At 43.4% G+C, this 144,179-nt stretch overlaps 7 protein-coding genes across 23 annotated transcripts in view; 2 read left to right on the top strand and 5 right to left on the bottom strand.

Annotated features, from left to right (window-relative positions):
* Positions 1-3,456: 3,456 nt before the first annotated feature.
* LOC118385295 (far upstream element-binding protein 3) lies at positions 3,457-30,677 on the bottom strand. 6 transcript variants are annotated; one of them, XM_052521198.1, is made up of 18 exons: positions 30,351-30,677; positions 26,874-26,985; positions 23,858-23,891; positions 22,470-22,519; positions 22,233-22,304; positions 21,812-21,869; positions 19,605-19,767; positions 19,197-19,295; positions 17,837-18,044; positions 17,371-17,477; positions 17,088-17,222; positions 16,571-16,712; positions 7,163-7,323; positions 6,821-6,894; positions 6,534-6,610; positions 5,347-5,418; positions 5,020-5,150; positions 3,457-4,880 (listed from the first exon to the last, which is right to left on the bottom strand). In XM_052521198.1, exons 1-18 carry the CDS (start codon positions 30,447-30,449, stop codon positions 4,851-4,853), a joined length of 1,824 nt encoding a protein of 607 aa, XP_052377158.1. In that variant the 5' UTR covers positions 30,450-30,677; the 3' UTR covers positions 3,457-4,850. The 6 variants fall into 6 exon arrangements, with proteins under 6 accessions (XP_052377158.1, XP_052377159.1, XP_052377160.1 ...); XM_052521199.1 differs by having other exon boundaries at positions 17,088-17,219; positions 30,351-30,556; XM_052521200.1 differs by having other exon boundaries at positions 17,377-17,477; positions 30,351-30,555.
* Positions 30,678-46,822: 16,145 nt separating this feature from the next.
* Positions 46,823-80,345, bottom strand: ass1 (argininosuccinate synthase 1). Its single transcript, XM_035772319.2, has 15 exons — positions 80,185-80,345; positions 79,454-79,585; positions 74,791-74,859; positions 72,642-72,830; positions 72,081-72,137; positions 71,867-71,941; positions 67,213-67,283; positions 66,817-66,847; positions 61,788-61,878; positions 57,531-57,615; positions 55,782-55,846; positions 52,904-53,035; positions 51,620-51,776; positions 47,185-47,250; positions 46,823-47,039 (listed from the first exon to the last, which is right to left on the bottom strand). Exons 2-15 carry the CDS (start codon positions 79,553-79,555, stop codon positions 46,991-46,993), a joined length of 1,239 nt encoding a protein of 412 aa, XP_035628212.1. The 5' UTR covers positions 79,556-79,585; positions 80,185-80,345; the 3' UTR covers positions 46,823-46,990.
* A 2,176-nt stretch (positions 80,346-82,521) lies between these two features.
* On the bottom strand, positions 82,522-89,544 carry surf4 (surfeit 4). Its single transcript, XM_035772318.2, has 6 exons — positions 89,309-89,544; positions 86,389-86,575; positions 85,945-86,021; positions 85,743-85,786; positions 84,447-84,633; positions 82,522-83,732 (listed from the first exon to the last, which is right to left on the bottom strand). The coding sequence occupies exons 1-6, from the start codon at positions 89,354-89,356 to the stop codon at positions 83,466-83,468; spliced, it is 810 nt and encodes a 269-aa protein (XP_035628211.1). The 5' UTR covers positions 89,357-89,544; the 3' UTR covers positions 82,522-83,465.
* A 6,652-nt stretch (positions 89,545-96,196) lies between these two features.
* LOC118385291 (surfeit locus protein 2-like) lies at positions 96,197-97,892 on the bottom strand. The gene is made up of 6 exons (XM_035772311.2): positions 97,690-97,892; positions 97,314-97,465; positions 97,089-97,192; positions 96,721-96,900; positions 96,433-96,554; positions 96,197-96,307 (listed from the first exon to the last, which is right to left on the bottom strand). The coding sequence occupies exons 1-6, from the start codon at positions 97,765-97,767 to the stop codon at positions 96,215-96,217; spliced, it is 729 nt and encodes a 242-aa protein (XP_035628204.1). The 5' UTR covers positions 97,768-97,892; the 3' UTR covers positions 96,197-96,214.
* bbln (bublin coiled coil protein) lies at positions 97,884-100,152 on the top strand. 5 transcript variants are annotated; one of them, XM_035772314.2, is made up of 3 exons: positions 97,884-97,901; positions 98,785-98,899; positions 99,082-100,152. In XM_035772314.2, the coding sequence occupies exons 2-3, from the start codon at positions 98,812-98,814 to the stop codon at positions 99,306-99,308; spliced, it is 315 nt and encodes a 104-aa protein (XP_035628207.1). In that variant the 5' UTR covers positions 97,884-97,901; positions 98,785-98,811; the 3' UTR covers positions 99,309-100,152. The 5 variants fall into 5 exon arrangements, with proteins under 5 accessions (XP_035628207.1, XP_035628205.1, XP_035628206.1 ...); XM_035772312.2 differs by lacking the exon at positions 97,884-97,901 and adding an exon at positions 98,323-98,552; XM_035772313.2 differs by lacking the exon at positions 97,884-97,901 and adding an exon at positions 98,323-98,579.
* On the bottom strand, positions 100,000-116,209 carry LOC118385290 (cip1-interacting zinc finger protein-like). 2 transcript variants are annotated; one of them, XM_035772309.2, is made up of 15 exons: positions 116,069-116,209; positions 115,342-115,604; positions 112,681-112,805; positions 110,826-110,998; positions 109,158-109,266; positions 108,793-108,883; positions 108,523-108,614; positions 108,326-108,393; positions 107,989-108,192; positions 104,810-104,955; positions 104,425-104,632; positions 104,089-104,226; positions 103,847-103,928; positions 103,053-103,174; positions 100,000-102,915 (listed from the first exon to the last, which is right to left on the bottom strand). In XM_035772309.2, exons 2-15 carry the CDS (start codon positions 115,512-115,514, stop codon positions 102,442-102,444), a joined length of 2,205 nt encoding a protein of 734 aa, XP_035628202.1. In that variant the 5' UTR covers positions 115,515-115,604; positions 116,069-116,209; the 3' UTR covers positions 100,000-102,441. The 2 variants fall into 2 exon arrangements, with proteins under 2 accessions (XP_035628202.1, XP_035628203.1); XM_035772310.2 differs by lacking the exon at positions 116,069-116,209 and adding an exon at positions 116,032-116,048.
* Positions 116,210-123,251: 7,042 nt separating this feature from the next.
* Positions 123,252-144,179, top strand: part of LOC118384865 (dynamin-1-like) — a 124,913-nt gene continuing 103,985 nt past the window's right edge. For 2 of the 7 annotated variants that reach the window (XM_052521193.1, XM_052521194.1), the window contains exon 1: positions 123,253-123,806. In XM_052521193.1, coding sequence (XP_052377153.1) covers positions 123,646-123,806 — 161 coding nt within the window. In that variant the 5' untranslated portion in view covers positions 123,253-123,645. Of the gene's footprint in view, positions 123,807-144,179 lie in introns of all 7 variants that reach the window. The other 5 variants (XR_008139353.1, XM_052521191.1, XM_052521190.1 and 2 more) reach the window with 4 other exon arrangements.

The following is a 144,179-nucleotide window of genomic DNA, read 5'->3' as shown; positions in this document are numbered from 1 at the left end:
GCTCTCAACCCGTCTGGAGGTGATGTGGAGAACAACTAAATGATCACGCCTATACAATGGCCAAGCAGACCAGGGACTGTCCGCAGGGGCTTCATATTAAAAAGCAAGAGGATCAAAATCAAGGGCTGGATTTGGAAACAGCTGCACAGTATCAATGGGGGGGACAGGGCCGGGGCAGAGTAGGGTCCACTATGGCCGAGGCCCCCCCACGGGGAGTAAAGATGTGGGATGACAAAGCTGCTCAATAACGGTGCTCTGGGGACACCCCTGTGGACCGTTCACAAAGGGAGAGGGACAATGAGAAGAGTCAGAGACAAGAGCAAAGAATAACGGGGAAAAAAATGTATCCAAGAATACGCTCAACCTACGCGTTTCATTTTTGGTATAGACGGGAATTCTAAAGCTTTGCGGTAGTATAAAACATTGCCAAACTGAACTATGGGAGAACTTCAGGAGAATTCCACCAAGTGTTTTGCCATAGCTGCAAAAGTTGTCCTCTGGCTCTCGTCTGAAGTCGATGGTAGATAAAGCGCTGTCCAAATTACATCTCATTAACTACAAGAGCGTATAGTATAACATAAACTAAGGTTGAAAAAGATGGCAAATGCCAAAATGGCATACACTAACTTGTCCACAAACCTTTTCGTGCATGGTCACAAGATTACGTTCACGCAGTGATGATGCATTAAAATGGGTTTAACAGCAGAGTGGATCAATTAATCCCCTTTCCCTGATATTGGGATGGTTTTGAAAATCAGCCAATAGGTGGTCTATGGAAAGAATTTGAGTCGTTCCGTGAAATTAGTGTCTTTTGTGTCCCTTTGATATTCAGTAGAAATTGTGCACCAATATTGAAATTTAAGTCTGTAATATTCAATAAAGTGCTCTTTAATATAGACCATGTGGATAATTCAATCAATCTGAAATATGAAAAGTCTTCCTAAAGTTACAAAAGTCAGCATTTTTTGCATGTCCCTAACTCCAAAATGTTTCACTATTGTAAAGCCCTAGTTATTCTGTTGCTTTGACAGTCATTTCTGAAGATTGAATCACGAACATGAAACAATTACACTTCTCCCTCGTTAAGTCTACCTTGTTACCTGAACTCTCATTTTCATTTGGGGAAACTATTCCTTTCTTAAAATAAATCTAACATCAAACAGTGAAATCAGTGTATAAGCAGGTGAGCTGGTTCTTTTTCTGGTGGAAAATTGAGAGGGTTGAGGATAACACATCAAGCCTTCTACCCTGCAAGCTAGAATGTTTTAAAACTTTTTTTTTTTTTTTAAATGTGAAGCTTGCATTCGATTGTTGCACACAAGCTTCCATGCCCCGTCACAATGTGATTTATGGATGATTTAAGATTAACTAGACAACCCTGTTACAGTCAATCCTGTTTATTTTGAATTTAAGTCATTTTATTTAACCTCGAGATGGGAAAATATGTTTATGAAATTGAACATGTGCTCTGACAGAATGATAAAATTAGCTGAAAACAAAATACATATATTCTTTTACCAAGTTACACATCTCCAAAGGCACCGAATTGGGGGAACTTGCATATACATACAAATACAGTAAGAAACCACAATTGCCATGTTCATACAGCTGAGATCACACAGGACCTTGTAAAGAAGAAAAAACACCTTTTAACTGATTGTATGGGAACCCAAATAATTCCAGTTCTGATCTGATTCACCGACAAATAGGTGAGTAAAAGCAGGGGGGGTGGGGGGGGGAATGGCACTTCTGCATGTAAATTGCTTATTTACGTTTACGGGCAAGTGATCAGTCTTTAGGCAACCAAATAAAAAAAATAAAACAATTCCTCCCGACTTTCCCAATAGGCAAGTGCATTTTAAACTTTGGCAATCACTGCCATGCATCTTCTGGACATGTACATGAACTTTACACATTTTGTATCGTTTTTTTCATGTCTTAAGGTTGCCAACTGCCAAGCAAAGAAAAAAAATAGAAGAGAAATGGTAGGGGGGAAAAATGTACCCTGTGTTGAGCTTAACATGATGACATAAGAGCATTCAGAAAATATTCTCACCCTAGACTTTTTCCACATTTTGTTGTGTTAATAGTAGATGGATAAATTTCCCTCCGAGCATGGTGAAGTTACTAATTGCACTTCAGTTTATCATCATTTACAGTCACTACAAAGATACACGCGTCCTTCCTAACTCTGTTGCCGGAGACAAAGAAAACCACTCAGGGAATTCACCATGAGGCCAATGGTGACTTAAAAACAGTAAGATTTAATGTGGCTGATAGGACAAAACTGAGGATGGATCAACATTGTAGTTATTCCACAATACTAACCTAAATGACAGTGAAAAGGTCTGCACGGAATAAAAAAGTATTTCAAATCATGCTTCCTAAGGCACTAAAGTTAAAAATACAAGAGGAAAAATAGAATTTCTCCTGAATACAAGGTGTTATGTTTGGTGCAAATCCTACACATGTCACCGAGTACCACACTTCATATTTTAAGCATGGTGGTGGCTGCATCATGTTATGGGTATGCTTGTCATCGTCAAGGATAAGGGGTATTGTTTTTTGGGGGGGGCGGTCAAATAAACTGAATAAGAGCTAAGCACATGCAAAAATCCTAGCGGTAAACCGGATTCAGTGTGCTTTCCAGCAAGACAGACAAATTCACCTTTCAGCAGGACAACCTAAAACAAGGCCAAATATACACTGGAGTTGCTTACCAGGACAACATTGAATGTTCCTAAGTGGCCTAGTTACATTTAACTGAAATCATCTAGAAAATCTAAAAGGCAAGAGTTGGAAATGGCTGTCGAGCTTGACAGAGCTCGATGTATTTTACAACGTGCAAATATTGTACAATCAAGGTGTGAGAAGCTCATAGAGACTTACCCAGAAAGACTCACAGCTATAATTGCTGCCAAAGGTGATTCTTATATGTATTGACTCAGGCGTGTGAATACTTAAGTAAAATGAGATTTCTGCCGTTCATTTTCAATACATTTGCAAAAATGATAAAAACGTGGTTCTCACTCATTATGGGGTTGTGTGTGTAGTAGATGGGTGAGATTAAAAAAATAAAACTTTCATCCTTTTTGAATTCAGGCTGTAACAGAATGTGGAAGTCAAGAGGTATGAATACTTTCTGTAGGCCCTGTAGCAACTAATAAAGATATACTTCAACCACAAGAGAGGCTTGTGGAACATTTATTTGAATTTGTGAACTGGCAAAGTAATGTTCTATAGAAAAAATATATATCTTCCGTTTATACAACATACCATACAGTTTGACCTTTATATTTACTTCATGTATAGCGAATACTCAGTCTTAAAACAGAGCGCGGAGGAAAGGTTTCACAGTTTAAACCCAATCAAATCGTTAACACTCAATACTGGAATGTGACAAGAAAACTAAGCTTTCAAATGGCAAAATAAAACAATTTTAACAGAACACAAAGGTAGTCTTGACGTTTTTAATACACGGTTACCTGTACATATGAGGAAAAAACACTAAAATTAAACATTTCGAAATTATAATATCCCTTTTCATTAAGCAATGAAGTTAACACTAGATTCATTTCGTAACTAATCAATCATACATATATTAGATCACACAAAGTAGAAAGAAAAATGAATTAAAAAGTTTAGCATTGGACTGTACACGAGTCCACAGTGTGTACTGGATGGGGCATTAGGGAAACTGGGTGGTACCAAATAAGACAATTTTGATCGTAATACTTAGCATATAAAAAACTACAATTAATTATTACACAGGTAGAATCCAGAGGCTTAGCAGTCTTGAATTATTTTAGGTACAAAACATACATAAAAACCTGGCATTTCTCATTTTTGTCCATAGCAAGATGCAACATCAAATTTCAAATGACACATTCACGATCTTTGAACATTTTCAGTATGAAAACAGAGCAGAAAAACAGGGACAGTTTTCCTGTGATAATTACTCCATGAAAAAAACTTCTTTGATTTAATTATATATATATATTTTAAATAAAGTATTTAGTCAAGTATCTGAGCATACATACATAGTTTTACAAGATAGCAAAGGCAAATAACTCACAAAATGCAACATCCCCTTTCCCATATCAGATCATTGTAATAAATTATTCATTACATTTTCATATGCCTAAAAAAAAAATATCATCTAAGAACTACGAGTTAAACGCCTGTCAAAATATTAGAGAATCCATCTTTGTTTCAAAAATGAAATAAGATATTGCACCTTTTTTAAACCAGAGTACAATAAAAGACAATGGAAAACAATACAAAGCACAACAGGAATTAAATTAGGAATTGACTGCCATTTGCCAACATCTCTCGTATTTTGCAACAAAATTATACATTTTCCTGTAACAAAATATCACAGTTTCTTATCACTGAATTAAAATGCTTTTTGTAAAAGGAAAAGAAAACATTTTTACACATTCTTAAAACATCTTATGACAAAACAAAAATTAATTCAAGACTGCTAAGCCCATAATTGCGATTTTATTGCAACAGAACTAGAAAAAATAGATTATATTGCGTTTACTGAAAAGTTACAACTCCGGGGTTCGTTTTGGCAATGTAATTTGAATCAAAAAAGAAAAAAATAGAAAACAAAACAGCTCTCTCATAAATCCAAAAGGGATCCCGGAAATTGTCAATTCAAAATAATGGTGTACACAAGTATTTAGTAACAATTAAATGTTCCTGATTTAGAAATATTCTTTTTTTAAATTGTATAAGTCATTCTACAGCTAGTGTTTCTCACTAAGAAAAAAGTAAAAGTCTTCAAGGCGTTGCAAATCTAGAAACCTCTGTTACAAAAGGTTTGTTTTCATCCTCTCAGTGATTCAAAAATCTTCAACTAAAGGGTGTCCTCTCTAATGATCCTGCAAAACAGGTTCACATCAGTGACAATGGACAGACATACATTTACATGTGCAAGTTACAGTTCATCTCCTTACAGAAACAACTTCGTTAAACAGGTGGAGGGTGCAAAGAGTTGGGATGGGTTCTCACCTGAAGGCCTGGGGCCGGTGTCTGCTGTGCACCCTGGCCATAGTAGGCCCCCTGCTGTCTGTAATACTCCACCCAGGCAGCACTGTAGTCCGGAGGGGAGCTCTGCTGGGAGCCGGGGCCTGCTGCCTGGCCTGGGGAGAGGGTGAGCACAGGGTAGAAGAATGGGGGTGACAGAGGAAGGTCAGGGGAGAGAGAGTTGGAGGCACCAGAGCATAGAGCACTACTGACAGCATCGAACAGCAAGCAGAAATCTACTTCCTCCGATGTTGTGCACTCAAAAGGCAAATCTATTGGAGGAGTTTGGTGGCCACGTGGGTATAATCTTACTCTGTTTCTTGTAGTAATCCTCCCATGCTTTGCTGTAGTCAGAGCCACTGCTCTGGGCTTGGCTCTGCTGACCTGGGCACAATAAAACAAGGATGAGTCAATAGAACACACACCAAACCAGCTACCAAGATCTCCCCAATTAATGTGTTTGGCTCCACAAATTAAATTTCTTCTGACTCAACTATATTCAATTATTCAAACAAATGCGAATGTACATTGGTGATAAAATCAAGAGTCTACTCATTACACATTTAAAATGGCATTGATACACTCAGCAATCTAGCTGCACAAACATGTAACCAAAATGGTATACTTCTGACTACAATCATCGGCGTCAAATGGCGTCAAGGTGAAATGAAATTTCTGCCCATAGACTCAAGTTCCTTTGCACAAAACTTGTTTAAACAAGGGCAGGGGGAAGGTTTGAGGTCTGGTTCTGAGGTGTATACTGCGCACAACCCTAATCCTTAGTGGTGTTACACAAGCGAGAAGGGGTAGGAGCTCCCTCCTCTGATCTCCCCCAGAAGACTGACTCTTGCCTATCTTTTTAGAATACGGCTCACATGCTTTGGAATAGTCCATCTGGCCGGTCTGGGAACCATTGAGACCTGCAACCAGACAGATAACACTGTTGGAGGACAGAGTTACTGCATGAGGGTCTTTCAATGGAGGCTGAGGCTTACCATCCAGACATGTCCCGCTGTATCCTATTGCTTGAGGCCTCTACCCAAACTTAGCCCAAACCCTAACTTGAACTTCCATCGAGTGAAAATTGGCTTTGAAATTTGAAGAAACGAAGGAAAAAAATGTAAGGAAACCCATATCTGGACGGTTAGTCACATTCTGAATGCAAGAACTTCTCTGCCCCCCTCTTGAGTTGAATTTAAATGCACTGCAGCATTGCCAAAACCAGCCTTCAGTCTTTAATCTCTCATTCCTTGTATTCCTAGGAAATTTCTGTTCAACTGGCAACGTGTTGTCAGTAAGCAGAGCAGAGAGCATAGACATAGCTAGTTTTAATCCTCCTTCCACCTCTTTGTCCTCTCATTTCTCTGGGAGGGACTGTTATGCCCAGCATTATTTTGATGATTACATGATCTCCATATATCAAGGAATTGTAGTGAAATGGCGGACCGATATTGGTATTAAGTGTTATGGGTATCCCACCCTGAACCTAACTGACTTACTGGGGTCCTGCTGGCCCGGAGCCTGCCATGTCTGATATGTTGTGCCCCATCCTCCCGTCAGGAATGTCTGGGGTCCACTAACACCACAAAAACAGAGATAAGCATGTTAGACGGTTTAAGAGACCTACGGTCACAGTTTATATTTATACTAATTGTGTTGGCATGGGAATTGTTAAATCATTGTTTTCATATTTTGGTCAGTGTAAGTAGCAGCCGAGAACGTAGATGAAGGCATGTTAGACAAATGTAACAGTAGTAAAAAGTGTGGAGACCAAGAAGCTACTCACTTCTGATGCGGGGTAGTTGGTCCTTGTCCAAATGGGTTCAGACCAAAACTGCTGTTGCCCCCCATTCCTGAGGCCTAGACGAGAGAGCAAGAAAGGACAGGAGAGACCACACTTGTGGTTAAACGGGGGTGAACAGACAAGGCCAAAGGGCAGCGCTGGCCGCTGACGCACTCCATTAAGTCCATTTGATGGATTCTTCATGTTTAACCCCGGGTGACATACTGGTGGATGGTATAAGGGGCACAAGAACCAGTTTGCACCCCCCCTTTGACATGTGCCCTCATGAATATCAGGTCAGACAATAGCTTTTTTTTGGGGGGGGTATAAAAAAGGACCACCTACCCCAATCTTCTCATCGATCAGCTGGCGGGCCATTTCCATCTGCTGGTGGGTGCCGCGGATGGAGAAGATGCGCACGTTGGGGTCAGTGTTAGGTGGCGGGTTTCTCTGCAGCTCCACGTGCGCTCCGGACTGCTGGTTGATGTTCTTGATGGTTTCGCCACCTTTTAGGGAAGAGGAAATACACAAGTTTACATTTTTACCACCAATCAATCAGTTAGTAAAAACCACCAACAGTTCTTCCTCTGCTGTCTGGTTCTTAAAAACCACCAACAGTTCTTCCTCTGCCGTCTGGTTCTTAAAAACCACCAACAGTTCTTCCTCTGCCGTCTGGTTCTTAAAAACCACCAACAGTTCTTCCTCTGCTGTCTGGTTCTTAAAAACCACCAACAGTTCTTCCTCTGCTGTCTGGTTCTTAAAAACCACCAACAGTTCTTCCTCTGCCGTCTGGTTCTTAAAAACCACCAACAGTTCTTCCTCTGCCGTCTGGTTCTTAAAAACCACCAACAGTTCTTCCTCTGCTGTCTGGTTCTTAAAAACCACCAACAGTTCTTCCTCTGCTGTCTGGTTCTTAAAAACCACCAACAGTTCTTCCTCTGCTGTCTGGTTCTTAAAAACCACCAACAGTTCTTCCTCTGCTGTCTGGTTCTTAAAAACCACCAACAGTTCTTCCTCTGCTGTCTGGTTCTTAAAAACCACCAACAGTTCTTCCTCTGCTGTCTGGTTCTATCCTTTAGGCTCCACCATACGTACCTACACTCAACCGACTGAGGGTTAGTTGTAGTGATACCTACACCTTCATCCCCATTCTATTTTAACATCCGTGCTAATCAGAGACAAAGGACGACAACACTTCTTCCCCCACGCTGACGAATCAGACGGCAGCTTCCTGACGTGAAGGAGAGCAATTAAACCAGCAGGAAGAAATGAAACTTAGATGGGGGGAGAAAGGACTAATTAAAGCGTATCCTCTTTCTGGGATGTCGTTAGTCTCCTTTTGCTTTCCCGACTCCATGTTGCGTTGTGGGGAGGGGGGGGGGGATACAATTACAACCCCTCTCCCCCCTCCTGCCATCCCAGTGAAAGGAGCGAGGGGGCTGTCCCAACATCAATTACACATTTGTTCACTGGTGGCTGACACTGGGCTGACCCCAGCTGACCTCGCAGTAAAAACGCTCATCCAAACCTCTCCTCCTCCCGAAGCCTCTTCCCTGCTGCCAATAGACTACACATGGGCCATTAACCCATTGTCAACCAAATGAAACTTCTGCCTTAATGAAGCCATTATGAGGTCCCCCCAGTCAGACAGCAGAGGGGAATGAAGAGCCACACTATTCATTTCATGAACTGGGCCTCGCTGGGACCACATCATACGGCCTTATTATTGAGACTGGTTTAGTAAGCTGGACAAAAAAAGGAGGGGATATAAAGTGCAACTGGCGAGGGACTTAGGATAAGGGGGAGGGAGCCCAGACAAGTTGGCCAGCAGTATGGGAAAATCAACCAGGCGCTTAAACTTAAGTGAGAATCAAATCAAATGTTTTGTCAAATGCTTTGTAAACAAGTGTAGACTAACAGTGAAATGCTTACTTACGAGCCTTTCCAAATGCAGAAAAAAAACAAGGAATAAATACAATGAGTAACAATAACAAGGCTATATAAATGGGGTATCAGTACTGAGTCGAGGTGCAGGGGAACGAGGTAATTGTGGTAGATATGTACATATAGGTAGGCATGACTAGGCAACAGGATAGATAAACAGTAGCAGCAGCGAATGTGATGAGTCAAGAGTTCATGCAAAAAAAAAAAGTTAATGCAGATAGTCAACCAAGAGCTACACGGACTAACTATTTAGCAGTCCTATGGCTTGGGGGTACAAGTGGTTCAGGGTTCTGTTGGTTCCAGACTTCGGTACAGCTTGCCGTGCGGTAGCAGAGAACAGTCCGACTTGGATGGCTGGACTCTTGGACAATATTTAGGGCCTTCCGCCGTAGAGGTCAACCGATTAATTAGGGAAGATTTCAAGTTCATAAAGTCGGTAATCTGCCTTTTTGGACACAGATTACATTGCAGGCAGACCACCTGTTACGCGAGTACAGCGTCAATGGGGCCGTGTGGCTGCAATGAGTCAAGGTTAAGTTACAAGCTAGCATTAAACTTAACTTATTAAAAAAAAATGTTTTATCATCTTCACATAATCAATAGTTAACCTAGTAATATCATCAATGGAAATTGTGTCCCTTCTCTTGCATTCAGTGCAAGCAGTCAGGGTATTTGCAAGTTTGGCCTACCTGGCTCATTGCGAACTGTGTGACCGTAACTCATTTGCCAGAATTTTACATAATTATGACATAACATTGAAGGTTGTGCAATGTAACAGCAATATTTAGACTTAGGGTTGCCACCCTTTCGATAAAATACGGAACGGTTCCGTATTTCACTGAAAGAATAAACCTTGTTTTCGAAATGATAGTTTCCAGATTTGACCATATTAATGACCAAAGGATCGTATTTCTGTGTGTTATATTATAATTACGTCTATGATTTGATAGAGCAGTCTGACTGACCGGTGGTAGGTAGCAGCAGGCTCGTAAGCATTCATTCAAACACTTTACTGCGTTTGCCAGCAGCTCTTAGCAATGCTTGAGGCACAGCGCTGTTAATGACTCGAGCCTTTCAACTCCTGAGATTAGGCTGGCAATACTAAAGTGCCAATAAGAACATCCAATAGTCAAAAGGTATATGAAATACAAAATGGTAGAGAGAGAAATAGTCGATGTGTCATAATTCCTATAATAACTACAACCTAAAACTTCTTAACTGGGAATATTGAACCACCAGCTGAGCAAGGAACATACATTTTTTTTTTTTTTTTTACATGGCACATATCGCACTTTTACTTCTCCAACAGTTTTTGCATTATTTAAACCAAATTGAACACATTTCATTATTTGAGACTAAATAGATTTGAAGTATTATATTAATAACTTAGTGTTCTGTTGTAATTGTCATTATTACAAATATGAAAATCCGCATCGGCTTTTTTTGGTCCTCCAATAAAATCGGTAACGGCGTTGAAAAATCATAATCGGTCGACCTCTATTCCCGACACCGCCTGGTATAGAGGTCGTGCATAGCAGGAAGCTCAGCCCCAGTGATGTACTGGGTCATACGCACTATCCTCTGTAACGCCTTGTGGCCGGACGCCAAGCGGTGATGCAGCCAGTAAGATGCTCTCAATGGTGCAGCTGTAGAACTAAGGGGCCATGCCAAATGTTTTCAGTCTCCTGAGGGGGAAAGACATTGTGTGTGGACCATTCCTTAGTGATGTGGATACCGAGGACCTTGAAGCTCTCGACACGCTCCAATACAGCCCTGTCGAAGTGGATGGGGGCGTGCTCCGGCCACCGTTTCCTGTAGTCCACGATCAGGTCATTTGTCTTGCTGACATTCAGGCAGCTCTACCATTTAGCTCAATGCAGATGTTGCCTGTAATTCATGGCTTTTGGTTGAGATACGTACGTGTCGTCACTGTGGGGACGACCTTGTCGACGCACTATTAATGTAGCCGGTGACTGTGGTAAACTCCTCAATGACATCGGATTAATTCCATAACATATTCCAGTCTATGCTAGTGAAACAGCCATGTAGCTTAGCATCCGATTCATTGCACTACTTCTATATTGAGCGTGTCACTGGTACATCCTTTTTTAGTTTTTGCTTGTAAGCAGGAATATATACACTGCTCAAAAAATAAAGGGAACACTAAAATTAATGAATTAATGAAATATTCTTATTAAATACTTTTTTCTTTATAGTTGAATGTGCTGACAACAAAAATCACACAAAAATGATCAATGGAAATCAAATTTATCAACCCATGGAGGTCTGGATTTGGAGTCACACTCAAAATTAAAGTGGAAAACCACACTACAGGCAGATCCAACTTTGATGTAATGTCCTTAAAACAAGTCAAAATGGGGCTCAGTAGTGTGTGTGGCCTCCACATGCCTGTATGACCTCCCTACAACGCCTGCGCATGCTCCTGATGAGGTGGCGGATTGTCTCATGAGGGATCTCCTCCCAGACCTGGACTAAAGCATCCGCCAACTCCTGGACAGTCTGTGGTGCAACGCGGCGTTGGTGGATGGAGCGAGACATGATGTTCCAGATGTGCTCAATTGGATTCAGGTCTGGGGAACAGGCAGGCCAGTCCATAGCATCAATGCCTTCCTCTTGCAGGAACTATTGACACACTCCAGCCACATGAGGTCAAGCATGGTCTTGCATTAGGAGGAACCCAGGGCCAACCGCACCAGCATATGGTCTCACAAGGGGTCTGAGGATCTCATCTCGGTACCTAATGGCAGTCAGGCTACCCCTGGCGAGCACATGGAGGGCTGTGCCGCCCCCCAAAGAAATGCCACCCCACACCATGACTGACCCACCGCCAAACCGGTCATGCTGGAGGATGTTGCAGGCAGCAGAACGTTCTCCACGGCATCTCCAGACTGTCACATGCTCAGTGTGAACCTGCTTTCATCTGTGAAGAGCACAGGACGCCAGTGGCGAATTTGCCAATCTTGGTGTTCTCTGGCAAATGCCAAACGTCCTGCACGGTGTTGGGCTGTAAGCACAACCACCTGTGGACGTCGGGCCCTCATACCACCCTCATGGAGTCGGTTTCTGACCGTTTGAGCAGAGACATGCTGGAGGTCATTTTGCAGGGCTCTGGCAGTGCTCCTCCTGCTCCTCCTTGCACAAAGGCAGAGGTAGCGGTCCTGCTGCTGGGTTGTTGCCCTCCTACGGCCTCCTCCACGTCTCCTGATGTACTGGCCTGTCTCCTCCATGCTCTGGACACTACGCTGACAGACACAGCAAACCTTCTTGCCACATCTCGCATTGATTTGCCATCCTGGATGAGCTGCACTACCTGAGCCACTTGTGGGTTGTAGACTCCTCATTCTACCACTAGAGTGAAAGCACCGCCAGCATTCAAGTGTCCAAAACATCAGCCAGGAAGCATAGGAACTGAGAAGTGGTCTGTGGTCGCCACCTGCAGAACCACTCCTTTATTGGGGGTCTTGCTATCTTGCTAATTGCCTATAATTTCCACCTGTTGTCTATTCCATTTGCACAACAGCATGTGAAATGTATTGTCAATCAGTGTTGCTTCCTAAGTGGACAATTTGATTTCACTGAAGTGTGATTTACTTGTGGTCGGATTTGCCAAATGGAGGGTGAGGGAGAGCTTTGTATGCGTTTCTGTGTGTAGAGTGATCTAGAGTTTTAGCCTGTAGTTGCACTGGGGACATGCTGGTAAAAATGAGGAAAGATGTCAGTTTCCCTGTATTAAAATCAATGGCCACTAGGAGCACTACCTCCAGCTATGCATTTTGTTGTTTGCTTATGGCCCGATACAGCTCATTGAGTGCAGTCTTAGTGCCAGCATTGGTTTGTGGCGGTAAATAGACAGCTATGAAAAATACAGTACCAGTCAAGAGTTGACACATCTACTCATTTAAGGGTGTTTCTTTTTTTCTTCTTTTTTTTCTACACTGTAGAATAGTGAAGACATCACAACCATCAAATAACACATATGGAACCATGTAGTATTCAAACGTGTTCAACAAATCAAAATAATTGTTTATATCCGAGATTCTTCATAGTAGCAACCCTTTGCCTTGACAGCTTTGCACACTCTTGGTATTCTCTGAACCCGCTTCACCTGGAATGCTTTTCCAACAGTCTTGAAGGAGTTCCCACATATGCTGAGTACTTGTTGGCTGCTTTTTCTTCTCTGTGGTTAAAACTCATCCCAAACCATCTCAATTGGGTTGAGGCCGGGTGATTGTGTAGGCCAGGTTATCTGATGCTGCACTCCATCATTCTCCTTCTTGGTCTAATAGTCCCTACACAGCCTGGAGGTGTGTTTTGGGTCATTGTCCTGTTGAAAAACAAATGAAAGTCCCACTAAGCGCAAACCAGATGGGATGGCGTATCGCTGCAGAATGCTGTGGTACCCATGCTGGTTAAGTGTGCCTTGAATTCTAAGTAACAGTGTCACCAGCAAAGCCCAATCACACCACCTCCATGCTTCGCGGTGGGAACCACACATGCAGAGCTCATCCATTCACCTAGTCTGAATCACAAAGACGGTTGAAACCAAAAACCTCAATTTGGACTCATCAGACCAAAGAACAGATTTCCACAGTTCTAATGTCCATTGTTTATGTTTCTCGGCCCAAGCAATACTTATTGGTGTCCATTAGTAGTGGTTTCTTTGCAGCAATTCGAGCATGAATGCCTGATTCACGCAGTCTCCTCTGAACAGTTGATTTTGAGATGTCGGTTACTTGAAAGCTTAAGCATTTATTTGGGCTGCAATTTCTGAGGACGGTAACTAATGAACTTATCCTATGCAGCAGAGGTAACTGGCTTTTCCTGAACTGTTGCGGTAATCATGAGCCAGTTCCATCACAGTGCTTGATGGTTTTTGCAACTGCACTTGAAGAAATTTTCAAAGCTTTTGAAATTTTTCAGATTTACTGACCATGTCTTAAAGTAATTTTGTTTCTCCTTGCTTATTTGAGCTGTTCTTGACATATGGACTTGGTCTTTTTTACCAAATAGGATCATCTTCTGTATACCACCCCTATCTTGTCACAACACAACTGATTGGCTCAAATGCATTGAAAGAAATTCCACAAATTACCTTAAGGCACACCTGTTAATTGAAATGCATTCCAGGTGACTAACTCATGAAGCAGGTTGAGAGGATGCCAAAAGTGTGCAAAGCTGTTAAGGCAAAGGGTGGCTACTTTGCCAAATCGAAAATCTATTTTGATTGGTTTAACACTTGGATACTACATGATTCCATGTGTGTCATTTCATAGTTTTGATGTATTCCTTATTATTCTACAATGTAGAAAAAAGTGAAAAGAAAAATCCTGGAATGAGTGGGTATCTAAACTTTTGACTTACTGTAGATAAAAAAATCTTTGTAAATAGTATGTCTGCAGCTTATCGTGGGGTATTGTTACTCTGCCATGAAAACCTAGAGACTTCCTTAACATTAGAGATACAGAAGACCAGCTGTCGTTAACAAAAAGAAACAACCCCCCTAACTTTACCCGAAGCAGCCTTTCAGTCTTGACAATGCATAGAAAAAAACAGCTCGATAATTATCCATGTCCTTGTTCAGCCACAACTCAGAGAAACATAGGATATTACAGTTCTTCAGGTCCCACTGATAGACTCGAACAGAGCTTGTCCAGTTTCTCTAGTAATTGTACGTTCGCCAATAGAACCGAGGGTAGAGGCAGTTTATTTACTCGCCAAAAAAGTCGTCAGGAGCCCAATCATTTGTCTCTCATTTGTCTGCTTCAAGAATGTTTCTGAATATAAACTTTTTCTTGAATTTCATTTGCAAAAAAAGTAAATCCTTGAATATGAGTTGTGGACACGAGAGTAGAAGTACTCTTTCAGTTGAATGTTTATATCTCCACAGTTAACATAAACCACAAAGAGATGGGTCTAATAACTTACACATGTTCTGAAGATCTTTTTTACATTTTATACCATTTTATACCTTAACCGGACGATGCTGGGCTAATTGTGTGCCGCCCTATGGGACTACCAGTCATTGCCGGTAGTGACACAGCCTGGGATTGAACCCGGGTCTGTAGTGACGCCTGAAACAGACCGCTGCGCCACTCGGGAGGCCGAAAGATGATAGTTGATGACTTGTCTAGAGTTGAATCCCGCAAACAATTACCCCCCCAGCCAGTCACTACAAAGACAACGCTCCTACATGCAGACTCAATCTCACAAGCACAAACATGACTCGAGCCACGCTACGTACCATGGTAAATTCCCGCCCTTAAAAGGGGCAGGTGAATTTGTCACATCTGTGATATTTTGGTTAAATGACTGTTTAAAAATACATTGACAGTCTACCACATTACTTCTTACTAGTAATGCATTTATTGCTTCAGAAACATTACAAAGCATGCTCAGCCGTTGTTTTGTTAGTGTAATTTTAGCAGGGGGAAAATGTTGCCTGGTAGATTTTTTTATCCATCTACCTGCCACAGTGGCTGGTGGAGCAAAAAGTACATTTTATGCCCTGTATGTGTGGGTGGGTGGCATGAGCCCCAAGTTACCAGGCTGTGTGTATTTGGGGGTGTAATCAGTGGGTCAAGCAGCTGCATAAAGGCATCGTAAAGATATTAATCACCTCAGTCTCTAAGGCCAGGCTGACAGGACCCAGACCCACAGTCATATTGGACCAGTTCATATGCTAATGCAGGGAGGGGGGTTCGCAGGGGGACGCAACGCCCAGGTTTATTCGCCCCCCCACCTCACAAAAGCCACTTGACATTTCTATTGCCTTGTTTCTATCATAGGTAAAGAGCCCCCCCCCTAACCACGCCCACCACAGCACACACACACCCATAGGACAGGGACACACTCAGGGCTCCTCCGTAAGCGCAATGGTCAATGACTTTTAAATAGCTGGCAATGGAGTGAGCATGAATGGCCAATAAGCTAATTCCTCTCATTCATTCCCTCACTCCACTCCATTGAGCTGAAAGGGCCTCATTAGATGCCAGGAAACCTTCCACGTGATTGAAGGCTGTTATTATGAACCTTTAACAATTAATGTCACATTACATGCATTATCCCTGTCATTAAGCCCTTAGGGATGGGACACAATGCCACTTGTGCTGCATGCATGAGCCAGTGGAGGGGGTGAGGTGAGGGGGTGGCTGGACCCACACCATACGGGCTCATTGTGCAACTTTAAATGGCATTTCATCACGAGAGAACAAGCACAAGCTAATGGCCTGGCAATGATTCACTTTGGGCATAATCAAGGTTCTTGATAAATTGCTTATGCCTCTTTAAGTGATGAAGACCGCTGGTAAAAGAAAGAATCGACTGAAAGACAACATTATGCATTAAGGCTTGGTTTTCCCGAGAAGGCACAGTAGGGGATGGCCTCGAACAATTTTTAAAAAACTTTTCCTATTGGAAGTACACACACACTGAAGGGTAAAAAAAAAAAAAGAAAAAAAAAAAGTCTAATTTCAAAATAAACACTATTTTGCTCAACTGAACTTTAAGGGCTTTCAAGGAGTTGGTCTGATGTCACCGGACTCACACCTTGTTCCCACCCAACCACTTGTTCCATGTCATACCTGGACCACCATATGACATGTGCCTTTTGTTCATTTACTCAGGTTTTAAATGAGGCGAAAATGAGACCAGAATAGGACTTTAAATGGGTTAATGGCTTTACTCAAAAATATATCCAAATGACAAAGATTGTTTTTGCTGGTGATGGATCTTGACAGCACCAAATGTAAAACTTGCAGAATAATTTACTCACTGCGTTTGCTTTCTCACCTTTTCCAATCACCAGGCCACACTTGTCGGCAGGTATCGAGTACGTCACTTCCTGCAGGCCACCAGGCGCACCCATGTTCCAGTCTCCGCGGCCTCTGCCCCGGCCTCTGGGCCCCACGGGACTCCCAAAGCCATCCCTCTCCTGTAGAGAGGAACCAGTGGGTGAGAACAGGCTCCTAGACAGACACCACAGCACAAACATTTGACACCACAGCACAAACATTTGACCCCCCCAAGTATCACCAGTGCAGCAAAATATTGTCAAATTAAACAGTTCAGATTGTTAGGCATTCTCTTCAAATTCATGTGACTTGCATTATTTTACCTTCGACCCGATAGAAAGAGTAAACCATGGGATATGACCAAGAGCGCCACCATGTGGGAGATTCTCTATGTTCTAGGGTTGGAGACATGCCTCAGAGACTAAGCTCACCCACCCAGTGTACATTCTCTGCTCAGGGGCAGTGGGTCAGGTGGCAGAAACTAGAAAGGAGGTGGAGACCCACTGCCCTGTTACCTGTCTGTACACCTGTCTGAAGAGGTCCCCCCCACCACCCAGCCACAGGGCTAGGGGGTCCAGAGAAGCTTGAGAGGGGGCCAGGCTGGCCCTGTCCGGGAGCCAGCCAGCTAGAGAATGGTCTGGGGAGGCCTGCTACACAGGCAACAAGGAGTTTAAGGGGGGCATAGCTTACTTCAGAAATACTGTAAGGCAGGAGTGAACCAATCTGATACGATTCATAGGGGGTTGTTCATTTCATGGCAAAATATTTAAAGTAAAATAAGTGGAATCCGTGCTGTACCTGTACCTGTGCCGTTTGGACCAGCTCGTTGATGAGATGCACTGCATGCTGGCAACGGTCAGACTGGCCCATCACCTGGGCAATCCGGTCGGGACTGATGCCATCATCTGAAGGAGAGGGGGACACTAGTCAGAACTGTTACATTAAACATGGTCCTTTGTAGCCCAGTTGGAAGAGCATGACACTTGTAACACCAGGGTAGTGGGTTTGATTCCCAGGACCAGCCATAGGGAAAAAGTATGCATGCATGACTAAGTCGCTTTGAAGTGTAATCATGGCACAGCCTCACTGAACATTAGATTCTCCAATATAATTGTTGTTACAGCCACCATGTGAGTCAATTGAAGAACAAGACAGGCAAACAAGAGATTCCAGATAGATTCAAGATTGAGGCCATCACTGACATTGACAATTGTATTAGCCAAGCACAAGGGAAAACACCTTTAGTAGAGGGGAGCGGTCTCACCTGGTTTGAACTGGATCCTGACCCCAGAGTCATTCTGGATCTTCTTGATCATCTCTCCGTTCCTGCCAATGACGATGCCCACAGCAAACCTGGGGACTGCCACATCCAGACTGCTTCCCCCCAGTCTGGATCCAAAGTCTCCCCTGCTGGCCCGGAAGTCTCCCTGGTCCTTGTCCCGGATGATCTCCACCACCAGCTCTCGTGCTTGCTGCAAAACACCCATGCCACCAGCAAAGAAATGTTTACATATTTTAACTGTTATATACAGTTGTATATTGTGGGAGGGGCCAGGTCCACATAATGGTGCAACTTTTAAAAAATCCCAAAAGCTCTGACGAAGGCCGTGTGGCCGATACATAAGCTTATTAAAAGAGCGGTGATACTATCAAGAGCAGTGTGCGTTTTCCTTTTTCCTTCATCTTGTTCAATTGTTGCCATGCACCTGCAAATTAGATTGCTCAGATGTGCGAGTGCCTTTTGGAATGTTATATACACAAAGGCTGATTGATACCTTGAATCCTCTATCCTTGCCTTTTTCAAACTCATTGGTCTTCTGACACGTTTTTATGCTTTACAAGAATAGAAAACGCAACAATTTCAACAGTTTTACAGTTCATAAGGAAATCAGTCAATTGAAATAAATTCATTCGGCCCTAATCTAGGGATTTCACATGACTGGGGAGCCCGGCCCAGCCACTCAGAATGTGTTTTATCCCCACAAAAGGGCATTATTACAGACAGAAATACTCCTCAGTTTCATCAGCTGTCCAGGTGGCTGGTCTTAGACCATCCCGCAGGTGAAGAAGCCAGATGTGGCGGTCCTGGGCAGGTGTGGTTACACGTGGTCTGCGGTTGTGAGGCCAGTTGGACATCTTGCCAAATTCTCTAAGATGACGGAGGCAGCTTATGGTAGGGAAATTAACATTCAATTCTCTGGCAACAGCTCTGGTGGACATTCCTGCAGTCAGCATGACAATTGCACGCTGCCTCAAAAACATAAGACATCTGTGACATTGTGTTTTTTGACAAAACGGCACATTTTAGAGTAGCCTTATTGTCCACAGCACAAGGTGCACCTGTAACGATCATGCTGTTTAATCATCTTCTTGATATGCCACACCTGTCAGGTGGATGGATTATCTTGGCAAAGGAGAAATGCTCACTTAGAGGGATAAATGGGTGCACAAAATGAGAGAAATAAGCTTTTTGTGCATATGGACCATTTCTGGGATCTTTTATTTCAGCTCATGAAACATGTGACCAACACTTTACATGTTGCCGTTATATTTTTGTTGAGCACACGAGCAGGCGTGGAGTGTCGATATGAAGGAGGGGATCCAGGTTTCAGGGACTGACTGACCTGGACTTTGTAGGGGTCCCCAGTGATTCTCAGGGGTTTGTCTGCTCCAGTGGGCATGGGGCCATCCTGGATCATCATCATCTTCACACCGGTTCTCTCCTGTGGGGAGCAAACATGTCAAAAATAATCTGAACTACCTATTCCAGATGTAGAGGAAGTGAGATGGTTGAATAATGTTGACAATGAAGCACAAACGAGTAGATATCTTCTCATTGCTTATTGACAACTTCCTCCATTTCAATACCAACGGTTTCTGAAGAACTGCCTTAACGAATGTAGTTAACTTCAATAACCCAAAACAGTGGCATAAGGAGACATTTATTTCGCCACTTTAAAAACAAATCACTAAGACCGGAGCATTTTGTTAATACACATGTGCCTCAACCACAGAGCGTCTCGTGGACGTACCTGCAGTTGTTTGATGGTGTCCCCTCCCTTGCCAATGACCAGGCCCACTTTGCTGGCAGGGATGAGGATCTCCTGGATGGCGCTGTTGCTGTCCATCTCGCTGTGGAACCCCGGGCCGTTCCGACACCGGTCCACAATCTGACTCAGCAGCCTCTTGGCCTGCCTGGTGGGAGAGGGGCACAGTCCACTCATGGCCATGTTCACACATAGCCAGACCATGCATACAAACTATACCGGATGGGTTTCTCCATGTGCAAAAACTAGATATTGAATAGTGTCAACGGATTGTAAGGTGGTGCCACCTAATAACAGCACTAGACCATTCATCCGGTGCTGGTCATTATGGTGGAGTTCAGGAGGGCGCCGCGTAGAGCATTACGATAAACCGACACAGCCTTCCTCTTGCCGAAGCATTTTGCTTAGGTCTGTAATTGTGGCCGATTTTTGCTAGACAACGTTCCCGTAGATTGTAAAAGCATTATTTGGTCAACAGTAATAGTCTATGCATTATGTTGATTCCTGCTATGAAAGTATATGCCGGTCTCCTTTTCGCTGCCGGCTCCCACTCCCCACAGTGGGAGAAGCATCAGCATATGACCTTTCTTCAAAATGCTATTGCGGGAAAAACAGTTTTCAAAGCAACCAATGTTCTAGTTACAGAGCAGAGAGTGACAGCTTTCTGAGAGTATATCATGTATTTCTCACCTCTTAATATTGACTTCATGACAACACTTTACAACGTTGTATGGGTTTTACGCCACTGCGGAGCAGAGCGTGCTATTTACAGTGAATAGGCCTACATCACATAGCTTGGGCATTGCGCTGGAAAGCATTTATGGGACTTTAGCCTACATTTACTGATACATTAATCAATTAGCCTACATTTACTGATACATTCATCAATTAGCCTACATTGCTATATAGCAATAATATCATATTTAGAGTTAGCAAACTAGCTAAGTGTTTATCAGCTGGCGAATAATATAACATAGGTCAATACGGACAAAGATTTCAGCAAATTCTTTGGAGCCAAAAATAAATCTGATAATTATGGATACTATTTTTAAAGGTTGCAACATCAAAATATAAAATCATGCATTTCCAAGATATATTAGATGTAATTGCTTACTTTATCAATCATAGGCGACCATCTCAGTTATCTTACTTGGCACTGGAAAAATGTTTTGTCTAGGGAATCCTTTTTTGTTATCTGGCATAAATAGTTCAATTTATTGTGACTGTGTTGGCAATAAACTCAAGTTCTGATTTTCACGACTTGTGACTCGACCATTGGGGCCTTCTTGTGACTTGTATTTGCACTTGGACTGGATAGGCTACTATGATAAGCAGAATATTAGCAGCACTGGATGTGCTCAGCAACGCAGTGGGAAGGACTCGCCACACGCAGCCTACATCAGCTGGTGAGCTGTGGAGGAGAAAGACATGTGGGCAGACAGGCAGGCACCGCTCGTAGGCGACAAGACACCAAAACGACTCGCTTGCTTCTCCGTAATCACCAGCCTACCATTTAGCTTTGCCTGGTTATGAAAAAACAAACTGTTTATGAAATTGAAAACTATACTATTGTGTTACCCTCCCAATTTCCCCATTTAGTCTCCATTTAGTCTTCACTCTGGAATAAAAAAAAACTACACAAATAAAACGGGCATTACAAAAAAGTAGCCGAGAGCCCGTCACAATTATTGTAAATTATAATATGGTCAATCTGACAGGAGCAATAGCCAACTCCGTAGAGAGACCATTCATCCCTTCAAAACAGCATTACCGATTACACATAACTATTTAACATTATATAAAAAGTGTGCGTTAGCCTGTGTGAGAAGGACTTGTTTCATAGGCTATTACAGGCAATCACGACCACATTATTATTGGTTTCACACAGACTAGAGCACTTGACCAGGACTCGAGCACTGGGGCTCAGTCTCATGACTCGACCTTGAGCACACAGGACTAGGCCTTGAGTGACTCGACTTTGACCCCCCCCCATAAAAATATTTATAATTAAACCGCTGATTTACCATTATCACAAAAATTGTCCATTTATGGCCAAAAATCCATATTGTCATATCACCCAGCTCTAGTGCCACTTTGCTGAGCAGACATGTTTCCTTACAATATATTTCCATCTGATCACTATGTAGCCAACACCAAGGTACCAAATCCGAGGGGAATGTGCTGTAACTTACTCAATGTTCTCTGGACTTCCGGTTAGGGTGCAGGCCCTGTCCATCATGCCGCCGCTGTCTGTTACACAACACAACACAACGCTCCATTATACACACCTCCATGTTAACAGCCTACATGCTACCTTATTATTGATTCATGTTTATGAAGTCACATTGGTTATTTCACTACAATATGACTCAATATATTCATTGTGGGCGTATATATGGTTGTAGATAAGATTTGACAAGGCTTCAGTTTCTCTCAGCTGAACCTGTTGGGCAGGTTGTGTCATGAGCTTGCCTCGTACTCAGGGTGTGCTTCTGGGCTTCCTGGAAACGCTATCACCGATAACAGGAAGGACCTTAGTAGCAACTCAGTCACGTACCGACATAACAAACTAAGGTATAGAGGGCCACTGTCTCTTCTTTAGGCAGAACTTACCTGCAGCTATCTGAATCTTGCAGCCTGACTCCAACTGAATTCTCGTGATCTGCTCTCCTCCTCTTCCAATGACTGAGTGTGAGTGAGAGGAAAGGGAATTACAACCGTTAAAATGTCAATATCCCAGCCCGTGTTTGTTGCAAATGACTCCAAACAGTTCATGTGAGTACTGTAAGTTGGAGACAATCACTAGAATGTGTGTGGGAGTATTATCAACAGCTAAATAGTGTTACTTACTGAATCCAACCATCTTATCAGGCACTTTGAAGTCTTCTGTCATAATAGCCCTGCAAGACACCACGACAACAATCAATGACAGAGGCCCCAGTACAAAACCATTAAGGGTGTATACCGTATCTACTGGGACGTAGTATGGCCTACTTATAAATGATAGGATTTTATTATCATACTTATGAAAGCTTGACGGGATAGTTCACCCTCAACCCAAAGATGCATCTCAGTGTTCACCTAGGATTTTTTTCAGCAGCAATGACAAAGTGAGGTTTTGGGGGTTTGGGTTGGTAGTGGGCGTGGCCAATGACACTGTCTCTGACAAACTTTAGATAACCTGACATATTTGCTGTTTTAAAGCAATTTTCCTGCAACCCTACACATTTTGCAACGGGGCTGAGAAAAAAACGTAAGCCAAAATAATATTTCATGCGAACGCAAAACGCAAGTATTATTTAATAACTTTGTCAAATGAACAATACATTATACAAGGCCTAAAGCTTAAGTTACAAGGCAATACTGACATTAACAAGACAATAATGTAGGCACCAGAGACTGAGTGTTCATGGCCTGAGTCCCTAAGGAGGAGAGAGTCAGTACTGCATCTCACCAGAGCAGGTCAAGAACTAAATGCAATTCATCTAAAACCCCTTCATAAACATTGAGCTGTTTCAATAAAAAAAATCTGCATTGTTAACCAATACTATTACAGATATCAGACCTACAGGAACTAAAGACAACAGAACCTCTGCTTCAGAGGTATAAGGAATTGGGGGATAGGGAGAGCAACACAGAAGGCTAAATGGTATTGGCCATGGTCTTATGCTATCTGACTGACTCTAACAAAATCAAATTGCGGGGCTCCATGCCAGGAATTTTTATTTTAGGTTCTGCCCGTCTAGTTTTTATTATGGGGATTGTTAGTTCTCAAAGATGATCCATTATCTTTACTACATACATTATATCTGGTTTGAGTCTTTTAAGTTTACACTGAAAACGTTTTAGTCACTAAAAAAATATATGAATAAATGCATCATCTTTTTCTGGAGTGGTGGCCCGCCTCGGCATCTTATGATGCGCCCATATTTCCCATTCATTTGGATTGATGGCAGCCGATTTCTACACAACATGGACTCTGGTCAACTTGAGACATGAAAACTTCCAACTAGGTATCCCTTTAATTCATGAAAGTGTCATTCTGTGCCAAACTTGATGACAAGAAGAACATGTGTTTGACTAAAACCACAAAGGCCTATTTGTTCTGCATGCAACCATCTGAGATGCTTCTGGATACAGGGGCAATAGTGAGGTTCATAGCCTGATTGATCTACCGTTAGATCAATATCTACTCACACATCCATCAATACAAAGTCATTGGAGAAGATGGGTCTCACCTTTGATGTACCATTCCACCCAGCTGGTTACCTACTGAGAAACGATATGATGGGAAAACAGGAAGGGGAAGAGAAACAGGGGGAAACAATTAGCTTGAGACCAAATTAACTCAATGCAAAACTCAAAAATACAGAATAACCATTGTGGCTGCAGGACCAAGAGAAGTGACTCTGGGTGGATTGGATAAAATAAAAAAAAACAGATGGAGATGGCTCTGTCTGACACACAGCAGGGGTGTGCACAGCTATGGAAATGAGGCGTGTGCATGGTTCAGAGATAGTACCCGGGTCACTGGTTATCAGCACAGACATGCATTTTGACAGGTAGCAATAAGCAGTGGACTTAAAGGTTCACTGAATGATATGGTGCTACTGACAGAACACCATAAACGGATATCTACAAGGTTCACTACATTTTTACGCTCGTTTGCACATATTTAGTTGTTGGAAATGCATTGAGGTAAAGAAATTAAATGCCTATGAATATAAAGCATGTATGATGTGGTGTCAATTCACACAGACATTACACTGCGGAGGACGTGCGCTCAACTTAAACGGTGTTAAATGGTACTTGTATTATTAAAAGTGACCATTAAGGACCTAACAGGGGTGACCGATGTATTTACACAGCGCAACAGCCGACTGTTGTTACATTTCATATTTTGTCTAGCTTAACCTTGAGAAACTGAAGAGCAAATTGTTGAAAACAAGTGAGTTGGCCAGCCAAACAGCCACCAGAACTGCACACAACTTATTCAGCCATGCATTCAGAGCAAAAATACACCACACCATGACAGGTTAAGAGGACAATAACTGACTTGAGTTTCTGCTTCACTGACACAAAATTGCCCAAATCTACATTTTGGGTGCATATGGGTAACCACACGTAACATTCCAACATTCTGCAAAGCCACACCCTTGCGGGTTAGCTACAATTCCAGAAGAATCAACCGCCGACATACACAACAACAATAATAATAACAATAATAATAACATGGAAACTAAGGACAGCTTGTCAAACATGCTTGGTGAATTGAAAACATTTTGTTGGTAGACAAGATAGGCTAGTTCAAATTTACATTTACTGAGTTTTCCATTGTCATATGCTTCTAAAACAGACCGAGTAAAGTACGCAGGAAAATACTGATCTACAGAGGGAAAACTATGAGCAATGACAGATACACACTTTAGACACAAGTATTAGGACAAGTCATGAATTCTTTCACAGACAAAATGCGGTGTACATTTGAAATCAGAAACACACCCAGCGCGAGAGGCCCAAAGGAAAAGGCAGATGTTGGAAAATTAAAATGCATACAGTTCAGTTACATTTCTAGTTTGCCAGGTTTCAAACTGCGAGATCAAAACAGAATTGAGCCGGAATGTGAATTGAGGGCTTCAATACAAAAACGTAAAACCATGTTCACACTGACCTTTGCGACCATCAGACAATACCTCTTAACCCTTTATTAGATTAGGCCAAGCCATTTCCTGTTTTATAACATAAATGCTCTGACAGAACTGCTTCCTCAGGGAGAGGCTGGAGTTAAGTCATGAGTAAAGCCTTACATAAGGTTTAGCTGACTTCTGTTGCTCCTGCTTTTACTGGGCCTGTAAGCTTAGAAGGTAATTTTCCACATCAAGGACCCCCCCCCCAATTCCTTCAAGGCAGCTGCAGCCCATTTGCTGAACTGATTCTGCAGCAAGATGTAGCAAACACACTAACACCACAGAATTACAATTCCTATAACCACTGGAAGTGTGAACGCGAAGCCAATGCAGCAAGATCCTTAATGTAAGGGCTCACTCAATTACAATGAAATCCAGATCAGTTGTGCTGTCTATTGAATTGTTTTCATCTGTAAATACACGTAATTGGTCATTAGCATAACAAAAAGTAACCATAACGACAATAGTTACAAAAATGAATATTTATGAATAGCAACAACTGATATGAGCTCAATCAGCATTATCCACATTTCTAGAACCACGGTTCCTTTCTCTACTTGGTGGACTTGCCTCTAACCACAAACCTGTTTCACTTGCTGCTGCTCGCTGCATTTGGCCTTTTTTTAAATCCCTTACAGCTTTGGAGGCATGTATAACCTGCAGTTTGTGGTTTATCAAGCAGCCAATGTCGATCAATCATATCTGTCGCAGCTAGAGCATTGTGCTGCAGGAGGAGTGAGGGTTAGAATGAGAAATCCCTTCAATGGCCTCTGGGTAACTAGGGATCTGCTTCTGTTCTGACCTAACAGTTAATTTACTTTGTGGTGTTGGGACAGTAATCCTGCCCTGAAATAACACAGGACGAGGAGGAGAAAGCTCTGTCTGAATCAAGCTACAGAGAGGCAGAGTACTTCCCAACTCCTCCTGGCTAGTGGTTACTCTACCCACTTACACATTTCCCCTCGCATTGGCACAAGGCAGCACCGATCCAAGCCAGCCCACTACTAGTACAATTACATGTCATTCAAAACGCAACAGACCTGCTATCCAGAGGGCCCCATTGCTTGACAAACATACTGGCTAGCTCCTACACCTTCCACAAATAGGCTACGAGACAGAATATACATAAACAAGTGACAAGCGCTCACATTACGTAGTGCCGTCCTGACTGATCTCTTGACCTGGGGGTCGCTGGTTATCCTGGTCAGTTGGCTACACCACAGTCTCAAGACAGCTGAAATATGGAGTGGATTTAAAAAGCTAAGGTGGACCAATCAATTACTTCATAGTGTTTGCAATGGCACTTCAGACAACAGGGTTTGACTAAGCCAACACGGTATTTGGCTTAAGTGCTGTACCACAGCCCTCAACAAGTACGGTAAGATTGCATAAAAACCAGAAGGACCCTCACACTCGGTTGCAGCGCTCTTTCCCAAAGCCGTTTGAAGGGTACCCAGTTGAGCATACTGTAACGGGGATAAGTGTTACAGCTCATATTAAAACAGGAGGATTGTTTTGTATAGTGCATGAGGGAGAGTGGAGAGACCCACTGCCACCGCCTGCTTACCTCCATCATCCATTGAGCGCTTCTGGCCTCCGTAGCCATAGAGAGAGGGGTCTAGGACTGGAGAAGAGTTGTTCATGTGGGGCATCTGGTCACCTCCCATCTTCGCCGCAATCTGAGGAGACAAGAGGGATAGAGGAGAGGGAGGGCTAGGGTGAGCACACTGATAGCAGCACATAACCGGTCCTAGATAATTAGACTAGTTATATCATGAGAAAGGTTTTATTTTACCTTTATTTAGCCAGCCAAACTATTACCCAAAAATATGTACTACTTTTCATGTTCTAATTTCAGTACAGACATGAAAGGCAGTAACTACCTAGTTATGAAACTAGCTATAGCTGCACCACATGCACATTTGATAAAAACACTGCTTGCAACTCCTCAAAATTTCCCCTTGCCAACACCAATTAACTACATGTTTTCTCAGTAGATTGACATTCAAATCCAAACGTCGCACAAAAGCATGAGGCCAGTTCCTCCTAAACCCCTCCTCCGCCACTACCTCTAGCCATTAAAGAAAGTAGAGTTTCGGCAACATAGTCGCAAATTAGAAGCTGACAATTAGAGCCTTCCATCAACTTCAGCGATCATTATCTACTTCAGTGCCACCACACAGAGCTTCCTTCCTGCCTCTGAAAGTGAGAGGGGAGGAGAAAAAAACAGCTTTCCAACATGGCTCCTGATCCCAGTTAGGGCTGAGTTGAACTGGGTAGGGGGCCACAGACTGGGTGAGTGAAGGCTCCCCCTCTTCCCTAGAGCTAAACCTTCTTTCTGGGAAATGTCGGGTGGTATGTCAACACTGTGAGCCGCACACCGATAAATCAACTACCTAGCGAAAGGCTCGTGTCTAGAAGACTTGTATAGTCCTCACAAAACAACTGTTGCCGACTGTCAAGGGGGTTTGGGGCAGGCTAGTTCCATGAGGGAAGAAATGCCAGAGGATATTCTGATGCTCAGGGAACATGCCCGAGGTTGGTGAGGCAAGTTTGCTCTGAAATTACAGGTCAAACACTCATGTGTCAGGGGGTAATTCCGCTCTGCATACCACACTATGGCATTGATGTTAAGGTTCTTGAAGTAAAAAATATTTGTATTCTATTTTTCATTAAGGACTGGATGACATTTGCATAAATATTCAGCTATATCAAAAACATTGCGAAGTGAAAGACTCTCCGGAACTTTTATATAGTTTTTGTCCAGTATTTCGGAAAGTAGCGCAAGGAAAAATTGGTCCCCGAAAAATTACAACACATATGTGTACGTGTACCACATCATTGCTCCCTCACTCTGCTCTGGGTGCATCTTGTGCCTCTTGCTAGATGTCACTCAAATGACAAGGGGCTGAAGCTCATTGGATTGAACTCAAATTGCTTGGGGGCTGGCCCACGTGGGGGGAAATGGCACAGCTTCTGGAAAAAGTCAATTTAAAACAAGGGATTTTGTGGCTCAATGAGGTAATACAGTAATTCCACGCAGATTATGCATGTATGAACTACACGTCGACCCATCCAGCGCAAAGCTGGAAAAATTGTGATATTTTATAAATCTAACCGAAAACAAACTCAAAAAGCACTAACCTCTCAGCACTAAGAAGCAGTGTATTGAAATCGTTGGTCTTTGTACAGGCTAGCAGTAAAATGGGCAGGGTCTCTGGACCTGTTCTACTTTTCCCCTTATGGAGTTGATAAAAGCTAAATGGGCAAATGGCATGGCTGTCCTATTCCTCTTCCTAGAAGCACAGACCTGGGGCCTATAGGGAAGCCGCAAGGGACAGCACGGTGCCACGGTTATCAGAGGAAAACTAAAACCCTGACCCACAAGCGTGATGCATGACTACAAGGCCACACGCTTGTAGCTCACGGGATACACACACAGCTGAGAGTTGGGGGAAGAGACCTCTGGCATTATGAAATGGACACCAGTACACCCAAACATGTGCTTATGCCATATGTTCATCTGGGTTTATTTGCAGGAATGTGTCTTTCTCAGGGCAAATATATTGTGAATATAGTAATGAAGACTAATAGTTGCTTTTAAAATACGCAGTAAGGAGGATTTCCGCTCATTATTTTCTTTGTCATACATATGGCCGAGACTATGTGAAAACAGGTGTGGGTTTTAGCCCTGGGAGTAAAGGCTTCACAAGAACTCGGCTCCGAGTGCAGATACCAACTAGGAAGGAATGGGGAGCGGTTGGCAGTTTTCCTTCACTGTTTTCAATAGCCTACGTCCTGAAGTTATAGTCATCTCGGGAAACGTTTACCATGTTGCATGCATGATACTGGTATTTTAAATTTGATCATTTGCACCGTAGTAGCTAACTGTGGTTTTATGATCAATTGTAATATTGTAGTCGAATACAGAGTGTTTGGGAGGTTAAAGATTAATAAATTCTGAATAACTACAGTGCCTAGCATTTTTTCATCATATGCCCAAATGACATTAGCTAACTTCGAGACGTCAAGAAGTAGCTAGTTAGCCAGCTAAAAAAATGCATAGGAAATATTGGACGTTACAACTCGTTAGCTAACTAGCTAGATAAGGTTAGCTAGTTAGTTACCGGTAGCTAATTCCAAGACTGGAGTAACGTTGTTGTACCGTTAGCTAGCCAGTAGCCACTGAGTTATAACGTCCAATACCATTTAGCTAGCTGACAGCCTGGCTGCAAAAAAAAAGTTCAGTGATCACATTTTCGCTAAACTTTACGGTCAACATAAGCTGTTGCCGTTGCTAGTTAACCGTGCATGTTATCTGGCTTAATTTGTATAACCGAGGTTAGCTAGTTTTGCTACCAGACTGAAGCACTCGATAGCTTAACAGCTAGCCAACGTCAACTCGGTCCTGGATTCTGAAATAGTTTGACATGGCTACATCGCTGTAGTTAGCTAGCCAACTTATTTTATCCAGTGTAAATGTGTGAGTGGTTGCAATTTAACACATCGAGTTGTCTTGTTTTCTGCTATTAAGACAACTTTTGACAGCGCTTGGCTGAAATCAGCTGATATTTCTGGCTTCACCACGAAACTAGGCCACGGCCATACCGGTAGTTTCTCGACGCTGGTGGTAGAAATAGTTAGCTAGTGTTAACTAGCTTCAACTTATGTGGCTTTACAACAGGTTGCAATTTGTTGCTTATGCCTTGCTTTAAAAAAAGTTACCCTCACCTCAGTTTCATGCAGTTGATTTCTATGTTGCGTCAATCATGCTTTGCCTAATTAACTTGCTTGTTATTTTGACTTTTTAATTGTGCGTCTTTTGGTCCGCATTCTCATAATCTGCAGGCACAGCCATGCAGTCACTTGGACCTAGTGTGGCTAGTTAGCTAGCTATATATAAGGGAGAAGTGTGTTTTTTAGAGTAAAGGGGGTTCTGTGGGTGCGCTGGTAGAAAAAAAAAGTGCACTCCTCCACCACGCAGAATGGTCTTGTTCGTTTCTCGTCTGAAATCATTCGGTTTCTCTTCGTTGTAATGAATTACCTGTCGGGCCCGGTGTAAAGCGTCGGCGAAGCCATCTGCTTTCGTTCCAGGCTGAGCCACCGAGGCCTGTCCCTGTACCAACTCCGCCATCATCATCATCCCTACTACAGCAGCTCAGCGACACACCAAAAAAAAAATCTTTAGACTAGCGAGCAAATCAAGCAGCACACGCGCCGACCTCAGGAAGAAGAAGCTGAGCCACTTTCTACACGATACCGCGAGATTCAGAATCATCCATTTTGGATACATGTATTTGATGAAATCACGCGTTACTTGACAGATAGCATGACCATTTTAACCGGAAGAAGTACTGATGGAGGTCAGATGGGTCGTCTTTAGTTACCACAGCCACAAAGTCATAAACTCCGCCTATTTCTAAATGTAACTTCTTAAATAGGCATTTCCTGGATGCTAAAATTATAATAGGTCGCCTACTTTCAGTTTATGTGCCAAAACAAGAACGTATAGTGTAGATAATCATTGTAAACCGCTGTGAAATATACACTGCTAAAAAAAATAAAGGGAACACTAAAATAACACATCCTAGATCTGAATGAATGAAATATTCTTATTGAATACTTTTTTCATTACATAGTTGAATGTGCTGACAACAAAATCACACAAAAATGATCAATGGAAATCAAATTTATCAACCCATGGAGGTCTGGATTTGGAGTCACACTCAAAATTAAAGTGGAAAACCACACTACAGGCAGATCCAACTTTGATGTAATGTCCTTAAAACAAGTCAAAATGAGGCTCAGTAGTGTGTGTGGTCTCCACGTGCCTGTATGACCTCCCTACAACGCCTGGGCATGCTCCTGATGAGGTGGTAGATGGTCTCCTGAGGGATCTCCTTCCAGACCTGGACTAAAGCATCCGCCAACTCCTGGACAGTCTGTGATGCAGCGTGGCGTTGGTGGATGGAGCGAGACATGATGTCCCAGATGTGCTCAATTGGATTAATGTCTGGGGAACGGGCGGGCCAGTCCACAGCATCAATGCCTTCCTCTTGCAGGAACTGCTGACACACTCCAGCCACGAGGTCGAGCATTGTCTTGCATTAGGAGGAACCCAGAGCCAACCGCGCCAGCATATGGTCTCACAAGGGGTCTGAGGATCTCATCTCGGTACCTAATGGCAGTCAGGCTATCTCTGACGAGCACATGGAGGGCTGTGCGGCTCCCCAAAGAAATGCCACCCCACACCATGACTGACCCACCGCCAAACCGGTCATGCTGGAGGATGTTGCAGGCAGCAGAACGTTCTCCACGGCGTCTCCAGACTCTGTCACGTGCTCAGTGTGAACCTGCTTTCATCTGTGAAGAGCACATGGCGCCAGTGGCGAATTTGCCAATCTCTGGCAAATGCCAAACGTCCTGCACGGTGTTGGGCTGTAAGCACAACCCCCACCTGTGGACGTCGGGCCCTCATACCACCCTCATGGAGTCTGTTTCTGACCGTTTGAGCAGACACATGCACATTTGTGGCCTGCTGGAGGTAATTTTCCTGCTGCTGGGTTGTTGCCCTCCTACGGCCTCCTCCACGTCTCCTGATGTACTGGCCTGTCTCCTGGTAGCGCCTCCATGCTCTGGACACTACGCTGACAGACACAGCAAACCTTCTTGCCACAGCTCGCATTGATGTGTCATCCTGGATGAGCTGCACTACCTGAGCCACTTGTGTGGGTTGTAGACTCCGTCTCATGCTACCACTAGAGTGAAGGCACCGCCAGCATTCAAAAGTGACCAAAACATCAGCCAGGAAGCATAGGAACTGAGAAGTGGTCTGTGGTCCCCACCTGCAGAACCACTCCTTTATTGGGGGTGTCTTGCTAATTGCCTATAATTGTCTATAGTGTTGTCTATTCCATTTGCACAACAGCATGTGAAATTTATTGTCAATCAGTGTTGCTTCCTAAGTGGACAGTTTGATTTCACAGATGTGTGATTGACTTGGAGTTACATTGTGTTGTTTAAGTGTTCCCTTTATTTTTTTGAGCAGTGTATTTTCCATAACCAAAGTACTGTATTTTCAGCTGTTTTTAGCTGGTGTACAAAACCGAAAGTAAAATAAGCAAATATGAAACTTAAGACCAGGAAGCATAGAAATAGCGCACATTGAACACATCTACATAGGAATAGCGCACATAGAACAGATATACCGCTTCTTAGACTTGCTTAGACCCTAACCCTATGTGAATTTGGTCACGTCACCCAAAAAGTAACATATTACAACTGTAAAATGTCATTTTAAACCTAACCTTAATAACACTTCTAACTTTTACTTAACTAGGCAATTCAGTCAAGAACAAATTCTTATTTTCAATGACGGCCTAGGAACAGTGGGTTAACTGCCTGTTCAGGGGCAGAACGACAGATTTGTACCTTGTCAGCTCTGGGATTTGAACTTGCAACCTTCACGGTTACTAGTCCAACGTTTTAACCACTAAGCTACCCTACCGCCACTTTATGACCAAACTTAACTTTAAATTAAGACAACAACGTGGAAACCGGTCAGCTGGTGGTTGGTGGGTTATGTTTCACGATATTGGATCGCTCCAATATATTGGTATCACTCCGTGGCGGAGGTAATGATTTACAGATTCACTCCGGTGTACACCTGTGTCACAGCTGGGGTCCGCCCCTATATATAGACCCATGGCCGTATGGTTTGAGGTTTGCGTAAAACAAATAAATAAAATCCATTACCTGTTTTTTTTGTGTTTTTTTGTCTGTCTGTTTTTCCCACATGGGTCTTCCCTGTTTTTCTTGCAGAGGTACTGGGTAATTTATCCCTCACTGGGTTCCTACACCGGGTTCCTATTCCTCTGCCATGGCACAGGTGGTTACCTCCCGGCGCCTTCTCTGGCTGGCCCAATCCCATCTCCCAGCTGCTCTCCAGAGAACCAGAAGGGTTCAGGCGATCTGACCTCGCCCTGACCTGCCAACGCCTGTTGGGCCTGCTGACGGCAGCCTCGTTGCTGATTCCCCTGGGCCCGCTCTATCTTCGGCCTCTTCAACGGTGGTTCAATTCCCACCGACTGCACCCGAAGCGTCACCGCCAGCTGCGGGTGACTGCACAGTGCCTCAGGGCATTGTTGAGGTGGCACTGTTGCTCCTTTCTCTTAGGTGGTGGAGATGCTGAGGATGTGTTGCTGATCAGTACAGACCCCTCCCAGATCAGCTGGGGGGTGTGGCCAAGGGCAAGTCGGCAAGCGGCTGTTGGCTACCCCCTTGGAGCGGCAGGCGCATCAATACACTAGAGCTCCGAGCTATACTGCTGGCCATGCGGTCTTTCCTTCCACATCTGAAGGGAAGACATGTCCTGGTGAGAATGGACATCACCACATGTGTGGCTTACATCAACCATCAGGGTGGACTGAGGTCCCACTGCCTCTGGGACCTCTGGTGCAGCACCTGTGACAAGTTTGGGTAGGTGAACCTGTTTGCCTCCCTGGACAATGCACACTGCCCCCTGTGGTACTCTGTCGGAGCCACCAGGGCCTCTGGGATTGGATGCTCTGGCTCACAATTGGCCAGGGCTGGAGCTTTACGCATTTCCCCTGATCCAGGGTGTGCCAGACAGGACCAGGATGACAGAGCATCCTCTGCTGCAGGTGGCCCCATACTGGCTCAGATGACTCTGGTTCAGCCTTCTCCTGTCCCTGTTGTCTGGGGCCTTCTCCTGTCCCTGTTGTCTGGGGCACCTTGGCAACTGCCCCTGAGATCTGACCCGCTGTCTCAGGCCTCCCTCCGGCATGCTGTGTCCTGTATGGGCACTGGCTGCCTATGTGGAGGAGACTCTGTGAGTGAGAACAACACACCAGCTCTTTGTCTGCTGTGGTGAGAGAGTCCTGGGGGCTAGGTTATCAAAGCAGAGGCTCTCTCACTGGATCATGGACACGATTATGACAGCATTCCACCTGGTTGGCAGGCCAGTGCTGGGATCTGTGGTGGCACATTCAACACGAGGTGTGGCTGCGTCTTGGGCTCTACTGAAAGGAGTGTCCCTCGCTAATATTGGTGCTGCGGCCAGCTGGGCTTTGCTAGATACTATTGGGTAAATGTGGTACCTCCCCTCTATGGTTGGCATCACCTCCCCTTCCCAGGGACTGGGCCAGGACCCCGCCCCTTCCACATTGATGGCCCCTGCATCTCAGTTCCGCACCGGGACTTCGCCGTTTGCTGGCCAGGTCCCTCAAGCACCAACTAAATCTGGTATGGGTATACCAATATATTGGAGGGATCCAATATAGTGAAACATAACGAAGGTTACGTATGTAACCACAGTTATGTGAGCTATATGGATCACTCCAATCCTCTATGGCACTACAGACGCCTCAAAAATTATGTAGAGAACGTGTCGCGGCCATGGGGTCCATATATAGGGGCGGACTCCAGCCATGACACGTGTACACAGGAGTGAATCTGTAAATCCTCACCTCAGATGTATCCCTCCACTGCGGAGTGATACCAATATATTGGAGTGACCCATATAGCTCACAAAACTGTGGTTACATACAGCTGAAGTTGGAGTTTACATACACTTAGGTTGGAGTCATTAAAACTCGTTTTTCAACTACTACACAAATTTCTTGTTAACAAACTATAGTTTTGTCAAGTCGGTTAAGACATCTACTTTGTGCGTGACACAAGTCATTTTCCCAACAGCTATTTATAGACAGATAATTTCACTTATAATTCACGGTATCACAATTCCAGTGGGTCAGACGTTTACATGCACTAAGTTGACTGTGTCTTTAAACAGCTTGGAAAATTCCAGAAAATGATGTCATGGCTTTATTAGCTTCTGTTAGCCTAATTTACATAATTTGAGTCAATTGGAAGTGTACCTGTGGATGCATTTCAAAGCCTTACCTTGAAACTCAGTGCCTCTTTGCTTGACATCATGGGAAAATCCAAAGAAATCAACCAAGACCTCAGAAAAAAATTGTAGACCTCCACGTCTGGTTTATCCTTGGGAGCAATTTCCAAACGCCTGAAGGTACTACGTTCATCTGTACAAACAATAGTTTGCAAGTGTAAACACCATGGGACCATGCAGCCATCCAACCTCTCAGGAAGGAGACGCATTCTGTCTCCTAGAGATTAATGTACTTTGGTGCGAAAAGTGCAAATCAATCCCAGAACAACAGCGAAGGACGTTGTGAAGATGCTGGAGGAAACAGATACAAAAGTATCTATATCCACAGTAAAACGAGTCCTATATCGACATAACCTGAAAGGCCGCTCGGCAAGGAAGAAACCACTGCTCCAAAACTGCCATAAAAAAGCCAGACTACGGTTTGCAACTGCACATGGGGACAAAGATTGTACTTTTTGGAGAAATGTCATGTGGTCTGGTGAAACAAAAATATAACAGTTTGGCCATAATGACCATTGTTATGTTCGGAGGAGAAATGGGGACGCTTGCAAGCCGAAGAACACCATCCCAACCGTGAAGCACGGGAGTGGCAGCATCATGTTGTGGGGGTTCTTTGCTGCAGGAGGGACTGGTGCACTTCACAAAATAGATGGCATCATGAGAGTGGAAAATTATGTGGATATATTGAAGCAACATCTCAAGACATCAGTCAGGAAGTTAAAGCTTGGACGCAAATGGGTCTTCCAAGGACAATGACCCCGAGCATACTTTCAAAGTTGTGGCAAAATGGCTTAAGGACAACAAATTCAAGGTATCGGAGTGACCATCACAAAGCCCTGACCTCAATCCTATAAAAAAAGTTGTGGGCAGAACTGAAAAAGTGTGTGCGAACCTGTTACATCGGCTCTGTCAGGAGGAATGGGCCAAAATTCACCCAACTTATTGTGGGAAGCTTGTGGAAGACTACCTGAAACATTTGACCCAAGTTAAAGAATTTAAAGGCAATGCTACCAAATACTAATATAATGCATGTACATTTCTGACCCACTGGGAATGTGATGAAAGAAATAAAAGCTGAAGTAAATCATTCTCTCTACTATTATTCTGACATTTCACATTCCTATAATAAAGTGGTAATCCTAACTGACCTAAGTCAAGGAATTTTTTTACAATAATTAAATGTCAGGAATTGTGAAACTGAGTTTAAATGTATTTGGCTAAAGTGTATGTATACTTTCGACTTCAACTGTACATAACCTTTGATTTTTAAAGAGCGCGAGCAGCATGTTGATCAATATGAAAATGTTTGATTACATGAGGCATACGGTGTGAATGTTTGTTTTGGAATGCTCTTTAGAAAATGTTTTTGTATAAAAATAAGTACAAGCTGATGTGTATTTTTAAACTTGCCCACTTAGTATGCAGTAGCACAACACTGTTCTTTTTCCGATGTTTGGTGAAATAAAAATGAATTTGTTTCCAGGTAAAAAGTTTTTACCACTTCCTCACATCGCCCTTGTCACATCGCTAACAGTGCGTATGGTCTTGAATTTGACCAGGTCACAGGATTTATTTAACTGGCAAAACATTTTCAAACAAATTAGCAGTTTTATGTTAATTTTCTTCTGTTACTATTTGTGTGCCCTCCTTTGTTTAACACTGAATGTAGCCTACTCAGATAATGGGCTACAAGGCAATTGGTTTTAAAATGTTTGTTTTTTTGTTGTGTGTTACAATTGCCTCCACAGTTGGCTAAATGTGTCTGTTTTTGCATGCAGGCCTATTCCTTATGAGTAAAGACATGTTTTATTGTGTAATATGGGGAGCATCGTGTAACCAATCTGGTTGGACCCAAAACAGCCTACAGAGAGATGAAAATGGAGGAATATTGATTTTCCTTCTCATTTTCTCCTTGCACATGTGGAAACATCTATCGTTACACATCTGGCAGATTCCAGCACTTTGGAGAGAGGCAAGTAAAATTGCCTCAAATTTATAGACGTTTATGCAAAACAGTTCATGTTCCTTAAATTCCACCCAATCCCAATGCTACAAGAACAAGATGCAAGTAGGCCTCGCTCAAATGAATTTGGAGACGATGTATAATGAAAGCACATTTGTTTGAGTAGCCTATTTTTATGTTTATTTTTTTATTGTCCATGAAATGCAGTGCTTTACATTTTCCCCTAACAATGCAAACAAGGTGTTCTCTGTATGTACACCAAACATTGGGAACACCTTCCTCATATTGAGTTGCACCCCCTTCTGCCCACAGAACAGCCTCAATTCATCAGGGTATGGACTCAACAAGGTGTTGAACGTGTTCCTCAGGGATGTTGGCCCATGTTGATGCCAGTGCTTCCTAACAGTTGTGTCAAGTTGGCTGGATGTCCTTTGGGTGGTGGACCATTCTTGATACACACAGGAAACTGTTGCGCATGAAAAACCCTTCAGTGTTGCAGTTCTTGACACAAACTGGCGAGCCTGGCACCTACTACCATACCCTGTTCAAAGGCACTTGAATCTTTGGTCTTGTCCATTCACATTCTAAATGGCTCACACACAATCCATGTCTCAATATTTAAAAATCCTCCTTTAACCCGTCTCCTCCCCTTCATCTACACTGATTGAAGTGAATTTAACAATTGACATCAATAAGGGATCATAGCTTTCACCTGGATTCAGATGGTCAGCTTATGTCATGGGAAGAGCAGGTGTTCCTAATGTTTTGTACACTCCGTGTACAGTATGTGTGGGATATAGACATGTGTCAATGCTGTGGGGTGCTTGGACATGACTGATTTGGGTGGCCTGTGAGACAAGGAGATTGACGTTCCCTTGGTCTGCTGCCTCTCATGGACACAGAGATATCCATTTTCCTGCCTACTCGGCCTCATGCATTTTATCACTTCCAAAAAAGAAGAGAAGAAATTAAGTGGCTGAGAAGTAGGGGTTTCCATTACCATAACCAGACTGACACCACTAAATTAAGATATCACATTTTTGTGAAGTATGATCTTGCGCCGATATTGCTACCATGTGCTCAGCAATGTATTCAGACTCCGGGATGGGTAGGAAGGGAAGTAAAATTCACACGGAACCATTAGAGATTCGGCTGCCTGCAGCCCCCAGTCTCTCCCAGCGGTACAGGAGAACAGGGATAGCCAAAGCAGGTGTGGTGGGCCTCTGGAGTCCTGCCAGTCAACAGTGGGAACTTTCATGAGAATGGAGGGGATGGTGGGGTGTGCAGAGTGTGGTTACCATACAAGGCTGATCAAGTGTCATGTTGCTCCCTCTCCTCTCCATTATTGTTGAGAAGGGTCTCTTGTCTCCTGGGTCGTCTGTGGTGAAATGTACAGACTTTCTCACTGTGTGTGTGTGTGTGTCTCTGTGGTAAGAGCTAAGCTTTACAACATGCTGAAGAATAACCAACCTGTGGGATTCCTTCCAAATGACAAAAACATGACTTTCCTCTGAATGTTCCACTTGCTTCAGGCTTGTGACGTAGATCTATCACAGTATAAATGGGCGAGGGGGAATAAATGCACACATGCAATTGTCAGTCTCCATGATTGATTGCATTTAGACAGGCAGCCCAATTCTGATTTTTTTTTTTCATTCATTGATCTTTTAACCAATCAGATGAGCTCTGAAAAAGATCTGATGTGATTGGTCAATAGACCAATTAGTGGAAAAATATCAGAATTGGGCTGCCTGTCTAAATGCAAGCCAGGTATTTGAACTGGTTTTGAGTGAAGTACAGTAGTGCTAAGCTTACGCATTCATGCAGTTGTGAAAAAAGCATACAAGCATACATATGACTGCTAATTTTCAAAAGTAACAGTCAGTATCTGGTGTGGCCACCAGCTACATTTAAGTACTGCAGTGCATCTCCTCCTTGTGGACTGCCCCAGATTTGCCAGTTCTTGCTGTGAAATGTTACCCCACTCTTCCACCAAGGCACCTGCAAGTTCCAGGACATTTCTGGGGGGGAATGGCCCTAGCCCTTACCCTCCGATCCAACATGTCCCAGACGTGTTGGCCATGGCAGAACACTGACATTTCTGTCTTTCAGGAAATCATGCACAGAACGAGCAGTATGGCTGGTGGCATTGTGAGCCTGCAGGAAGGGTACCACATGAGGGAGGAGGACGTCTTCCCTGTAATGCAAAGTGTTGAGATTGCCTGCAATGACCACAAGCTCAGTCTGATGATGCTGTGACAGACCATGACGGACCCTCCACCTCAAAATTGATCCCGCTCCTGAGTACAGGCCTTGGTGTAACGCTCATTCCTTCAACGATAAACACGAATCTGACCATCACCCCTGGTGAGACAAAACCGCGACTCGTCAGTGAAGAGCACTTTTTGCCAGTCCTGTCTGGTTCAGCGATGGTGGGTTTGTACCCATAGGCGACGTTGTTGCCGGTGATGTCTGGTGAGGACCTGCCTTACCACAGGCCTACAAGCTCTCAGTCCAGCCTCTGTCCGCAATAGGCTGAGAGTCTGAGCACTGATGGAGGGATTGTGCATTGCCATCCTGTACCTGTCCTGCTGGTGTGATGTTTGGATGTACCGATCCTGTGCAGGTGTTGTTATATGTGGTCTGCCACTGCGAGGACGATCAGCTCTCCACCCTGTCTCCCTGTAGCGCTGTCTTTGGCGTCTCACTGTACGGACATTGCAATTTATTGCCCTGGCCACATCTGCAGTCCTCATGCATCCTTGCAGCATGCCTAAGGCACGTTCACACGGATGAGCAGGGACCCTGGGCATCTTTCTTTTGGTGTTTTTCAGAGTCAACCCTTTACAATGAAGATCTGTGAAGTTATTTGGATTTTTACGAATTATCTTTGAAAGACAGTGTCCTGAAAAAGAGACGTTTTCTTTTTTTTTTACTGAGTTTAAATGCTTTAATTGAGCTACCCCAGAACCATGAAATATCCAGATGTTGGGCTTGTTCAGTAATTACTTTGTAAAAATAAACATGGATAGAAGCTAAAAAATAAGAAGCTAATTTAACACCATTTTGAAACATCTCAGAAAATGCAGGATTATGAACAGTACCTCCTCGGGGGATTATTGGGAAATAGAAAGGTTAAACACAAACACTTGCATACTTATCCCAGTTGCCGCTGAATATTTCACCCTCTCCCGCAGAAGAAGGGGCCATATAAAACTGTAATTGCCTTACATGCTGAGAGATACTGCGATTATATGTGGAATTCTGAAGGCAGGATACATACAGGGAAATTGTTTCATTGAGAACCCTCTTATGTATCTCTCTCTGTCCAGCTTTCAGTTTTCCTTCAAATACAAATCATTGTCTATGGAGAGAGGAAACATCCCCCCCTTCAAAAGGCAGTAAAAAAGATCATTTTCACTACTAGTGTACCGTAATTGTAAGACTACAGACAATAGGAAATTAAAAAGGAGATCAGGTAGGAGAAAAAGGAATCTGATCAGTAAGTATCACTGATGCAAAAGTGAAGAAAAAAAAACTGAAATTAAATGAAACTGTATGACGGCTGGAGAAAGAGTACCTTAAAATAAAATCCCTGACAGGACAAATCCTGCAATTCCCCAATTTCTTTTTGACATATTAACATTTGAAAACAGACTGTCCTTCTCCAATGACGGGAAATGTACATGTTTACCTCCTTATTTCCCCCCTTGTCTTTTCAGCTTCCTCAGCCCCCAACCCGCAGCCACTTTGCTTTGATTCAGCTCTGTATCTGTATTTGAAATGACTCAATTACATTGGATCCTGCGGTGAAAATTACGGATGTTTTCCACTATTTCTCTCTCTCCTCTGGGACAGCATGACCCCGCCCTGCCACCAATCAACCCCACCTCTTTCCCTTCACCAATTTTTCCTGCCCTCCTGCCCCACCTGTCCTACTCTCCTCTTCTTTCCCCAGCTCTTTCCTCTGAAAATGTTCACTTTATTGTGTGTCTATCTGCGACTGAGAGGAAATAATAGCTAAATGGGCTTGTGTGTGAGCTCTTTTCGCCGTGAACTGACAAAGAGAGTGTTTGGCTGCTGTTTTTCCAGCAGCTAAAGCTTCACCTGTCATCACCGCATAAGTCAGAGTCTAGAGTGTAGAGTGTATCCTTTCAATGACAGGAGCCCACAGTACTTCCAGCCATTCAAAGCCACCCAGACAGAAATCAACACACACATCAGCAGGAATAGTAAACAAAATAGTCTTTATTCTTTAAAAGCAACAGACGTTTCCCTTCGGACTCACAGTTTACAACCCTGGTTAATCAGGCTCACAGTTTTACAACCCTGGTTAATCAGGCTCACAGTTCACAACCTTGGTTAATATGTATGTCTGTTTCCACAACAACGAAAATGAAAATAACGTCAAGGAAGTATTCATAAAATGCAAGTTGTACCGGCTGATTATTCTCTCTCTGTGTGAGAAAGACATGGATCCACAATTGAAATCTGTCTCATTACAATCTCTGTTGAAGCACAAATGGAATCAATCAGAATATGAGGTGCTTTTTCTAGCCCTCGAGTGGTGAAAGTGATCCATGTATATTATATTATATATACTATTGCACCGGTGTATTTCCCTGATTAGAGCAGTAGTGTAAAGTGGTCATTATGAAAAAAGTGGCTCTGATGAAGATTTCAGAATGTGCAAAGATGCTAACAAGACACTCCAACCGACCACTGACAATCAGCCATTACACCACATGCACATATTCTGCACACTGATCAAACTTTCTGAACATCTTCCACATATCGAGTTCCACCCCCTATTGCCCTCAGAACAGCCTCAAGTCGTCGGGGGATGGACTCTACAAGGTGTCGAATGGATGCTGGCTCATGTTGACTCCAATGCTTCCCGCCAGTTGTGTCAAGTTGGCCGGATGTCTGTTGGGTGATGGACCATTCTTGATACATGCGAATAACTGTTGAGCATGAAAACCACAGCAGCGTAGCATTTCTTCACACAAACCGGGGCGTCCGGCACCTACTGCCAATTTATTGGTCCTCACCAGACATCACTGCTACCCCGTTCAAAGGCACTTATATTTTCTCTTGCCCATTCACCCTCTGAAGGACACATGCCCAATCCATTTCTCATTTGTCTCAAGGCTTAAGCAGCCTCCTTTAACCTGCCTCCTCCACTTCATCTACGCTGATTGAAGTGGATTTAACAAGTGACATCAATAAGGGATCATAGCTTTCCCCTGGTCAGTCTCATGGAAAGAGCAATGTTTTGTATACTCAGTGTAAACAGGGCCATTAAACATTAAAATCACCTTCCTAGGGATACACTCAAGCAGGATCACCACCTTGAACCTGATACGCCACTCATCCATTCACCACCTCTCCCAGAAACAAATCGAAGGACATAATGAGTGGGCCTGCTAACAAACCAGCAGACTCCAGGGAGGGAGCCAGAGAGCGTAGTCACTGCCAGGGAGATAAATCTATTGATTTGAGATAAACATACTACATTACTGCTGCCCTGGGGAGTTGGATTTTGGAGCTGGTCCGAGACCACAGGGCAGCTGGTTATGGGATAGAGACCAGATCCCTCTGATCCTGGCTGATTCTCCCTGGTGAGATCTGTGAAGACTTCCTGGCTGCCCACTCCCTCTATGGAACTGGCTGGGGGAGGAAAGCCCCTCTTAGAGAAGCTTTAAACCCCATGGATTTGGCATCTATGGATTTGTATTGGTCTGAATGGCGCACAGGGCAAACCATCATTCACATCTATCCCTACACGAACACTGTTGTGACAAAGAGGAAGAGAGGTATGAATGGGGTGGAGTAGACAGCAGGTAACATTAATTTATTTAACCTTAATTTAACTAGGCAAGTCAGTTAAGAACACATTCTTATTTACAATGATGGCCTATGAACAGTGGGTTAACTGCCTTGTTCAGGGGCAGATTGACAGATTTTTACCTTGTCAGCTCGGGGATTCAATCTAGCAACCTTTCAGTTACTGGCCCAACGCTCTAACCACAAGGCTACCTGCCGCCCCTAACATAACTGTTAAAATAATATTGAGAATATGAAAAGTAAAAAAGTGTGTTGGACAATATTTTGCAGATGATGAAATACAACAATTTCTGTGCAGTGACCACATTGTAAATCAACCAAACCTTCCAACATATTTAAATCTTCTATTTTGGTGAACAAGATTCAGCCTGGCCACAAAGACCTCGTAGACCAAGAAAAAGTTAATCTGGCATTGTAAAAGGCTATCGATTAGCCATGGCCCCAGGGGGACAGACCCTAGAAGTCTAGTTGCTGTAACAGGAGACAGGGTATCCCAAACACTCATTAACCCTCTCAGATGGGTAACATTATAAGCAGGAGGCAAAATATTTATAATTTTCCATCAATATTTCATTACTGGCTGTGTCCAAACAAAGACGAGGCTTTGACCATAATGGTCCTCCATCCGTTTATAGATTTTGGGGAGAGGAAGTAACATACCAGTGTCCTTTGACACCAGAACGAAGTCTGTCCCAACTGCCGTGAACACAGGATCCATGCATATTAGATAGCTAGGTTGTCCTACACTCAAGTACTGTAGAATAAGTACTGCAAAAGGAGAGGCTGTTATGTTTCTCTGATACACTTTCACAGCATGGGTTTGCTTCACATTAAACATACTGCAACTCATATGTCAGACACGGTGGTGGACTTGGCAAGGAATCTTCGGTGTCACATGTCACCGTCTGTGAAACCTCCTTATACCATCCTCACATCTCATCACAGTGGGATTAAGTCACCTAATGCCTACATCCATTAATCCCAGCGGTTCCACTTAACACACTAGAACAGTATATAGTAAGTCCGAACCAATCTGTGGTGTGTCTCGGCCTGTCGTAAATCTCCCCGACTCACTCTGCAGTGAGAAGATGACCTCATTGTCTTTTCCTGGCCCATTAGCTTTCTGGGAAAACCTCTGGGGAACGTTGTTAACCCCTCTGGTGCTGGACCAAGCAGCATTACACTCCATCCCAACCAGGTGGAATTGGTTTCATATTATAAAATATTGATGGACTAATTTGCTCGACATGCTATGCAGATAATGTCACACATTGGTCTCATAACGTTGAGGATTACATGCATATTATTTGGGTGCATTTCGACAGTCAAAAGTGTCTGCCTCCCCACACATCTTCATTTGCACTGATCTGTACACCCAGGGGCGTTGAATGCAATAAGGTACATACTGTGAACTTCATTTCACCCATCCAGATCCTTCCTCAGTGCCAATCTACTCTGCCCCCAGAACCAAAGCTCATGTGAGACCCGGCCTCTTAATGTTTCCATCTGTCAGGAGACAGTACAGACGGAGTGAACACAGGGAAGGACTGCGCTCATGCGTTACTGCCACTCTTCCAGGTGTCTAGCTGGGAACCGTGGACGCAGGGTCTACACTCCCAGTCCCAGGGTGAAGTGCACTACAGACATAATAGAGAAAGCGTATGGGGCTGTCGTCTTAGGTTACAGGTTCACCATAATGATGGGACCTGCCTTGCATTCTAATTGCAGGTAATTGACCTCCTGTGGACTGTTATTGTTCCAGCTTCTTTTGTGCTGGCTGCCATTTAGAGCAGAGGTCAGTGAACCTGGGACCCCTGACTCCTCCAGACAGGTAGGCAGGGATTAAATGACCCAAGACGTTCTGTTAGAGAATAGACTCATCTTCTGTGCTTAATAGACCCCCAGCTCTCCCTCCTTTACTGTTACATTGTTTGCCATTAACTTCAGTTTACAGAAAACTTTTGAGGTTGACTTGATTGAAGAGATCGTTTCTCGTTCAGTTATACACTGTAGAGCAGGTACAGATGAATTCCCGAGAGAAAGAAAAAATATGTATAATTTGAACTGAATTCACAATTTGAGATATCGCAGTTACAAATTGGACGACAGTCCAAGTCGTTCATATTTTTCACTGCAGCAGAGACAAATCACCTGCACCCGTGCACCCTCTGTCACAAAATACTAGAGGATCCGTCTCAAGAGGCCACAGTAACCTGGGAACAATGGTGTCCTTTGTGTGCAGTGAGAGAGTGACAGAGAGTGAAGGTCTGCTCCTACGGAGACAGACAGAAGAGCATCCATTAGGGCTCCATTCAGGGACGCCGTTGACTTTCATGTCATCCCATTGTGGCGCGTCTCCTTGGAGAGGCTGACACAGAGTGGGTAATGAGGGGTAATTGACTCAGGGTCAAGGATGATTAATTCCCTTGGTCAGGTGTCCTCGCTTTCATACCTGACAGAGACGCAGGTTGCCGTGAAGCCACAGGCGGGCAGGCAGAGCAGGAGGCTGGCTGGCGCTGAAACACGAGACACAGGCAACACACACACGGTATACACTGCCCAGGCCGTTCTCATGATGTCATCCAATCCTTGGATAGGCTAGTGGTTAATGCTCTGAACTGCGGCACCTTGACTGCTGCCACAGACCACAGCTCTCCATCACTCTCTCTCACACACCTAGCAGTGTTCACATGTCAGTCTGCTTCATTTATATGGCTAATGACCTGGGGTAAGACACAAAGGTGAAAGGTCATAACTATCTTCCCCCTACACAGAGCTATACTGAGCTCCCACCACAGACCACAGATTGAGAGTGACAGTCGTACTACCCTACCCTCCTTTCTCCTTCAGCTTCACTGGCTAATCTGAAACCCTCATTTTCTGCACAAGCAATTCCCCCCCCCCCCAAAAAAAGGCCAGTGATTACAGGCGACCAGCTGAATGTATGCACGCGTTACTAAATGCCAGGGCTAGCTGGTAATTGACCAGGCAGACTGAGACGCCTGCGGTGTAATTGAGCAGGGTTGAGGGGTTCTGGTGGGACTGAAAGGACCTGGGGATCCCCCACCGGCCATTAAGCCCAGCAGGAGGGCTCCTGCCTGGGTCCACCTCAGGCTCAGGGCGGCCCCTCATCCAGCCTATCGCCCCTTCAACAGTGTGGGACACCAAGATCTGGAGAGGGTGTGGATCATATAGTGTGAGAGGAAGAATGAAAAATAACAAGACTATAGGGCACTAACTTTTAAAAATATATATATATATATTTTAAAACATCGATTCTGCATTGAGACACACACATCCATGCCAATGGAGACTCAAAGCGAAGGTATCATTTAACTGCAATGCATATACGTGTCATAAGTTCATCTCTTGCTAGCTGTCCGTCCATATGCAGTTGGGATGAACAGAGCAGAGCACACATGCTGAGCCTGATATGCGTCAACCCCCAATTGGCCTGTCCTTTCACTCCAGTCGCGCCGTCACATACCAGAAATAGCCTCATCACTTCCACTACGGTAGATGACAGCTAGCCTAGCAACAAGGCCCAAGCACACCAGTGCAACCAACCAACCTCCCACTAGGCAACAGCGTCATCTACTGATCTACATATACTGTTTACATGATACAGCTTCCCCCGATACCCTTAACCTCTTGACGGAACAGTGCCCAGATACGACTGTTCTGTACCAAAAGGACACCTATCAGATATACTAAATCAATGTAAGAATTTTCATTTACCCTCTTAAGCACAAAATGTTGTGTGACAGCAATACACTTCAATGATTCAAAGACATTTTATTACAACATACAGTTACAAACACCTCATTTGAAATATGCAACTAGAAAACTACTCCGGTAAGGCAAGAGGGGTGAGAGTAAACAGTAGGAAGTGTAAAGCTGCTTAAGACACAGGGGAGAGAAAGACAATCCAAGCATCTAGCCCTTAGTGCTTGGAGCGATGTTCCCCCTGCAAACGGTGGTGCTCCCTTAGTCTGCAGTGAGAGAACAGAGTTAGTTAGTGCATTTATCTAAATCAAAAAAGTGTATGTAAAAAAATAAATATGGTTGACGCTCAAGAACCCTTCGTGAAACTATAACTTTTTGGGACAATTGAGTTTGCTTATGAAGGACACAAACCTGACAGCGTTGATCTTGATGAATCCAGAGGCATCACATGGGTCATAGTCTCCCTGCACATCCATACTGGGACAAAAAAAACAGGGGTGTATCACGTTATTGTGTCGGCCTACGTGGTTGGGGAAGGGCTTTTGCAGTCACATTCTAAACGGAAGTTATTCCAACACCCGTCTAGCCCACAGGAGAGGTAGGATAGTGAATAACATTAACCACGGATTATTGCATCATTCAAAAAAAAAAAAATGTCAATAGATTTCTCTCTGAACGCATTTGCTATTTATGTTTGCGATTTCAGAGGGGGGGAAAAAACAACCACACTTTGAGAAAAAGCACAAACACCCAAATCATTTGTAGATAATCCAGTTTTGTACAAACTCCTAAGCAGAGGAAATGAGTTTCTCATAACCGGATGTTTTTTTTGTCTGTGACATCCTTTTTGTAAGCAACGCCCGTGATGTAAAAATTGTGCTTAGTGAACATCTATTATATAGGCCTCTTGTGGCTCGTTCCCTTCTCCTCCTTGGTGTGTGTATTTGTAAAGGTGTGTGGTTTTGTAAGGTGTGTGTATTTGTAAAGGTGTGTGTGTGTGTGTGTGTGTGTGTGTGTGTGTGTGTGTGTGTGTGTGTGTGTGTGTCGGAGAGAGAGAGGGGAGAGTATGCTCCTCTGTTAGAGCCTCGCTACCCTACGAAGGTAGTACGCGACACAGTTGAAGCAGGGCAGTGGAAACAATTGTCTCCCTGAGCCAACATTCCTACAGTATAAAAGGTAATAGCAGAGGAATATTTTTTGAAACAGCTGAAATGTATAGACATTTTCCTTATATTGCGTTTTTACCTGAAATTGCAGTAACAACCCGTTTAATTTGGAAATTGTAGCTGCCGGCTGCACTGAGACATGTATAACATGAAAGACCATCCCGCTACCAAAAACATGGCAAAGGTACATCCTACACATAGAATGTGTTGTTTCATGTGTAACATTGTGTGGTGGTTTCAGAGGTGACACCACAGGTCCCAGAGTGGTGCTGGTGGGGAGGGGGGGGGGTTGTTCTCCTGGGGCCCAGAGTTTCCCCTGACCTGGTAGTAGGCTAACCTAACCAACTTCGGACCCAAGTTGTGGCGTATGACATAGCAATAAATCAGCTGTAAAAAAACGGTTTTATATGGGCTATGATGGGACCAGAGTTTTTCTAATCTGGTCATGTGGTTTAAAATAAAACTCCTGGAAAGACTCCTGGCCCTAGGGAGGATTAAAACGTTTAAACCATTTACAGAAACATACTCGTCTGAGCTCGCTGTATGCAGGGTTGCATCATGTAGACCTAAAAAGACACACTCAAACAGCAGGTCATCACTATTGTGTTGATTCATTCCACTAAAAAGACTTAGTTAGCGCAGCCACCCGAAGTGTGACTAGAAACCAAATTTGATCACATTTTCTCAAACACAAATAAACGGGCCTACTTTAGGCTATAAAAACACACCGTTACATTTCCCCTGGCCCACATGGGATCAGAGAGCATACGATTCTCTAGGCTACCTGCAGCTGTGGTTGTCATCAGTAGCCCACAGTTGATCAGACTGAAGCACAGACTAATTGCACACGTTGACCAATCCAGCCATTTTATTTCATTACATTTTGTTGGTGGCAGGTATGGGCTTCCATACAATACAGCTCATCTAGGTCAATTCACCTATGCCCATGTTTTCAGTAGCAATGAGCTTTTACCACATTTAATCGATTCACATGATATTGAAAAAAAATAAGCCTGGTTTGTTTTAAGGTAGGCCTAGTGTACTTTTATATTCACATGAGAAGGTTAATCGTTCCTTTTTGATAGGCTAACGTTACTTGATGAAGGCATGATATAAATCAAAATGTAATGAGTGTAGCAAACAGACAAGAAAATAAACCTTTCATTGTCTGCACAATGCACATAAATGCTTATGAATTATTGTATTACCCAGGAGTGTAATATGCTTGTTGTATTACCCAGGAGTGTAATATGCTTGTTGTATTACCCAGGAGTGTAATATGCTTGTTGTATTACCCAGGAGTGTAATATGCTTGTTGTATTACTACAGGAGTGTAATATGCTTGTTGTATTACTACAGGAGTGTAATATGCTTGTTGTATTACTACAGGAGTGTAATATGCTTGTTGTATTACTACAGGAGTGTAATATGCTTGTTGTATTACCCAGGAGTGTAATATGCTTGTTGTATTACCCAGGAGTGTAATATGCTTGTTGTATTACCCAGGAGTGTAATATGCTTGTTGTATTACCCAGGAGTGTAATATGCTTGTTGTATTACCCAGGAGTGTAATATGCTTGTTGTATTACCCAGGAGTGTAATATGCTTGTTGTATTAGTCAATAAAAGCTAGGTTTCCATCCAATTGGCAACAGATTTCCATGAGAACATTCTAAAATCAGCATAAACACAATATGTGCATTTCCTCACCAGAAACGTGTTTCCGTCAAATGGACTTGTTGTGGATAAAAGGCTGTGCGTGATGACGTAGTGCACATAAAAATAACTTGGTTAAATTCCCATGTAACCAATTAAAAAGTACAAGTTAAATGGGTTTCCATCGCATTTTCAACTCTGCTGACGGTCTTGTCACAAACAAAATGTATGTTTTATAGTGACTGTGTCCATTCTGGTATGGGCACTTGTGCTCTAGCCACCAGCTCCAGATACAGTGCAGGTATAGCCTACATGATGAGAATATTATGGACAGCGAGATTGCTTGGTTGCCATTTGACAAATAAACATCGATCATCATGTCACCAGAATAAGACCCTCGATATTTATTGGAAAGTTGCATCAAGCTCATCACTGTGAACTTTCACCACACTGTGAAGTTCATCATAACTTATTTCATCTGTAGCCTCAAACTGTATACGTGGAAGACACAACGAGCCATCGCATGACTCCAAGTTTACTTCCATATGATGGTTATAATATAAATATTTGAGTATAAAAGCGTTTCCACCTCCATTTCTCACAATTAACTTTACCGACAAAAATAGCCCACCTTGCTAAGCGTGTTTTGTTTCGTCGACATTTGGAAAGTTTACCGACAGATTGTCTGTTTCCATCAGGCCCGTTGTGATTTATCTGACATGTACTTTATTCGCATAAAAAGGCTGGATAGAAACGTGGTTATTGCTGAATATTTTGTGTTTACTTGCTACTGTGATATTTACGGTCAATTTGAGCTGCGGACCAAGAATGGACGCATTGCCAGCCACAACAAAAGGTTAGACAAGGATGTAATGTGAATTGAAAAGTAGAATTATCTTTTCGCCACCCCATCCCCTCATACTCGCCTTCATATCTCGTAGTGGGAATAGGGCCTAATTACAGTCGTTTTTACCTGCAGCGCTAACACCCTCAGCTCCTCCTCCACGGAGACCCAGCTGCTAATCTAAGACATGCACTCATTCTTCAGACACACCGTGCTGGAGGAAATCAAAGAATGTCAGAAAAAAAAGAAAAGAAAAAAAAAGACTCTGTGGAGAGAAAGAAAGGCAAGACCACCATCAACTCTCAAAACAAGGCTCCCTACCTACCATCTTATGAGTGCGGTCTATGAGGTGTTGAATGGCTGTGGAAGCAGGTTTCCAGAAGGTGAATACATAGGAAAAACCATGTGGTCTAATTGACTGCCAAACACCTAGCAGGAAACCTTTTGACATTTGTCCCAGATCAATGCAGCGTGTGTGTGATGCTATACCACTGTGTTAATGACACTGTTTACTGAGGAGACGCAGCTAGCTGTCCACCAGGGTCTTACAGTTAAGCATGGGTTTGGAGGGTGAAATGGTGTGTGTGTGTGTGTGGGGCTGTACTTCAGGTGGTATAAGTGGACTTCGCACCACAATGGGATCCTTCACAGGACACTCAGCACATCTGTTACCTCAGAATAGTGCCCCTAAGATCTTCTCCTCCAGTGCAACCCAACACTCAGTCACCAACGGGAGTGTGTGTGAAAGAGAGCGAGGTTGAGCTCTCAGCTCCCCCTGCTTAACTAGCATGAAACCTGTGCTTTGGCCCTAAAAGCAGCACTCTCCTCTCCTTTGGCTGGAAATGCCATTAGCGATGGAGGGTAGATGGAAGGGGGCATATGGAGGCTTTGCTTTGGTCAGCACTGAGCCAGCCCAGGGGGCATTGGGGGCTTAGGTGTCTGAATGGACTCACTGTTCCACAGCGAAGAGACCAATGGGGAGAAAGCCCTCCAGGAATTGAGCTTGACACCCCTGCTCCGCACTCTGATGTCTTTGGAGCCAGTGTCCATTTATTGTTGGTGTGGGGTCAGTGGAGAATGAAGTAACCTGAGCAAACAATGGCGATACTGCATATATGCAGTGAACTGATTATACTGTACCCAGAGATTAGTCACATGCACACAATGCTAGAGGTCCTTACCTGACCAGTTCCTCGTTGTAGAGGGATTTGGGCGACTCGCGGCCCAGGATGTAGACTTGGCCTTTGACGACAGACAGCTGCACCTTGCCCTCCACGCTCTCCTGGGACTTGTCTATGCAGTGGCGCACAAACTCACACTCCGGACTATACCAGAAACCTGGGGACAAGGAACTGGATGTATACATGCTACTATAATGGAAATCATCCATTAGAAGTGTGATTCAATTGTGCACATATGACCCCCCCCACATTCTCCTCCCATCCCACTCCTCATGCGAGCGCTCGTCCCATCGCTCCAGGTGAGGCTCAGACCCCCCCTCTCCTGCCTCACCCAGGTGACCTGCTCTGTCGGTCTGAGGGACAGCTGGACTGGGGAGGGGGGGTGGGGGGTAGAGAAAAATGACGCCCATCTCCATGGGGTGACTCTCTCCCTCTTCCATGCCCTTCCACCTCCCAATCCCAAGAACAATCCTCTCACCCAGTCCCTTTCCACTGAATCTGCACTGGTGTGAGTATCACACAGTCAGGCCAGGGCTGAGTGGATGGATCAAGGCACAGCTGTCCTCTTTTTCTCTCTCGCTCTCTCTCTCCATACTGTGTTCTGTTCAGGGAATCCCCTGTGGCTTCAGCCCATGCAGTGGGCCAGGCAGAGACAGTGGTATTTCACGCTTTAAGACCATAATGAGTTTAATCTCTGCCCCCCTCCTAGAAGGAGCTAGCTAGCGCCTGTACCTTGGTGTCTCGCTCGCTCTCCCTGGTCTCTCTGCCTGCCTGGCCATCTCCCTCCTCTCATGAGGATTTAAATTGCAGTGGCTCAGTAATCAGTTTTCTAACGGCTGTGATCCTATTATAGGGGATGAAGGAAGGCCGGCCGGGGGGGATTAGGACACCTGAGCCAGGCGGACAGGAGGTTTAGGCCCCAGTCATTCAGTCACACATTACCTCTATGAGAGGCAGAAGTAACATAGTCACTCCTCACCTGTCAATCACCGTGATTGCCACTGTGTGAGGTGTTCTGGCACAAAATGGCTGCCGTGTGCCATGCACAATTTATCACCCAGGTCAGTGTAAAGTATTTTGCATAATTTTATCATCAATGTAAAGTGCTTTGAAAGCAAGTGAACATGATATAAATCAAATATATTATCAGGAGGCTGAATAGTTTTTGGCTAACCATTTAGTGTGTGTTCTAGGAGAGAACATAACCATGAATGCACCGTTTCTGAATGCTGTATGAGCACTGTTTTAAATGTGTGTTTTTTTTGCGTAATACACCAAACGTACCGTTGTAGAGCATCTCGGTGAACTTGACCCCCAGGCCCTGTTTGATCCTCCTGACCTCTCGGTCCATGGTGAAGGCCTCTATGTCCAGGTGAGCGTGGTACAGGATGGTGCCTCCTGGGGTCTCATAGATACCTGGGGGAGCACAGAAACACACAACTAGGTGCAGAACGAAAGGTGGAGAGACAAATTAAGCACATAGGTTGCATTGCATTTCAAAATAGTCTGAAGTTGCCCCCCAAACAAAATATTCCATTCTTACTTTTAGATGTGTGTATGGTTGTGAATTGTTAGATTATACTGCACTGTTGGAGCTAGGAACACAAGCATTTAGCTACAGCCACAATAACATCTGCTAAATATGTGTATGCAACCAATATAATTTATCAGAAGAGGTCTCTGGTGGTCCTGTGTCCATGACAACCTCATTGTACTTCCTTCCAGGACCAACTCAACTGAGACAGCTCTATTAGGCACCAGCCATCTTCACCCTCCTCCTCCAAAACCTTGGCTGACGGACAGGCCAGCACCACAGTATATCAACCCAGTCAGAATGAGCCTGTCGCGGGCAAATGACAGGGTAGGAGGCCCCCGCCAGCCCTGAGCTAGGCCCCAGGCTCTCCCGACCCTGCAATTTACCCCCACTGCACTGTTGAGGGAGAAGACAGAGGGGGGGGGATGACAGGAGAAATGAAGCTGTCACTCAGCTGTCTGTCTTATGAGGTCGAAAAGAAAAGGCCGAAAGAGACCAGAGGAGAGATCGCGTTTCTCTATTCAAATAATGCCATTCTAATACGCTAAACCACTGGGACATCTCTGTTTAATTGACTATGGTTGCGTGTGGGCAGCATTAACAGGATATTCCTATCCTTTCCATTCAGTCTTTGGGATTAAACTCTACGGATGGGCGCCTTGTGTTGGGACCTCAATTCACTGTTAGAAGGGGCACCGATACAATTCTTGTCTTCGATGGAGCCTACTTGAAGGTGAGGGGGGGACCAAAACATCATCTGAAAATTGAGAAGCACTTACAAAGCACTGGCTGCCCAAAACAGGATTTAGCAAAATTGCTAATCATCTAAACCTCAAAAAGTGGCAATTTGAGCCACTCAAACAAGGCAACAGAGGGCAAAACGGGGGCAATTCAACTGTCACTATCTGATAAAACAGTTCAAACTGCCCTTTAACCCAATTTACCTTAAGCACCCCAAAGAGAGATTAGAAAGACAAATGAACAATAAAACGTCTCCCTTACCTTAGCTAAACCAACTGTGGCTTAGTTAAGCTTAGGAGGACAAAAACACCAGTGATTTCCAGGTATTAATCTTTTAAACAGTTTCTCTGTATGTAGGCCAATTCTGCTAGAGGGGGTAGAGGGGTTAAGACTAAGCATTAACCCCACCTGGGCTGAGCCTGTGCTCCCCTTTGGGCGTACAGCCCACGGATGCAGGCACAAATACACACATTAAGCCTGCTTCCTGCTTTCCTGATGTTCCTCTGATCAAGAATCAAAAACACACACACACTTCAGAATTGTAGTTCTTGAATTCAACTAGGCCTAAATTCCTGAAACACAAAAAAGTACAAATTTGTCTGATATTCTAAAATGTCTGAAAAAAAAAAAAAAAAAAATGCCCCCAAAAACAAATCAAATTTCTTTCAATAATATATCAATCAAACCAGTTAATCATCACCATAACGTTCTCTACAGATCCTCAGCACAACATGGTTCGTCACAGTGGAGAGTTCAGAGCTCAGACAAGGGTTGACAGGTGTACACCACTTACATACACCAGTGAATGTTTTGTCGAGAACTGACAACATTCTTGACAACCATTTCCATGCCCCGCCTTCTTGACCCCCCAAGACATACAAATAAATGACACATTCAGTCTGTCAACTAGTCAATCCTCCTTGGCATCTTTTGTGCAAACCCCCCCCTTCTCCCCCTGCCGTCAACACACAATCTTTACTAGTTATTCACTGCAGTCAAACCTCACACTCCTCCTTTCCCATTTCTGTAGAAAAGATGAGCTTTGATCTTTTGTGCAGCCAAGAGGGAGAAAAGTGGGCTTCCCATTTTTCAATTTCTACCTGCCACTACGCCAGAGGCGGAGTGTGTTGGCGAGTCAATTTGCTGGTCAGGTTATTGTGAGGAGTAGAAATGCAGTGTGGCAGGAGACAGGGGCCACGGAGGGAGTCAGTGACGTGCTGTCTGACATGGGACACGGTGCCACAAACATCTTGGCCCCTCACGGCCCTTAAGCATGCAGAAATAAGGAGGTTTCTGAGAAGCTCTGTTGACGGAGAGGGCAATTCGAAGTCATGCGGAGGAGTGGCCGACTGCCGAGATGGAGTGTGTGTGAACAACAGCGTGTGTCTGTGTGTGGGAGGCTGCAAAAAGAGAAATGCGAAGGCTTTCTGCATGTGAAAGTGAATGTGGGTCACATCAGACCCTCAGTTTACAGGTGAACCAGAGAAAAACATTTCCTCTGAAAGGAAAGAGAGGCACATAATGCTGTGTTTGTTCATGGTCTTGCTTTTCCTCCACAACACTTTTATGCAAGTGGAATAGCAAGTGTTCCCTTTTAGCACTGACATAAAATGACTGCAATTGCCTGAAAGCACTAGAGATGTGACAGGAAGCTTTACAAATGGATAGGACATGGAAGTGTTGGCACTTACGGCGGAGTAGGTACTGTATATCTTTGTGCTAGCTTATCTATAAATCTAACATTTCTATAAAAGGGAAGTGCATTTTAACCAAAGCTATTGATACAGTATACATGTTTTTCCTCTCAATTAATTTCACCTGTATTCTCTCAGGATCTCTTCTCTTTATACATATAGGCTCTCTCATTACACTTCGTCACTGCCTTACCTCTGGACTTCATGCCGATGAAGCGATTCTCCACGATGTCGATCCTCCCAACTCCATGCCTCCCTCTGAAACCACAATGGAAACCACAATAGAATTCTTACTCACCAAGAACAGTAGTCAATATTTCTGTATTCTCGCCTGAAAACACCCACACTTTGCTGAAAACACTGCAGCAAGTTTACACACTGCCCTCTAATGGTGATTCCATGCAGTCAATAAAGGATTCTCATTCGCAGTTTGGCTCTCCCTACTGATTGTCCGACTCACCCCATCTCATCGAGAGGTAAGAGAAAGTCCGACTCACCCCATCTCATCGAGGTAAGAGAAAGTCCGACTCACCCCATCGAGGTAAGAGAAAGTCCGACTCACCCCATCTCATAGAGGTAAGAGAAAGTCCGACTCACCCCATCTCATAGAGGTAAGAGAAAGTCAGACTCAACCCATCTCATTGAGGTAAGAGAAAGTCAGACTCAACCCATCTCATAGAGGTAAGAGAAAGTCCGACTCAACCCATCTCATCGAGGTATGAGAAAGTCAGACTCAACCCATCTCATCGAGGTAAGAGAAAGTCCGACTCATCCCATCTCATCGAGGTAAGAGAAAGTCCGACTCACCCCATCGAGGTAAGAGAAAGTCCGACTCACCCCATCGAGGTAAGAGAAAGTCCGACTCACCCCATCGAGGTAAGAGAAAGTCCGACTCACCCCATCGAGGTAAGAGAAAGTCCGACTCACCCCATCTCATCGAGGTAAGAGAAAGTCCGACTCACCCCATCTCATCGAGGTAAGAGAAAGTCCGACTCACCCCATCTCATCGAGGTAAGAGAAAGTCCGACTCAACCCATCTCATCGAGGTATGAGAAAGTCCGACTCACCCCATCTCATCGAGGTAAGAGAAAGTCCGACTCACCCCATCTCATCGAGGTAAGAGAAAGTCCGACTCACCCCATCTCATCGAGGTAAGAGAAAGTCCGACTCACCCCATCTCATCGAGGTAAGAGAAAGTCCGACTCACCCCATCTCATCGAGGTAAGAGAAAGTCCGACTCACCCCATCTCATCGAGGTAAGAGAAAGTCAGACTCACCCCATCTCATCGAGGTAAGAGAAAGTCAGACTCACCCCATCTCATTGAGGTAAGAGAAAGTCCGACTCACCCCATCTCATTGAGGTAAGAGAAAGTCAGACTCACCCCATCTCATTGAGGTAAGAGAAAGTCAGACTCACCCCATCTCATTGAGGTAAGAGAAAGTCCGACTCACCCCATCTCATTGAGGTAAGAGAAAGTCCGACTCACCCCATCTCATTGAGGTAAGAGAAAGTCAGACTCACCCCATCTCATCGAGGTAAGAGAAAGTCAGACTCACCCCATCTCATCGAGGTAAGAGAAAGTCCGACTCACCCCATCTCATCGAGGTAAGAGAAAGTCAGACTCACCCCATCTCATCGAGGTAAGAGAAAGTCAGACTCACCCCATCTCATCGAGGTAAGAGAAAGTCCGACTCACCCCATCTCATCGAGGTAAGAGAAAGTCCGACTCACCCCATCTCATCGAGGTAAGAGAAAGTCCGACTCACCCCATCTCATCGAGGTAAGAGAAAGTCCGACTCACCCCATCTCATCGAGGTAAGAGAAAGTCCGACTCACCCCATCTCATCGAGGTAAGAGAAAGTCAGACTCACCCCATCTCATTGAGGTAAGAGAAAGTCCGACTCACCCCATCTCATCGAGGTAAGAGAAAGTCCGACTCACCCAATCTCATTGAGGTAAGAGAAGATGTCCAGCGGTGTGTCCTTGGACTTCCCCTCCTTGACGTGGGTCACCTTGATGGGCACACCTGTGTGGGTTGGAATGGAACAGTCAGACAGTTACGCAACAGCCTGGAGAGATACTGCATCATCATAATACTGTGCTACAGTAGGTCATTCAGGTTAACAGTATTGTTCTCTTACAGTATCAAATCTGATCTCGTCACATACAGCAAATTTTGGATTTGGGCAGAAGCTGTATTTATGAATCTGACAGAATCAATATGTATGGCCAAAATTGTTACTACATTTCCACCTATTCGTTTAATGTTCACTAAAAACAAGCAAAGTGAAGAGACTGATTCCCAGGTACTGAACACAGTTCACAAGGGAGATGGGAGAGACCATGAAAAGAGTGAGGGAGTGGAGAGGGAGATTTGGATGTGGGGGAATGTGGAGGGAGGGTAACGGGTGTTAATGGTAGAATACTTCAATGGGATGTGGTGAGAAGTACTAATATATTCAAAAGCCCTGCTCATTTGAAGGCTGTGAAATCCCAGACAGGCCTTTCCTAAGTTAATTACACACCCGGGCTTTGAGTCACCCATACCTTTTCTACCAATAGCCTCGCACTGCGGTATGAGTGAATGTGTGTGTGCACATTATTAGGAACGCATTGACCATTCCTAATACGCACACACACACACGCCTAGGTGCTCCCCAATCAATCTCCATCCCCAACTTTCCCTACAAAGACACACTAAATTCAGTTTATTAGGTACACCCATCTAGTACTGGGTCGGACCCCCCCCCTTGCCTCCAGAACTGCCCGAATTCGTCGGGATTCTCTGTGGAAATGTTGCTCAATTGGTATTGAAAGATTAGTGGAATCTGTGTGGGTTGCTGGACAGGTAGGATGACTGACAGTGAAGGTGAACAGGTGGTCACGTGTCAGGTGACAGCGGAATGGATGAGACTGAGGCAGGAATTCCTTTAACCATAAAGTGGTATATTTACTGAGTAGTCTGTGCTGCATCACAAAGGAAACAAATAACATGTATACAATCAAATTCATAATCAAAGATCAAATCATATCAGTCATTATTAACACAAGTTAAGGAATTCAACAGTCCAGTTCATTAAGAAGTCAATAGTAATCATCCGTGAGTCATTGAGGCTCATAACTATTTATCATAAATCATGAAAGAATACAAACAGTGAATGGTTATACAATCTATATTCCCCATGATCAAAGTCAATCAGTTAGCAAACAATGACGTTTCTCATTTCACTCTTTCAATTGTCTTCATGTGTACATATAATTAATTTCAATACACATGAACCATATCGATTGCATAATTGGCCTATGAGGATCCGTAGGGCCGTGATCATTGACAATTCACATTACACAATATGTTTGAAGCGTGCGCTCCAAGCCACGCTCCGCGGTGATAACTATAAACAGTAACTGAATGGCCCACTCTCCCGATCGCCACAGATCATTCAGATGAAAGGTAAGAGTCGGTGGACTTACGTGGATTCATGGACGCACAGAACTTCTGGATCAGATGGAGTTAGGGAAGAGAAAGCAGCGAGATCAGGCGATGGCAATTTCCTCCTTTTATGGAGTTGAGATCTGTAGGACATTTCCACCTGACCTAATTAAAGCACCCCTGGCCCAGCCGAGTCAATGGCAATGAATTAAAGGAGTATTCCACCAACTCCATGGGCCTTTTCTACAGGTATCAAGGGAGCTAACGTGTTCCAGGAAAACATTCTTCTCACCATTACACCACCAGCCTGTACCGTTGACATCAGGCAGGATGGGGCCATGGACTCATACTGCTTTTACGCCAAACCATGACTCTGCCATCATCAGCATGACGCAACAGGGACCGGGATTTGTCGGAACAGGCAATGTTTTTCCACTCCTCAGCTGTCCAGTGTTGATGATCCGGTGCCCACTGGAGCCGCTTCCTGTTGTTTTTAGCTGATAGGAGTGGAACCCGGTGTGGTCGTCTGCTGTAATAATCCATCCGTGACAAGGACCGACGAGATGCGTTCCGAGATGTTCTGCACATCACTGTTGTACTGCGCCGTTATTCGCCTCTTAGCTTGCACGATTCTTGACCTTCTCATTCATCCTCTCATCAACGAGCTGTTTTCGCCCACAGGACTGCTGACTGAATGTTTTTTGTCTGTCGCACCATTCTCGGTAAACCCTAGACACTGTCGTGCGTGAAAAGCCCAAGATTGCCGACGGTTTCTGAGATACTGGAACCGCCGCACCGACAATCATAACATGCTCAAAGTCGCTTAAGTCACCTGTTTTGCCCATAATAACGTTTAAATCGAACAGTAACCGAATGCCTCGGTGCCCGTCTGCCTGCTTTATATAGCAAGCCATGGCCATGTGACTTACTGTCTGTAGGAGCGAACCATCTTCATGAAAGGGGTGGTGTACCTAATAAACTGGCCAATGTATTTTGGCCACTGTCATTTACTTGCTTATTCATAGTATTCATAGGTTAAAATGAGCAACGCAGAGGTCAAAGGTGGAGGAGGTGCAATAGACTGGGACATGGGCGGGGAGGGGGAGGTGGGGGGCTAAAAGAGCTTTTGAAGACACACGAAGGATAGGATAGAAGAAAAATACATCTGCAGATAGTCACTCCCCTATCCATCCAGCGCTCATTAGCATTTAGCATGCTTGCAGTTGCCAATCAAGTCCCGGTAAAAAAGCAGCACTCCTGGTTGCATTTCAATGGGCCCAAATGTAAGCCCTGTTCGAATGACACGTAAAGGACTTGACAAAATATTTTTAGACAAGGGCTTTGTCACTTCGGCCCCCGAGGAAAACTCCCAGAGCCGGAGAGGGCACACGGATAGCGCTCCGACAAAGCCCCCTGATCCCCCAAATAGTTAATAATTAGATTAAAAGTTCAAATAAATTAAGTGAGGGTGTGAATGCGGGAGCCGGGCCCGGCCTCTCGTCCTCCTCTCCTCCATCTCGCCGTGTCTATCATTCACTGGGCCTTTCTTTTCCCTGCCTGCCCTTTTCTTCAGCGCTGAAGTGAACAGTGCAAACAATGGGACAGCAGACACAGTTGTAGGAAAAATTACTGCTTTAAATTTTTCCTCTCTCTTTTTCCTTTCCCCCCTCTTTCAATGAAAGGAAGAGGGATAAAAAAAAAAAGGACAGAAAGAAGGGGAAAACTGCTGCTGATGAAAGAAAGTTTAGTTTATCTTTTTAATCAGTGAGAAAGCCCGGTGAAAAAAGGGCTGGTGGGAGATGAAAAGATGGAAACATTCTTGCGCTGATCTTGTGCTTGAGGAGGAGGAGTAAGCTGAAGCCTTTGTGTGAGCCACTAAAACAGCTTTTGTCATCGTCACTCAATAAGGGGAGAGAAAAAAAAACTATGAAAACTGATTGCAAATGAGCAAAGGGCCGAGGTGAAACCAGGTTATACGATGACGTCACCGTTTCAGATTCCTATTACCATTTTTTTTATTATTGTTTAAACCTTCCTTCAAACGAAGATTTAACAGTTCTCTATGAACTTTATCATTGCTCCTCTCCCTCCAATTTCACTTCAGACATAAATCTCAAATAAACCCTACAAACCTTCAAAGTTGCATAAATCAGCAGACAGATACCAACGTAAATCACAGATGAAACCTCCTTTCTCTTCAATTCCTCTCTGAACTGCTTCAGTGTAGTAGCAATGTCATAAAACTGTCACTGGTCATCACCATGATCAGAGGCTAATGTCCTGCCATGTCTTTTGAAGCCCCAGCAGGCCTCAGTGGCCTGTAGCCCCCCCATCTATACACACGGACACTTGTGACCAGGATCTAGATTAGAGGGATTTCTGCTTCTGGCCCCAGGCTGGGATGTGTGTCTCTTTTCGGCAACTGGGCTAATGTGTCACTTTCCTGGGCCTCCCTCAGTCAATTGTATTAGCTGGCTTAACGCTTCCGGCCCCTCCATGCCCCCAGGCAGGCTGCTTTAGTTTAGACTGCTCCAGGTTGTGGGACTGGGCTGTCCTAGGTCTGGGTGGTCAGAGTGATAAACACAGCCAGGGAAAGGCAGGGTAGCACGGGGTCTACAGCAGCCCTGGGGCTGTGGGTATGGCCAAGCCATTGGTGGACAAGACGAACAAACTAACACAGGTCAGGACTGGACTTGGAATCATAAACCCCGGCTGAACTACAGGACTAAAAAGTCCCACTACATGTAGACAGACGGACGGAAACACACCTTTTTTGAACTCGATCTCCAGCACATCTGGGCTGTTGGGGGCGTCCTCTAGGCTCTTGGTCATCAGGTACAGGCCAGTTGGAGCATGGGTCTGTAATATACACACAATGACATTCACATTTCAGCACTTAGTATGGTACTAGGAGATTCAGTTGAGAACATGGCAGACATAGCCAGTCTGCTGTGGGTGGAGGGACGGGATGATGCGTGAAAATAAATAACCTTCAAAAGCTGTCAGGATCTGAGAGAAAAAGACAAAAATCTACATCCTATTTTTCTCCTCTATTTGGTTTCATTTTTCCCTGCTTGGCCTTTCACCGCAGAGGGAGGTGGAGAGAAGAGGAAGAGATGCAGCAGGACAAAAAGAGAGAGAAAGACAGACCCCAATCCACTGAAAGAAGACACTTCATAAGTCAAAGCACATCTGATACTATGACAGGATGTACTCAAGCGAATGCCACACAATATTCACCGGCTGTTTGGAAAGGCGCAAGCAAATCTTCCAAATCTGCCATCCAGCCTCCTCCTCCCCATAAGCTTTTCCACATCTTCTGGAATTGACTTTCTGACTGACATTTTCTCCTTTATTTCTCTTCAGATGAAGAATGAATCTTTATGGGAACCACACAACAACAACCTACCCCTCCTACCCTGAGAGCCATAGGAAGTTGTAGGAGCCGACACAGATGTTTTCCAGTTGGGGGGAGTTGGTAGTTGAGCACTTAAATAAAAATCGGGCTGACACCCCTGCCAATTACCTCACATTACAACCAGACGATGACCAATGTCCCCTGAGCTGAGGCAAATTGCAGGGGAACTATGCAAAATAACCACTGGGTGCATTTAAATGAAAACCTTTACCAGACGGGAAAAAAAAATCATACGATAACTAATCTCGCTCTCAGCCGCAGAGAGTTTGCCCATGTCGCGGAACGAGTGCAATCGCTTCTTTCCTTTTAACTAAACACCAACGTCGACTTTCAAAAAGGCTCCCATCTCTCCTTTTTATTTTCTGCCTCAGCGCCCAAGAAGACGACAAACGAGAGGGAGAAGGAGTGGGGCAAAACCCATTTGATGCATACTATTGAAGGGGACAGAACCGAGGAACACAGCATGATTTAATTTGAACAACAGACTGAGCAGGCCTTGCTCTGTGAATCTGGGTATGATAACTATTGTTGTGTGGTTACTATAGTGTTCTACAGAGTTGCCTTACCTACTAGTAGTTTAAAGCCTACGCAATTCTAAAATACGAAGATGCATTGTTTCTGCCGGCTAGAGTTCACTCTATGATAAAGACGTTATCCTTCTTACCTCTCTACACAGACACATTATCACAAGGAAATACATGGAATATCAATTCAAACATGTATGCTCACGAGACGCGAGTGACAAAGTGGGAGAGAGAGAGAGAGAAATGGAAAGAGCAAGGGAATAGTTTCCAGTGCTTAAAGATCAATGCATTTCAATTCCAGCCCCCCGCAGGTGGACCGGTCCCAAAGCCCCTGGCCCCGAAAGACAGGAACATTTAGAAATGGAGCGAGAGTGAGAGAAAGGGAGAGCAATGCTGTCAAATGGGGCGTGAAGCTCAGCCATCATGTCGCTGTGCTTAGCTCCCTTTTGCAGCCATTCTCCAGTTCTGCCATATTGTGGTGCTGCTGTGGTCCCACTCAATGCGGCCCCCAGAAAGAGGGCTGTGGCAGCGTGAACTTAAAGTGAGTAAATTTCTATCTTTCCACACGTTAGCTGCCTCATTGCCTTTCAATTGAGTCCGGTGGCCTCCAAAGAAAAGGCAGAGGTGGGGAGAGAGTTGGGGGGGGGGCTGGAAGAAAATCTGGCCCACTGGTTTGGAACTGATACTTAAATCACCACGTCTAAAGTCAGGCCTTGTCTTTAAAATGCCATTTGCAAACATGGCACATTGAGAATGTATTCAATCTGATTTGTGTGGACTATTTTTTATGTTCAACACCCCGCTACATTTGGTTAACATTATCATTGGCCGTATCATGGGGCGGCAGGTAGCCTAGCGGTTAGAGAGGCGAGCCAGCAACCGGAGGCTGGCCTGTTCGAATCCCGAGTCAGTTGGGAAAAATCTGTCAGGAAGTGAGCTGGCAACTGGAGGGTTGCTGTATCAAATCCTAGATGCCATTGAGCAAGGCACTTAACCCCTCACAACAACAGCTCCCCAGGTATCCAGTGTGGTAGCACCCGCACCTCTCCAAAACCTGTGTATGTGTGTATTTCAGGGGGGTTGGAAGCGGAAGTAACATTTTGGTTGAATCTTGTCTGCAATTGACCAATAAAGAAAATCTTAACCTTTGTCTACAGTATCTACCAACAGCTTTGCCCAAAAGGTAACACTAGTAACAAGCACAAACTATAAGACAACAACTAAATCAGAGACAAATAGATTGACAGAGAGCTCTATAATAGGTCAGACCCAACCATCTGACCAAGGGGCGAGAAGGTTGCATGACAAATCTAACCCTCCGTGCTTGAAAAGACACCTACACACCATCCAACGCATCCTTCCCCCTAGGCAGCTGCGTCACGGGCCGGGTCATTTCCAAACTAACAGAAAACAAGTTTCATTTCCTCTGTGTAGCAACACCGTCTGTTCCGCTACCACCTCTTTAGTCAATACCATCAAAGGGGCTCGGGGTTTACCACACAACATCGTTGTCCTTCACTCCTACTGGGCTACTGGTAGGCTACTGGGCCAGGGGAAGTCCAGCCAAAGCCATGGACTATCATTTAGACAGAGGGGATGTTTTAATGACTGCTGACGAATGTCACACTGCCCCAGGGACCCGGCCCCTGACCGGTAAACTGACAGCACAGAGGATATTGGGTTGTGTTTCAGGACAAATAGCTTGCCTTTTCAAGTTAAATAGCTTCACGTTATTTATACAAGTTCAATCAGATCAGGAAAGCAGCTACAACGTGTTATCGATACGGCAAATGATAGATCTGTTACATAGGGTTTAAACTTCAAGAGTTGAAATGCTTGTCCTTAAAATTTGCAATGGTGTTCAAAAATAAAAATGCATCATCAAAATTCCATCATTCATAGAAACTTTAATCCCCTGGTTGCTCCTACTCCAGTAAAACTGTCTAGAAGAACAACGTCAAAGGTGAGCAGATAAAGACAATGTAGCCTAGTGGTGTAGCTAAAGCCTAACCTCTGGTGTAATGGGAGAGAATCCAGCTAGTGGGAATAGCCACAGTGCAACCTGACCCTGGCTACCTTATCTCAGAAGGAACATATGAGCGACCATTTGGACATTTCCTAATCTGTGTGTGGGGAGAGTGGAGCCATTGTGTTTCCAGGTGGGCGGAGAGGCACTGTGAATGGAGGGAGTCTGCTCCGGCCTTGGGGGGGGGGGGTAACTGGACTCTTAGGAGGCAGATGCCCAGTTGAGAACTAGAAGGTTGAGATGACCTTTTCAATATCTCCTCACGGACAGTCATGTTTGGGTGCATATGTTGATAAGAGGTTAATAATGATAAAGTACATTGATGTAGTATTACCATCTGGGTTGTACATTCAATTTACAGTAAGGTTTCTTCGAAGCCTGAAATGGTTTTAAATTGACACATTAAAAGTAAAATGTTTAAAGTACTTGGAAAATGTGTAAAATCTCAAATAATCTCCTACGGGAGCAGAAACTGAGCAAATGAGTGAATTATTACAGTCTGTTCAATTTGAAATGGATCATAACAGGCCCCGAGTAATGTATTCAAATCCCTTTATCACTTGTATCTCCTCCACCATAAATATTTCATCGCATTTAATTCCATTGATAAATTCATTGTGAAAGTAAATGGGACTAAAACCATGAATTAAATCAATTACACAATACTGTCATACTACACATCGCTATGCTATTGAGTCGTTTCTTTTCAGGATGAATTTCTCCACAGGGCGAGCGTCGGAGAGAGAAAAGCCTGCGTTACATTTCTGCCCCTGCCCCGCCAATCCAAAAGCGGGGGACCCCTCGCCTCCCTGACACCCCGTCCATTGGGACGCTCATCTGTCTGCCCGCCTTTGTACTTTACTGTTACTGGTGACATTCTGGTGTCACGGTGAAATGGGTCCCTCCCACGTTGCAGCCTGCGGCGGCGCAACCAGAAACAATGGTCCCCCAAGAGCCGGGGGGACCCAGGAGGCCCAGCTGGGCGCGCTGCCCTAACCCTTCCCCCGGCTCCCATGAAATCGGGAATTATGCGAGCCGTTTCTGATGACAAGTCAGTGTCTGTGTGTCCCAGGCTCTTCCCAGGCTCGGCAAGGTTTAGGGTGAGAAGAGACAACAAGGAGGGATGAGGTTTGAGTCGTCAAGGGTGACCTTTGTGTACAGCCTTGACCTCTGACCCCTGAAGAGATCAAACTATCTCTGTCTCACTGTGGGCTCAGGGTTTGGTTCATCTGTGCTGGTGCCAATATAAGAGATTGGGGGGGGCTCTTCTTAACTTTATCTCAATAGACTCTCTAATCTAGGGTTGCAAAATTCCAGTAACTTTCCCCAAATCCCCTGGTTTTCCAGAAATCCTGGTTGGAGGATTCATGGAATTTAGGAGGGAATAAGCAGGAAATCTGTGAATCCCCTAACCGGGATTTCAGGAAAAACTTTTTGGGAAAGTTATTTCACAACTCTACTCCTATCAGCTATTGCTTTGTACATATTACAACACAATAATATATACTGTAAAAAAGAAAACGTGAAACAGGGAGAATCTATAAACTACCAGGCAGGTTGACTACGGAGAGAAATGTTGAATATGAGTAGGAGGACAAAGGATGTGATAGATACTGTATGGTCAATGACATGGATTAGCTGACACTATGTGAACCTAGGTCCAGTGTATCCATCCTGATACTCTTGAGAAGTTTGCTGTTGTGATTCAGACAGCAGGAGGTGAGAAGAACAACCTGCTGAATCTGGCACTGGGATGAACGGTGACATGTTAGGGGCCATAATTGTCCTGATTGATTCCTCAGCCTGCTCATGCATGCAGAAGATCTTACCTTAGGATTTTCCAGTATTCCAGACTCATAGCTGTTGAAACAGACAATGAGAAGGTATGTTGGTGAACACATTCAATCCCTTTGTCATTCTACAGCAGTGTTTCCCAACTAAGCAAACCTAATTCTACTTTTCAACTAATCATCAAGCCCTTGATAAGTTGAATCAGGCGTCATTGTCCGGGTAGACAACAAAAATGTGTGGCGTTGGGGGTACTCAAGGACCGGAGTTGGGATGCACTGCTGTACAGGATATAGCTAATGTGGGAGACAAGTGACCAAAAAGGGCCAATACCGCCTGAAAGTTACAAACTATTCTTGTAAAAATAAAACATATGTATTTTCTTCAACCTTAATTCAACCAGGAAGTATTGTGAGCATCAGTGGTGTTCTTCTCACCTGATGTGCATGAGGTTGGCATCCATGCTCCAGGGTGCTTTAGGGGTGACGGGCACAGGGATGCCATGTTTCTGGGGGTGATGGGAAAGGTCAGAGAAGAGTCAATGATAACAGTATATTAACACTTCAAGTGAGACCGCTCTGAGCAATACATTTTTATCTGCTAAATTCTGAATAGTTAAACCAATCATATCACCTCCAGCTGTTCTTTAACAACTGCAATTGTTGATTTGACTTCAAATCTGGTCATTCCGATATTTATTTAAGTTCAACGTTGTGTAACACAATCATGGGAAGGGAGAAAAGCTTGATAAAAAATGGTGACTGATGCACACATGGGACTAAAAGGCCATGATCCCCCTCTAGTGGGCAGAGTGGAGAACACCACCTCATAGACAAACACTGCCAGGCAACATGTTATGAAAAGAACATATCATCAGGTCAACATTGGATCATTCAGAGATCCTCACTGAACTTCTGGAGAGAGTTTGCTGCACTGAAAGTAAAGGGGCTGAATAATTTTGCACGCCCAATTTTTCAGTTTTTGATTTCTTAAAAAAGTTTGAAATATCCAATAAACGTCGTTCCACTTCATGATTGTGTCCCACTTGTTGTTGATTCTTCACAAAAAAATACAGTTTTATATCTTTATGTTTGAAGCCTGAAATGTGGCAAAAGGTCGCAAAGTTCAAGGGGGCCGAATACTTTCGCAAGGCACTGTATATATCTGTCATTCTCAATGAAAGCAAGTCTAAGAAGCAGTAGATATAGCACACATAGAACATATCTATGCTTCCCGTTTTTAAGTTTCTTTCTTGCATCTTTTACTATCGGTTTTGTACACCAACTTCAAACTGCTGAAACACAATATTTTGGGTTATGCAACAAAATATTTCACAGCGGTTTAGATGGTACAATGATTCTCTACACTATATTCGCTTGTCACAAACTGAAATTAGGCAAACTATTTGAATTTTAGCAACCAGGAAATGGCAGAGCAAACCAAATTCAAATCACAGTGCAGGTTCCGATCATCATAATGAAAGGAAAAGTAACAATTTAACAAAATGCCTAACGTGCTGACCACACCGCTTGAGTTTCGTGCTTTGTAAAATAAATGTACACATAGACGTTATTAAAATCATTGCACCTGCACGTCTGCATAGCCAGTCGCTAAAATAGAACTTGGTTCTATTTGTGACTGTCACGTCCTGACCATAGAGAGCCCTTATTTTCTTTTACCTTAATATAATGCATCAATAAAATCGATTTAGCCTCAAATAAATAATGAAACATGTTCAATTTGGTTTAAATAATGCAAAAACAAAGTGTTGGAGAAGAAAGTAAAAGTGCAATATGTGCCATGTAAAAAAAGCTCATGTTTAAGTTCCTTGCTCAGAACATGAGAACATATGAAAGCTGGTGGTTCCTTTTTACATGAGTCTTCCCAGGTAAGAAGTTTTAGGTTGTAGTTATTATAGGACTCTCTCTCTCTATGCCATTTGTATTTCATATACCTTTGACTATTGGATGTTCTTATAGGCACTTTAGTATTGCCATTGTAACAGTATAGCTTCCGTCCCTCTCCTCGCCCCTACCTGGGCTCGAACCAGGAACACATTGACAACAGCCACCCTCGAAGCATCGTTACCCATCACTCCACAAAAGCTGCGGCCCTTGCAGAGCAAGGGGAACAACTACTCCAACTCTCAGAGCGAGTGACGTCACTGATTGAAACGCTATTAGCGCGACCCCGCTAACTAGCTAGCCATTTCACATCGGTTACACCAGCCTAATCTCGGGAGTTGATAGGCTTGAAGTCATAAACAGCTCAATGCTTGAAGCACAGCAAAGAGCTGCTGGCAAACGCACAAAAGTGCTGTTTGAATGAATGCTTATAAGCCTGCTGCTGCCTACCATCACTCAGGCAGACTGCTCTATGAAATATAAAATAATAGACTTAATTATGACATAATAACACACTTTGGTCATTGATATGGTTGAATCCGGAAACTGTCATTGCAAATAAGAATGTGTTATTAACTGACTTGCCTAGTTAAATAAAGGTGTATAAAAATAAAAAAAGCGAACTTTTTTTTAAACGGCCAAATCTGTGTCCATAAAGACAGATTTCCGATTGTTATGAAAACTTGAAATCGGCCCTAATTAATCGGCCATTCCGATTAATCGGTCGACCTCTAATACCCACATCTCATCTCCTCAATGCGCTCAGCACGTCATCGTTGTTTACAGTTGGGAAAGTGGCAGAGTCAGACAGGGACGCGACAGCAGCGAAGCCCTGTATACTTTGAGAAGTTACGTAGGCTTCAATGCACTGATGGCATATCTAGAACCAGACTACAAGATGCCAAAAAAACTTGATGGCCCGGATGGAGATATTGTACAATGATTGCTCTGCAAGTACAAAGGGCGAGCTTTCAAAAACCATACGTGGCGTTAACACGCTGGTTCTGCTCACACTGCCCTACCCTGTGCTCTGACCTCTTTCTCCCCTCTCTCTCCAGATGAAATCTCGCGTCTTGTAACGGCCGGCCGCCCAACAACCTGCCCGCTCGACCCTATCCCCTCCTCTCTTCTCCAGAACATTTCCGGAGACCTTCTCCCTTACCTCACCTCGCTCATCAACTCATCCCTGACCGCTGGCTACGTCCCTTCCGTCTTCAAGAGAGCGAGAGTTGCACCCCTTCTGAAAAAACCTACACTCGATCCCTCCGATGTCAACAACTACAGACCAGTATCCCTTCTTTCTTTTCTCTCCAAAACTCTTGAACGTGCCGTCCTTGGCCAGCTCTCCCGCTATCTCTCTCAGAATGACCTTCTTGATCCAAATCAGTCAGGTTTCAAGACTAGTCATTCAACTGAGACTGCTCTTCTCTGTATCACGGAGGCGCTCCGCACTGCTAAAGCTAACTCTCTCTCCTCTGCTCTCATCCTTCTAGACCTATCGGCTGCCTTCGATACTGTGAGCCACCAGATCCTCCTCTCCACCCTCTCCGAGTTGGGCATCTCCGGCGCGGCCCACGCTTGGATTGCGTCCTACCTGACAGGTCGCTCCTACCAGGTGGCGTGGCGAGAATCTGTCTCCTCACCACGCGCTCTCACCACTGGTGTCCCCCAGGGCTCTGTTCTAGGCCCTCTCCTATTCTCGCTATACACCAAGTCACTTGGCTCTGTCATAACCTCACATGGTCTCTCCTATCATTGCTATGCAGACGACACACAATTAATCTTCTCCTTTCCCCCTTCTGATGACCAGGTGGCGAATCGCATCTCTGCATGTCTGGCAGACATATCAGTGTGGATGACGGATCACCACCTCAAGCTGAACCTCGGCAAGACGGAGCTGCTCTTCCTCCCGGGAAGGACTGCCCGTTCCATGATCTCGCCATCACGGTTGACAACTCCATTGTGTCCTCCTCCCAGAGCGCTAAGAACCTTGGCGTGATCCTGGACAACACCCTGTCGTTCTCAACTAACATCAAGGCGGTGGCCCGTTCCTGTAGGTTCATGCTCTACAACATCCGCAGAGTACGACCCTGCCTCACACAGGAAGCGGCGCAGGTCCTAATCCAGGCACTTGTCATCTCCCGTCTGGATTACTGCAACTCGCTGTTGGCTGGGCTCCCTGCCTGTGCCATTAAACCCCTACAACTCATCCAGAACGCCGCAGCCCGTCTGGTGTTCAACCTTCCCAAGTTCTCTCACGTCACCCCGCTCCTCCGCTCTCTCAACTGGCTTCCAGTTGAAGCTCGCATCCGCTACAAGACCATGGTGCTTGCCTACGGAGCTGTGAGGGGAACGGCACCTCAGTACCTCCAGGCTCTGATCAGGCCCTACACCCAAACAAGGGCACTGCGTTCATCCACCTCTGGCCTGCTCGCCTCCCTACCACTGAGGAAGTACAGTTCCCGCTCAGCCCAGTCAAAACTGTTCGCTGCTCTGGCCCCCCAATGGTGGAACAAACTCCCTCACGACGCCAGGACAGCGGAGTCAATCACCACCTTCCGGAGACACCTGAAACCCCACCTCTTTAAGGAATACCTAGGATAGGATAAAGTAATCCTTCTCACCCCCCCCCCTTAAAAGGTTTAGATGCACTATTGTAAAGTGGCTGTTCCACTGGATGTCATAAGGTGAATGCACCAATATGTAAGTCGCTCTGGATAAGAGCGTCTGCTAAATGACTTAAATGTAAATGTAACATTGTCAGAGGTCTATGAACACGCTGTCATGCATCACTGCAGCGAGCCATCACATTGATGAGAAGTGGGACATGTACTGCCAACTGAGAACATGGAGGAGAGGGTCACAGTAGAGAACCTAAAATGGCATTAACTACAGTCATTGTTGAGTGGGAGGGGTACAGCAGTAAGGTGACTGCCGCCTGTTAGGTAGTCAGGGTTGCACTAGATTGAACGGCACTGCCCCCTAGCGGTCACACACAGGACCAAATGTGAATTGTGAATTCACACAATTTAATACTTTTTAAAATCATTTAAGCCATTTAAAAATGGCAGTTTAAACTTTCAAATGTTTACATAAATCACATCCCTAATGTATATGAAGAGATCCTATCACACACTCACTGCCAGGCAACATGTTATAAAGTGATCCTATCATGTGGAAGTGTTACCTCGGCATACTCCATCAGATCCTTCCTCCCAACGAAGCGATTGTAGAACTCAGGGATCCTCCATGGAGCAATAATCTGAGCGGGAGAGAGAGGAGCGAGGGTTACGCATGTCATTTGTATGGTGCATTATCTGAAGTAAATGTTGGATGATGGGACAGTCATGTTGTGTAGTTACAGGTGTTCATGCAGAGGAGCTGGGGAAGACCGAACTGACCTGAACCTCAGGGTAGAGGGCATAGCAGGTGAGCTCGAATCGGATCTGATCGTTGCCCTGAAAGTCACAGTTAACCATTCAGACACAAAACACTAGTAACATGTCCAGAAATAAATCTAAAAACGACTAGCAAAGACAGAGAGATAATCAAGCAGGTGATTTCTCACTCACCTAAGACAAGTTAAGGTTCAAATCACTTCCAATGGTAGTTGAAAAAGCATGTAAACTGACAAGCTTCCAGTGAGTGACTTCTTGCAGTTACTGTTGGTTGAAGGCTCAATTCAGTGGCATTTGTCTCCATCTACAGTTGGAGCAGGGACACTACATCTCCCCACAGTATCGTTACACTTGTGGCTGACTAATGAATGCCATTGTGGTAGCTGAGGGCTATTTGAATGTGACCTTCCCACTCACTCCAAAAGCTAATTGGGAAAACAGTCAGATTTCAACAAAACAGACAAACATCTCAAATGAACCTTGACAGATGTTAACAATTCGCTAATGGCTCCACCTAGCCCTCCGGGTTCTTCTCGGCTCTCCCCTTGCAGATTTACCCCTCACCTTTCCCGTGGCACCGTGGGAGACGTACTGGGCGCCCTCCTGCTGTGCGATCTGGATCTGGCGGCGGGCAATGCAGGGCCGGGCCACTGAAGTGCCCAGCAGGTAGCGGTCCTCGTAGATGGCGTTGGCCTGGACCGACGGCCAGATGAACTCTTCCACAAACTCTGCCCTCAGGTCCTCAATGAACACCTATACATGGAGGGAGGTTACACTTGAACCATTCGGCGTAAAGCTTACGTCAACAATATTTCACTAAATGCTCATTTGACAATCTTAATACACGAGCGCAGTCAGTTGAGTTCACCTGCAATGGCTTAGCGTTGACAAACTTTTGCTTACAAATCTTAACTCGCAAGGCAGAAAGAGCGCAGACCTCTGCCAGTGTTAGCTGCTAAGAAGACGACAACCCAGACCTCATATCCTCACGTATCTTTGATAACAATCAAGATACGATTTGCCTGCTCAATCATTTCCCGTAACTGTGACCCAGATGTCAGGACACATAATTCTAGACCTCAAGAACTGACAATCCAACCTTGAACTGGCTCATCACCATGTAGCAAATGTACCACTGTTCAATTGAAAGTTGTATCAGTTTCATATCAACCAAGGTCTAATTGTATTTTTATTTTTGCATACATACAGTACCGTGAAATTATTTGCCCCATTTTTTATTTTCTATACTTTTGCATATTTTTTTTATACTGAATGTTAACAGATCTTCAACCAAAACCTAATATTAGATCAACGAGTGAACAAATAACACAACAATGACACTTATTTCATAAACAAGTTCAGTAACACCAAAAATGTCCCTGTGTGAAAAAGTAATTTCCTCAATAACTGGTTCTGCCACCTTTAGCCCCAACCAAACTCTTCCACGTCCCTGCAGAGGAATTTTGGCTCACTTCCATGCAGAACTGATGTAAATCAACGACATTTGTGGTTTTTACAAGTCCTGCCACAACATATCAATTGGGATTAAGACTTGCCTTTGACTAGGCCATTCCAAAACTTAAAATGTGTTGCTTTTTTGCCATTTTCATTTAGACTTGAGCGTTTTGGATCATTGTCTTGCTGCATGACCCAGCTGCGCTTCAGCTTCATCTTACAGATGGATGGCCTGACATTCTCCTGTGGAATTCTCTGATACAGAGCAGAATTCATGGCTCCTTCTATTAAGGCAAGTCGTCCAGGTCCTGAGACAGCCCCATCACACTACCATCATTATAATTGACTGTTGGTATGAGGTTCTTACTATGGACTGCAGTGTTTGGTTAGCGCCAGACATAATGGGACCCGTCGTCAAAAAAGTTATACTGTTGAATCATCTGTCCGTAGAACAGTCTTGATGATCCTCCAGGTGCTATTTGGCAAACTTGAGGCAACTTTTTGGACGACACGGTTCCCATTATTCCTGGCGAAAACCAAACACTGCATTCCACAGTACGAACCTCGTACCAACGGTCCAGACCTAATCCCAATTGAGATGTGGCAGGACTTGAAAAGAGCAGTTCATGGTTTAAAACTCAAATGTCGCAGAGTTAAAGCAGTTCTGCATCCAAGAGTGAGCCAGAATTCCTCCACAGCGACGTGAGAGACTGATTAACAACTACAGGAAGCATTAGGTTGCAGTAAACGCAGCTAAAAGGTGGCATAACCAGTTATTGAGTGTAAGGGGGAAATTACTTCACACAGGGGAATTGAGTGTTGCATAACTTTATTCATGAAATAAATAAGATATTTGGTTATTTGTAATTTCAGGTTCCTTTTATCTGACAACATTCAGTATCAAAAATATGCACAAAAAAAGAAGAGAATCAGAAAAGGGCAAATACTTTGACGGCACTGTATGTAATTCAGAGTGACTCATCTTGAGACTCGAGAAGAAGGATTTGCTCCTTTTAGCCATGTTTTGTTGTTGTTGCCACCATGGCCTTGGCCTTGGCTTTGTAGCCTCTGGTACCATTAGCCTATGCATTTCTTGTTTATAATGTTTGTGTATTTGTATTGTATCCGCAAGAGATTCTACTGCACTGTTACTTCAACCAGATCCTGGAACTCCTCTTTAAGCGTCTCTACCGTGTCCTCCACACCACTATGCTACCTTGTCTTGCCAATGTCATGACGCTTAGACTCCGCTTTTTACCTTCTTTGCTCCAAGACTCTCTGCTTTCTTCTTTGCAGCATCAAAGTCCTCTACTTGTCCAATATTGGCCTGCAAAGAAGAGAGTTTGTTACATCTAATCAACTGGTGCCCAAAATAGTACACTACAGGAGTGTTTCAGTGAAAATGTTTAATGTTCTCCAAACTTCAGTCGCGTGTTTTTTTACGAGAGCACTTAGTCAGAAAATCAGAGTTTTGAATTCTGCCATACACTCTTTGAATCAGCTATTTTCTCAAAGGAGAAGAGCATGCAAACATTTAAAAACAATATGTTACTTATCCTTCTATCTATAAAATGTCCTGCACAATAAGCAAAATTGGTTTTTGACCACTTTAGACATTTGGGATTCCACCCTGTAAAAGTACTTTGCCTGTTGACACGATTAGAGAAGTAGTCCCATTTCACAAAAGCATACTTTTTCCCCACTTTCCCTCTTCTTGCTGCTTCTCCTCAATTACCTTTGACCTTTTTCAAAAAGGAGGCCAGGGAGGATGGAGAGGAGAGAGGATTCAGGAGTTGAGCTAATTTAATTGAAAAAAAAAAAAAAGGCCTGTGTCTTCTCTCCAGGTCCTTCTCGCCAGGGACCAAAGCCATTGATTGTCACAGATTGGCTGCTGAAGTCCTGTCGCCCACCATTTTAACATTCAGGTCACATCTATGACATGATAACACTGACATACTTCCACACAGTCTAGCAGTGCACTGCTGCTCCAGGAATATCATGGAGAGATTTCTGCTGAGATTGTTGATTAACCATGTCTTTTTCCTTTTGACCGGTAACTCAAACTAAGACTTAACAAAAACCCAGCTCAGACAGGAAAATCAGGTGCGGAGTGAGCCGGCAACCTCGGGATTTCTGGCATTAACTTTACAGTGCCTTCAGAAAGTATTCAGACATATTGACTTTTTCCACATTTTGTTACGTAACAGCCTTATTCTAAAATGGATTATATATATTTTTAAATCCTCTGCAATCTATACACAACACCCCATAATGACAAAGCAAAAACAGAAATGCCTTATTTAATAGGGATGCATGATGTATATCGGTGACCATATCAGAATCGGACCATATTAGCTAAAAATGCCAACAACGGCCCCGATATCTAGTTTAACGGCGATGTGCAAAACCCATGTCAAAGCTGACGTGTATACCTATATAAAATGTAGGTACATGACGTAATGACGCCGCGTAAAATGTTGCGCAACACAGCATTCCTAACCTAGCCCATAATGTCTGCTGTGTGGATCGAGCAGTCATTTGAAAGAGTAAGAACATTTCAGCGAGACAACGCCAAGATAATGGAATTCATTGCCCTTGACAATCAACCATTCACTGTCGTTGGCTATGTTGGCTTTCACCGACTGGTCGAGCACCGGTACACGTTACCCTACCGGAGTTACACAGTAATAGCGTCACTGCTATTAGCTTCACGGCATACTATGGAACGCCGTTTGGGTCTTTGGGTGTCAAAAAAGATACATGTCAAATAACACTATTTGACGAGACAAATAAAACCTCTTTGACATGTTACATAAGCTTTTAAATTTGACACGTCAAATAACACTGTTCTATTATAGAATGTTGTGTGTTCTGAATTTGCACATGCAAGCCAAGCAACCACCACTACTACTATCAGTACCACTGTCAAAGCAGACAATTAATGTCTGCAAACAAGTAAACACCGGCCAAGAACGATGTGTTTATAACACAGCGTTGGCAATAAAGCATCATTTGTTTGACTGCAACTTCTGGGGTAGCTAGCTTTAGCTTAGTACCCAGCTAGCACCAATACAACCAGCCTGAACACAATGACCAGTAGAAACTGCAGTCACTCATTATTCTTAGCAAAGATTTAAGAATCCTTGTACGTATTAGCTAGGTAGCCACTTGTTGTTCTCCTACTGGAATTTAACTTCAGTTCATGAAAAATAAATAGCTAGCCAGTTACTTAACCCTGTTGCCCAAAGCTAACGTTATAAGCAGCCAGCTAGCTTCATCTGGCTAGTGAGGCTCGACCAGAACGTGTTGTGAAGCTTGCCACAATAAGGATTAGGCACGGTGGAATTGGTGGAATTTGCAGTTAATTTTCAAAATAAAAGAAACTCTTTGAAAGTGATGCAGAAGGTTACAATTGGTGGAATCATGCCATATTCAGACTATATAATGTAAAACTAGGTTGGAATGTGAAGCAATGAAATGGGGTATCAGTCTACTCAGTGACACCCACAGAACACAACTGTGCAGAGTTTATGCAAATATTAGCGTTGCAGCTCTTATCGCAGGACTGACTGTGTGAAATCACCTCCCCAGTCAGCCTATTGTGTGTATTGACATTCATATTGCACTGTACAGCTTTACCTAAGAATTGGGGATCAATGAAATGGGGTAACAGTCTGCTCGTTTCCCAACGCCATCCTCCGAGTTATCAGACTCCCACACATCCATGTCCCGATGATACTCCCAATCACGGCCGGATGTGATACAGCCTGGATTTAAACAAGGGAAGGTAGTGACGCCTCTTGCACTGAGATGCAATGCCTTAGACTGCTGTGTCTATGTGTGTGTTAACTATTTAACTGTAATAGAATTCTTAAAAGGCCGCAATTTTTTTAAATATCGGTATCGTTTTGTTTTTGGCAAAGAAAATATCGGATATTGCTATTCGCCAAAAAATGTCATATCGGTACATCACTATTATTTACATAAGTATTCGAACCCTTTGCTATGAGACTCGCAATTGAGCTCAGGTGCATTCTGTTTCCATTCATCATCCTTGAGATGTTTCTATAACTTGGAGTCCACCTGTGGTAAATTCAATTAATTGGACATGATTTGGAAAGGCACACACCCGTGTATATAAGGTCCCAGAGTTGACAGTGCATGTCAGAGCAAAAATCAAGCCATGAGGTTGAAGGAATTGTCTTTAGAGCTCCAAGACAGGATTGTGTCGAGGCACAGATCTGGGGAAGGGTACCAAAACATTTCTGCAGCGTTGATGGTCCCCAAGAACACAGTGGCCGCCATCATTCTTAAATGGAAGAAGTTTGGAACCACCAAGACTGTTCCTAGAGCTGGCAGATGGAAGCCACTCCTCAGTAAAAGACATATAACAGTCCACTTGGAGTTTGCCAAAAGGCACCTAAAGGACTCTCAGACCATGAGAAACGAGATTATCTGGTCTGTTGAAACAAAGATTGAACTCTTTGGCCTGAATGCCAAGCGTCACGTCTGGAGTAAACCAAAAACCATTCCTACGGTGAAGCATTGGTGGGAGCATCATGCTGTGGGGATGTTTTTCAGAGGCAGGGACTGGGAGACACGTTAGGATTGAGGCAAAGATGAACAGAGCAGAGAGATCCTTGATAAAAACCTGGTCCAGAGAGCTCAGGACCTCAAGACAGGGGTGAATGTTCACCTTCCAACAGAACAACGACCCTAAGCACACAGCCAAGACAACGCAGGAGTGGCTTTGGGACAAGGCTCTGAATATCCTTGAGTGGCCCAGCCAGAAACCAGACTTGAACCCGATCGAACAGCTCTGAAGAGACCTGAAAATAGCTGTGCAGCAACGCTTCCCATCCAACCGGACAGAGCTTGAGAGGATCTGCAGAGAAGAATGGGAGAAACTCCCCAAATACAGGTGTTCCAATCTTGTAGGGTCATGTCCATGAAGACTCAAGGCTGTAATCGCTGCCAAAAGTGCTTCAACAAAGTACTGAGTAAAGGGTCTGAATACTTACGTAAATGTGATAAAGGTATTATAAATGTACATTTTCTAAAGACCTGTTTTTGCTTTGTCATTATGGGGTAGTGTGTGCAGATTGATGAGTGAAAAATAACTTTCATCCATGTTAGAATAAGGTTGAAACAAAACATGTAAAAAGGTCAAGGGGTCTGAATACCTTCCGAATGCACTGTAGATACCATTGACTGCCGTTGTACCTTTGAGCAAGGCACTTCACCCCCTACAACTGCTCAAATGGTGCTGCACTGCAGCTGAACCATAGCCTTCAGGCCCTTAGTGTGTGCCGGGTTGTGAGCATAAAGCCATCTGGTCTCTGCAAGTTCATGGACAATAAAGTACATCTCTCTCACTTAGTCAACAAAAAAAATAACTTTGGGGGGGGGCATTGTTCCACATAACTGAGGTAGCTGTGCCTGTCTGTCTGCCTCTGTGGAATTCTGAATGCTTGCTTGGCAGAGGTTTTTCTATCACAACATAACATGAGCAGGCAGGGATTCCAAGAAGAAAAACAGGTTGCAGATTGGGACAGTAGGCCTTCAGCATACCCAACCTTTTCTCTAGCCAGTCAATGAATCAACAGTTACACAATAAAGAAATCTGCATTGGGTGCAATTCTGAACTGGCCATAGGGCAAAAAGTTAATCTAGACTGCTATTCACCAGCATTACGCAGCCAGAAAAGTGCTAACTCACTGCTATGGTGAATGAATCCCTTCTTTACAAATATCTAATACTGCATGAAATGAACATTCACTGGCGTTTCTGCTGCACAAGTGAAATATTTAGGCTCTAATAGGTTGACCTACAATAAAGGAGAGCACCAACTGGATGGCTGCGTGCTGTCCGACCCCAAGTTATATTGGCCCCACATACAGCTACTTATGCGTGTTCCTTACCAAGTATGTGATGACATCATAGCCTTCTTCCTTCAACCACACCAAGATACAGGAGGTGTCCAGTCCTCCACTGTAGGCCAGAACCACTGTGCCTTTCGACATGATGATGCAGGTCAAAGGGGGCTGTTGTGTCTGGGTGCAAAAAAATACAAGGAAAATACAGACTTTTTCCATATAGAAAATTAATTACAGTAATACAATTACGGAAATCTCCAATCATCTTCTATCCTGAACACACTGGCGTATTCATAAGGCTGTGACTGGATGCAGGATGGGAAATGGATGGATGATGACATCCATTCATTTTCCTGAAAGAATATCGTTATAGAAACTAGTAGCAATCTCCAATCGCATTACAAAGACTATGGCACCAATAAACATTTAATGGAGTGCAGGTTCCAAAGGTTCGCGCTCAATAAATGCACACATGTAAACCACGCATGTTATACTATTAAGTATTCTACTGTTATTCAACACCTGTTGTTAAGAAGCATGTGGCAAATAACATCTGCTTATTAGCTACCTAGTTGGCTGGCTCGCTAACACGCTTCACTGAAATACCAACTGTTGCATTCGAATCAGTAGTCAGTTAGCTACCATGGACTCAATAATCAGCAGCAATCACGCACGATGTGGACGTTATACCGTCTGATGTTTTGATAGCAAGCCAAGTGTAAAGTTAAATATTTAAAATATAGGTGACGCCATTTTACAATGATATATGTATTTACCGTTCTTAAAGATTGACTGGGCGAAATTAGCTCTTCTCTCCAGTCCAGTCACCACGATGTGCAAATGTATTGGGCAGTGGGCAAGATTTTGTATACAGCTGCAGCCTTTCACTAATAGTATCGCCATCTACTGGCCGTGGTTTATCTCTACCACATACTGTAAATGTAAACTCCTTTCTTTCCTCAATCCCTTTCCTTTCCGCTCTACTGGCGGTTTTTAACCCCTACCACATACAAGTGAACAACCTCATTTTATTTCCTAGATTCCTTTCTGCATTTCTTTGCTCCCTTTCCTAGCTCCTTTTATTTTCTTCCTTTCCTGTCTACTGGTTGTGGTTAATTCCTACCACATACATGCGAACTCCATTTCTTTCCTAGATTCCTTTCCTCACTCCCTTTCATTTAATATCCAAGCTCCCTTTCTTATCCTCCTTTACTAGCTTCATTTCATAATTTCCTTTCATTCCCTTACCTCCCTTCCTCATGTCCTTCCTAGTTTATTTCTTTAGAGGGAAAATTTTTTAAGAAAGCAAGGAAAGGAAACTAGGATAGGTGGAAATGATGTAGGAAAGGAGATAAGGAAAGTGAGATAGGGATGGAGGAGAGGAAAGGGTGGTAGGAAAGGAAGCTAGGAAAGGAAAAGTTCACATGTACGTGGAAGGAATTAACCACAGCCAGTAGAGGAAAGGAAGTTAGGAAAAGAGGAAAGGAAGCAAGGAAAGGATGAAAGGAATATAGGAAAGTAGGAGTTCACATGTATGTGGTAAGGATTAACCACAGCCAGATGATGGCAATAGTATTGGTTTTAGGTTTTAGTGACAGGTTAGTTTTACTCACAGGCTGCAGCAGGGCCACAGTAATTGCAAAATTTGGGAACACCAACAGCCAATCAAAACTCGACTACCTTTGGAGGGGGTGTATGGAATGGGTGTGATGAGTCAAAAAATCTGCTGTCTCAGCCACTGCCTGTCACAAAGGGAGTACCCCACGGCTCAATCCTAGGCCCCACGCTCTTCTCAATTTACATCAACAACATATCTCAGGCAGTAGGAAGCTCTCATCCATTTATATGCAGGTGATAGTTTTATACTCAGCTGGCCCCTCCCCGGATTTTGTGTTAAATGCTCACAACAAGGCTTTCTTTGTGTCCAACAAGCTTTCTCTACCCTTAACCTTGTTCTGAACAACTCCAAAACAAAGGTCATGTGGTTTGGTAAGAACACCCCTCTCCCCACAGGTGTGATTACTACCTCTGAGGGTTTAGAGCTTGAGGTATTCACCTCATACAAGTACTTGGGAGTATGGCTAGACGGTACACTGTCTTTCTCTCAGATCAAATCAAAGCTGCAGGCTAAAGTAAAATCTAGACTTGGTTTCCTCTATCGTAATCGCTCCTCTTTCACCCCAGCTGCCAAACTAACCCTGATTCAGATGACCATACTATCCATGCTAGATTACGGAGATGTAATTTATAGATTGGCGGGTAAGGGTGCTCTAGAGCCATCAGATTTGCCACCAATGCTCCTTATAGGACACATCACTGCCCTCTATACTCCTCTGTAAACTGGTCATCTTTGTATACCTGTCGCAAGACCCACCGGTTGATGCTTATTTATAAAACCCTCTTAGGCCCCACTCCCCCCTATCTGAGATATCTACTGCAGCCCTCATCCTCCACATACAACAGCGTTCTGACAGTCACATTATATTAAAGGTCCCAAAAGCACACACATCCCTGGGTCGCTTGTCTTTTCAGTTCGCTGCAGCTAGCGACTGGAACAAGCTGCAACAATCACTCAAACTGGACATCTCTTCATTCAAAGACTCATTCATCGACACTCTTACTGACAGCTGTGGCTGCTTTGTTGTCTCTACCTTCTAGCCCTTTGTGCTGTTGTCTGTGCCCAATGACTTGATCCATGTTTTGTGTCACTGCCATGTTGTTATCATCCAGTGTTGTCATGTGTTGCTGCCTTGCTATGTTATTTTATTAGGTCTCTCTTGTCGTGATGTGTGTTTTGTCCTATATATATATATTTTTTAAATCCCAGCCCCTGTCCCCGCAGGAGGCCTTCGCCTTTTTGGTAGGCCATCCCTGTAAATAAGAATTTGTTCTTAACTGACTTACCTAGTTAAATAAAAGTTAAATAAAAATAAGAGTCAGAAGGGGAAGACCGGCCCCTGGTTGTGAGTTTAGCCAAAGATTAATACAGTAAGAATGATTTAAAAAAACTCAATATAAAAATACCCATTTTGAGATCAAGCAGATGCTTTTTTGTAATTTTCCATGAACTCAGAAAAACAATTAAAAATACTATATAAACTTCTGAAAATCAATAAACTCAAGATGTTTATTTCCTTATACAGTATAAAGTAAAAATACTGAACAAAGGAAAAAGTCAGGGTGATTGTTGACTCTTCAGTTCTGCTTGCTTCTTTAGATTGAGGAATATGGCGTTTCACAAATGTCAAACTCCCACTACTGCCCTGTTAAAATACAGTTACTAGTTAGGCATTTGCCCTAGATGTAAAGAACAAAGAGCCCAAAAAAGAGTTCTGGTGCTAACAATTGTTTCAATATTCAATCAAGCACAACTTCAATCCATCATTTTGAATAGTAGTATACAATGCACACATCCCCCACAACTCATCTCCATATGCAAACCATGAGTCACAGCCATGGGACTGGATGTGTGTAAGGATGAGGCCTGGGACTTCTGAAAAGCAGGGAAGATGGCAACCTAGAGTGAGGGAGAATCGTATTGTATTCAGTACCAGAGGTCTCAGTATTGATATGAGCAAGTCACAGATGGTCCAACAAGCAGGAAAAGATTGGCGCCTTCCTTGGCCAGCAAACTGATACACGTACTCACCACTGTTTTTCAGCTATTCACAAAAAACTGTTTCTTTCTGAAAGGTTATATGATAACATCCATGAATACATTGTGATATTCATACCTCTCCAACACAGAACCAATTATTTTTTTCATCCACCCATCACTCATGAATTAGTTACTTTGCACTTTGACAGTTTATTCAAAATCTGACTTTTTCCTTGCCACCAAAATAAAGGGGACATAAATAGGTGTATAAAATAATCCAGTACCGACCATATTGACCTCATAAAAACAAACAGCAGCTGGAAAACAAAATGTGAAAAAAGAAAAGGAGGAGACAGAACGGTGGAGGGAGAGGTTGCTGTGGATGGTCAGAAAAATGACGAGTAACCTGGGGGTCCTTGTGTGTCCTGGGGTCAGTGGTGTTTGTGCATCTCCCTCTCCCTACCACTCCTTCTTCTTCTCGTCCATGGACACCCCGCCGGGCCCCAGTGCCACGACTAACAGCAGCCCTCCGATGACGGACGTGGTCTGGAAGAAATCGTACTTGAGGAAGTCATGCATAGGCTTGTAGGCGGGCACCGTCCAAAAGGCGTTGAAGTAGACGTTGATGGCCAGCAGCCATATTACCAGGGTCAGTGCGGCCAGCTTGGTCTTGAAGCCAATGGCCACCAGGATGATGAGAGCCGTGCCCACCATGTTCTGGAGGATCTGGGGGAGTGGAGAGGGACACATGGGTCAGGAGTCAGACTGAACCACCAATAATACAGTACAACCATTGCAACAGATCCTGTCTAATGGAATGCAGCACTTCGGCCGTCAAATTTCTAAATACCATACAATACAAAAATGATTGCTTATAATCTTAACAAAAACTATCAACACCCCACATGCATCAAAGCCAGGACTGAGAGACTGAAAAACAGCTTCTCAGACTGTTAAATAGCCATCACTAGCCAGCTACCACCCGGTTACTCAACCCTGCACCTTTGAGGCTGCTGCCATATATACATAGACATGGAATCACTGGTAACTTTAATAATATTTACATACTGTACTGCTTTACTCATCTCATATACTGTATTCTATTCTACCGTGTTTTAGTCAATGCCACTCCGACATTGCTCGTCCTAATATATATTTCTTAATTTATATATTTCTTAATTCCATTATTTTTCTTTAGATGTGTATATTGTTGTGAACTGTTAGATACTACTGCACTGTCGGAGCTAGGAACCCAAGCATTTCGCTACACCGGCAATAACATCTGCTAAATATGTGTATGTGACTAATAGAATTTGATTTGACACAAACTCAGCTTGATCTCCACATATGTCCATGAGAAAATGCATTACACAGGTTATTCTCCTCCGGCTTTAGTCCCTGCTGAGTGGTACCATAGAGGCAGGGTGGTGGCCTACTCACCGAGAAGAAGCTGGGGTCAAAGTGCAGCAGGGTCATGAACATGAGCACCAACAGGACTCTCCCTCCCAGCTGCATGTACTGCTTCGGTGAGCTCTCCCCCATGGAGGGGACGCCAGCGAACATGCTCTTCCCTTCTGAACGCGACTCTGCTAGTAACAGCAGGAGTCCACCGCCAAGAGCAAGGTTCCTGATAGAGGAATGGGGGAGACATTGTGTAGGAGAGGGGAAATAAGACCAATACTTAGTTCAACACAGTGCTGCAGTACTCGAGTCTGACTCGAGTCCAGATTTTCATGACTTGTGACTCGCCTTCTTGTGACTTGTATTTGCACTTGGACTGGATAGGCTACTATGATATTCAGAATATTAGCAGCACTGGATGTGCTCAGCAGCGAGGGTTCTGTTCTCTCGCAGTGGGAAGGACTCGCCACACCGGCACACGCAGCCTACATCAGCTGGTGAGCTGCGGGAGCGCAAGCGATGATTGTGGGAAGGCAGACTCCGCTCCGATCATTGGCTACACATCATGCAAGTGACTCTCTTGTTTCCCCGTAACCACCAGTCACCAGTCTACTATTTAGCTTTGCCTGGTTAAGAAACACAAACTGCTTCACAAAATTGAAAACACTAGTATTGAGTTGAATAGTAAAACAACAGTTTAGCCATTTGTCTCTCTCTGGCCTTGAGTATAGAAAAGTAGCCCATCTTTGAACGTGTTGCCTCGTCATACCCTTCCACTGTCCCCCTTCATCCCATAGCCACATTCTGATAAGCCTCCCTTCAGTTTTCATTTTGCAAGAAAAAAATTCTACACTATCAGTGGTCAATTAAAAAGAAAAGTAGCTGAAAACCTGACTTACCATAAATGTATGTAGTAAATAAGTAGTGAAACAAGTCCCGAGTAGAACTTGTGAGCTAGTGATGAATAGTTAAAAAAAACTGAGAGAGAGTGGTCAAATGGTGGCTACTAGACACAATTGAATAAGTCCTATTATAAATTGATGGCCTCGTGACTCGACCATTGGTGACTCGGACTTCAGCCAAAGAGGTTAATGACTCGACTCTGACTCGTGCATAGGGGACTTGTGACTCAACCTCAAGGTTTAGTGACTCAACTACAACACTGGTTCAATGTATAAAATGAGTGGGACAGACAGACAGTGGAAAACGTACCTATGGTTTAAAGACACTTAAACAACTAATATAATTGGTCATGTACAAGAGACTAAAGTCAATTGCATATTTTCAATTTAATATGTAAAAATATTATTCATCAACTTATTGGAAGAGACCTACCTCATCAGAAATTTTATATCCCATAAAATACTGTATGCAACCGTCTGGAAAAAATAAGTAAAAGAAAATCATCATGAAATATTACATAGCCCGAAATTCATGAACATAGTCAGTGACCGGGTTGTCAGCCATTTGAAATGTCAGCCCAAAATCACAGAAAGGTGCATGAAATGCAATGCCAATAGATGTGATATTTCCTCACCTGTAGAGCTATGACTCCAAATAATCCAAAGCAGGCATACTGTACAAAATTTCTACTGAGGATAAGGACACAGCCACCTGTTGCAGTGGGGGAAAAAAAAGAGAGACAGAAGGTTAGGATTGTAGAAACTCGTTCAATTGAACCACACAACTGTACCCCATCATCCCCAAAAAGGGTGGCATTCCCGCTTAATACAACTCCTGTATCTTTCCCCAGCTTTCAAAGACAGCATGGGGTCATCATTCTACAATCTTAGGCCCTCACCACACTAACCACTCAAATGAGTCGATAGTTAATGAATGATCACATCATGGGGGCTTGGGAACGAACCCAGATTGACTTTCTTCTGAACAGCTTTTTTTCAATCCATACATTGGACCCATGCAGATTGCTGTTTGTTTACATTGATGACACTAACAGGCTAATGATCACAGCCTTGCTCACCAAGCTGTCCTGTGAGGTTGAGCAGCACAAAGCAGGTGGCCAGGAAGTAGCCACAGCCCCACGTCGCCTCGATGTAGTCCTTTTGCTCGTTCCACTGGAACCACATACGGATGCCGTCCTCCAGGAAGGTGCTGATGAGACACAGCCGAGCCAGGTGAGGCAGGTACTGCTTCGTCATCCGCAAGAACTGGGAGAGGGGAAAGGGACATTTAGGCCAACATCTGACATATGGTTACAGCAGACACTAGCATTGACAGTGAAAGAGTGAATGAGGACCTTTAAATAAATCTACTGAAAATCTACAGGAGATTACATGAAAGGTCCTTTCAGAAGAAATTTGGGAAAAGAGACACAGAGTAGGCCAACTTCTGTAGCTCAGTTGGTAGAGCATGGCGCTTGTAACGCCAGGGTAGTGGGTTCGATTCCCGGGACCACCCATACGTAGAATGTATGCCGCTTTGGATAAAAGCGTCTGCTAAATGGCATATATTAACTGGTAGCATTTCAGCAGGGAAAAAGGTAATATATTTTTTAAACTCCCCTTTTCTCCCCAATTTCGATCTTGTTTCATCGCTGCAACTCCCCAACGGACTCAGGAGGCGAAGGTCGAGCCATGCGTCCTATGAAACATGACCCGTCAAACCGCGCTTCTTAACACCAGCCCACTTAACCCAGAAGCCAAACGCACAATGTGTCGGAGGAAACACTGTTCACCTGACGACCAAGGTCAGCCTGCAGGTGCCTGGCCCGCCACAAGGAGTCGCTAGAACGCAATGAGCCAAGTAAAGATCCCCCGGCCAAACCCTCCCCTAACGCGGAGCCAATTGTGCGCTGGCCTATGGGACTCCCAATCACAGCCGGTTGTGATAAAGCCTGGGATTGAACCCAGGTCTGTAGTGACACCTCTAGTACTGCGATGCAGTGCCTTAGACCGCTGCGCCACTCGGGAGGCCCTAGAAGATGGTATATTTAATGACAAGTTGGACGAATACAGGCATTCAGAAAAGCACCCTGCTTTGTGTCAGTCTTAAAGTACTACATACTCGGTTAGAAACATCTGCAAATACCACAAGGCTCTCCAGAGGGTGGTGCAGTCTGCACAACGCATCACCGGGGGCAAACTACCTGCCCTCCAGGACACCTACAGCACCCGAGGCCAAAAAGATCAAGGACAACCACCCGAGCCACTGCCTGTTCACCCCGCTACAATCCAGAAGGCGAGGTCAGTACAGGTCCTTCTAAGCTGTGACCGAGAGACTGAAAAACAGCTTCTATCTCAAGGCAATCAGACATCAGAAGCAAAGCGAGGCAGCTGCCTACATAGACTTGAAATCATGGGCCACTTTAATAAATGATTCAATAGTCACTTTAATAATGTTTACATATCTTGCATTACTCATCTCATATTTTATTTCATACCGTGTGTGTGAAATCAATCCCTGCTCACTTAGTTAAACTTGAACAAAAGCCAACTGCCCTACATTCAATAAACCTCCATCTGTTGGCTTCCCTCCAATACTTTGGAACTGATCATTGTCTACCTACTAAAGTACACCATAAGAACAGTAACCATCTCACAACACCTCCCACCATACAGTACACATCAGCACTGCCTGTTTTGAGGTGGCCTATCACAGTTCAACAACTCCCACATGTCATTCATAGAGCACACGAATGGGAGGGCCTAGCAGCCAATCAGAGAGGACCGAAAATGTGCTGCTGAAGCCTCAGTCGAGTAGCCTACATTAGATCAGAACGGTTTGCTTACAGCTTATTAGTGAGGAATTTTCAGCACTGTCTTGTTCAAGGCCTGTCTTAAGACCTGTTTCATGGCACAGCAATTTAAGAGGTGAAATTTCCAGACTATGCTATTTTACAGCAATGCTAAAATGTCAACGGGCGGAACTAAATATTTGGTATCAACTGGGGATTATTGAAAACAGTGTTCAAAAAATTAGCAGGCCTATGTTACACCTTTACTTAATGTCTGTCCGGAGAGTATGTAAACTGGGCAAACAGAAAAGTTCACATGTATAGTGGAAGGCTATAGGAGAGGAACTAGCCCAGGTCTTTCCTATCGACTGAAATACAGCACGATTTGACTTCCAGTCAAATCTTCAACCTGGGTAACAGCTCTGTAACCTGAACCATGGCTCTTGACACAGTCCCCTTATAGATCCGAATTCCAAGGGGATTGCAATTTCATCCACGGGGCAAAAAACTAGACTTACCAAAGGGGCATACAATAATTTAAAATTTCTGCCTCTGTCTTGTACATTTCACAACACTCTTCTATTGTGTTCTTACACACACTTCATAAGAGTTGAGTGTGGTGTCTCTGTGGGGAGTGAATTTGCATAGACAGTCAACTTTAGTGTGTTACTGTGTGGCTAGCTGAGAGTTCTTAACTCCACCACAACTCCATTGAGAATGAGATGTGAAACAGTACGGTAGCAGACGGTACCGTTAGCTTTCTACATATCGTGGAGTTGAATTCTAAGCGACTGTGTGGACAGAGTTGCATCATTAACTTGTTAACCGGGAATTATGGATCATTACTTCCAAGTTCACTGGCTAGGTAGCTTGCATGTGAGCTACCTAAATACAAGCAGCTAGGGAAAGCACGGTAATAATATGTGCAGTTGTATTCTGCTGCAGTAATTAGCTACCTACATCATGCTACCTAACGCGTAGGATAATTGGCAAGCTATGTCTTCCTCAAGTTATCTAGCAAATAATACGTGTCGCTAGCTAATTGCGCAAGTAATATTAGCTAGCTTGCAAGATATAAATGAATAACCCACTCGGGCAGCTGTGGCTACCTAGCTAGAACCCGCTGTTTCTCTGAATCGGTCTGAAAAGTTAGCAACCTAGCTAGCTAACAACTAACTTTAGCCTGTGAAACAACGAAGTTAGCTACCTGGTCCGCCACATCTTCGGCTCGACTCATAAGCTCCTCCTGCCCCATGTCTAAAGAAACTGAGGCTTAGTGCTTTTAGTCAAACTATTAATTAGCTAATACAGAAATCTTCTGCCTCCGATATATACTTCAGCAAGTCTTGCCGGTCTCAATGAAGAGAAGGCCGCCTCTGCCCCACAATGCTTCACGTTGCTACGATAGCCCCCGGAGCTGCTCTACCGACTGCTGTGTGCCACGTACACTGATCCAGGGGGTTTTGTCGTCATGCCATGTTTGCGTCATGTAAACACAAGTTGACATAATTAGCTGTGACCATTCCTAATTGACATTAGACAAGATGGCCTACTGTAGTGTATCATGCAGCATCTTCAATGTTACTCAATACTGGCATGTTACGGACTGATTTTAATTTTCATACTCTGAGGATAAGATCACATTTTACTATTCTATCGTTAACTACTAAATATGGACTATTTTGAATACTGGGGTACTTTTATTATACTGTTTAATGAAATAATTTCTGGAGAAGAGTGAGGTAGTAAGTGGACAGAAAATAATGCATGATATCTTAAATCCCATATTGAAAAATTAACAATTTTCAACAATCTCAGAAAAGTTTATTTTTAAACGTACCAAACAGGCAGTCAATGCAGTAGAGACAGACACTATACCACCTTTGTTCAACAGATGCAAAATTCCTTGATAAAGTAAACACTCTATCAAAGTTCATTGAACTGTTCATGACTCCCGAGTGGCACAGCGGTTTAAGCCACTGCATTTCAGTGCAAGAGGCGTCACTGCAGTCCCTGGTTTGAATCCAGGCTGCATCACATGTGGATTAGATTGGGAGTCCCATAGGGCGGCGCAGAATTGGCCCAGTGTAGTCATTGTAAATAAGTATTTGTTCTTAACTGACTTGCCTGGTTATATAAAAAACTGGAGTTCAATAAGACTATAGAGAATATCTACAAGTGAATAATTTAGAAAAAGTAAATACTTTTTTACACCTGCAACAGGTAGCCATTACGACGGTTCCTGTTTGCACACCATTCCAGTCGATCTAGGGCCTGAAGCTGAGCTGACCCCATAGGTGTGACTGACCACACATGGAAGGTGGCTTTCAGAGAGTCTGTGAAGTTGGTCTTGGCAATCCAGACCTGTCTTCGGATGGCTACAGAAGAAGCCATGACCCTTCCAGACAGTTCAGCCTAGGTGGGAGGACAGCTAAAGCGTGAACTAGTCAATGATCTTCAGCTTACTGAGGATAGCCACAAAACTCTGTGCTGAACGATCCTCAGTGTTCTCCAGCAGCAGCCTCCTCTGGTAGTCGGATAGGTAGTGCAGGTAGTTGGCCGTCTTGGCAAGCATGCTAGCAGTCTGGTACATCTTCTCAACTAGAGTCTCAGTGAAATGCAATCGCACAGCCGGGACCCAGCGCATCCTTGTTCTCCGTTGGCTTCATTGCCTGGAAGATGGCCGACATAATGCCGCGACTCTCTCTGAGACCTCCTCCACTTTCCAGAGGGGCAAAAGTCTGTAGGAGGAGGAAGACGAGGAGGATGGAGAGCGTCTCCGCTGGAGGCTACCGTGGCTCCGTTTGGAGTGATTGGTGCAGCGCGAGCGGCATTTTGAGAAATGGTGTCGTTTGCCAAACCCTGGAAGTCAGCATGTGGGAACCTGACTGGCTCGTGGATGGGGTGGAGTCAGCTGACTGCTGAATAGCAAGTTGTGAGAGGAAAGTGTTTTTTGGGATGCTGGAATTGGGCCCTGTCTGCAGGGAGAGGATGGTGAACAACACTGGCATGGTGGATGAATATACAGGTGTGGTAGTAGAGAGCCGAGGTGGGGGTAGAATGGGGACTGGGTCTTCCCCCAGTTTTGGTTCCTTGATGGGAGCCGAGGTGGTCTCAGACTTGAGCTTAACTTCAGACTGTGCTGCCTCGTGCCTCCTCTCATGATGCATTATCTCCTGAACTTTGGTGAAGCGGTTGATGCAGGTGCTCCAGTCCATCTTGGCACACTGGGGGCATTTGCCATACTCCAGCACAGCCTCCTTGGCATGTTGGATGCCGAGACAGTGTAGTCACAGCTCATTGGTGTCTTTGATAGGAATCTTGTGTTTTGAGTCACACCACGTGAATCTTGGGGATGAAGTTATCATGGCAATGTTCAATGTTCTCCGTTTAGGAGATATTGTTGGCTCCCCTGTAACAATAAAATTGCCATATGAGCCCAACACAGGTCATCAACGTTCATCATAATTGTACATATATTTTTTAATGTTAAGCTGACTAGCTTGGTAAGTAGCTAGCTAGCTATCATAAACTACTGCTGGCTACGAACTAGTCCATTGCCGAAAAGCAAAATAATGAAGATTTTATTCGAAAATGGCAGAATACTTAAAGGTTCTATATATATATATGAATATATATATATCTCATAAACATCATTTAAAAAGTAGACTAGGCAGTATATGCGAATACAATTTGCATTAAACTGTCTTTGTGTTGACCTTCATCCATGTTTGTTGATGTTGCGGAGACCAACCAGGCAAGTTACCTAGAAGGTAAACAAACATGCATCGAAAACGTAGCTATGCATATTGGAGACCATACGGAATAATCAAATCAAATCAAATGTTATTTTATTTGTCACATACACATGGTTAGCAGATGTTAAATGCGAGTGTAGCGAAATGCTTGTGCTTCTAGTTCCGACAATGCAGTGATAACCAACAAGTAATCTAACTAACAATTCCAAAACTACTGTCTTATACACAGTGTAAGGGGATAAGGAACATGTACATAAGGATATATGAATGAGTGATGGTACAGAGCAGCATACAGTAGATGGTATCGAGTACAGTATATACATATGAGATGAGTGTGTAGACAAAGTAAACAAAGTGGCATAGTTAAAGTGGCTAGTGATACATGTGTTACATAAGGATGCAGTCGATGATGTAGAGTACAGTATATACATATGCATATGAGATGAATAATGTAGGGTAAGTAACATTATATAAGGTAGCATTGTTTAAAGTGGCTAGTGATATATTTACATAATTCCCATCAATTCCCATTATTTAAATGGCTGGAGTTGGGTCAGTGTCAATGACAGTGTGTTGGCAGCAGCCACTCAATGTTAGTGGTGGCTGTTTAACAGTCTGATGGCCTTGAGATAGAAGCTGTTTTTCAGTCTCTCGGTCCCAGCTTTGATGCACCTGTACTGACCTCGCCTTCTGGATGATAGCGGGGTGAACAGGCAGTGGTTCGGGTGGTTGATGTCCTTGATGATCTTTATGGCCTTCCTGTAACAACGGGTGGTGTAGGTGTCCTGGAGGGCAGGTAGTTTGCCCCCGGTGATGCGTTGTGCAGTCCTCACTACCCTCTGGAGAGCCTTACGGTTGAGGCGGAGCAGTTGCCGTACCAGGCGGTGATACAGCCCGCCAGGATGCTCTCGATTGTGCATCTGTAGAAGTTTGTGAGTGCTTTTGGTGACAAGCCGAATTTCTTCAGCCTCCTGAGGTTGAATAGGCGCTGCTGCGCCTTCTTCACGACGCTGTCAGTGTGAGTGGACCAATTCAGTTTGTCTGTGATGTGTATGCCGAGGAACTTAAAACTAGCTACCCTCTCCACTACTGTTCCATCGATGTGGATAGGGGGTGTTCCCTCTGCTGTTTCCTGAAGTCCACAATCATCTCCTTAGTTTTGTTGACGTTGAGTGTGAGGTTATTTTCCTGACACCACACTCCGAGGGCCCTCACCTCCTCCCTGTAGGCCGTCTCGTCGTTGTTGGTAATCAAGCCTACCACTGTTGTGTCGTCCGCAAACTTGATGATTGAGTTGGAGCGTGCGTGGCCACGCAGTCGTGGGTGAACAGGGAGTAAAGGAGAGGGCTCAGAACGCACCCTTGTGGGGCCCCGTGTTGAGGATCAGCGGGGAGGAGATGTTGTTGCCTACCCTCACCACCTGGGGGCGGCCCGTCAGGAAGTCCAGTACCCAGTTGCACAGGGCGGGGTCGAGACCCAGGGTCTCGAGCTTGATGACGAGCTTGGAGGGTACTATGGTGTTGAATGCCGAGCTGTAGTCGATGAACAGCATTCTCATGTAGGTATTCCTCTTGTCCAGGTGGGTTAGGGCAGTGTGCAGTGTGGTTGAGATTGCATCGTCTGTGGACCTATTTGGGCGGTAAGCAAATTGGAGTGGGTCTAGGGTGTCAGGTAGGGTGGAGGTGATATGGTCCTTGACTAGTCTCTCAAAGCACTTCATGATGACGGAAGTGAGTGCTACGGGGCGGTAGTCGTTTAGCTCAGTTACCTTAGCTTTCTTGGGAACAGGAACAATGGTGGCCCTCTTGAAGCATGTGGGAACAGCAGACTGGTATAGGGATTGATTGAATATGTCCGTAAACACACCGGCCAGCTGGTCTGCGCATGCTCTGAGGGCGCGGCTGGGGATTCCGTCTGGGCCTGCAGCCTTGCGAGGGTTAACACGTTTAAATGTCTTACTCACCTCAGCTGCAGTGAAGGAGAGACTGCATGTTTCCGTTGCAGGCCGTGTCAGTGGCACTGTATTGTCCTCAAAGCGGGCAAAAAAGTTATTTAGTCTGCCTGGGAGCAAGACATCCTGGTCCGTGACTGGGCTGGATTTCATCTTGTAGTCCGTGATTGACTGTAGACCCTGCCACATGCCTCTTGTGTCTGAGCCATTGAATTGAGATTCCACTTTGTCTCTGTACTGACGCTTAGCTTGTTTAATAGCCTTGCGGAGGAATAGCTGCACTGTTTGTATTCAGTCATGTTGCCAGACACCTTGCCCTGATTAAAAGCAGTGGTTCGCGCTTTCAGTTTCACGCGAATGCTGCCATCAATCCACGGTTTCTGGTTAGGGAATGTTTTTATCGTTGCTATGGGAACGACATCTTCGACGCACGTTCTAATGAACTCGCACACCGAATCAGCGTATTCGTCAATATTCCCATCTGACGCAATACGAAACATGTCCCAGTCTACGTGATGGAAGCAGTCTTGGAGTGTAGAGTCAGCTTGGTCTGACCAGCGTTGGACAGACCTCAGCGTGGGAGCCTCTTGTTTTAATTTCTGCCTGTAGGCAGGGATCAGCAAAATGGAGTCGTGGTCAGCTTTTCCGAAAGGGGGGCGGGGCAGGGCCTTATATGCGTCGCGGAAGTTAGAGTAACAATGATCCAAGGTTTTACCACCCCTGGTTGCGCAATCGATATGCTGATAAAATTTGTTACTTGTTTTCAGATTGGCTTTGTTAAAATCCCCAGCTACAATGAATGCAGCCTCCGGATAAATGTTTTCCAGTTTGCAAAGAGTTAAATAAAGTTCGTTCAGAGCCATCGATGTGTCTGCTTGGGGGGGGATATATACGGCTGTGATTATAATCGAAGAGAATTCTCTTGGAAGATAATGCGGTCTACATTTGATTGTGAGGAATTCTAAATCAGGTGAACAGAAGGATTTGAGTTCCTGTATGTTTCCTTCATCACACCATGTCCCGTTAGTCATGAGGCATACGCCCCCGCCACTCTTCTTACCAGAGAGACGCACTCCTACACCCATTTGAATCTGATAAGGTTTGCTTTGTTGTTTATTCAAAATTATGATCTGCAAGGATACAGGAAATGTGTAAATGTGTCCTGCAGAGTTGCTCCTACGTCGTACTCTGTGCGACAGAAGCTAAAGAGCAAAGATATTGTAGTAACAACCAGATCCCACGATTGCACAGTCTCCTGTACAATTAGTGAAAACACTAGAATGCACATGAACCTGATGGTATAAAGATCAGCCATTTGGTCAGGGAGTTAGTTGGTCAATCTGCCAGTGCTGTGATAAGATAGTGTAAAATAATGCATTTGAATGTATCTGCACTGTATGTTTGTTAGCTAGCTAGCCAGACAGTTTTAGATTCATTATTCCATACATTAAAATTAACTGCCAATATTCTATTCAAACTATGCAGTCAATCCACAGCGTTGAATTTGTCCAAAATAAACGATTTTCAGATTTAAAAAATAGGTTATTTTCAACAAATTCAGGGGTGTACTCATTCAGTTGTTTCTGTTGTGCAACAGAATGCTTTGCAACTGTTGATTACAGCCCTAATTGATTGAGGAGAAGGCATAGACAGGGCTATGTCATAAATCCTCAAAGTTCCAGAATGGGTTGAAAATAGCAGCCATATTGGTCAGGGAGATATCCAAACCAGTGTAATTGGAATGAATGGCAGAGGCCTAAATCAACATTTGAGTAGGTAGGAGGAAGGTCATTTTGGGTGGCTTAAAGTAGACATTTCTTCAGTTTTTGGAACTCCTTGTATTTGGGTGTATCACAGCATCTGTCCAGAGACAGATTTGCAACTGTTTGTACTTTCTACTAGACAAATGTAGGTAATGCCCTCCCTGTTTTGTTGTTTGCTCAGATTTTGCAACAGAATCAGTGGAATGAATAAGTCCCTTACCGTTTCATTTGCTTTTGTTTAAGAAACATTTTGCAATAGAATCGGCGGAATGAATACAACCCAGTCTTTAAATACCTTAGCTGGCAGTTACTTTGTCAAACTTTTCCATAATCTCTTCTATTGATACTGAATTAATACTCTAGTATGTTTGGGACCTTTTCATAATTGGAGCTAATATGATGAAGATGAAATGCTGTAGTTGAAATTATAAACAGGACTACATTTACTTCTGGGCATTAGCAGAATCCATGTTATGACTGTAAAATGCTTGTGTGAGGAACATTACAGATGTAGTGTTTATCTGTCAACTCTTTCTCGAAATAGGACCTACAAATCATTAAGTAGCTGTTACAAGTAGTGTTTAACCATGTTTGCATCTACAAATTCAGAGTACGATTAGAAAAACATTTTATATTCACCTTTATTTGACATTTTTTACTTTCACATTGGTCTTTAAACCTTTTCTTTTCAAGTTATGATTCTTGAATTTCTTCTGGAAACCACCAGACTGAACCTGTTGAGAATACAGAGAGCTGTGTTACTAATTTCAGTAATTCAAAAACCAGTCAGACCTGTTTGTGTGGAAGACCACGCAACATTATTGGTGTAAAGACAGTGTTGACAGTTAAGCCGTCTGACCTTCTTGCGTTTCTGTGGCGCCTGTTTATCAACTTCCATCTGCTCATCGTCATCTGTTTTAAAGTCATCTTTTTCCGCCTCCATACCCCCCTCAGTCTCTTTTTGCAGAGAAAATAAAGAGGCTGTTGGGTAACAAAAAGCCAGACATCAGTTTTCACCTTCCAGAAAGGAAGGAAATTGATGAAATAAATCTAAATGTACTTGAATCCACATATCAGGTTATTGCTCATCCACAGCAGACATTGTCCCCATTGACTGTTTTACACATTAAATGACTGAGGTACTAACATGGGTACAGGTCACTCATGCTGTCCTCGGAGTCGCTGCCACCCTCATTGCTGGAGTCAGGAGCCCACGCTCCATTCCCCCGCTGGGTGTTACGCCCCCTCTCCCCATCGCCATCTCTGGGCTTCTTCTGTCGGAGGCTGGCTGGAATGTACTCCATCCCCTGTTGTACACACGCTTCATCTAGGGGAGAGATTAGATCATTCATAAACTGTACTGACAACAATGAAAACAACCTATGTGGTGTTTCAGGTAGTTCTACTCTACCTTTCCAACAAAACTCAAAATGGAAAACCCTCTAAAACTTTGAGTGGAAAGGAAGCATCAACATTTGAGTGTAGGAAGGACATTTTGGGTGGCGACAAACTGACATTTCTTCTTTGCTTTTTGGAACCGCTTGCCATTGATGTGCCGTAAGACCTGGTGTGGCAGGCGATTGATATGTCTGAGTGTTAACTTGCAGAAGAGATGATTGCTGTAGGTCAGACATACAGAATTTGTCAGTAACAATTCAAATCACTGGTTGACAGGCAGCTGATAAATCACACAGGTCCTGTAACCAGGTACTGAAAGTATGACTCTTGGGGAATACTTACGGTTGCTTCGAGCTGGGCACAACATGAGGTTCGTATTGACCATAGTTGAACTCTGCAGTAGAACTTAGTTTCTGATATTTCTTCCCTTTGGTGAAGTTCTGGAGCTCTGTGAGGTTGCAAGGACAATCATGTCCATTGAGTGTGCATTTAATCTGAAAAGGGGGTAAAACAAAAACACTGTCATTTTTTACGTCTTGTTCCTCACATCATTCGCAGATACAGCCAGCCATTTGACAGAGCAGAAGCTAGTGGCTGACAAACTAGCTGCGCATCCTATTGTCACATCTGTGCTATCATTATGAGCTAACTAACGTTAGCTGGCTAGTTTATACAGTATTTTGTAAAAATACGTTTTTTTGAAATTCTTCTAGCTAACCTTTTTACCGTCACCCGTATATTCAAGAAATGGATGGTTCAGAAGGAACGCTTTGATATCTGCAGGTAGGTCCTCCATGGTCGAGTAATCAAGTAGCTAGCTCGATAAGGTTATTTTATTTGAGCTCACTAGCTACTAGCTGACTGTCTCTATCATGTATGCAGGGTCCGAGACACGTGTGTACGCTGGCGTATTTCTTCCTCGCAAGATGCGTAAGTACTTTGGCACCACCTATTGTTCATTACCGTATGAAGCAGTCTGAGATAGGGTCTAGTACTCAAGACAAAATAAACAAAACTGTCTGTAATGCATAAATATCAATAGAAATTGAACGTTAAAATTAATCCAATTAAACACTGAAAAGTTTAATATTAACGTTGGAATGAATGATAGAGGGCATTTGCCAAATATAATATACTATTATAAATCTCAAGATAGACATCACGAAACTGGCCACAAAACTGCCTGATGTGAATCTAGCGATCCTGATATTGTGTTCCAGTCTGATACACATGATAAATTAGATTTTTTTATACTCATCATTACAAGGACAGATATATTGTAGATGTAGATTTATTGAAGTATTTGTAAAGCAATTTTTGGACAATGCGTCAAGGCATAATTTCCGGCAGCTTGTTTCGGTTTCCACTAATTACCACAACCACAAAGGAAAATGTGGCTATATCGTAAAAATATATGAAAGTACAAATGTGCTTTTTGGTCTTAATTTAAGGTTAGGAATAAGGTTAAATGTAAAATCGTTAAAAAATATATACATACAATTGGGCGAGGTTTAGGACTTTATGGTTGTGGTAACTAGCGACGACTAGTATTGTTATCAGTCAGCTGACAGTGCGTGACAGGTTAGACCAAAGACACTTGCGGTTGCAGTTAAGCAAAATCCAATTTGTGCATTACGATTGTCATTTTAACTTTTTCAGCGGAATTTTCTGTTAGAACCCCCTCTTATATGTCAAATACACTGGTGATGAACATAGTAATATAAGTCAACTAGCATCTGTTGTTAAGTTAGCTACTATCAATGCTATGGGCTATGTCTAGCTAGCTAACGCATCCTTCCCTATTTCATTTTAGTGTAGTTAATTATACGTAAGCAACAATATGTCTGGACCAAATGGAGATCCTAACATCCCAAGTGACGATGGCATCATTGAGGATGAAGATGAATTCAACGAAGAAGGTAATACTGGTATGTTTCAGATGTCAATGTCATCATACACCATCTAGCGTCATCTCTTCACCTGTGACTAAGGGATACTGTGTGTGTGTATTCTCATTCTCCGCTGTCTACATAGGTAAGTCAAAAGAGTGCCTGTATTTGTCTGTTAGGACTTGCATCGTCTCTGTTCTCACATCACTCTTGTTTGGCAGAGTATGCAGCCATCAACACTATGCTGGATCAGATCAACTCCTGCCTGGATGACCTGGAGGAACGCAACGACTCCCTGAATGGCAAACTACATGAACTGTTGGAGTCTAACCGGCAGGCCAGGCAGGAGTTCAGAGGTCAGCTGACCACTGCTACACCCCCAGGAGAGGAGAAATTGTTCCCAGACCAGGATTCTCCAGCCACTGAAGGGGAGAAGGGCGGAGAGTGAGAGGACAAAGCTTGATTAGAGATCTTCTCATACAAATCAACAACATTCCTTCCATCTATATGAGCATATTTCCTCAAGTGTTTCTGTGTGGTGTGTCGACACTTAGATAAGTGTGAATAGGGTTAGTCCTTTTCTGTCCCTTACATGTAGTGCTTATGAATCCACACTCTGCTGTTGAAATCTTAAAATGGTTCTTCACAGGGGAAGGTAAATTATCCAAAAGCTGACAGTTCATTCTGTGTGTTGAAGTGATTACTTTATGCCAACACGTATCCACCATCACATACGATGTATACTGATGTTTAGCTACCTGTATACAGTCCTCAATTGATACAATAGTACGCATTTATCCGTGTGCTTGGTATGGGGTGAAAGCATGTGGAATGAGCTCATTGATTGACATAACTGGTTGTTTGTAGTCAATATTTACCTCTTTGTGGGGAAACTACCTTTACAGCAATAATACAATATTCCAAATTACGTGACTTTCATTGGTCAATGTTTTTCAGTGATGTGCAAGAAGAGATTAATGTTTTGTGCTGTGTTCCACTTTTTCCTATTATGTTTTTGTTAGCCAGGTATAAATACAGTATATTTCATGTTACTGAGTGTGACATCTTGAGAATTGTTAACTTAAAAGCACTAGCTCTCTAAAACATTTCAAACAATGAACAGGTGTGATATATTCGAGTGAGGCTATAGTCATATTTTATTTATAAATTAAAAGGAACCCAATACAGAAAACATCCCCCAAAAAATACAAGAAACTTCTAGCTGCTAGAAAACAACTATTTTGTTCATCCGAGTTTGTCATTTGTTGAATAAAAATACATTAAGAAACATACAGCTTTGAAATGTCTCTTAAATGACCATTTTCATCACGCTCTGGTCCTGTAATATTTCAGTGGGACCGGAACCAGATAATCTTGCAGACAACTGCGCTTACCTTCATCAAAACCAATATGTATCTGCTCTTCCTCTGTGCAGGTTAACTAATAAAACTGGCCATTCACTTAAAGTACAATCTGGAAGGGAAAGATTATTTTCTTCTTCCAAGGAATCAAAGTGGCTATTTCCACCTGCTGTGATTGGTGACTTATCTGTGCAGTGCTACATTACTTTTTAGTTTTGTGTAGTTCTGTCTACAACTTAAACATCCTATATTCAGTTAGAGAAGTCTCCTCACCAGTAGATCTGTGACAAATGCCTATCCATGTCTTGTGATGGACCATGAATAGATCTCCATTCTTGTGTATTGTATTCTTCATGTGGACTATTTCTAACTGCATTGTTTGGAAGGGCTGATGAGCATTTCACTGAAGTCGACACCCTTGGTATTCGGCGCCTGTGACAAATCATATTCAATTTGAGATCACAGGCGGATGAATCATTCCATTCCTTCTGTTGGTGCTCTTCAAAATCAGAGCTGCTGGTTATCAGTTTCTTTAACTGCTAGTCTGCTTCACTAATTGACTATCACTGGGGGAAAGACACTTAATTCTCCATGCCAGGGGCCAAGAGTTTTTCCTGACCAGTTAGGGCCCCGAGCTTCACCCAGGCATGTCTCATGGTTAGGAAAAACTCAAAAGTCCTATCATTCCACTTCATTGGTGTTGATAACCTTGATGTTAGGTTACCCAGTTGAAAGGTGACAACACTGCCATGCAATTCCTGTACGGACAATTCTACTCCAATGAAAACGACTCTACTAGTCAAGTGTACTGGAGCGTACAAGATGTGGGTGGGGGAAAAAATAACTAAGTAACAACGCAATTTAAAAGGTTGGAAAACAAGCACAAAACTACTCAACTCTTTTAGTGTCACGTTTGTGTTGTGATGTGTAAACTATGTTAATGCAACATTGCAGGACATTTGAAATTGTAAATATTAAATTGGGGTGACAGGCTTTGGAAATCCACCCATCATATCAACAGGTAGACCTAATGCTCACAACTGAGGGAAAATATAAGTGATCACTTACCTTTGCATAAAACTGGTTCTCATAGGAGAACAATCTATGGCAAAGATAATCTTTTCTCAGCCAACTCTAAACGAACTGTTTATGGTCTTAGGATTTGTCTACTCCAGCACTTTCACAACATTATGAGACTTTCAGTAAGAGAAGCTACATTCTAAGGCTCACTAAAAGCATGTACTGCTTCCTAACATTGCAGAAACACTACTGACCTAAAAAAAAATCTCCCAGTCTTGACAAAGCCATATGAGCTAATAGCTCAGCCTTTTGCAGGTTCATGTGCAACTTAGGCGCAACACCAGTGGGATTTAGGCAGAGTTTCCTCAACCACGGGGTTAAAGAGCTAAACAAGTCAGAATGACTTTAGTAGTACAGTGATGATGGGAAAACAGTAGCTCACACTGTATCTGAGCAGAATAGACAAAGCAGTTGGGACTTATCCCCTTTGAACCTCTAACCTAACCCTTTCGCCTGCTAACACATCCCAAGAAATCTCCATTACAGTTCAGTTTGTGTAAAAAAAAAAATGTCAAGGACAGTAACACTTCAACAAAGCTAGGATCAAATCAAGGGTCATCGTTACTCGACATTCAAACAAAAGTACAGTTTACTTTTTAAACGTTTAGTTCCCCCCCCCCCTCACATTTTTTTTGTTCTTCAGATAAAAGTCAACTGCTAAAATGCTACATTCTAAGTCTCACTAAAAGCTTGACAAAGCATTGTTAGCTTTATGGGAAATGCCTGGACTAAAACAACACCACTTCCTTCCTAAACGTGGCTACAATGTGTTACGGAGTTAGATTGAACACAACGTGTTGTTGAACTAAGCTTGACCTGTGTTTTCACTTGACTCTTAACACTTTATGATAGAAACACAAAACGTCCACACGTTGTTTCACTGACGGTTCTCCTCTTCGGTCAGGTTTAGCTGAACGCCTGTTAGAAATACATCTGTATCTAGTTGTGGTTGTGTTGTAAAAAAAAAAAAAATGAAACGCCGAGGTATGCCAGGAGGACCCCTGGTTTTGAGTTGCCAGGGTGTTCTTTTCTTGGTCCATTGAACTATACAGAAAAGGAGGTGGGGGATCCTGTCCCAAACTAACCGACCCTGTCCTAGGGTAGCGATTGTACTGGATATCATCTTTTTCTTCCACTCTCTCAACGTCTCTGTGTTGTCCTCCCAGACCTTCTTTTGGATCCCCCCTTCGCGTTCCCGTCGCCCAGCTTCTCCTCTTGGGCAGCTGCCTCCTCTTCAGTCTCTCCCGTGACTGGCTCCTCCTCTGTGTCTTCTGTGACTGGTCCTAGGTCTAGGGTTGGCTCCTCCTCCTTGTCCTCAGGCCCGGCGAGGCTTTGCTGCTCTGGGGTGGCTTGGCCCAGGGTCCCCTTCGTGCTGGTGGTGGTAGGGGTGCTGGTAGTGGCGAGGTGCTGCTGGGATAAAGATGAGGCTGAGGGAGTGTTGTCCTGGGGTTGAGGGCAGGGCTGAGAGGGCCTCAGCGCGGTGGTGGGCGGCAGTAAGGCAGGGCTGCCGAGGACCTCTGAAGGCAGGCTGTGGTTACTGTCACACTCTGCATCTCCGTCCACGGGAGTAGGTTCCAATGTCCCATCCTTCTGGCTACGCAAGGCCCTGTACTTCTGTAAGGGAGAGAAGGCACAAGCGTATAGGATTTAACGGCGATGACTGCAATAGACAGACAACCGTAGGCAAACCCGTAAATGTTGTGGGGGTAGGGTCTTAACTCATACACAGTACGTGCGATTAATCAACCAACCTTGAGGTTCTCAAAGTGTTTGAGTGACTTGCAGTGCGAGTGGCGGGCTGAAGACTCAAAATGGTAGAAGTGCTGGCAGATTCTACAGAGGAACCCAGCCACGGGAACCACAAAGCTTGAACCTGGGAGATGAGCAGAGAGAGGTACTGTTAGTCAATGAAAATGGAATGGCACATGACAAAATCATAATGTGCAATATACAAATAACATGAACAGAAAAATGATTGATTCGAAATGGCTTTTCAAGTCCATGACTGGTGTGTGGTGAGACAATCCCCAAAGCCAACACTTACTCTGGCCGCCTTTCCTTCTAGTTCTCTGCTGCCAATGACTGGAACGAATTGCAAAAAAATCTCCCTCTCTAACTTTAAGCATCAGCTGTCAGAGCAGCTTACTGATCACTGTACCTGTTCACAGCCAATTTGTAAATAGCCCACCCAACTACCTCATCCCCATATTGTTACTTATCCTCTTGCGCCCCAGTATCTCTACTTGCACATCTATCACTCCACTGTTAATGCTAAAATTGTAATTATTTCACCTCCATGGCCTATTTATTGCCTTTACCTCCCTACTCTTCTACATTTGCACACACTGTACATACATTTTTCTATTGTGTTATTGACTGCATGTTTGTTTATGTGTAACTCTGTGTTGTTGTTTTTGTCGCACTGCTTTGCTTTATCTTGGCCTGGTCACAGTTGCAAATGAGAACTTGTTCTCAACTGGCCTACCTGGTTAAATAAAGGTGAGATAAAAAAAAACAATGACCCCTGGTAGAGTGTGTCACTCACCGTACACCGTGTCAGGGTCATATTCCTCATCTTCATCTATGTCCTCCAGTAAAGCCACCTCCATCTGGGTAGGCCAGCCCTCCTGCCACACCAAACACATACATGACCAAACAGATGGAAACCAACACACACAGAAGTTCCATGGAGAACACTTCAAAATGTCTCTAGTATAGATCCTGTGACAAAGTGAATGTGGGAGAAAGAGCGAGGAACGACAAAGCATGTACGAGCAGATGCCTAACCTTTCCATGGGAGCTGCTTTGGTCACCATCTTCCTCGTCCTCTTCCCCCCCCTCCTCATCTCCGTCATCTACAAAACAGCCCTGTTCGTCCATGGCAACCAGTTCAGCTAAGGCCGCTGGCCCTCCCTCCTCCCGAAGCTGTCGTGGGAGGAGCACAGAACAGTGAATAAGAGGGGGGAGGGAAATAGCTGACACTGGTTGCGTCCCAAATGGCACCCTATTCCCTAGTTAGTGCACTATATAAGGAATAGGGCGCCATCTGGGACGCAAGAAAGGTAATCAATTGAATGGATTTACAAGCTGCCGAGGCAGAGGTGAGTAGACCGGCGGACACACCTCGCCAACTCTCTGCTTGTGCTCCTGGGACTGCATGTGCTCCAGGAACAGGAGTGGGCTCCTGAAGTGCCTCTTGCAGACAGTACAGGAGGGGTTGGAGGTGCGGCTGGTCAGCTTGTGCTCATTGGTCCTGCGGTGGTCCATGACTGTACTGGTGTAGTGGATTTGGCAGGTGGCACACCAACGCTGCAGGCCGGGTCTCTTCTCTCTGTGTTAAACACACACAGCTCTGAGGACCATCAGGGTCGTATTCATAGACCGTAGCAAAACATTTTGCAATGGAAAAGGAAAACAAGTGTTTCTTATTGGACAAGTTTAGACAGACCCTTCCTATTTGGGTCAGTTTTCATCCGTATGGTGTCTAATGACGTGCATTAGTACTGACCCGTCCCTGAAGGAGCTGTCCCTGCAGCCTCCCTGCAGTGACTCCTGGACGCGGGGCATCAAGGTGACCAGACAGGCACTGGACATGTGTTGGATCTCCATCATCCTCTGCTGGTGGACCAGGCTGTTCATGTGACTCTGGAAGTCCTAAAGACAAAAAATAAATGGAGCGAGAGGGAGAGAGAGCGATACAGCGAGAGGGATAGAGAGAGAAACAGCGAGAGAGCGATACAGCGAGAGGGAGAGAGAGCGATACAGCGAGAGGGAGAGAGAGCGATACAGCGAGAGGGAGAGAGAGCGAGAGAGCGATACAGCGAGAGGGAGAGAGAGCGAGAGAGCGATACAGCGAGAGAGAGCGATACAGCGAGACCGAAACAGCGAGAGAGGGAGAGAAAGCGATACAGCGAGAGAGCGATACAGCGAGAGATGGAGAGAGAGCGATACAGCGAGAGATGGAGAGAGAGCGATACAGCGAGAGATGGAGAGAGAGCGATACAGCGAGAGATGGAGAGAGAGCGATACAGCGAGAGATGGAGAGAGAGCGATACAGCGAGAGAGAGAGAGCGATACAGCGAGAGATGGAGAGAGAGCGATACAGCGAGAGATGGAGAGAGAGCGATACAGCGAGAGATGGAGAGAGAGCGATACAGCGAGAGATGGAGAGAGAGCGATACAGCGAGAGGGAGAGAGAGCGATACAGCGAGAGATGGAGAGAGAGCGATACAGCGAGAGAGGGAGAGAGAGCGAAACAGCGAGAGAGGGAGAGAGAGCGAAACAGCGAGAGGGAGAGAGAGCGAAACAGCGAGAGAGGGAGAGAGAGCGATACAGCGAGAGGGAGAGAGAGCGAAACAGCGAGAGGGAGAGAGAGAGACGAAACAGCGAGAGGGAGAGAGAGCGAAACAGCGAGAGATGGAGAGAGAGCGAAACAGCGAGAGATGGAGAGAGAGCGAAACAGCGAGAGGGAGAGAGAGCGATACAGCGAGAGATGGAGAGAGAGCGATACAGCGAGAGATGGAGAGAGCGATACAGCGAGAGATGGAGAGAGAGCGATACAGCGAGAGATGGAGAGAGCGATACAGCGAGAGATGGGAGAGAGATACAGCGAGAGATGGAGAGAGAGCGAAACAGCGAGAGATGGAGAGAGAGCGATACAGCGAGAGATGGAGAGAGAGCGATACAGCGAGAGATGGAGAGAGAGCGATACAGCGAGAGATGGAGAGAGAGCGATACAGCGAGAGATGGAGAGAGAGCGATACAGCGAGAGATGGAGAGAGAGCGATACAGCGAGAGAGAGAGAGAGCGAAACAGCGAGAGATGGAGAGAGAGCGAAACAGCGAGAGATGGAGAGAGAGCGATACAGCGAGAGATGGAGAGAGAGAGCGATACAGCGAGAGATGGAGAGAGAGAGCGATACAGCGAGAGATGGAGAGAGAGAGCGATACAGCGAGAGATGGAGAGAGAGAGCGATACAGCGAGAGATGGAGAGAGAGCGATACAGCGAGAGATGGAGAGAGAGAGCGATACAGCGAGAGATGGAGAGAGAGCGCGATACAGCGAGAGATGGAGAGAGAGCGCGATACAGCGAGAGATGGAGAGAGAGCGCGATACAGCGAGAGGGAGAGAGAGCGATACAGCGAGAGATGGAGAGAGCGATACAGCGAGAGATGGAGAGAGATGGAGAGAGAGCGATACAGCGAGAGAGAGCGAGAGAGAGAGAGCGATACAGCGAGAGATGGAGAGAGAGCGATACAGCGAGAGATGGAGAGAGAGCGATACAGCGAGAGATGGAGAGAGAGCGATACAGCGAGAGATGGAGAGAGAGCGATACAGCGAGAGATGGAGAGAGAGCGATACAGCGAGAGATGGAGAGAGAGCGATACAGCGAGAGATGGAGAGAGAGCGATACAGCGAGAGATGGAGAGAGAGCGATACAGCGAGAGATGGAGAGAGAGCGATACAGCGAGAGATGGAGAGAGAGCGATACAGCGAGAGATGGAGAGAGAGCGATACAGCGAGAGATGGAGAGAGAGCGATACAGCGAGAGAGGGAGAGAGCGATACAGCGAGAGATGGAGAGAGAGCGATACAGCGAGAGAGGGAGAGAGAGCGATACAGCGAGAGATGGAGAGAGAGCGATACAGCGAGAGATGGAGAGAGAGCGATACAGCGAGAGATGGAGAGAGAGCGATACAGCGAGAGATGGAGAGAGAGCGATACAGAGAGAGATGGAGAGAGAGCGATACAGAGAGAGGGAGAGAGAGCGATACAGAGAGCGATACAGCGAGAGGGAGAGAGAGCGATACAGCGAGAGGGAGAGAGAGCGATACAGCAGAGGGAGAGAGAGCGATACAGCGAGAGGGAGAGAGAGCGATACAGCGAGAGGGAGAGAGAGCGATACAGAGAGGGAGAGCGATACAGAGAGGGAGCGAGCGATACAGAGAGATGGAGAGAGAGCGATACAGAGAGAGGGAGAGAGAGCGATACAGCGAGAGGGAGAGAGAGCGATACAGAGAGCGAGCGATACAGAGAGAGGGAGAGAGAGCGATACGGAGAGAGAGCGATACAGAGAGCGAGCGATACAGAGAGAGGGAGAGAGAGCGATACAGAGAGCGAGCGATACAGAGAGAGATGGAGAGAGAGAGATACAGAGAGAGGGAGAGAGAGCGATACAGAGAGAGAGAGATACAGAGAGAGGGAGAGAGAGCGATACAGCGAGAGGGAGAGAGAGCGATACAGAGAGCGAGCGATACAGAGAGAGGGAGAGAGAGCGATACAGAGAGCGAGCGATACAGAAAGAGATGGAGAGCGCGATACAGAGTGAGTGATACAGAGAGCGAGCGATACAGAGAGATGGAGAGAGAGCGATACAGAGAGCGATACAGAGAGATGGAGAGAGCAATACAGAGAGAGATGGAGAGAGAGCGATACAGAGAGAGATGGAGAGAGCGATACAGAGAGAGATGGAGAGAGCGATACAGAGAGCAATACAGAGAGAGATGGAGAGAGCAATACAGAGAGATGGAGAGAGAGCGATACAGAGAGAGATGGAGAGAGCGATACAGAGAGATGAGGTAGAGTGATTCCTCTGTCAGATACGTCGAGCTGAGTGCTTGCCTTGGACCATCCAAAAGCAAACACATTTCACTCTACACCCCAGGGTGTGTGTGTGTGTTTGCGCTACCTGCTGGTTGTGACAGGTGATAGTGCAGATGTAGCAATAGAACTTGTTTGCAGCATCAACCCCCTCCTTGCCCTCTTCCTGCCCTCCTTCCAATACCCCTGAGGCAGCCTTGCCCTCTGCCATGTCCTTTAGGCCTGGTGTAAATGCCTGGCGCTCACCACTCAGCTGCTCAGAGGCTGGCATGGCCGACACACCACTCTGGACCTGCACATACACAGGGAGGGGCCCTTAAAGCAGGTCATGATATCACTTTGGGAGCAGAAATCAGGTGCCATCTGTCTGATCTAGCATCACACTGACAGTTTGGTCTTCAGTAAAGCCTGATTATAAAACTCACCTTGGCTGCTCTGCTTTCCTCAAGTGCCTCTGGACCAGCCGTGCTCCCATCCTCCAGAATGAAACAGTCTGTTCATGGAAGCGAGAGACCAGGTGAGATAAGGGAAGCACTAGTCCCACCAGGCCACATGTGAAAGGCCAATGCTGTAGCTGGGTGGGAGGAGGAGGCGTGGAAGGATGGTATACGAGACCACTCACCTTCAAGCTGGTTGTCATCTGGTGGGCTTTGATGCACTGCTGCACCTAGGACCCCATCTGTCTCCGGAGGCTGCTCCACAGTCTCCTCTGCCCTGAGACAGAAAGGATCAGGGAGGGGATACATGTCACTACAAGCTGCTACCCTCCAAGGACTCATCTCAACACATGGATACTCAGTTAAGTGTAATCTGAATAGGTACGTAAACAAAACAACTGCCCAACTGCTCTAGACCTTGAGATATTCTCTAAAGTCAAAACAGTGTTACTTACCCCTCTGTCCTCGGCTTCTTCAGTGCTGGCTCCTTGGGCTCAGGTTGCACTGCGGGCCGTGCCTGTCCACCTGGCCCTCCCACTCCTCCATCTGCAGGGAGAGGGAGACACAAGGCTATCTACTGTTCCAACCACATATTGACTGTTTCACACCCACTCAAAAAACATACAGAGAAGGAGACATAGGAAAAAAAAAAAAAAAAAACCTTTTCATGCGTCTGAGATTTCACAAGCTCTAAAGGAAAGACACCAAATTAACACTAGTGCTAGCAGGCGTTGCTAGCAGGCGTTGCTAGCAGGCGTTGCTAGCAGGCGTTGCCAGCAGGCGTTGCTAGCAGGCGCTGAGTGCTCAGGTACGGTCTTACCTTTGAGAGTCTTGTCATTGGGCAGGGTCCTGCTGGCTGCAGGTTGGTTATCTGTGCTCCCCCCGGCTCTCTGCTCCCTCTTTCTATCCGGGTACCGTGAAGCATAGTCCTACATGGACAGGGTGAGCCATTTGATCAACCAATCAACTGCTCCCTCAGCAATCAGCAACAGTTAACGTGTGAAACAGGTATAGAGGACTAAGAAGTGTTATTTGAGCATTTCAGTAGAATAGTGCATTCGGAAATGATTCAGATCCCTTCACAGCCTTATTCTAAAACGGCTTAAATAAAAAAGGTCTTTATCAACACACACTATAATGACAAAGCGAAAAACAATGCAAATGTATTAAAAATAAAAAACAGAAAAACCATATTTAAGTATTCAGACCCTTTGCTATACATTCAGGCCTTTATGGTAGAGTGGCCAGAAGGAAGCCACTCCTCAGTAAAAGGCACATGACAGCCTGCTTGGAGTTTGCCAAAAGGCACCTAAAGACTCTCAGACCATGAGAAACAAGATTCTCTGGTCTGATGGAACCAAGATTGTACTCTTTGGGCTGAATGCAAAGCGGCACGTCTGGAGGAAACCTGGCACCATCCCTCCGGTGAATGGTGGTGGCAGCGTCATGCTGTGGGGATGTTTTTCAGCGGCAGGGACTGGGAGACTAATCAAGATCAAGTGGTCCTTCTGTAGCCCAGTTGGTAGAGCATGGCGCATGGCGCTTGTAACGCCAGGTTAGTGGGTTCGATTCCCGGGACCACCCATACGTAGAATGTATGCACACATGACTGTAAGTCGCTTTGGATAAAAGCGTCTGCTAAATGGCATATAAAAGTGAAAGATGAACGGCGCAAAGTACAGAGAGATCCTGGATGAAAACCTGATCCAGAGAGCCCAGAGAGCTCAGGACCTCAGACTGGAACGAAGGTTCTCCTTCCAACTGGACAACGACCCTAAGCACACAGCCAAGACAAAGTAGGAGTGGCTTCAGGACAAGTCTTTGAATGTACAGCCAGAGCCAGGACTAGAACCCATTCCAACATCTCTGGAGAGATCTGAACATTGATGTGCAGCGACACTCCCCATCCAACCTGACAGAGCTTGAGAAGATCTGCAGAGAAGAATGGGAGAAACTCTCCAAATACAGGTGTGCCAAGCTTGTAGCGTCATATCCAAGCAGACTCGAGGCTGTAATCGCTGCCAAAGATGCTGCAGAAAAGTACTGAGTAAATGGTCTGAATACTTACGGAAATGTTTTTGTTTTGTCATTATTAGATGAAATAGTTTTTTCCCTCATCGATTTTAGAATAAGGCTGTGACATAAGAAAACGTGGAAACGTCTGAATACTTTGCGAATACCCTGAATACGCATTTTGCCTAATCATGATGTTGCAGGTACACTTTGCTTCTTGAAAGTCCAATATCTTGAAAACTTGACTGCTGACACGCAAAACATTTTGGCAATGTATCAAACAGTGGACTAATGAAAAAAAATACAGAAAGATAGTTTGAGTGGATTTCCCCTTTAAGCCTCATAGCATTGTCCCACAGTTTCAAGACAATCACAGCAATCTTAACAACTCAGACTAAAACTCAACCAGAAACTGCTCAGAGTGGCTGCTCAAGTGCCTTGTAGTTCTCCATAATGAAATAGAGGTTGTGATTACATTGTTGTTGTTGTAGTAGCGGGTGTGGGGATGGTAGTGTCGGGCAGGGAAGCCCATGTGGGGATTCTTCATGGACATGCCCATGGGTACAGGCCCCAGGAGAGAGGACCGGGCCCCCGCAGCAAAGAACTGGGTGAACTGCTGCCCGCTCGCTGTAAAGCCACGCATGCTACCTGGAAAGCCAGAGAAATAAGGAGAGAGAGGTGGGAGAGGCAGAGATGGGGGATGAGTATGAGGGAAGGAGAGGGGTGGGAGAGGCAGAGATGGGGGATGAGTATGAGGGAAGGAGAGAGGTGGGTGAGGCAGAGATGGGGGATGAGTATGAGGGAAGGAGAGAGGTGGGAGAGGCGGAGATGGGGGATGAGTATGAGGGAAGGAGAGAGGTGGGAGAGGCGGAGATGGGGGATGAGTATGAGGGAAGGAGAGAGGGGTGGGAGAGGCAGAGATGGGGGATGAGTATGAGGGAAGGAGAGAGAGGTGGGTGAGGCAGAGATGGGGGATGAGTATGAGGGAAGGAGAGAGGTGGGATGAGTATGAGGGAAGGAGAGGGGTGGGAGAGGCAGAGATGGGGGATGAGTATGAGGGAAGGAGAGAGAGGTGGGTGAGGTGGAGATGGGGGATGAGTATGAGGGAAGGAGAGAGAGGTGGGTGAGGTGGAGATGGGGGATGAGTATGAGGGAAGGAGAGATGGGTGGGAGAGGCAGAGATGGGGGATGAGTATGAGGGAAGGAGAGATGGGTGGGAGAGGCAGAGATGGGGGATGAGTATGAGGGAAGGAGCAGAGATGGGGGTGGGAGAGGGGCAGAGATGGGGGATGCAGAGATGGGGGGATGAGGGAAGGAGAGAGAGGTGGGAGAGGTGGAGATGGGGGATGAGTATGAGGGAAGGAGAGAGGTGGGAGAGGCAGAGAAGGAGAGGCAGAGATGGGGGATGAGTATGAGGGAAGGAGAGAGAGGTGGGAGAGGCAGAGATGGGGGATGAGTATGAGGGAAGGAGAGAGAGAGGTGGAGATGGGGGATGAGTATGAGGGAAGGAGAGAGGTGGGAGAGGCAGAGATGGGGGATGAGTATGAGGGAAGGAGAGAGAGGTGGGAGAGGCAGAGATGGGGGATGAGTATGAGGGAAGGAGAGGGGTGGGAGAGGCAGAGATGGGGGATGAGTATGAGGGAAGGAGAGAGAGGTGGGAGAGGTGGAGATGGGTGATGAGTATGAGGGAAGGAGAGAGGGGTGGGAGAGAGGTGGGAGACGCAGAGATGGGGGATGAGTATGAGGGAAGGAGAGAGAGGTGGGAGAGGTGGAGATGGGGGATGAGTATGAGGGAAGGAGAGATGTGGGAGAGGCGGAGATGGGGGATGAGTATGAGGGGAGGAGAGAGGTGGGAGAGGCGGATGAGTATGAGGAGAAAGATCTAAATGGGGTCATAGTTTCTATCAGGTGGCCTTTGTAGCGATAAGGAACACCAAATCAATGTTAACAGTGCAGAGACCCATACAGCTTTTAATATTTATTTATTTTATTTAACCTTTATTTCACTAGGCAACTCAGTTTAGAACAAATTCTTATTTACAATGACGGCCTACCCCGGCCAAGTCCTAACCCGAAAGGATGCTGAGCCAATTGTGCGCTGCCCTATGGGACTCCCAATCATGGCCGGTTGTGATAGAGCCAAGAATCAAACCAGGGTATCTGCAGTGATGCCTCTTACACTGAGATGCAGTGCCTCAGACCGCTGCGCCACCCGGGAGCCCTTTTGCACGTACACACCAGCGACGTAGATATAAAGATGTGATACCATATTGGAAACATATGTCAATCTACTTGTCTGTACATTTGCTGACATTCTGAAATGCTCTCACCTTGCATCTGCTGCATCATTAGAGCCCCTTGTAACATTGGGTTGGGGGCAATGATGGTGGCCTGGGCAGCCAGGTTGACCATATGGGGAGGTGGAGGAGGAGCAGGGCCTGGTCCAGCCATGGCCCTGGTGATCACAAAGCCACAGAGCCAATGGGCATTAATTACAAAGCAGTATTTATATCTAAACATAATACAGCCACAGAGTTTGGAACAGTTGGCCAGTGTAATTTTCAATAACAAATACTATTCATACAAAGACAATGTGAGGTGCGTTCAGCAGGACAGAAACGTGAGCAACGTTTAATTAAATAGAATTAGAGGGGGGGGGGGTGCTGCAAAAGTTTTGCAAATGGTCACACACATGGTCAGGCCACACCCCACCACACCCACCTGACGGAAGCAAACATACGGGCACAGAGTTTCTAAACCCAGAGGCCCAATATCGTGATACTTCCGGGAACGCATCACGAAGCATACCAAACCGGGGTTTGACAAGTCAATAGGAGAAGTGAAAAATGTGCCTTTAGTTCATTTTCTCAACATCTAAATGGCAAAACCTAATGCTGAGTGATTAACCAAAATGTTAGTTATTTTTTCGTTTGTTAAACAACTAATTGACAGACATCAATCAATTATTTGAATTCCATTTTGTTCTGTTTTTTCCCCCCTTCTGTCAGCGCAAAGCAGTTTCCCTAGCGATCAAACAGCACAAGCCCGAACTGTGCAATGTAATAGCAAGTTGTAGTTTCCAACAATATTAGACATAGTTCAGCGCAGAAAACATGGTAATTAACTACAATGACCATAATCCATTGTACGTCTACTGGTCCAGACTGTGTGGAGCAGACACGGAGATGGAGAGAAGAATGCACGACTGAGAGGGATAGAGAGCAGTTGCTTCACGAGCTATCTCTACCTGAAAATACACAATTAAGTGATTGATAGTTGGCATTCAGCAGTCATAAAAGTATGCCTTATTTATTTTGATGAACTACTAAAAATAGCGATTTTTGTCAGACAGCAGCTCTAGAGATGAGATGAGTTGGAATGAAATAAACTCATCAAATAAAACAAATGTGATATACACAACTGTAATGTGAATAAATGATGGTTAATAATTGATAAGCACTAATGGGCAGTCACTACCATCATGCGACATATTACGAATCGTTTAATTTTGCGTTGTTCAGCATTCAACCCACAAAATGCATAGTGCATTTAAAGTAAAACATTTGTATTGAAATCAAAAACCGTGATAATGTTTTTATTATCGAACCGAAACTACCTCAAAAAACACAAAAATTACTCAGCACTAGCTAAACCTAGATTCGGGCCAATGTCTTAAGTAGCTGAAAGTGTACTACAACCTTGTGAAAGTGACAAACTGACACGTTTGAGTGACTTTGATTAAACGGCCTGCACATGTGCAGTTCAGCACAAGATGACCGTGTTTCTGCTCATGAACTTAGCCGACTTACGTCGCCATGACATCGTCTACAAGCGTGATCGGAGATTTCTATCGGATTAGGAGTTTCTAGGCCTCTTTATTTAAAAATGGTCTTTGATACCGGGGTGCTTAAACTTTTGCTAAGTAGTGTGACAGTTTGTTGCATTTCCCTAAAACGATGCCCACCGTTCTTCAGCCTATGAGGTATATTTGCTCTTGTTTGGTGGGTGTGTGTGGCAATATGTGGCCTACGACATAACTGTGTGAATTCACTGTTTCACACAGTTCTGTCACGCTGAACATAATCCTGGGGTACATTCAGTTGGATTCAACGTTTGCTACGTCGCCTGCCGGTTGGTACTCTACACAGGTGGTACCTTAATTGGAGAGGATGGGCTCGTGGTAATGGCCGGAGCAAAATCTGTGGGATGGTATCAAATACATCAAACTCATGGTTTCCATGCGTTTGCCATTCAATTGGTGCCGTTCCAGCCATTATTATCAAATGTATTTATAAAGCCCTTTTTACATCAACCGTTGCCACAAAGTGAAAAACAGAAACCCAGCCTAAAACCCCAAACAGCAAGCAATGCAGGTTTATAAGCCTTCCTCCCCACAGCAGCATCCATTGGTACTGAACAACAAGTTTCCCCAAAATGGTGCGCACTGTTCTTCAACGTGGGTTTATTCACGAGGAATCAAATGAGGGGCCTATCTGAATTTGTCCACTATCAACTTGCTTATGTTGCAACTGTTTGCTTTGGTTTAATGATTACAACCCAGCCTTTGGAGGTACTTCTACTCCCGTTTGGTGGGTGTGGCCTGATCAATATGTGTGTGACCATTTTAAATCCCAAAACTAAATGCAGCACACAACAAACACATCTCCCTCTGGGCCACCGTAATCACACCGTTCTTGAACAGGTTGTTCAGTAGAGTCTTTTCCGTATTATTAAACGCCCTTCTCTTGTACTGAATGCAGCCCCCTGTAGAATGGTTTTCAGCGTTTTGGGAAAGCTTGTCTAAAACAGTTAGGCAACGTTGAATGAACTGAACCAGAGGAAGATATATCTAGATCATATTTGACTGAACGCGCCCCTGGCAAATGTAATCCCAAGCTAAACATATTACTGCTTGTCTGATTTTAGAAGCTGTTGCTAACAAGTCAGATTTAGGGCCTTATATCCACGACCTCGAGTTCGCATTTCTTTACCGTCCTCTTTGATGGTGATGTGGAACATGGTGCGATGGAGGGGGTTGGGGTTGTGGTGGAGGAGGCGGCGGGGGCTGGTGCTGGAACAGTTGCTGAAGCTGCCGCAGATGATGGTGAAACTGTTGCTGTTGTTGGTGCTGTTGGTGGTGTTGGTGGTGGTGTGGGTTAAACATCCCGGCGTTGTGTTCAGTAACGTGTTAGCTAACGTTAACTGTCCGTGGTTGCTTGCAGAAAAGACTATCGACGATACCTCGGCTCAGGATCTTGAGAAGAGAAAAAAAAGATTGATTATCTGATCCACAATAAACATTTAATCCAGCTACCCATCATGCGGAGTATAACGTTGGCTACATAACAGTTAGCTAAATACGCCTCCTGGCTATATAGAACATAATAAATACAGCTCGTTGAAGTGTAAGTTATTTGTGCTTTTCTAGCGAGGATGTTCTAACGTTCCTGCCCGTGGTTTCTAGCGAGCTAGTCAGCATTAGCAACGCTAAAGTCCGTGTCTACAACCTCTGGCAAACATAACCAGCTAGCTATCTACCTTATAACGTTAGCTAGCTAGCAATTTAGCCTAGCATTACCAACATAGCTAGCTATTTGGCTTGCATTAGCTGCAAGCTTTAGTTAATGCCTTTGTTTTATGTAATCGGAATAATCAATGGTAGCGATCTAAATTGTATTTACATGAAATGTTTTTTTTAACCATATAACGATAACCTACGTCTTAACAGGAAAAAAAATAGTTTAAATTATTTTAGAAGCGCAGGTTTGTATCGGTCTGCAGCCTTTTAAAATTTATCAGTGATTGTTCCGTTGAGACTGCAATCGCTGTGAAGCAGGCAAGACTAACTAAGCTTTTCCGGGTAATTTAGGAATCCTTCAGAATAAAAGTCCCGTCTCTTGTACTTTGTAAATAAAACAGTTGGGTGAAAATGATGGAACATTGACACAATTATCAATACATTTTACACTAGTTATATTACAAATAATTATTCAAAGTATGTCTATAAGATATTATGTGATAAACATATTGTTGTGTGTAATCCTATCATGTATTGAACTGTACACAATCTTCTGTATATTGTGTCGCAGTAAAAGGGGGATCCGTTCTACTCAGGAGCAATTCTGCTTTTCAAATCTAAAATCCAAATCCCCAGCATGTTACTGCTCATTTAGAGGACTTTGCTTCTTGTTAATTTCTTAGAAAATTAGCTACTTTATATTCACAGTCTTGATTTTCTCATTTGTAATAACAAGGCAGTGGTTTATGGCAAGAATAGGAAAGATCTCATCCTTGAAATAAGATACGTTTCAGATGGTCAAAGGTTACCTTGAACAGCAATTAGCCCAATAGGGTAGGATTTGTAGCATGTATGTTTACACACTGCTGGGGGTGTAAAGTCTGTGGAAAAGGAAAGCAGTGCACCTGAATAAAAAGGACCACCTTTTATTGTGACAAAGTACAGGAAATGATGTACGGTCCAATATGTATGTCCAATATGAAAAACATACTGCATGTAACATTTTACTGCAGTGGGCTAAGTCAGGGTCAGACAGTGTTTCTTGGTAGTCTTAAACAAATCTACTTTGAAACCAAAGTATACACCTCACACACATGGTCATGGGCTTTAAAAAATAAGACACCTGTACCATTTGAATTTGTATTGATTAAGGATCCCCATTGGTTCCTGGCAAGACAGCGTCTACTCTTCCTGGGGTCCTGCAACATTAAGGCATTTATATACAATTTAAAATATTTACATGACATTACATTTCAAAACACTTTCCCCAATACATTTAGTGTGTTCCCTCAGGTCACTGCTCCACCATCGTATACTTACAATACAACATCCATATGTACGTGTGTGTAGAGTGCGTGTCTCATCATGTCTATGTGTGTCTGCCTGTGTGTGTGTGTGTCTTAAGACTACCCGCTGTTCCATTAAGGTGTATTGTTATCTGTTTTTTAAATCGGATTCTACTGGGGCGGCAGCGTAGCCTAGTGGTTAGAGCGTTGGACTAGTAACCAGAAGGTTGCGAGTTCAAACCCCCGTTCTGCCCCTGAACAGGCAGTTAACCCACTGTTCCCAGGCCGTCATTGAAAATAAGAATGTGTTCTTAACTGACTTGCCTGGTTAAATAAAGGTAAAATAAAAAAATAAAAAAATAAACCTGATGTGGAATAGAGTTCCATGTAGCCATGGGTCTATGGAGTACTGTGCACCTCTCATAGTCGGTTCTTGACTTGGGGATTGTGAATAGACCTTTGGTGGCATGTCTTGTGGGGTATGCATGGCTGTGTGCTTGTAGTTTAAACAGACAGCTTGGTGCAATTCAGCATGTCACTTCTTACGAAAACAAGTAGTGATGAAGTCAATCTCTCTTCTACTTTGAGCCATGAGAGATTTACATGCATATTGTTACTTTTAGCTCTCCATGTACATTTAAGGGCCAGCCGTGCTGCCCTGTGCTGAGCCAAGTGTAATTCTGTGGCACCTAACCACATTTTATTTTTGTATTTTTTATTTTTTTCACCTTTAGTTGAGAACAAGTTCTGAGGGTGCAAGTCTCATTTACAACTGCGATCTGGCCAAATAGCAGTGTGAACAGACAACCCAGAGTTACACATGGAGTAAACAATTAACAAGTCAATAACACAGTAGAAAAAAAGAGAGTCTATATACATTGTGTGCAAAAGGCATGAGGAGGTAGGCGAATATTTACAATTTTGCAGATTAACACTGGAGTGATAAATGATCAGATGGTCATGTACAGGTAGAGAGAGATTGGTGTGCAAAAGAGCAGAAAAGTAAATAAATAAAAACAGTATGGTGATGAGGTAGGTAAAATTGGGTGGGCTATTTACCGATAGACTATGTACAGCTGCAGCGATCGGTTAGCTGCTCAGATAGCAGATGTTTAAAGTTGGTGAGGAAGATAAAAGTCTCCAACTTCAGCAATTTTTGCAATTCGTTCCAGTCACAGGCAGCAGAGAACTGGAACGAAAGGCGGCCAAATGAGGTGTTGGCTTTAGGGATGATCAGTGAGATACACCTGCTGGAGCGCGTGCTACGGGTGGGTGTTGCCATCGTGACCGGTGAACTGAGATAAGGCGGAGCTATACCTAGCATGGACTTGTAGATGACCTGGAGCCAGTGGGTCTGGCGACGAATATGTAGCGAAGGCCAGCCGACTAGAGCATACAGGTCGCAGTGGTGGGTGGTATAAGGTGCTTTAGTAACAAAAATTCCTGAACAGTAGTCCAGGTGTGACAAAACTAGAGCCTGTAGTACCTGCCTTATTGACAGTGTTGTTAAGAAGGCAGAATAGCGCTTTATTATGGACAGATGACTCCCCATTTTAGCTACTGTTGTATCAATGTGTTTTGATCATGACAGTTTACAATCCAAGCAGTTTACAATCCAAGCAGGTTATTCCAAAAAGTTTATTCACCTCGACTTACTATATTTTCATATTATGTATTACAAGATTTAGTTGAGGTTTATGGTTTATTGAATGATTTTATATTTAGGACTAACTTATTCTCTGCCACCCATTCTGAAACTGCAGCTCTTTGTTAGCTCTTTGCAGTGATTTCACTCGCTGTAGTAACTGACATGTATAGTGCTGTCATCCACATACATAGAGACAGGCACGGGCTTTTCTCAAGGCCAGTGGCATGTCATTAGTAAAGATTGACAAAAGTAAGGGGCCTAGACAGCTGCCCTGGGGAATTCCTGATTCTACCTGGATTATGTTAGAGAGGCTTCCATTAAAGAACACCCTCTGCGTTCTGTTAGATAGGTAAATCTTTATCCACAAAATAACAGGGGGTACAAAGCCATAACAGATATGTTTCTCCATCAGCAGACTATGATCGATAATGTCAAAAGCAACACTAAAGTCTAACAAAACAGCTCCCACAATCTTTTTATCATCAATTTCTCTCAGCCAATCATCAGTCATTTGTGTACTGTAGGTGCTATAGTTGTTTAATGTTATTCCCTATAAGTGTGCTTGAAAGTCTGTTGTCAATTTGTTTACAGTAAAATAGCATTGTATCTGGACAAACACAATTTAAAAAAAAGTTTACTAAGGATTGGTAACAGGCTGATTGGTTCGCTAGTTGAGCCAGTAAAGGGAGCTTTACTATTCTTGGGTAGCGGAATTACTTTTTCCCTACCTCCAGGCCTGAGGGTACACACTTTCTAGTAGGCTTAGATTGAATAGGAGTGGCAATATAATCCGCTATTATCCTCAGTAATTTTCTCAGTAAAGTTGTCAGACCAAGTGGCTTGTCATCGTTGATAGACAACAATACTTTTCCCACCTCTTCCACACTCACTTTAGGGAATTCAAAATTACAATGTTTGTCTTTCATCATTTCATCAGTTATACTTGGATGTGTGTAGTGTCAGCATTTGTTGCTGGCATGTCATACTTAAGTTTGCTAATCATTAAAGTAATTGGCAATGTCAGTGGGTTTCGTGATGAATTGCCATCTGATTCAATGAATGATGGAGCTGAGTTTGCATTTTTGCCCAAAATGTAATTTAAGGTGCTCCAAAGCTTTTTACTATTATTATTTATGTCATTTATCTTTGTTTCATAGTATAGTTTCATCTTTTTTAATCCAGTTTAGTCACATGATTTTTCCATTTGCAGTACGTTTTCCAATCTGTTGTGCAACTCAACTTATTTGCCATTCCTTATGTCTCATCCCTCTCAACAATACATTTTTCAATTCCTCATCTTTCCACAGGGATTTAACAGTTTTTACAGTCATTTTCTTAATGGGTGCATGCTTATTTGTAACTGGAATATGCAATTTCATAAATGTTTCAAGTGCAGTTTCTGATTGCTCCTCATTACACACCACAGACCAACAAATATTATTTTCATCAACAACATACACTATATTAGGCCCAGCCTTTGGAGCTTTGGTATTCCTAGATATGGCCACTATATTGTGATCGCTACATCTGATGGATCTGGATACTGCTTTAAAGCACATTTCTGCAGAATTAGTAAAGATGTGATCAATACATGTTGATGATTTCATTCCTGTACTGTTTGTAACTACACCGGTAGGTTGACTGATAAATTAACCTGTACCAGGTTGCAGGTACTAGTTACAGTGTTGAGCTTTTTCTTGAGTGGGCAGCTTGATGAAAGCCAGTCAATATTTAAATCACCCCGAAAATATACCTCTCTGTTGATATCACATACATTATCAAGCATTTCACACATGTTATCCAGATAATGACTGTTAGCACTTGGTCATATATAGCAGCTTCTAACCTGAATGGGCTTTTGGTGAGGCAGATGAACCTGTAGCCATATTACTTCAATAGTATTTCACATGAGATCCTCTCTAAGCTTTACAGAAATGTGGTTCTGAATGTAAACAGTAATACCACCTTTGGCATTTATGTCAATGTTATAACCATGTATTGCTTCCACTGTATCATCAAAGCTATTATCTAAGTGAGTTTCAGAGATTGTCAGAATATGAATGTCATCTGTTACTAGCAAATGATTGATTTCACAAACCTTTTTTTCTTAAGCTACATATGTTAACGTGGGCTATTTCAGATTCGAGTAGAAATGTATTCCATTTTGAGTTTGCATCCCAATATTACATTTTATATACAACACAGAAGACTGAAATACAACAAATCATGTTTGACAGAAACACCGGATTTTTGGCAGGTTTAAAAAAAGAATGTTTACGAATTATTAGGAACATTCCACTAGGTAATTTGACTGCAGGAAAGGAGTCTGATTTGCCATTCTTCAAGGGCTGCAGAATGAGCCGCTACACTGCTTGGGGTGTAAATCTGTGGATTTGGAAAGTAGAGGTGCTACTAAGTAGTATCGAACCCCCTTTAACTGTGACACGACGCACAGCAATGGTAAATGGTTGGCCATGGTAAATGGACGAGGTGAGAAAGTCTGCCTACCTTGTGTAGAGAGCAGCATTCCCGATTGGGTTCCTACTATCTGGGATCCTTGGGACATCCATACCCCATTGAAGTTGAAATGTAAAATGTTTAAGGTTAGGGTAAGGCTAGGCGTTAAGGTTAGGGTTTATTGTAGTGACGTCCCAAGGAACCCGGATAGCACCGTCCGTCCCGGTTGTGGTCAGCCCTTCTCCCATTGAAGCCCATCACGGTAGCGAGCACCACGAACCGTGCCACTTGCAAAACTGCTTGCGTTTTGCCATCCGCCGCCCTACTCCCATTGAAGTCAATGGTACCTTTGAGGCTCACAGCGGACCGTCTGTAAATGCCTTTAAAGGGCCACAGAAGTGGAAGTGCTCCTGAGTAGAATGGACTCCCGTTTACTGGAACATAATGTACAGAAGATTGTGAACGGTGCAATATGTATGTTCAATTTAACACTGAAGCCTTCAGTCATTAGTTAGGGTTTATAACAGACAGTAGATAGGGTAGTCGTTCAAAGTGAAATGTTCTTGTTAATGTGTTTCTCTTTTTAATCCATGAGCTAGATGCGTCGGTCGGGCTCACTTGGGCCAACCATGTCACATGACAATTTTTTTTGAAGTATTATGTCCCTAGAGTTGGAAAATGTATGATCGCAGTGTAGCAATGGTAGCTTGTTGTGACATTTTTTAGACATGACTACACTTTTAGAGCTAGAAACAGAAGCATTTCGCTACAACCACAATAACATCTGCTAAACACGTGTATGTGAGAAATAACATTTGATTTGATTTGCTTTTGATTAGAAAAGCACATACATAGAACATAGAAATTGGTTATTTGAAAAGCACACACTTAATATGTCCATACCCCCAGAGGTCAAAGGTTAAAGTTCTGTTGACCTGAACATTCCTGACAATGTGTCTGATGGATTGCTGTGACTCTAAGCTTTCCGATGGTATATGATTAAAGGGTACAAGTGAGCAATATCTTGTATGCTGACATTGTTTGTCAATGAATGGGATGGAGGGATGAAAGATGATAACACACAGAAAGCTACTATTGATGCACTGCTATCACACATTTTCCAACTCTAGGGACATAGACCTTAAAAAAAATCACTTTGAGACATTGAGCCTGACAGCCTAAATCTGGGGGTCTGGCTCATGGACAATTGAATTGAATTATGTTAATTTTATTATATCTTATGTAAGCTGCACTGCAATTCAGTTTTATTGTAACCTGCAAAAGTGCTCCTTTGTGGCACCCATTGTGGCACATGTATTTTTGTAAATAAAACGAATCTATTTAATATGCAAATATTGAATAAATCTGAATGACAGAACAATGGGATATAAACGTGTTTTCTAAAGTGGATTATTATAAGATATTATTATTCATAATAGTAGCATTATAAATAATGTTTTGTGATTTAAATTAGGCCTACTGTTGTTACCATAATTACTATCTAGTAGGGCCTAATCATTACTCTCATTGCTGTTAACAATATTGCCAGTGCTATAATATTATTTGTGCTTTTACGGCTATTAACTATTTCCTTTCCCAAAATTCAAATTCTGCTAATATTTCCAACATGTTTTAAACGAATTTTGTCTTTATTGTGGGACTTTTATTTTGAAGGAATATCGCCGAGGTCACTTATTCCTGGTAGGTAATTGCTTATTCTTGCTGGTAAAACGGAGGTGAAACTGCGCACCTGCTCCCGGTATTTTACAGGGATGCGCACCTCTTATTATTCCTCGGTGTGCGTACTGTGACTGTCTGTAGCGTATGTCGCCCTCTCTCCCCTAGGAGGCTGAGGAACAGATGACGTTGTTTAACAATTTCAGCACCATGGACAGATCAACACTGCCATCCACGCAAAGCCCACCAAACACAATCAGCATGGGCATAGCATAATTAATCTATGATGTATCAAAGTATCAACATGTATCAATATAGCCTATTTATAAATACAATGTTTACATAGCTTGTATTTTCTATTTCGTACAGCATAGCGGTAAGAGAGAGCACACAAAGCCTAGGGCGCAATTCTGTTGAGGTAGATCGCCGCTGAGTGGTGCATGCGCGTCAGTGCAAGGATCCCCGAGCGTATTCTAAGAAGAGATCATCCCTCGGTGCTGCGTGGTAGAGAGTTGCGTATAGCTGTAGAGGAGAGTGAGGAGAGGAGAAGCGTTCTGTGTAGAGGGGACACCGGGAAAGCGTAATCAATGAGGGTGCAAGCAATATTTATATAGAAGGCGGATTCCAAACGTTGAAACACCCTCATAACGGAATAACGCTTTCCCTCATTTGTTTCTACTAAGAAGGAGCGACCGAATCCCTTGCAATCATGGGGAACCGGGGGATGGAAGACCTTATTCCTCTTGTGAATAAAATGCAAGATGCCTTCTCGGCTATCGGTCAGAATTCCCAGTTGGATCTACCTCAAATCGCTGTGGTCGGCGGACAGAGTGCAGGGAAAAGCTCGGTGTTGGAGAACTTCGTAGGGAAGTAAGTGGTTTTGTGTTTCTGTACGCAAATGCATCTCTCCACGATCAAAGCCTCCTAGGCTGCACTCGTTCTTACACACCTATCTAGACGCAGCACTACCATACCCCCCCACCCCACCCCATCCCTTGATTTACAGCCATTGAGATCCATTGGATAACATCACAATTATATCGAATGTATTAAATTTAGACGAGTTGCTGAAATTGCTGCCTTGAATCACCAGTCTCTCCTCTTCACGCATAATAAACGTAAACAGCTTATTTGGTTACATAAAACCTTTCATGTGCTAATTGCTGCATTAAATGCATTGGCAGAATAGAATACCAAACCAAAATGGACGTTGGATTTTGTTGTTTGTGCTCCCTATGATAAAACTATTGTATTTAAGCTTAATCTATAATAATTGTAATCCTTATTGGCCAATTGTGTATTTCTCTATGGTGCTATTCTAATATTTGTCATAGTACAACTTTACAGTAGATATAAAATAATCCCCCAACATGTTGTATTTCCTTTGATATTTCAAATTGCATATTGGAGGTTTCCAGTTCTTATGATTAAAGACATCATAATGTACTGGTTTAATTGAGTTGAATACGGTGTGCATTTCCCCCCATCCTCTCGTGGGCTCTTCCACGCTCAGGTCGCATAGCGCATTGAAGGCCACTGCCCAATATTTCGTAGGCACCTTGTAAGCACACAATTCCAACAAGAAAGTCTAATGTGTGGTTGTTTGTCAGACAGGGTTGCCATTTTGTCGTTCATAAACTAAACACAGACCACAGAGGATAGATATTATGTGTATCTGACCTTCAGTCATTTACGGATTAGGGTACACCTAATGTGAGATGTGAATGAATACATAACATTAATTATGTCATAGTCCCTGTCACGACTGTCACGGTGTTGATGATGGATAAACCACAGGTCTCCGGGGACACAACCCCGCTATGCTGCAGTATGACCTTGCGAAAATACATGGAGAGGAGAAGGAAGGGAGAGTCGCTTTGAGCCCTTCGATGTCGGCTCCCCATCCATCTGTTCGTGCTTAGCTCGGCTGGTGCACCCGCTCAGCACCGGGCGATATGACAGGTGACTGACTGATTGTCAGGCCTCCCTTGGCTGTTGCAAATTTCGCAATACAATGCTTTTCTTTATTTTACAAAATCACACAGCCTACACATTTCTTTTGTAATGTCAATGGGAACAGTTGGATGCCCTGGTCAATATGAATTATACGTGTTCTCAGCAGCATTGTCATCCCCACAAGTTTATACTGTAAGTGCCTATGAAGATGCATACTGCAGTCTCGACGCAATGAATTGCCTGCTGACTAGCAGAATGTACCATCATGCGGTCTACTCTCCCTGACCAGATGCAATGACGTCACCTGGGTCTTCCTAATCACACACGACTACCGCACCCCCTCCCTGCTGTTTTCTGTTTTCTAACACTTTTATACACACACACACACGCACACGCACACATTCACATACGCACACGCACACGCACACGCACACGCACACGCACGCACGCACACACACACACACACACACACACACACACACACACACACACACATACATACATACATACATACATACATACATACATACATACACACACACACACATGCATGCATGCACACATACATACACACACACATACATACATGCATGCATACATGCATGCACACACACATACACACATGCATGCATGCACATGCATACATACACATACATACATACATACATACATACATACATACATACATACATACATACATACATACATACATACATACATACATACATACATACATACATACATACATACATACATGTGTTTACACACTCTCTCACTGTCAATCCTACTCTCCCTCTCACAATAATTGAATTCTCTCTTTCTACTGGGGCCCTACTCTAATCTGTTGGCCTTCATTAAGCTGCTTGCTGTTTATCCTGTTGACTTTGAATAGAATCTGTCAGCGTGTAGAATGGTGGTGGCTTGTCTGGACGTGTGGACAGACACCGCCTGTCTGGACGTGTGGACAGGGGACCATTCTGTTGGCACTGGCGTTCCCTAAAGAACTAGGAGACCACCTGACCATGTTTTGTCAGTCCATTCACTCCCTTGACCCCATGGTGACATCATTGGCTTTACAGGAAACTGTAGAAACACGGAGAGATTAAAGCAAAGAGAGAAAGCGAAGTAGTTGTTATGAAAGTGTGTAAATGCTGAGAGATGGATAGAGAGAGAAAGAGAGAGAGAGAGAGTGAGAGGGAGACGCAGAGTCTCAGGCCACAGTCTTATGAAAGTGTGTAAATGCAGAGAGATGGATAGAGAGAGAGAGTGAGAGGGAGACGCAGAGTCTCAGGCCACAGTCTTATGAAAGTGTGTAAATGCAGAGAGATGGATAGAGAGAGAAAGAGAGAGAGAGAGAGAGAGTGAGAGGGAGACGCAGAGTCTCAGGCCACAGTCTTATGAAAGTGTGTAAATGCAGAGAGATGGATAGAGAGAGAAAGAGAGAGAGAGAGAGTGAGAGGGAGACGCAGTCTCAGGCCACAGTCTTATGAAAGTGTCTAAATGCAGAGAGATGATAGAGAGAGAGAGAGAGAGAGAGAGAGAGAGAGAGAGAGAGTGAGAGGGAGACGCAGAGTCTCAGGCCACAGTCTTATGAAAGTGTGTAAATGCAGAGAGATGGATAGAGAGAGAGAGAGAGAGAGAGAGAGTGAGAGGGAGATGCAGAGTCTCAGGCCACAGTCTTATGAAAGTGTGTAAATGCAGAGAGATGGATAGAGAGAGAAAGAGAGAGAGAGAGAGAGTGAGAGGGAGACGCAGAGTCTCAGGCCACAGTCTTATGAAAGTGTGTAAATGCAGAGAGATGGATAGAGAGAGAAAGAGAGAGAGAGAGAGAGAGGGAGAGAGTGAGTGAGAGGGAGACGCAGTCTCAGGCCACAGTCTTATGAAAGTGTGTAAACACTTTACTTAACAGCTGTCATAAGAGGTACAAAATAACAATAATTACATTATATAGGATGTGAACAGTGATGAGAGTTGGTAACTGACTTTACACAGCCATGAGAACAATCTTAACATTTTGCTGGTCCCAATTCTGAGTTTCATATTGCATTGAGATATGCTGTAGAGGCACATTTCCTATTTAGAATTCGTCATTCCTCAAAATATTTCCTCGTGGTGATGACTTGCAGGCAGATGTAAAATGACACGATTCATCAAACAGTTGTTATAACACCTGTGGCAAAGCAATTCCCGTTATGTCCTGAATACAAAGTGTTTCCCTTATGTTTGGGGCAAATCAAATACAACGCATTACTGAGTGCTACTCCTCATATTTTCAACGATGGTGGTGGCTGCATCATGTTATGGGTATGCTTGTAATCATTAAGGACTGGGGAGTTTCAGGATAAAAAGAAACGGAATTGAGCTAAGCACAGGGAAAATCCTAGAGGGAAACCTGGTTCAGTCTGCTTTCGACCAGCGGGACAATAACCTAAAACTATCATGACACAAGGCAAGACCCAGATGCTGTCACAGGAGGCAGATGGTTTGAGTCGAACAATGTTTATTAATCCATAAAGAGTAGGCAAGAGAAGGGTCGTGGACAGGCAAAAATGTCAAAACCAGATCAGAGTCCAGGAGGTACAGAGTGGCAAACAGGCTCATGGTCAAGGCAGGCAGAATGGTCAGGCAGGTACAGAGTCCAGAAACAGGCAAGGGTCAAAACCGGGAGGACTAGAAAAAGGAAAATACAAAAAGCAGGAGAACAGGAAAACGTCTGGTTGACTTGGAAAACATACAAGACGAACTGGCACAGAGAGACAGGAAACACAGGGATAAATACATTGGGGAAAATAAGCGAGACCTGGAAGGGGTGGAGACAATCACAGGGACAGGTGAAACAGACCAGGGCGTGACAAAAACACAAGGCCAAATCTACGTGGGAGTTACTTACCAAGAAGTCTGTGAAGTGGCCGAGTTACAGTTTTGACTTAAATCTGCTTGAAAATCTATGGCAAGACCTGAAAATGGTTTTCTACTAATGATCAACAACCAATTGAGACAGAGAATCATTTTTAAAAGGATGGGCAAATTCTTCCCAATACAGATGTGCAAAGCTCTTATAGACTCACCCAGAAAGACTCACAGTTGTAATCGCTGCCAAAGGTGATTCTAACATGTATTGACTCAGGGGGTTGAATTCTCAAGATACTGTATATTAGTGCTTTATTTTTCACATCTTTTCTTTTACAAATGTTTGATTTTCTCTTCCACGTTGACATTACGAATGATTTTGAGTAGATCAAATCAAATCAAAGTTTATTTGTCACGTGCGCCGAATACATCAGGTGTAGACTTACAGTGAAATGCTTACTTACAGGCTCTAACCAACAATGAAAAAAAGTTATTAGGTGAACAATAGATAAGTAAATAAATAAAAACAACAGTAAAAAAGACAGTGAAAAAAACCAGCAGCGAAGCCACATACAGTAGTAAGACTATAACAGTAGAGATGCTATATACAGTAGTAAGACTATAACAGTAGAGATGCTATATACAGGAGTAAGACTATAACAGTAGAGATGCTATATACAGTAGTAAGACTAACAGTAGAGAGGCTATATACAGTAGTAAGACTATAACAGTAGAGATGCTATATACAGTAGTAAGACTATAACAGTAGAGAGGCTATATACAGTAGTAAGACTATAACAGTAGAGAGGCTATATACAGTAGTAAGACTATAACAGTAGAGAGAGTAAGACTATAACTATATACAGGAGTAAGACCATAACAGGCTATATACAGTGAGACTATAACAGAGATGCTATATACAGGAGTAAGACTATAACAGTAGAGAGGCTATATACAGTAGTGAGACTATAACTATAACAGTAGAGGCTATATACAGGAGTAAGACTATAACACTAGAGATGCTATATACAGTAGTAAGACTACAACAGTAGAGAGGCTATATACAGGAGTAAGACCATAACAGCAGAGAGGCTATATACAGGAGTAAGACTATAACAGTAGAGGCTATATACAGTAGTGAGACTATAACAGTAGAGAGGCTATATACAGGAGTAAGACTATAACAGTAGAGAGGCTATATACAGTAGTGAGACTATAACAGCAGAGAGGCTATATACAGGAGTAAGACTATAACAGCAGAGAGGCTATATACAGGAGTAAGACTATAACAGTAGAGAGACTATATACAGTAGTAAGACTACGACAGTAGAGAGGCCATATACAGTAGTAAGACTATAACAGTAGAGATGCTATATACAGTAGTGAGACTATAACAGTAGAGAGGCTATATACAGTAGTGAGACTATAACAGTAGAGAGGCTATATACAGTAGAGATGCTATATACAGTAGTGAGACTATAACAGTAGCGAGGCTATATACAGTAGTGGGACTATAACAGTAGCGAGGCTATATACAGTAGTGAGACTATAACAGTAGCGAGGCTATATACAGTAGTGAGACTATAACAGTAGTGAGGCTATATACAGTAGAGACTATAACAGTAGAGGCTATATACAGTAGTGAGACTATAACAGTAGAGAGGCTATATACAGTAGTGAGACTATAACAGTAGCGAGGCTATAACAGTAGTGAGACTATAACAGTAGTGAGGCTATATACAGTAGTAAGACTACAACAGTAGAGGCTATATACAGTAGTGAGACTATAACAGTAGCGAGGCTATATAACAGTAAGACTATAACAGAAGCTATATACAGTAGTGAGACTATAACAGTAGCGAGACTATATACAGACTATAGTGAGACTATATACAGTAGTGAGACTATAACATTAGTGAGACTATAACAGTAGCGAGGCTATATACAGTAGTGAGACTATAACAGTAGTGAGACTATAACAGTAGCGAGGCTATATACAGTAGTGAGACTATAACAGTAGTGAGACTATAACAGTAGTGAGACTATAACAGTAGTGAGGCTATAACAGTAGTGAGACTATAACAGTAGCGAGGCTATATACAGTAGTGAGACTATAACAGTAGTGAGACTATAACAGTAGTGAGACTATAACAGTATCGAGGCTATATACAGTAGTGAGACTATAACAGTAGTGAGGCTATATAAGTGAGACTATAACAGTAGAGGCTATACAGTAGTGAGACTATAACAGTAGTGAGCTATATACAGTAGTGAGACTATAACAGTAGTGAGGCTATATACAGTAGTGAGACTATAACAGTAGAGACTATAACAGTAGTGAGACTATAACAGTAGTGAGGCTATAACAGTAGTGAGACTATAACAGTAGTGAGGCTATATACAGTAGTGAGACTATAACAGTAGCGAGGCTATATACAGTAGTGAGACTATAACAGTAGCGAGGCTATATACAGTAGTGAGACTATAACAGTAGAGAGACTATAACAGTAGCGAGGCTATATACAGTATGAGAGGCTATATACAGTAGTGAGACTATAACAGTAGTGAGGCTATATACAGTACAGTAACAGAGACTATAACAGTGAGACTATAACAGTAGACTATAACAGTAGTGAGGCTATATACAGTAGTGAGACTATAACAGTAGTGAGGCTATATACAGTAGTGAGACTATAACAGTAGCGAGGCTATATACAGTAGTGAGACTATAACAGTAGTGAGACTATAACAGTAGCGAGGCTATATACAGTAGTGAGACTATAACAGTAGTGAGCTATATACAGTAGTGAGACTATAACAGTAGTGAGACTATAACAGTAGTGAGACTATAACAGTAGTGAGCTATATACAGTAGTGAGACTATAACAGTAGTGAGACTATAACAGTAGCGAGGCTATATACAGTAGTGAGACTATAACAGTAGTGAGACTATAACAGTAGCGAGGCTATATACAGTAGTGAGACTATAACAGTAGCGAGGCTATATACAGTAGTGAGACTATAACAGTAGTGAGACTATAACAGTAGCGAGGCTATATACAGTAGTGAGACTATAACAGTAGCGAGGCTATATACAGTAGTGGGACTATAACAGTAGCGAGGCTATATACAGTAGTGAGACTATAACAGTAGTGAGACTATAACAGTAGCGAGGCTATATACAGTAGTGAGACTATAACAGTAGCGAGGCTATATACAGTAGTGGGACTATAACAGTAGCGAGGCTATATACAGTAGTGAGACTATAACAGTAGCGAGGCTATAACAGTATATATACTATAACAGTAGTGAGACTATAACAGTAGTGAGACTATAACAGTAGCGAGGCTATAACAGTAGTGAGACTATAACAGTAGTGAGACTATAACAGTAGTGAGACTATAACAGTAGTGAGACTATAACAGTAGTGAGACTATAACAGTAGCGAGGCTATATACAGTAGTGAGACTATAACAGTAGTGAGGCTATATACAGTAGTGAGACTATAACAGTAGCGAGGCTATATACAGTAGTGAGACTATAACAGTAGCGAGGCTATATACAGTAGTAGTGAGACTATAACAGTAGTGAGACTATAACAGTAGCGAGGCTATATACAGTAGTGAGACTATAACAGTAGTGAGGCTATATACAGTAGTGAGACTATAACAGTAGCGAGGCTATATACAGTATGAGACAGTAGTGAGACTATAACAGTAGCGAGGCTATATACAGTAGTGAGACTATAACAGTAGCGAGGCTATATACAGTAGTGGGACTATAACAGTAGCGAGGCTATATACAGTAGTGAGACTATAACAGTAGTGAGGCTATAACAGTAGTGAGACTATAACAGTAGTGAGGCTATAACAGTAGTGAGACTATAACAGTACAGCTATATACAGTAGTGAGACTATAACAGTAGTGAGACTATAACAGTAGTGAGACTATATACATTAGTGAGACTATAACAGTAGCGAGGCTATATACAGTAGTGAGACTATAACAGTAGTGAGGCTATATACAGTAGCGAGGCTATATACAGTAGTGGGACTATAACAGTAGTGAGACTATAACAGTAGCGAGGCTATATACAGTAGTGAGACTATAACAGTAGTGAGACTATAACAGTAGCGAGGCTATATACAGTAGCGAGGCTATATACAGTAGTGAGACTATAACAGTAGTGAGACTATATACAGTAGCGAGGCTATATACAGTAGTGGGACTATAACAGTAGTGAGACTATAACAGTAGCGAGGCTATATACAGTAGTGAGACTATAACAGTAGCGAGGCTATATACAGTAGTGAGACTATAACAGTAGCGAGACTATAACAGTAGTGAGACTATAACAGTAGTGAGACTATAACAGTAGCGAGGCTATATACAGTAGTGAGAGCTATAACAGTAGTGAGACTATAACAGTAGTGAGGCTATATACAGTAGTGAGACTATAACAGCGAGGCTATATACAGTAGTAAGACTATAACAGTAGTGAGGCTATATACAGTAGTGAGACTATAACAGTAGTGAGACTATAACAGTAGCGAGGCTATATACAGTAGTGAGACTATAACAGTAGACTATGAGACTATAACAGTAGCGAGGCTATATACAGTAGTGACTATATAAGACTATAACAGTAGTGAGACTATAACAGTAGCTATATACTATATACAGTAGTGAGACTATAACAGTAGTGAGGCTATATACAGTAGTGAGACTATAACAGTAGCGAGGCTATATACAGTAGTGAGACTATAACAGTAGTGAGACTATAACAGTAGCGAGGCTATATACAGTAGTGAGACTATAACAGTAACTATACAGTAGCGAGGCTATATACAGTAGTGAGACTATAACAGTAGACTATAACAGAGCTATAACTATAACAGTAGTGAGACTATAACAGTAGTGAGACTATAACAGTAGTGAGACTATAACAGTAGTGAGACTATAACAGTAGCGAGGCTATATACAGTAGTGAGACTATAACAGTAGCGAGGCTATATACAGTAGTGAGACTATAACAGTAGTGAGGCTATATACAGTAGTGAGACTATAACAGTAGTGAGACTATAACAGTAGCGAGGCTATATACAGTAGTGAGACTATAACAGTAGCGAGGCTATATACAGTAGTGAGACTATATAACTATAAAAGTAGCGAGGCTATATACAGTAGTGAGACTATAACAGTAGTGAGCTATATACAGTAGTGAGACTATAACAGTAGCGAGGCTATATACAGTAGTGAGACTATAACAGTAGCGAGGCTATATACAGTAGTGAGACTATAACAGTAGCGAGGCTATATACAGTAGTGAGACTATAACAGTAGCGAGGCTATAGTGAGACAGTAGCGAGCTATATACAGTAGTGAGACTATAACAGTAGTGAGACTATAGTACAGTAGACTATAACAGTAGTGAGAGCTATAACAGTAGTGAGGCTATATACAGTAGTGAGACTATAACAGTAGCGAGGCTATATACAGTAGTGAGACTATAACAGTAGCAGGCTATATACAGTAGTGAGACTATAACAGTAGCGAGGCTATATACAGTAGACTATGAGACTATAACAGTAGTGAGACTATAACAGTAGCGAGGTGAGACTATAACAGTAGTGAGACTATAACAGTAGCGAGGCTATATACAGTAGTGAGACTATAACAGTAGTGAGACTATAACAGTAGTGAGACTATAACAGTAGCGAGGCTATATACAGTAGTGAGACTATAACAGTAGTGAGACTATAACAGTAGCGAGGCTATATACAGTAGTGAGACTATAACAGTAGCGAGGCTATATACAGTAGTGAGACTATAACAGTAGCGAGGCTATATACAGTAGTAAGACTATAACAGTAGCGAGGCTATATACAGTAGTGAGACTATAACAGTAGCGAGGCTATATACAGTAGTGAGACTATAACAGTAGCGAGGCTATATACAGTAGTGAGACTATAACAGTAGCGAAGCTATAACAGTAGCGAGGCTATATACAGTAGTGAGACTATAACAGTAGTGAGGCTATATACAGTAGTGAGACTATACCAGTAGCGAGGCTATAACAGTAGCGAGGCTATATACAGTAGTAAGACTATAACAGTAGTGAGACTATAACAGTAGTGAGGCTATAACAGTAGTGAGACTATAACAGTAGTGAGGCTATATACAGTAGTGAGACTATAACAGTAGCGAGGCTATAACAGTAGTGAGACTATAACAGTAGTGAGACTATAACAGTAGTGAGACTATAACAGTAGCGAGGCTATATACAGTGAGACTATGAGACTATAACAGTAGTGAGACTATAACAGTAGCGAGGCTATATACAGTAGTGAGACTATAACAGTAGCGAGGCTATATACAGTAGTGAGACTATAACAGTAGTGAGCTATATACAGTAGTGAGACTATATACAGTAGTGAGACTATAACAGTAGCGAGGCTATATACAGTAGTGAGACTATAACAGTAGCGAGGCTATATACAGTAGACTATAACAGAGAGCTATAACAGTAGTGAGACTATAACAGTAGCGAGGCTATATACAGTAGTGAGACTATAACAGTAGCGAGGCTATATACAGTAGTGAGACTATAACAGTAGCGAGGCTATATACAGTAGTGAGACTATAACAGTAGTGAGACTATAACAGTAGTGAGGCTATATACAGTAGTGAGGCTATAACAGTAGTGAGACTATAACAGTAGCGAGGCTATAACTGAGACTATATACAGTAGTGAGACTATAACAGTAGCGAGGCTATATACAGTAGTGAGACTATAACAGTAGTGAGACTATAACAGTAGCGAGGCTATATACAGTAGTGAGACTATAACAGTAGTGAGACTATAACAGTAGCGAGGCTATATACAGTAGTGAGGCTATAACAGTAGTGAGACTATAACAGTAGTGAGACTATAACAGTAGTGAGACTATAACAGTAGCGAGGCTATATACAGTAGTGAGACTATAACAGTAGCGAGGCTATAACAGTAGTGAGACTATAACAGTAGTGAGACTATAACAGTAGCGAGTAGCTATATACAGTAGTGAGACTATAACAGTAGTGAGGCTATAACAGTAGTGAGACTATAACAGTAGCGAGGCTATATACAGTAGTGAGACTATAACAGTAGCGAGGCTATATACAGTAGTGAGACTATAACAGTAGTGAGACTATAACAGTAGCGAGGCTATATACAGTAGTGAGACTATAACAGTAGCGAGGCTATATACAGTAGTGAGACTATAACAGTAGCGAGGCTATATACAGTAGTGAGACTATAACAGTAGCGAGGCTATATACAGTAGTGAGACTATAACAGTAGTGAGACTATAACAGTAGCGAGGCTATATACAGTAGTGAGACTATAACAGTAGCGAGGCTATATACAGTAGTGAGACTATAACAGTAGCGAGGCTATATACAGTAGTGAGACTATAACAGTAGCGAGGCTATATACAGTAGTGAGACTATAACAGTAGTGAGACTATAACAGTAGCGAGGCTATAACAGTAGCGAAGCTATATACAGTGGTGAGACTATAACAGTAGCGAGACTATATACATTAGTGAGACTATATACATTAGTGAGACTATAACAGTAGCGAGGCTATATACAGTAGTGAGACTATAACAGTAGTGAGACTATAACAGTAGCGAGGCTATATACAGTAGTGAGACTATAACAGTAGTGAGACTATAACAGTAGCGAGGCTATATACAGTAGTGAGACTATAACAGTAGTGAGACTATAACAGTAGCGAGGCTATATACAGTAGTGAGACTATAACAGTAGTGAGACTATAACAGTAGCGAGACTATAACAGTATCGAGGCAATATACAGTAGTGAGACTATAACAGTAGTGAGACTATAACAGTAGCGAGGCTATATACAGTAGTGAGACTCTATAACAACAGTAGCGACCTGGCCTATATACAGAGTGAGACTATAACAGTAGTGAACTATAACAGTAGTGAGACTATAACAGTGGAGACTATAACAGTAGCAAGTACAGTAGTGAGACTATAACAGTAGAAAAAAGTAGTGAGCAGTAGCGAGGCTATATACAGTAGTGAGACTATAACAGTAGGCTATATACAGGAGGTAGCGAGGCTATACAGTATACTATACAATTTTGAGACAGATTAACACAGTAGTGAGACTATAACATGATCAGTAGCGAGGCTATATACAGTAGTGAGACTATTGGTGGCAAAGTAGTGAGCGAGCTATAAAGTAGTGAGACTATAACAGTAAACTAACAGTATAAGGCTAAACAGTATGAGGCTATATACAGTAGTGAGACTATAACAGTAACTATAACAGTAGAGGCTATATACAGTAGTGAGACTATAACATTTACAGTAGTGAGACTATAACACAGCTGCTATATACAGTAGTGAGACTTAGCGAGGCTATATACAGTAGTGAGACTATAACAGTTTGAAGTTGGACTATAACAGTAGTGAGATATAACAGTAGTGAGACTATAACAGTAGCGAGGCTATATACAGTAGTGAGACTATAACAGTAGCGAGGCTATATACAGTAGTGAGACACAGTAGCGAGGCTATATACAGTAGTGAGACTATAACAGTAGCGAGGCTATAAGTGAGACTAAATGAGACTATAACAGTAGCGAGGCTATACAGTAGTAGGGATGATCAGTAGTGAGACTATAACGAGGCTATATACCTATAACAGTAGCGAGGCTATGCTAGTGAGGATAACAGTAGTCGAGACTATAACTGAGATATAACAGCGCTATATACAGTAGTGAGACTATACAGTAGTAGCATAACAGAGCTTATAACAGTAGTGACCTATAACAGAGTGAGACTATACAGTAGTGAGACTATAACAGTATAATACAGTAGTGAGGCTATAACAGTAGAGCTATATACAGTAGTGAGACTATAACAGTAGTGAGGCTATATACAGTAGTGAGACTATAACAGTAGTGAGCTATAACTAGCGAGGCTATATACAGTAGTGAGACTATAACAGTATAGCTATATACAGTTGACTATAACAGAAGGCTATATACAGTAGTGAGACTATAACAGTAGCGAGGCTATATACAGTAGTGAGAGTCAGTTTTACAGTAGTGAGACTATATACAGTAGTGAGACTATAACAGTAGCGAGGCTATATACAGTAGTGAGACTATAACAGTAGCGAGGCTATATACAGTAGTGAGACTATGATATACAGAGAGCTATAACAGTAGTGAGACTATAAAAGCCGACTCTGAGATTTGATTTTTGTAGTGAGCTATAACATGTTATACAGTAGTGAGTGAGACTATAACAGGAGAGACTATTGCAGACTATAACAGTCTATAACAGTAGCGAGACACAGTAGAGACTATAACAGTAGTCCACAGTAGTGAGATAGAGGCTATATACAGTAGTGAGACTATAACAGTAGTGAGGCTATTTACAGTAGTGAGGACTATAACAGTAGCGAGGCAGACTATAACAGTAGTGAGACTATAACAGTAGCATTACAGTAGGACTATTTAGGCTATATACAGTAGTGAGACTATAACAGTAGCAGTTACAGTAGGCTATAACAGTAGGAACTATAACAGAGGCTGTAGTGAGACTATAACATTAGTGAGACTATAACAGTTAGCGAGGCTATATACAGTATGAGACTATAACAGTAGTGAGACTATAACAGTAGCGCTATAACAGTAGCTATATACAGTAGTGAGACTATAACAGTAGCGAGGCTATATACAGTAGTGAGACTATAACAGTAGTGAGACTATAACAGTAGTGGAACAGTAGTGAACTATAACAGTAGTGAGACTATAACAAGAGCTATATACAGTAGTGAGACTATAACAGTAGTGACAGTAGCGAGCTATAAAGAGTCGAGACTATAACAGTAGTGAGATTATAACAGTAGGCTATATACAGTAGTGAGACTATAACAGTAGGAGGCTATATACAGGTGAGACTATAACAGTATGGCTATATACAGTAGTGATAACAGTTGAGGCTATAACAGTAGTGAGACTATAACAGTAGTGAGACTATAACAGTAAGGCTATATGAGTGACTATAACAGGCGAGGACTATAACAGTAGTGAGACTATATACAGTAGTGAGACTAACAGTAGCGAGGCTATTACAGAGCTATAACTAGCGAGGCTATAACAGTAGTGAGCTATATACAGTAGTGACTATGACAGAGTAGTAGTGAGACTATAACAGTAGGCTATATACAGTAGTGAGATATAACAGAGAGACGGCTATATACAGTAGTGTCTTTATAACAGTAGCGAGGCTATATACAGTAGTGAGACTATAACAGTATATACAGTTATACTATATACAGTAGTGAGACTATAACAGTAGTGAGCTATAACAGTAGCGAGGCTATATACAGTAGTGAGACTATACAGTAGTGAGGCTATAACAGTACAGCTATATGAGTAAGACTATAACAGTACGAGCTATAACAGTAGTGAGGCTATAACAGTAGCGAGGCTATATACCTAACAGTGAGGCTATAACAGTTAAGACTATAACAGTAGTGAGACTATAACGAAGACCTATATAGATGAGACTATAACAGTAGAGCTATATACAGAGTGAGACTATAACAGTAGGTCTACTATAACAGTAGGCAATATACAGTAGTGAGACTATAACAGTAGGAGACTATAACAGTAGCGAGGCTATATGACAGTAGTGAGACTATAACAGTAGCGAGGCTATATACAGTATGAGACTATAACAGTAGTGAGATATAACAGACGATATGAAAGTAGAGGTTATAACAGGCGAGGCTATATACAGTAGTGAGACTATAACAGCTATAACATAGCTATATACAGTAGTGAGACTATAACAGTAGCGAGGCTATAACAGTAGTGAGACTATAACAGTAGTGAGACTATAACAGTGACAGTTGAGACTATAACAGTAGCGAGGCTATATACAGTAGTGAGACTATAACAGTAACAGCTATATACAGTAGACTATAACAGATAACTGCTATACAGTAGTGGATTTGGGTAACAGTAGTGAGACTATAACAGTAGTGAGGCTATAACAGTAGTGAGGCTAACTACGAGGCTATATACAGTAGGAGACTATAACAGTAGTGAGACTATAACAGTAGTGAGACTATAACAGTAGCGAGGCTATATACAGTAGTGAGACTATAACAGTAGCGAGGCTACATACAGTAGTAAGACTATAACAGTATCGAGGCAATATACAGTAGTGAGACTATAACAGTAGTGAGACTATAACAGTAGCGAGGCTATATACATTAGTGAGACTATAACAGTAGCGAGGCTATATACAGTAGTAAGACTATAACAGTAGCGAGGCTATATACAGTAGTGAGACTATAACAGTAGGACTATAACAGTAGTGAGACTATAACAGTAGTGAGACTATAACAGTAGTGAGACTATAACAGTAGTGAGACTATAACAGTAGCGAGGCTATATACAGTAGTGAGACTATAACAGTAGTAAGACTATAACAGTAGTGAGACTATAACAGTAGTGAGGCTATATACAGTAGTGAGACTATAACAGTAGCGAGACTATATACAGTAGTGAGACTATAGTGAGACTATAACAGTAGCGAGGCTATATACAGTAGTGAGACTATAACAGTAGCGAGGCTATATACAGTAGTGAGACTATAACAGTAGTGAGACTATAACAGTAGCGAGGCTATATACAGTAGTGAGACTATAACAGTAGTGAGACTATAACAGTAGCGAGGCTATATACAGTAGTGAGACTATAACAGTAGTGAGACTATAACAGTGAGCTATAACAGTAGGCTATATACAGTAGTGAGACTATAACAGTAGCGAGGCTATATACAGTAGTGAGACTATAACAGTAGCGAGGCTATATACAGTAGTGAGACTATAACAGTAGTGAGACTATAACAGTAGCGAGGCTATATACAGTAGTGAGACTATAACAGTAGCGAGGCTATATACAGTAGTGAGACTATAACAGTAGCGAGGCTATATACAGTAGTGAGACTATAACAGTAGTGAGACTATAACAGTAGCGAGGCTATATACAGTAGTGAGACTATAACAGTAGCGAGGCTATATACAGTAGTGGGACTATAACAGTAGCGAGGCTATATACAGTAGTGAGACTATAACAGTAGCGAGGCTATATACAGTAGTGAGACTATAACAGTAGCGAGGCTATAACAGTAGCGAGGCTATATACAGTAGTGAGACTATAACAGTAGCGAGGCTATATACAGTAGTGAGACTATAACAGTAGCGAGGCTATATACAGTAGTGAGACTATAACAGTAGCGAGGCTATATACAGTAGTGAGACTATAACAGTAGCGAAGCTATAACAGTAGCGAGGCTATATACAGTAGTGAGACTATACCAGTAGCGAGGCTATAACAGTAGCGAGGCTATATACAGTAGTAAGACTATAACAGTAGCGAGGCTATAACAGTAGTGAGGCTATAACAGTAGCGAGATATACAGTAGTGAGACTATAACAGTAGTGAGACTATAACAGTAGTGAGACTATAACAGTAGTGAGACTATAACAGTAGTGAGACTATATACAGTAGTAGACTATAACAGTAGAGGCTATAACAGTAGTGAGTAACAGTAGTGAGACTATAACAGTAGCGAGGCTATATACAGTAGTGAGACTATAACAGTAGTGAGACTATAACAGTAGCGAGACTATAACAGTAGACTATAACAGTAGTGAGACTATACAGTAGTGAGACTATAACAGTAGTACAGAGACTATAACAGTAGCGAGGCTATATACAGTAGTGAGACTATAACAGTAGCGAGGCTATATACAGTAGTGAGACTATAACAGTACGAGCTATATAGTGAGACTATAACAGTAGCGAGGCTATATACAGTAGTGAGACTATAACAGTAGTGAGGCTATATACAGTAGTGAGACTATAACAGTAGCGAGGCTATATACAGTAGTGTAGGACTATAACAGTAGTGAGGCTATATACAGTAGTGAGACTATAACAGTAGCGAGGCTATATACAGTAGTGAGACTATAACAGTAGTATAACAGTAGTGAGACTATAACAGTAGTGAGGCTATATACAGTAGTGAGACTATAACAGTAGCGAGGCTATATACAGTAGTGGAGACTATAACAGTAGTGAGACTATAACAGTAGTGAGACTATAACAGTAGACTATAACAGAGGCTATATACAGTAGTGAGACTATAACAGTAGCAGAGTGAGACTATAACAGTAGTGAGACTATAACAGTAGTGAGACTATAACAGTAGTGAGGCTATAACAGTAGTGAGACTATAACAGTAGTGAGACTATAACAGTAGCGAGGCTATATACAGTACAGTAGTGAGACTATATACAGTAGTGAGACTATAACAGTAGCGAAGCTATATACAGTAGTGAGACTATAACAGTAGCGAGGCTATATACAGTAGTGAGACTATAACAGTAGCGAGGCTATATACAGTAGTGAGACTATAACAGTAGCGAAGCTATAACAGTAGCGAGGCTATATACAGTAGTGAGACTATAACAGTAGTGAGGCTATATACAGTAGTGAGACTATACCAGTAGCGAGGCTATAACAGTAGCGAGGCTATATACAGTAGTAAGACTATAACAGTAGCGAGGCTATAACAGTAGTGAGACTATAACAGTAGCGAGGCTATATACAGTAGTGAGACTATAACAGTAGTGAGACTATAACAGTAGCGAGGCTATATACAGTAGTGAGACTATAACAGTAGTGAGACTATAACAGTAGCGAGGCTATATACAGTAGTGAGACTATAACAGTAGTGAGGCTATATACAGTAGTGAGACTATAACAGTAGTGAGGCTATATACAGTAGTGAGACTATAACAGTAGCGAGGCTATATACAGTAGTGAGACTATAACAGTAGTGAGGCTATAACAGTAGTGAGACTATAACAGTAGTGAGACTATAACAGTAGTGAGACTATAACAGTAGCGAGGCTATATACAGTAGTGAGACTATAACAGTAGAGACTATAACAGTAGCGAGGCTATATACAGTAGTGAGACTATAACAGTAGTGAGGCTATAACAGTAGTGATAACAGTAGCGAGGCTATATACAGTAGTGAGACTATAACAGTAGTGAGACTATAACAGTAGTGAGACTATAACAGTAGTGAGGCTATAACAGTAGCGAGGCTATATACAGTAGTGAGGCTATATACAGTAGTGAGACTATAACAGTAGTGAGACTATATACAGTAGTGAGACTATAACAGTAGCGAGGCTATATACAGTAGTGAGACTATAACAGTAGCGAGGCTATATACAGTAGTGAGACTATAACAGGCTATAACAGTAGTGAGACTATAACTATATACAGTAGTGAGACTATAACAGTAGTGAGACTATAACAGTAGCGAGGCTATATACAGTAGTGAGACTATAACAGTAGCGAGGCTATATACAGTAGTGAGACTATAACAGTAGCGAGGCTATATACAGTAGTGAGACTATAACAGTAGCGAGGCTATATACAGTAGTGAGACTATAACAGTAGCGAGGCTATATACAGTAGTGAGACTATAACAGTAGCGAGGCTATATACAGTAGTGAGACTATAACAGTAGCGAGGCTATATACAGTAGTGAGACTATAACAGTAGCGAGGCTATATACAGTAGTGAGACTATAACAGTAGTGAGACTATAACAGTAGCTACATACAGTAGTGAGATATAACAGTAGCGAGGCTATATACAGTAGTGAGACTATAACAGTAGCGAGGCTATTTACAGTAGTGAGACTATAACAGTAGCGAGGCTATATACAGTAGTGAGACTATAACAGTAGCGAGGCTATATACAGTAGACTATAACAGTGAGACTATAACAGTAGTGAGACTATGAGACTATAACAGTAGCAGAGGCTATATACAGTAGTGAGACTATAACAGTAGCGAGGCTATATACAGTAGTGAGACTATAACAGCTATATACAGTAGAGGCTATATACAGTACAGACTATAACAGTGGGCATATAACAGACTATAGTAGCGAGGCTATTTACAGTAGTGAGACTATAACAGTAGCGAGGCTATATACAGTAGTGAGACTATAACAGTAGCGAGGCTATATACAGTAGTGAGACTATAACAGTAGCGAGGCTATATACAGACTATAACAGTGAGGCTATATACAGTAGTGAGACTATAACAGTAGACTATAACAGTAGTGAGACTATAACAGTAGTGAGACTATAACAGTAGTGAGACTATAACAGTAGCGAGGCTATATACAGTAGTGAGACTATAACAGTAGTGAGACTATAACAGTAGCGAGGCTATATACAGTAGTGAGACTATAACAGTAGTGAGACTATAACAGTAGCGAGGCTATATACAGTAGTGAGACTATAACAGTAGCGAGGCTATATACAGTAGCAGACTATAACAGTAGCGAGGCTATATACAGTACAGTAGCGAGCTATATACAGTAGTGAGACTATAACAGTACGAGGCTATATACAGTAGTGAGACTATAACAGTAGCGAGGCTATATACAGTAGTGAGACTATAACAGTAGCGAGGCTATATATACAGTAGTGAGACTATAACAGTAGCGAGGCTATATACAGTAGTGAGACTATAACAGTAGTGAGACTATAACAGTAGTGAGACTATAACTATATAACAGTAGTGAGGCTATATACAGTAGTGAGACTATAACAGTAGGCTATATACAGTAGACTATGAGACTATAACAGTAGCGAGGCTATATACAGTAGTGAGACTATAACAGTAGCGAGGCTATATACAGTAGTGAGACTATATAACAGTAGCGAGGCTATATACAGTAGTGAGACTATGAGACTATAACAGTAGCGAGGCTATATACAGTAGTGAGACTATAACAGACTATAACAGTAGCGAGGCTATAACAGTACAGCTAGTGAGAGACTATAACAGTAGCGAGGCTATATACAGTAGTGAGACTATAACAGTAGTGGCTATAACAGTAGCGAGGCTATATACAGTAGTAAGATATAACAGTAGTGAGGCTATATACAGTAGTGAGACTATAACAGTAGCGAGGCTATATACAGTAGTGAGACTATAACAGTAGCGAGGCTATATACAGTAGTGAGACTATAACAGTAGCGAGGCTATATACAGTAGTGAGACTATAACAGTAGTGAGACTATAACACAGCGAGCTATATACAGTAGAAAGACTATAACAGTAGTAACAGAGAGCTATAACAGTAGCGAGGCTATATACAGTAGTGAGACTATAACAGTAGTGAGACTATAACAGTAGCGAGACTATAACAGTAGTGAGACTATATACAGTAGTGAGACTATAACAGTAGCGAGGCTATATACAGTAGTGAGACTATAACAGTAGTGAGACTATAACAGT

Source organism: Oncorhynchus keta, chromosome 6 (assembly GCF_023373465.1).
Source record: "Oncorhynchus keta strain PuntledgeMale-10-30-2019 chromosome 6, Oket_V2, whole genome shotgun sequence".
Taxonomy (NCBI): Eukaryota; Metazoa; Chordata; class Actinopteri; order Salmoniformes; family Salmonidae; genus Oncorhynchus; species Oncorhynchus keta.
This window is presented reverse-complemented; position numbering and strand designations above follow the sequence as displayed.

Bases quoted from the DNA above. Each gene is read 5' to 3' on its own strand.
- ass1 (XM_035772319.2), bottom strand. From the start codon at position 79,555: ATGTCGAAAGGCACAGTGGTTCTGGCCTACAGTGGAGGACTGGACACC. The intron at 57,616-61,787 runs GTGTGTTTCCGT...CAACCCACACAG, and splicing joins GGAGATCGAGTTCAAAAAAG to GTGTGCCCATCAAGGTGACC. The intron at 47,040-47,184 runs GTTTGTGTCCTT...CTCTCACTGCAG, and splicing joins ATCAAGATCAACGCTGTCAG to ACTAAGGGAGCACCACCGTT.
- surf4 (XM_035772318.2), bottom strand. From the start codon at position 89,356: ATGGGGCAGGAGGAGCTTATGAGTCGAGCCGAAGATGTGGCGGACCAG. The intron at 86,022-86,388 runs GTGAGCAAGGCT...CCACTGCAACAG, and splicing joins CAACCTCACAGGACAGCTTG to GTGGCTGTGTCCTTATCCTC. The intron at 83,733-84,446 runs GTGAGTAGGCCA...CCACTCCCCCAG, and splicing joins TTGACCCCAGCTTCTTCTCG to ATCCTCCAGAACATGGTGGG.
- LOC118385291 (XM_035772311.2), bottom strand. From the start codon at position 97,767: ATGGAGGACCTACCTGCAGATATCAAAGCGTTCCTTCTGAACCATCCA. The intron at 97,466-97,689 runs GTTAGCTAGAAG...CCCCCTTTTCAG, and splicing joins ATACGGGTGACGGTAAAAAG to ATTAAATGCACACTCAATGG. The intron at 96,555-96,720 runs GTTAGTACCTCA...GTTACCCAACAG, and splicing joins CATGAGTGACCTGTACCCAT to CCTCTTTATTTTCTCTGCAA.
- LOC118385295 (XM_052521198.1), bottom strand. From the start codon at position 30,449: ATGATGATGATGGCGGAGTTGGTACAGGGACAGGCCTCGGTGGCTCAG. The intron at 21,870-22,232 runs GTAAGTTCTGCC...GTTGTGTAACAG, and splicing joins CAAGATTCAGATAGCTGCAG to ACAGCGGCGGCATGATGGAC. The intron at 17,478-17,836 runs GTGAGACCGCTC...CCTCTCCTTCAG, and splicing joins CAGGATCCAGTTCAAACCAG to ATGATGGCATCAGTCCCGAC.
- LOC118385290 (XM_035772309.2), bottom strand. From the start codon at position 115,514: ATGTTTAACCCACACCACCACCAACACCACCAACAGCACCAACAACAG. The intron at 112,806-115,341 runs GTAAAGAAATGC...TGTGATCACCAG, and splicing joins CATCACCATCAAAGAGGACG to GGCCATGGCTGGACCAGGCC. The intron at 104,227-104,424 runs GTGTGTCCGCCG...CTCCCACGACAG, and splicing joins ACAAGCAGAGAGTTGGCGAG to CTTCGGGAGGAGGGAGGGCC.
- bbln (XM_035772314.2), top strand. From the start codon at position 98,812: ATGTCTGGACCAAATGGAGATCCTAACATCCCAAGTGACGATGGCATC. The intron at 98,900-99,081 runs GTATGTTTCAGA...CTTGTTTGGCAG, and splicing joins CAACGAAGAAGGTAATACTG to AGTATGCAGCCATCAACACT.